General features: G+C 44.5%; 4 protein-coding genes across 8 annotated transcripts; 2 read left to right on the top strand and 2 right to left on the bottom strand.

Moving 5' to 3' along the window:
• Nucleotides 1-39940: 39940 nt before the first annotated feature.
• Nucleotides 39941-48128, bottom strand: KICS2 (KICSTOR subunit 2). Of its 2 annotated transcripts, XM_084512139.1 has the most exons (4): nucleotides 47864-48109; nucleotides 45177-45250; nucleotides 44962-45098; nucleotides 39941-41424 (listed from the first exon to the last, which is right to left on the bottom strand). In XM_084512139.1, the coding sequence occupies exons 1-4, from the start codon at nucleotides 48096-48098 to the stop codon at nucleotides 40608-40610; spliced, it is 1263 nt and encodes a 420-aa protein (XP_084368265.1). In that variant the 5' UTR covers nucleotides 48099-48109; the 3' UTR covers nucleotides 39941-40607. The 2 variants fall into 2 exon arrangements, with proteins under 2 accessions (XP_084368265.1, XP_084368264.1); XM_084512138.1 differs by having other exon boundaries at nucleotides 44962-45250; nucleotides 47864-48128.
• A 370-nt stretch (nucleotides 48129-48498) lies between these two features.
• Nucleotides 48499-51822, bottom strand: RPL18A (ribosomal protein L18a). The gene is made up of 5 exons (XM_084506564.1): nucleotides 51670-51822; nucleotides 51214-51393; nucleotides 50450-50579; nucleotides 49037-49146; nucleotides 48499-48647 (listed from the first exon to the last, which is right to left on the bottom strand). The coding sequence occupies exons 1-5, from the start codon at nucleotides 51685-51687 to the stop codon at nucleotides 48555-48557; spliced, it is 531 nt and encodes a 176-aa protein (XP_084362690.1). The 5' UTR covers nucleotides 51688-51822; the 3' UTR covers nucleotides 48499-48554.
• Nucleotides 51823-52262: 440 nt separating this feature from the next.
• XPOT (exportin for tRNA) lies at nucleotides 52263-79131 on the top strand. Of its 3 annotated transcripts, XM_084506562.1 has the most exons (26): nucleotides 52334-52402; nucleotides 53071-53158; nucleotides 54592-54728; nucleotides 56558-56640; nucleotides 57642-57698; nucleotides 59296-59365; nucleotides 60258-60476; nucleotides 61077-61261; nucleotides 61640-61808; nucleotides 63131-63367; nucleotides 63671-63709; nucleotides 67132-67194; nucleotides 68157-68281; nucleotides 69178-69322; nucleotides 69482-69601; nucleotides 69780-69874; nucleotides 70619-70688; nucleotides 71112-71350; nucleotides 71879-72164; nucleotides 73781-73970; nucleotides 75213-75329; nucleotides 75413-75528; nucleotides 76039-76086; nucleotides 76879-76950; nucleotides 78050-78106; nucleotides 78646-79131. In XM_084506562.1, exons 3-26 carry the CDS (start codon nucleotides 54669-54671, stop codon nucleotides 78670-78672), a joined length of 2889 nt encoding a protein of 962 aa, XP_084362688.1. In that variant the 5' UTR covers nucleotides 52334-52402; nucleotides 53071-53158; nucleotides 54592-54668; the 3' UTR covers nucleotides 78673-79131. The 3 variants fall into 3 exon arrangements, with proteins under 3 accessions (XP_084362687.1, XP_084362689.1, XP_084362688.1); XM_084506561.1 differs by lacking the exon at nucleotides 53071-53158 and having other exon boundaries at nucleotides 52263-52402; XM_084506563.1 differs by lacking the exons at nucleotides 53071-53158; nucleotides 75213-75329; nucleotides 75413-75528; ... (2 more) ...; nucleotides 78050-78106; nucleotides 78646-79131 and adding an exon at nucleotides 75042-75142 and having other exon boundaries at nucleotides 52263-52402.
• A 5436-nt stretch (nucleotides 79132-84567) lies between these two features.
• Nucleotides 84568-110769, top strand: TBK1 (TANK binding kinase 1). 2 transcript variants are annotated; one of them, XM_084535790.1, is made up of 21 exons: nucleotides 84568-84631; nucleotides 87874-87993; nucleotides 88992-89132; nucleotides 89935-90064; nucleotides 90644-90825; nucleotides 91640-91800; nucleotides 93200-93310; nucleotides 95486-95665; nucleotides 97143-97339; nucleotides 99822-99880; nucleotides 100967-101058; nucleotides 101496-101597; nucleotides 103056-103134; nucleotides 104029-104150; nucleotides 104266-104342; nucleotides 104675-104714; nucleotides 106942-107043; nucleotides 107150-107246; nucleotides 108294-108400; nucleotides 108771-108842; nucleotides 109643-110769. In XM_084535790.1, exons 2-21 carry the CDS (start codon nucleotides 87907-87909, stop codon nucleotides 109692-109694), a joined length of 2190 nt encoding a protein of 729 aa, XP_084391916.1. In that variant the 5' UTR covers nucleotides 84568-84631; nucleotides 87874-87906; the 3' UTR covers nucleotides 109695-110769. The 2 variants fall into 2 exon arrangements, with proteins under 2 accessions (XP_084391916.1, XP_084391917.1); XM_084535791.1 differs by lacking the exon at nucleotides 84568-84631 and adding an exon at nucleotides 86619-86637.
• The last annotated feature ends 2851 nt before the right edge of the window (nucleotides 110770-113620 follow it).

Below are 113620 nucleotides of genomic sequence, written 5' to 3'. Positions count from 1 at the left end.
CCATCTACAGCAACGGCGTCGTGTTTTCACGTACCCTCATCAGGGGCGTGTTCTTCAGGTTGTCCCGTGGGTTCAGCTTGCACTTCTTCCTCAGCAGAAACTGAACGACATCCACGTGGCCATTGGCGCAAGCAAGATGCAGAGGAGTCCTGCAAATTCCAGATACGCCATGAAGGCAGACAGCCCCCGACGGGCCGGCCCAGGGCCCAGAGCGCTTCCGCCTGGGCTGGGCGCTTCCAGGCAGGGCCAGGGCCTGGCTGTGGGCACTGGCTGCCCCTTACCGCCCCTCCGCATCCCGCCAGTTGATGCACAGCTTCCTCAGCCACTGGTGCCGCTGCAGCAGGGCCAGGTCGCCGCGGGCAGCCGCGGCATGCAGCACAAGACCCCCTGCATGCTGCGTCGCGGACGAGGCCATGGCCCACCTCAGGGCAGTGGCACCAGGAGGCGCAGGGAGACGGGAGTTGAGACGGCTGGGAGCCCTGTGGCAGAGCAGAGGCACCACACGAGGGCAGAGCCGCAGCCACGCTCCCGGCCACACACGCGCTGTCGCTTCCCCAGTGGCGGCGACAGCACTGAGCTCTGCCTGCTGCAGGCAGCACAAGGCTTTGCTGCCCGGACACGGGCAGGGGGTCACAAAGGGTGTCACAAAGGGCGTCACCAGGGGCATCCAGCCTGGGGGCACCGCCCTCCGGGGGCAGGGGGCGCCTGCCCAGCACCTCCACTGCAGGGTGGCCTCACGGGCAAGAGGCACAGGGTGCGCGCAGGGTGGCCTGGGTCTTCACATGCAAGTTGGTGCCGGCCTGTGAAACTCTCTCCAGTGAGGAGGGATAGCACGTGAGGAGGTGTTGCGCCGGGGGAGGTTTGGGTTGGCCATTAGGAGCTCATGTTGCTTTTCAGTCCTTAAAAACGGCGACGGTCTGTGCATTGCACAGACATTGCAACCACTTTCTTGGCAATGGGGCTCGGGGGCTCAGCTTGACCAGTGCGCTTGATGGTCTTGAAGGTCTTTTTCATTCCCCAAGAATTCTGTCCTTCTACAACAGGCTAGATGCCAAGTTTATTGAATAGCAAGGTGGAGCAGCACGTGTGGAACGAAATGCAGGGGAGGAGCTGCACAAGGTGGAAGCCAGAGTTTTCCAGGCTTCCCTCATGTCTTCAGATCTGCACTTTGCTTTCTGGAATTCTGTGCTGTGCGTCCCCCTTACCAAACATGGGGCAGCTTCTAGATCCTTCTCACAGAAACTACCCCTATGGCCCCCTGCTACCAAAACCTTGACACGTAAACCTACTACATTATCTCAACCACGGGGCTTTCCAACCCCCATGGCCACATTCCCAAATCTCCCCCTTCTTTATTAATATCAACCATTTTCTCGACACGAATTACCACTCCATATGTAACACATACCATTAGCAGACTGGAGCAGTGAGACTAAAAGCAAACTAAAACCATTTCCCCCTCTTCCCACTCCTGAGCAGTTCTCTTCAAGACCTGCTCCCACACGGCTCCGTACCACAGGGTCCATCCATCCCCCAGGAGCAAACTGCTCCAGCACGGGTCCCTCACGGGTGGGCAGCAGCTCCCCCCAGACCCCCTCCCTGCTCCTGCGGGGGCTCTCCATGGGCCGCAGCCTCCTCCAGGCAACATCCACCTGCTCCACCTGGGGCTCCTCCACCCATGGGGGGGCTGCAGCATGGAGATCTGCAAAACAGACTTGGCATAGGGAGGTAGTAAGATTTATTGCTTATTACTAACAATCTAGAGAAGTACGAAACAAAGGAAAGAAACCAAAAGCACCTTCCCCCCAATCCACCCTCTTCCACCTCCTCCCCCCGAGCCGCACAGGGGAATGGGGGAATGGGGGTTATGGTGAGTCTACAGCGCTTCTTCTCTGCCGCTCATTCTCGGTCACTCTCGTCCCCTGTGCTGTGCGTCCCCCGTAACAAAACAAGGTGGAGCAGCATGTGTGGAACGAAATGCAGGGGAGGAGCAGCACAAGGTGGAAGCCAGAGTTTTCCAGGCTTCCCTCATGTCTTCAGATCTGCACTTTGCTTTCTGGAATTCTGTGCTGTGCGTCCCCCTTACCAAACATGGGGCAGCTTCTAGATCCTTCTCACAGAAACCACCCCTATGGCCCCCTGCTACCAAAACCTTGACACGTAAACCCACTACAGGCTCCAGCATCATCTCATCACCGCCGACTTTGACAGTTCTGCGGTGACTGGGGAAGGACAGGAAGGGAAAATGCTGCATGTTAGTTTTGTAGAAGCCTGGGCCACAGATGACGAAGCTGTGGCAGACGTTGTGCTTCTGCTTCCCAAGTGCTGAAAGACAGGGCAGTGGTGCGTTCTTTCGGGGCAACCCTTCCACGCTGCCTGACTGTCTGTGTTCTTGCTCACTCAGGGGTCTGCGAAGGAGAAAGAAAACCTTCCAGAACAACAGGATGCTGAATCTCGGCCGCATTTTCGGGACAATACACAGGTGACTGTGCTGAAGAGTGACGCAGATCAGTTGTGCAGACGCCTGCTGGTGGCGGGCACGATTTCTTAGGTTCAAATTGCAGCTGCAGACCGATCTACTGACAGGATCGAATGAGTAAACGCGTCTCTCGTCTTGTCGCGTCCTTACTGACTTCTGCATTCTCGTGTAATGCTGTTTCTTCAGGGTGTGGTCAGACAGCTGCTGCAGGAGCTTCCCCGTGCTCCTGAAGAGCAGCCCAAATCCCAAGCTCCTCTTGAAGACCCGATGCACCGCCACGGGCACCTGAAGGAAGAGAAGAGGCGTTTGCAGAAGGAGTTGGACAAGAATAAAGACAAGGTATGGCAAGGCAGTCTGCTGCCGCCTCTGCAGGGGCCCAGGCCTTTTTCGTGGCAAACCCAAGTGGGGATCTGCTCCTGTCGGGGGGCTTTGTGTAAGCCCGGCTGGTAGGGAACAAAGGTAGACGTCGGAGAGGGGCCAGTACAAAAGATGCTGACGTACATGTAACGTGGCTTTTGAGAGGTGCCTGGAGAGTCGAATCTGTCGACTCCTTTTTGTGAAGCCTAAGCTCACTTGTGTGAATCCCTGTTGCGATTTGACAGCTGCTGCGATTGCAACAACAGCATATCCAGCGCTTGAATTACGGAGTTGGCCTGCAGATTGCTATAGAGAAGATGGAGAGGGAAGTAACAGCTTCTCGTGTGAAACAGCAAAGCGTTCTGGTAGCATCTGCTGCAGCTGCGGTTATGAAACATCTGGAGGAGCGCGTGCAATGGTAAGGGAGTACGAGAGGGGGAGCAAGGCTTCACTTTCGGGGACTGTGTGAAAGCCAGAGGGTTGCCTTCTTGCCGCACAGCAAGTTCATGCAGGCTTCTGAAAGATGTTTTTGCTTGGGGCTCTGCTACTTCATGCTCTTCTTCCCGGCTTAATACTCTTGAGGCCTGCTGTATCCACGCGACTATAATTGCTTGTATGTCTTTCCTAGGCTCGAAGCTCGACAAGCCAGACTGGAAGCCACGGCCCAGCAGCAAGCCATGATCATCGAGGCCCTCGAGAAAGAGCTGCAAGCCTCTTCCTCATTAAACTAGCCATAGACTTCCCTCTTCGTGAGCTCTTGAGCCTAGTTACTTAATCACGTGGGGAAATCACAGAATCACAGAATGTCTAGGTTGGAAGAGACCTCAGGATCATCGAGTCCAACCTCTGACCTAACACTAACAGTCCTCCACTAAACCATATCCCTAAGCTCTACACCTAAACATCTTTTAAAGACCTCCAGGGATGGTGACTCCACCACTTCTCTGGGCAGCCCGTTCCAATGTCTAACAACCCTTGCGGTAAAGAAGTTCCTCCTAACATCCAACCTAAAACTCCCCTGGCGCAACTTTAGCCCCTTCCCCCTCGTCCTGTCACCAGGCACGTGGGAGAACAGACCAACCCCCACCTCGCTACAGCCTCCTTTAAGGTACCCGTAGAGAGCAATAAGGTCGCCCCTGAGCCTCCTTTTCTCCAGGCTGAACAAGCCAAGCTCCCTCAGCCGCTCCTCGTAGGACTTGTTCTCCAGGCCCCTCACCAGCTTCGTTGCCCTTCTCTGGACTCTTTCGAGCACCTCAATGTCCTTCTTGTAGCGAGGGGCCCAAAACTGAACACAGTACTCGAGGTGCGGCCTCACCAGAGCCGAGTACAGGGGGACGATCACCTCCCTAGCCCTGCTGGCCACACTGCTTCTTATACAAGCCAGGATGCCGTTGGCCTTCTCGGCCACCTGAGCACACTGCTGGCTCATATTCAGCCGACTATCAACCAATACTCCCAGGTCCTTCTCTGCCTGGCAGCTCTCCAACCACTCATCTCCCAGCCTGTAGCTCTGCTTGGGGTTATTGCGCCCCAGGTGCAGGACCCGGCACTTGGCCTTGTTGAACTTCATGCAGTTGGCCTCAGCCCATCGGTCCAGCCTGTCCAGATCCTCCTGCGGAACCTTCCTACCCTCGAGCAGATCGACACACGCACCTAACTTGGTGTCATCTGCAAACTTACTGAGGGTGCACTCAATGCCCTCGTCCAGATCATCGATGCAGATATTAAAGAGGACCGGCCCCAGCACCGAGCCCTGGGGAATGCCACTAGTGACCGGCCTCCAACTGGATTTGACTCCATTCACGACGACTCTTTGGGCCCGGTATCCAGCCAGTTTCTAACCCAACAAAGTGTGCGCCAGTCCAAGCCAAGAGCAGCCAGTTTCTTGAGGAGAATGCTGTGGGAAACGGTGTCAAAAGCCTTGCTGAAGTCAAGGTAGACCACATGCACAGCCTTTCCCTCATCCACTGACATTGTATAAACTCACTTTAGGATAGAATAAATCTGGTGGTTAAAAATTAATGAGAACAAAATAGATATCTTGTTATCTGTCGACCTTCTGTTATGTTGAAGCATCTTGTTAACTGAAACATCCCGTTATCTGTCGACCCTCAGTCAGGCTGAGACTTGAGATAACTTGAGTCAACCTTCTGTTATGTCTTGTTAACTGAGACATCCCGCTATCTGCCGACTCTCAGTTAGGCCGAAAGCCAACTCAGCATTTCTGCAGCTTGGAAAACAACTGATTCATCCAACCTGGCATTTTTAAGCAAAAGGTGAAAAGTGCATCACGAGGAAGACCTACGGTCTTCCTCCCAAAGACCACTGCCCACATCCCGAAGACCCCGGCCCACAATTCTTGGAAGGCTTTGTGCAAGGACTGATAAGCTAATTAGCATATGAAGCAAGAGTAGGCAGGTTTAGGTAATAAATACGTACAGGCATTAATAGAATAGTCATTGTTTTGCTGTATAAATATGAGATAGTTTGTTACTTTGAACATGCACGATAGGTGGAGAGATCCCCCGTGCATCCAGCGCTGCAATAAAGAATATACCACTTAAGGAAATTTCGGCTTCGATCTTTGAATCACCAACAAGCGCGTCACTTTGTCATAGAAGGAGATCAGGTCTGTCAAGAAGGACCTGCCTTTCATAAACCCATGCTGACTGGGCCTGATCGCCTGCTTGCCCTGCAAGTGCCGCGTGAAGACTCTCAAGATAATCTGCTCCATGAGCTTTCCTGGCACTGAGGTCAAATGACAGGGCTGTAGTTCCCCGGGTCTGCCCTCCGGCCCTTCTTGTAGATGGGCGTCACGTTTGCCAGCTGCCAGTCAGCTGGGACCTCCCCCGATAGCCAGGACTGCTGATAAATGATGGTAAGCGGCTTGGCCAGCTCCTCGGCCAGTTCTCTCAGTACCCTCGGGTGGATCCCATCCGGCCCCACCGACTTGCGCACATCCAAGTGCCGTATCAGGTCGCCAACCATTTCTTCGTGGATAGTGAGGGCCACATCCTGCTCCCCATCCCCTTCCGCCAGCTCAGGGTACCGGGTATCCAGAGAACAACCGCTTTTGCCGCTAAAGACTGAGGCAAAGAAGGCATTAAGCACCTCCGCCTTTTCCTCATCTTTCGTAACAAAGTTTCCCCCCGCGTCCAGTAAAGGATGGAGATTCTCCTTAGTCCTCCATTTTGCGTTGATGTCTTTGTAAAAAGATTTTTTGTTGTCTTTAACGGCAGTAGCCAGGTTGAGCTCCAGATGAGCTTTGGCCTTTCTAATTTTGTCCCTGCACAGCTTCGTAACATCCTTATAGTCCTCCTCAGTGGCCCACCCTTTTTTCCAAAGATTAGAAACCCTCATTTTTCTCCTAAGCTCAAGCCACAATTCTCTGTTGAGCCAGGCTGCTCTTCTTCCCCGCCGGCTCGTCTTTGGGCACGTGGGGACAGACCGCTCCTGCGCCATTAGGATTTCCCTCTTGAAGAGCGCCCAGCCTTCCTGGACTCCTCTGCCCTTCAGAACCGCCTCCCAAGGGACTCTGCCAACCAGTGTCCTGAGCAGCTCAAAGTCAGCCCTCCAGAAGTCCAATACAGTGGTTTTGCTTGTCCCCTTCATGGCCTCGCCAAGAATAGAGAACTCCACCATTTCGTGGTTACTCTGCCCAAGACAGCTTCTGACCACCACATCTCCCACCAGTCCTTCTCTGTTTGTGAAGAGAAGGTCTAGCGGGGCACCTCCCCTGGTAGGCTCACTAACCAGCTGCGCCAGGAAGCTATCTTCCACGCTCTCCACAAACCTCCTAGACGGCTTTCTCTGGGCTGTGTTGTGCTTCCAGGATATGTCAGGGAAGTTGAAGTCCCCCACGAGAACAAGCGCCAACAGTTTCGCAACTTCTGTCAGCTGCCTGTAAAACTCCTCATCCGTCTCCTCATCCTGGTTCGGCAGTCTATAACAGACCCCAGCCAGGATGCTTCCCTTGTTGACCTTCCCGCCGATCCTAACCCAAAGGGACTCAACCTTGTCATTCCCAGCCTCGAGTTCAACAACACTGATAGATTCTCTAATATAGAGAGCCACGCCACCACCCCTTCTGTGCTGCCTGTCCCTTCTGAAGAGCCTATAGCCAGTCATTGCAGTACTGCAGTCATGAGAGTGGTCCCACCACTTCTCCGTGATGGCAACCAAGTCGTAGCCTGCCTGCTGCACAATGGCTTCCAGCTCCTCCTGTTTGTTACCCATGTGCATTGGTGTAGATGCACTTCAGCTGGGCCATTGCCTTATCCCCCGGCCTTGCCATTGCTGTGGAACTTGCCACTGTGGTGGAACTCGACTGCCCACTCCAGCGGAACCAGGACAGATAAGGTTAGACTCTTAACAATGAGGCCATCAGGAATATAAAAGAGTTAAGAGGGAACAAAGAAGGGTGATTCAGGAGACTCCATGCAGTCTCGGCTTTCTTGTTCTCCAGCCTTTACAGCATGGAAGTTTCTGGGTGTTTGCTGTTGTTGTTACCGTCCAAGTTGTTTGACCAATGGAAAGTTGTTTTGAAAAGAACTGCTGTGGGGAGAAGGGTATAAGAGGGGAGCCTGCCCTCAAGATAAAAAAAAAAAAAAAGCAACACGATGAAGTTACATCAATAAAGAAGCAGGAAAAAGGAGTGAAGAGGAGCAGGCTGGCAGAACGGAGGCCAGGACAGGAACAGGCACATTGATTGCCTCATGAAGATAGGTTTGGCCAAACTCAGCAAACTGCTCAGAGAAGCTCGTACAGAAAGTCGCTGGAAACAGGCGGCACCAGAGCAGGGATCTCAGCTCGAGCTGAGAGAAGCGGACCCATGCACACAGCTGCCCCTCGCTGGTAAGCAGTTGCACATTATGGGGAATCACACGTCCTTAGGAACAAAGACTGTCCTGGTAACCTTACAGCTTATTCTCCTTATTAATTATTGGACAGTTTATGAGCCTGAAATATGGGACCAAACTGAGGTCAAGGTGTGGGACTCTGCAACTAAAAACGACAAGGTTGCAGGGGGATTGCTCGGCACCTGGCGAGCAGTCTCTGAGGCCTTAAAGAGCCCTGTGGGACCGCAGTCACAAACGTGTGGCTTGCCAGACAGTGAGGGAGCTGCGGGCTCCTTTACTGATCCGACTGCTACGCCATGGGCCCCTCTGCTGCCACAGCCATCGAAGGCCTTTGCTGTTCTGCCCCCTGCTGACCTGGACGTGCCTTTGGACCCAGGCCTATTGGCCTTGAAAAGGAGATGGATATGCTTTTCTTTGATCCGGGAAGAATGGGATACATAAGGCCTGAAGGCCCAGTTGCTTGACAACTTAAAGCGAGACATATTGTTCAAAGGGAATGGAAAATGGAGACGGGAGTCGAGACAGCTGGGAGCCCCGCGGCAGGACAGAGGCACCACGCTAGGGCAGAGCCGCAGCCACGCTCCCGGCCACACACGCGCTGTCGCTTCCCCAGTGGCGGCGACAGCACTGAGCTCTGCCTGCTGCAGGCAGCACAAGGCTTTGCTGCCAGGACACGGGCAGGGGGTCACAAAGGGTGTCACAAAGGGCGTCACCAGGGGCATCCAGCCTGGGGGCACCGCCCTCCGGGGGCAGGGGGCGCCTGCCCAGCACCTCCACTGCAGGGTGGCCTCACGGGCAAGAGGCACAGGGTGCGCGCAGGGTGGCCTGGGTCTTCACATGCAAGTTGGTGCCGGCCTGTGAAACTCTCTCCAGTGAGGAGGGATAGCACGTGAGGAGGTGTTGCGCCGGGGGAGGTTTGGGTTGGCCATTAGGAGCTCATGTTGCTTTTCAGTCCTTAAAAACGGCGACGGTCTGTGCATTGCACAGACATTGCAACCACTTTCTTGGCAATGGGGCTCGGGGGCTCAGCTTGACCAGTGCGCTTGATGGTCTTGAAGGTCTTTTTCATTCCCCAAGAATTCTGTCCTTCTACAACAGGCTAGATGCCAAGTTTATTGAATAGCAAGGTGGAGCAGCACGTGTGGAACGAAATGCAGGGGAGGAGCTGCACAAGGTGGAAGCCAGAGTTTTCCAGGCTTCCCTCATGTCTTCAGATCTGCACTTTGCTTTCTGGAATTCTGTGCTGTGCGTCCCCCTTACCAAACATGGGGCAGCTTCTAGATCCTTCTCACAGAAACTACCCCTATGGCCCCCTGCTACCAAAACCTTGACACGTAAACCTACTACATTATCTCAACCACGGGGCTTTCCAACCCCCATGGCCACATTCCCAAATCTCCCCCTTCTTTATTAATATCAACCATTTTCTCGACACGAATTACCACTCCATATGTAACACATACCATTAGCAGACTGGAGCAGTGAGACTAAAAGCAAACTAAAACCATTTCCCCCTCTTCCCACTCCTGAGCAGTTCTCTTCAAGACCTGCTCCCACACGGCTCCGTACCACAGGGTCCATCCATCCCCCAGGAGCAAACTGCTCCAGCACGGGTCCCTCACGGGTGGGCAGCAGCTCCCCCCAGACCCCCTCCCTGCTCCTGCGGGGGCTCTCCATGGGCCGCAGCCTCCTCCAGGCAACATCCACCTGCTCCACCTGGGGCTCCTCCACCCATGGGGGGGCTGCAGCATGGAGATCTGCTCCGTGTGGGACCCATGGGCTGCAGGGGGACAGCTTGCTCCACCAGGGGCCTCTCCCTGCACAGGCCGCAGGGGAACTGCTGCTGCCTGCCTGCAGCACCTCCTGCCCTCCTGCTGCGCTGAGCCTGGGGGCTGCAGGGCTGAGTGGTTTTTTTGTGTGTTTGTTCTCCCTTTCTTCAATCTGCTCTCCCAGAGGCCCACCCAGCCTTACTGGGCAATGTAGGTGGGCAGGGCTTTTTTCCAGCATGGAGGCACCAGAGGCAGGCTGATGAGGTGTGGGCAGAGCCAGCGGAGTCCCCTCCCCTGTTGCTGCCCCCTGAGGGCGGCAGAGGCTCCGTGTGCAAGCTGTGGGCGGGTGGATGGCCTGGGCAGCCTGGTGGCGGAGCTCAAGGAGGAGGTGGAGAGGTTGAGGGCTATCAGGGAGTGTGGGAGATAGACCTGTGGGGCAACTCGCTGCCGCGCCTGAAGGAAAGGCACCGGGGTGAGACACCTGCCCTGTGGGGCAGAGGGAGGGGACCTAGGAGATGCGGAGGAATGGAAGCAGGTCCCTGCTCGGCGTTGCAGGCAACACCCCCCTACCGGCCCTGCCCTCCCAGGTGCCCTTACACAATAGGTTTGAGGCCCTGGAGCTTGAGAGACCGGTGGGTGAGGGTGAGGTGAAAAGTCTACCCAGGAGGATGGCTAGGGCAAGGAAGTCAACTCCACGCCTCAGGACTGCCTCCACCAAGAAAGAAGGGTGATCGGTGATCACTGTAGGCGACTCCCTTCTCGGCCTGACCCTACCCGTAGGGCAGTCTGCTGCACGTGTGGAACGAAATGCAGGGGAGGAGCTGCACAAGGTGGAAGCCAGAGTTTTCCAGGCTTCCCTCATGTCTTCAGATCTGCTCTTTGCTTTCTGGAATTTGCTCCTCCTTGGTGTCTTGGTTCCGCTCGAGTGGGCAGCCAAGCTCCACCAGAGCCACTCTCTCACTCCCCTTCCTCAAAGAGGAATGGGGAGAAAATATGATGAAAAGGGCTCAAAAGTTGAGAGAAGGATGAGAAGATCACTTAGTAATTATTGTAATGGGCAAAACAGACTTGGCATAGGGATGTAGTAGACTTGGCATAGGGAGGCTTTCTTGTTCTCCAGCCTTTACAGCATGGAAGTTTCTGGGTGTTTGCTGTTGTTGTTACCGTCCAAGTTGTTTGACCAATGGAAAGTTGTTTTGAAAAGAACTGCTGTGGGGAGAAGGGTATAAGAGGGGAGCCTGCCCTCAAGATAAAAAAAAAAAAGCAACACGATGAAGTTACATCAATAAAGAAGCAGGAAAAAGGAGTGAAAAGGAGCAGGCTGGCAGAACGGAGGCCAGGACAGGAACAGGCACATTGATTGCCTCATGAAGATAGGTTTGGCCAAACTCAGCAAACTGCTCAGAGAAGCTCGTACAGAAAGTCGCTGGAAACAGGCGGCACCAGAGCAGGGATCTCAGCTCGAGCTGAGAGAAGCGGACCCATGCACACAGCTGCCCCTCGCTGGTAAGCAGTTGCACATTATGGGGAATCACACGTCCTTAGGAACAAAGACTGTCCTGGTAACCTTACAGCTTATTCTCCTTATTAATTATTGGACAGTTTATGAGCCTGAAATATGGGACCAAACTGAGGTCAAGGTGTGGGACTCTGCAACTAAAAACGACAAGGTTGCAGGGGGATTGCTCGGCACCTGGCGAGCAGTCTCTGAGGCCTTAAAGAGCCCTGTGGGACCGCAGTCACAAACGTGTGGCTTGCCAGACAGTGAGGGAGCTGCGGGCTCCTTTACTGATCCGACTGCTACGCCATGGGCCCCTCTGCTGCCACAGCCATCGAAGGCCTTTGCTGTTCTGCCCCCTGCTGACCTGGACGTGCCTTTGGACCCAGGCCTATTGGCCTTGAAAAGGAGATGGATATGCTTTTCTTTGATCCGGGAAGAATGGGATACATAAGGCCTGAAGGCCCAGTTGCTTGACAACTTAAAGCGAGACATATTGTTCAAAGGGAATGGAAAATGGAGACGGGAGTCGAGACAGCTGGGAGCCCCGCGGCAGGACAGAGGCACCACGCTAGGGCAGAGCCGCAGCCACGCTCCCGGCCACACACGCGCTGTCGCTTCCCCAGTGGCGGCGACAGCACTGAGCTCTGCCTGCTGCAGGCAGCACAAGGCTTTGCTGCCAGGACACGGGCAGGGGGTCACAAAGGGTGTCACAAAGGGCATCACCAGGGGCATCCAGCCTGGGGGCACCGCCCTCCGGGGGCAGGGGGCGCCTGCCCAGCACCTCCACTGCAGGGTGGCCTCACGGGCAAGAGGCACAGGGTGCGCGCAGGGTGGCCTGGGTCTTCACATGCAAGTTGGTGCCGGCCTGTGAAACTCTCTCCAGTGAGGAGGGATAGCACGTGAGGAGGTGTTGCGCCGGGGGAGGTTTGGGTTGGCCATTAGGAGCTCATGTTGCTTTTCAGTCCTTAAAAACGGCGACGGTCTGTGCATTGCACAGACATTGCAACCACTTTCTTGGCAATGGGGCTCGGGGGCTCAGCTTGACCAGTGCGCTTGATGGTCTTGAAGGTCTTTTTCATTCCCCAAGAATTCTGTCCTTCTACAACAGGCTAGATGCCAAGTTTATTGAATAGCAAGGTGGAGCAGCACGTGTGGAACGAAATGCAGGGGAGGAGCTGCACAAGGTGGAAGCCAGAGTTTTCCAGGCTTCCCTCATGTCTTCAGATCTGCACTTTGCTTTCTGGAATTCTGTGCTGTGCGTCCCCCTTACCAAACATGGGGCAGCTTCTAGATCCTTCTCACAGAAACTACCCCTATGGCCCCCTGCTACCAAAACCTTGACACGTAAACCTACTACATTATCTCAACCACGGGGCTTTCCAACCCCCATGGCCACATTCCCAAATCTCCCCCTTCTTTATTAATATCAACCATTTTCTTGACACGAATTACCACTCCATATGTAACACATACCATTAGCAGACTGGAGCAGTGAGACTAAAAGCAAACTAAAACCATTTCCCCCTCTTCCCACTCCTGAGCAGTTCTCTTCAAGACATGCTCCCACACGGCTCCGTACCACAGGGTCCATCCATCCCCCAGGAGCAAACTGCTCCAGCACGGGTCCCTCACGGGTGGGCAGCAGCTCCCCCCAGACCCCCTCCCTGCTCCTGCGGGGGCTCTCCATGGGCCGCAGCCTCCTCCAGGCAACATCCACCTGCTCCACCTGGGGCTCCTCCACCCATGGGGGGGCTGCAGCATGGAGATCTGCAAAACAGACTTGGCATAGGGAGGTAGTAAGATTTATTGCTTATTACTAACAATCTAGAGAAGTACGAAACAAAGGAAAGAAACCAAAAGCACCTTCCCCCCAATCCACCCTCTTCCACCTCCTCCCCCCGAGCCGCACAGGGGAATGGGGGAATGGGGGTTATGGTGAGTCTACAGCGCTTCTTCTCTGCCGCTCATTCTCGGTCACTCTCGTCCCCTGTGCTGTGCGTCCCCCGTAACAAAACAAGGTGGAGCAGCATGTGTGGAACGAAATGCAGGGGAGGAGCAGCACAAGGTGGAAGCCAGAGTTTTCCAGGCTTCCCTCATGTCTTCAGATCTGCACTTTGCTTTCTGGAATTCTGTGCTGTGCGTCCCCCTTACCAAACATGGGGCAGCTTCTAGATCCTTCTCACAGAAACCACCCCTATGGCCCCCTGCTACCAAAACCTTGACACGTAAACCCACTACAGGCTCCAGCATCATCTCATCACCGCCGACTTTGACAGTTCTGCGGTGACTGGGGAAGGACAGGAAGGGAAAATGCTGCATGTTAGTTTTGTAGAAGCCTGGGCCACAGATGACGAAGCTGTGGCAGACGTTGTGCTTCTGCTTCCCAAGTGCTGAAAGACAGGGCAGTGGTGCGTTCTTTCGGGGCAACCCTTCCACGCTGCCTGACTGTCTGTGTTCTTGCTCACTCAGGGGTCTGCGAAGGAGAAAGAAAACCTTCCAGAACAACAGGATGCTGAATCTCGGCCGCATTTTCGGGACAATACACAGGTGACTGTGCTGAAGAGTGACGCAGATCAGTTGTGCAGACGCCTGCTGGTGGCGGGCACGATTTCTTAGGTTCAAATTGCAGCTGCAGACCGATCTACTGACAGGATCGAATGAGTAAACGCGTCTCTCGTCTTGTCGCGTCCTTACTGACTTCTGCATTCTCGTGTAATGCTGTTTCTTCAGGGTGTGGTCAGACAGCTGCTGCAGGAGCTTCCCCGTGCTCCTGAAGAGCAGCCCAAATCCCAAGCTCCTCTTGAAGACCCGATGCACCGCCACGGGCACCTGAAGGAAGAGAAGAGGCGTTTGCAGAAGGAGTTGGACAAGAATAAAGACAAGGTATGGCAAGGCAGTCTGCTGCCGCCTCTGCAGGGGCCCAGGCCTTTTTCGTGGCAAACCCAAGTGGGGATCTGCTCCTGTCGGGGGGCTTTGTGTAAGCCCGGCTGGTAGGGAACAAAGGTAGACGTCGGAGAGGGGCCAGTACAAAAGATGCTGACGTACATGTAACGTGGCTTTTGAGAGGTGCCTGGAGAGTCGAATCTGTCGACTCCTTTTTGTGAAGCCTAAGCTCACTTGTGTGAATCCCTGTTGCGATTTGACAGCTGCTGCGATTGCAACAACAGCATATCCAGCGCTTGAATTACGGAGTTGGCCTGCAGATTGCTATAGAGAAGATGGAGAGGGAAGTAACAGCTTCTCGTGTGAAACAGCAAAGCGTTCTGGTAGCATCTGCTGCAGCTGCGGTTATGAAACATCTGGAGGAGCGCGTGCAATGGTAAGGGAGTACGAGAGGGGGAGCAAGGCTTCACTTTCGGGGACTGCGTGAAAGCCAGAGGGTTGCCTTCTTGCCGCACAGCAAGTTCATGCAGGCTTCTGAAAGATGTTTTTGCTTGGGGCTCTGCTACTTCATGCTCTTCTTCCCGGCTTAATACTCTTGAGGCCTGCTGTATCCACGCGACTATAATTGCTTGTATGTCTTTCCTAGGCTCGAAGCTCGACAAGCCAGACTGGAAGCCACGGCCCAGCAGCAAGCCATGATCATCGAGGACCTCGAGAAAGAGCTGCAAGCCTCTTCCTCATTAAACTAGCCATAGACTTCCCTCTTCGTGAGCTCTTGAGCCTAGTTACTTAATCACGTGGGGAAATCACAGAATCACAGAATGTCTAGGTTGGAAGAGACCTCAGGATCATCGAGTCCAACCTCTGACCTAACACTAACAGTCCTCCACTAAACCATATCCCTAAGCTCTACACCTAAACATCTTTTAAAGACCTCCAGGGATGGTGACTCCACCACTTCTCTGGGCAGCCCGTTCCAATGTCTAACAACCCTTGCGGTAAAGAAGTTCCTCCTAACATCCAACCTAAAACTCCCCTGGCGCAACTTTAGCCCCTTCCCCCTCGTCCTGTCACCAGGCACGTGGGAGAACAGACCAACCCCCACCTCGCTACAGCCTCCTTTAAGGTACCCGTAGAGAGCAATAAGGTCGCCCCTGAGCCTCCTTTTCTCCAGGCTGAACAAGCCAAGCTCCCTCAGCCGCTCCTCGTAGGACTTGTTCTCCAGGCCCCTCACCAGCTTCGTTGCCCTTCTCTGGACTCTTTCGAGCACCTCAATGTCCTTCTTGTAGCGAGGGGCCCAAAACTGAACACAGTACTCGAGGTGCGGCCTCACCAGAGCCGAGTACAGGGGGACGATCACCTCCCTAGCCCTGCTGGCCACACTGCTTCTTATACAAGCCAGGATGCCGTTGGCCTTCTCGGCCACCTGAGCACACTGCTGGCTCATATTCAGCCGACTATCAACCAATACTCCCAGGTCCTTCTCTGCCTGGCAGCTCTCCAACCACTCATCTCCCAGCCTGTAGCTCTGCTTGGGGTTATTGCGCCCCAGGTGCAGGACCCGGCACTTGGCCTTGTTGAACTTCATGCAGTTGGCCTCAGCCCATCGGTCCAGCCTGTCCAGATCCTCCTGCGGAACCTTCCTACCCTCGAGCAGATCGACACACGCACCTAACTTGGTGTCATCTGCAAACTTACTGAGGGTGCACTCAATGCCCTCGTCCAGATCATCGATGCAGATATTAAAGAGGACCGGCCCCAGCACCGAGCCCTGGGGAATGCCACTAGTGACCGGCCTCCAACTGGATTTGACTCCATTCATGACGACTCTTTGGGCCCGGTATCCAGCCAGTTTCTAACCCAACAAAGTGTGCGCCAGTCCAAGCCAAGAGCAGCCAGTTTCTTGAGGAGAATGCTGTGGGAAACGGTGTCAAAAGCCTTGCTGAAGTCAAGGTAGACCACATGCACAGCCTTTCCCTCATCCACTGACATTGTATAAACTCACTTTAGGATAGAATAAATCTGGTGGTTAAAAATTAATGAGAACAAAATAGATATCTTGTTATCTGTCGACCTTCTGTTATGTTGAAGCATCTTGTTAACTGAAACATCCCGTTATCTGTCGACCCTCAGTCAGGCTGAGACTTGAGATAACTTGAGTCAACCTTCTGTTATGTCTTGTTAACTGAGACATCCCGCTATCTGCCGACTCTCAGTTAGGCCGAAAGCCAACTCAGCATTTCTGCAGCTTGGAAAACAACTGATTCATCCAACCTGGCATTTTTAAGCAAAAGGTGAAAAGTGCATCACGAGGAAGACCTACGGTCTTCCTCCCAAAGACCACTGCCCACATCCCGAAGACCCCGGCCCACAATTCTTGGAAGGCTTTGTGCAAGGACTGATAAGCTAATTAGCATATGAAGCAAGAGTAGGCAGGTTTAGGTAATAAATACGTACAGGCATTAATAGAATAGTCATTGTTTTGCTGTATAAATATGAGATAGTTTGTTACTTTGAACATGCACGATAGGTGGAGAGATCCCCCGTGCATCCAGCGCTGCAATAAAGAATATACCACTTAAGGAAATTTCGGCTTCGATCTTTGAATCACCAACAAGCGCGTCACTTTGTCATAGAAGGAGATCAGGTCTGTCAAGAAGGACCTGCCTTTCATAAACCCATGCTGACTGGGCCTGATCGCCTGCTTGCCCTGCAAGTGCCGCGTGAAGACTCTCAAGATAATCTGCTCCATGAGCTTTCCTGGCACTGAGGTCAAACTGACAGGCCTGTAGTTCCCCGGGTCTGCCCTCCGGCCCTTCTTGTAGATGGGCGTCACGTTTGCCAGCCGCCAGTCAGCTGGGACCTCCCCTGATAGCCAGGACTGCTGATAAATGATGGTAAGTGGCTTGGCCAGCTCCTCGGCCAGTTCTCTCAGTACCCTCGGGTGGATCCCATCCGGCCCCATCGACTTGCGCACATCCAAGTGCCGTAGCAGGTCGCCAACCATTTCTTCGTGGATAGTGAGGGCCACATCCTGCTCCCCATCCCCTTCCGCCAGCTCAGGGTACCGGGTATCCAGAGAACAACCGCTTTTGCCGCTAAAGACTGAGGCAAAGAAGGCATTAAGCACCTCCGCCTTTTCCTCATCTTTCGTAACAAAGTTTCCCCCCGCGTCCAGTAAAGGATGGAGATTCTCCTTAGTCCTCCATTTTGCGTTGATGTCTTTGTAAAAAGATTTTTTGTTGTCTTTAACGGCAGTAGCCAGGTTGAGCTCCAGATGAGCTTTGGCCTTTCTAATTTTGTCCCTGCACAGCCTCGTAACATCCTTATAGTCCTCCTCAGTGGCCCACCCTTTTTTCCAAAGATTAGAAACCCTCATTTTTCTCCTAAGCTCAAGCCACAATTCTCTGTTGAGCCAGGCTGCTCTTCTTCCCCGCCGGCTCGTCTTTGGGCACGTGGGGACAGACCGCTCCTGCGCCATTAGGATTTCCCTCTTGAAGAGCGCCCAGCCTTCCTGGACTCCTCTGCCCTTCAGAACCGCCTCCCAAGGGACTCTGCCAACCAGTGTCCTGAGCAGCTCAAAGTCAGCCCTCCAGAAGTCCAATACAGTGGTTTTGCTTGTCCCCTTCATGGCCTCGCCAAGAATAGAGAACTCCACCATTTCGTGGTCACTCTGCCCAAGACAGCTTCTGACCACCACATCTCCCACCAGTCCTTCTCTGTTTGTGAAGAGAAGGTCTAGCGGGGCACCTCCCCTGGTAGGCTCACTAACCAGCTGCGCCAGGAAGCTATCTTCCACGCTCTCCACAAACCTCCTAGACGGCTTTCTCTGGGCTGTGTTGTGCTTCCAGGATATGTCAGGGAAGTTGAAGTCCCCCACGAGAACAAGCGCCAACAGTTTCGCAACTTCTGTCAGCTGCCTGTAAAACTCCTCATCCGTCTCCTCATCCTGGTTCGGCAGTCTATAACTGACCCCAGCCAGGATGCTTCCCTTGTTGACCTTCCCGCCGATCCTAACCCAAAGGGACTCAACCTTGTCATTCCCAGCCTCGAGTTCAACAACACTGATAGATTCTCTAATCTAGAGAGCCACACCACCACCCCTTCTGTGCTGCCTGTCCCTTCTGAAGAGCCTATAGCCAGTCATTGCAGTACTGCAGTCATGAGAGTGGTCCCACCACTTCTCCGTGATGGCAACCAAGTCGTAGCCTGCCTGCTGCACAATGGCTTCCAGCTCCTCCTGTTTGTTACCCATGTGCATTGGTGTAGATGCACTTCAGCTGGGCCATTGCCTTATCCCCCGGCCTTGCCATTGCTGTGGAACTTGCCACTGTGGTGGAACTCGACTGCCCACTCCAGCGGAACCAGGACAGATAAGGTTAGACTCTTAACAATGAGGCCATCAGGAATATAAAAGAGTTAAGAGGGAACAAAGAAGGGTGATTCAGGAGACTCCATGCAGTCTCGGCTTTCTTGTTCTCCAGCCTTTACAGCATGGAAGTTTCTGGGTGTTTGCTGTTGTTGTTACCGTCCAAGTTGTTTGACCAATGGAAAGTTGTTTTGAAAAGAACTGCTGTGGGGAGAAGGGTATAAGAGGGGAGCCTGCCCTCAAGATAAAAAAAAAAAAAAAAAAAGCAACACGATGAAGTTACATCAATAAAGAAGCAGGAAAAAGGAGTGAAGAGGAGCAGGCTGGCAGAACGGAGGCCAGGACAGGAACAGGCACATTGATTGCCTCATGAAGATAGGTTTGGCCAAACTCAGCAAACTGCTCAGAGAAGCTCGTACAGAAAGTCGCTGGAAACAGGCGGCACCAGAGCAGGGATCTCAGCTCGAGCTGAGAGAAGCGGACCCATGCACACAGCTGCCCCTCGCTGGTAAGCAGTTGCACATTATGGGGAATCACACGTCCTTAGGAACAAAGACTGTCCTGGTAACCTTACAGCTTATTCTCCTTATTAATTATTGGACAGTTTATGAGCCTGAAATATGGGACCAAACTGAGGTCAAGGTGTGGGACTCTGCAACTAAAAACGACAAGGTTGCAGGGGGATTGCTCGGCACCTGGCGAGCAGTCTCTGAGGCCTTAAAGAGCCCTGTGGGACCGCAGTCACAAACGTGTGGCTTGCCAGACAGTGAGGGAGCTGCGGGCTCCTTTACTGATCCGACTGCTACGCCATGGGCCCCTCTGCTGCCACAGCCATCGAAGGCCTTTGCTGTTCTGCCCCCTGCTGACCTGGACGTGCCTTTGGACCCAGGCCTATTGGCCTTGAAAAGGAGATGGATATGCTTTTCTTTGATCCGGGAAGAATGGGATACATAAGGCCTGAAGGCCCAGTTGCTTGACAACTTAAAGCGAGACATATTGTTCAAAGGGAATGGAAAATGGAGACGGGAGTCGAGACAGCTGGGAGCCCCGCGGCAGGACAGAGGCACCACGCAAGGGCAGAGCCGCAGCCACGCTCCCGGCCACACACGCGCTGTCGCTTCCCCAGTGGCGGCGACAGCACTGAGCTCTGCCTGCTGCAGGCAGCACAAGGCTTTGCTGCCAGGACACGGGCAGGGGGTCACAAAGGGTGTCACAAAGGGCGTCACCAGGGGCATCCAGCCTGGGGGCACCGCCCTCCGGGGGCAGGGGGCGCCTGCCCAGCACCTCCACTGCAGGGTGGCCTCACGGGCAAGAGGCACAGGGTGCGCGCAGGGTGGCCTGGGTCTTCACATGCAAGTTGGTGCCGGCCTGTGAAACTCTCTCCAGTGAGGAGGGATAGCACGTGAGGAGGTGTTGCGCCGGGGGAGGTTTGGGTTGGCCATTAGGAGCTCATGTTGCTTTTCAGTCCTTAAAAACGGCGACGGTCTGTGCATTGCACAGACATTGCAACCACTTTCTTGGCAATGGGGCTCGGGGGCTCAGCTTGACCAGTGCGCTTGATGGTCTTGAAGGTCTTTTTCATTCCCCAAGAATTCTGTCCTTCTACAACAGGCTAGATGCCAAGTTTATTGAATAGCAAGGTGGAGCAGCACGTGTGGAACGAAATGCAGGGGAGGAGCTGCACAAGGTGGAAGCCAGAGTTTTCCAGGCTTCCCTCATGTCTTCAGATCTGCACTTTGCTTTCTGGAATTCTGTGCTGTGCGTCCCCCTTACCAAACATGGGGCAGCTTCTAGATCCTTCTCACAGAAACTACCCCTATGGCCCCCTGCTACCAAAACCTTGACACGTAAACCTACTACATTATCTCAACCACGGGGCTTTCCAACCCCCATGGCCACATTCCCAAATCTCCCCCTTCTTTATTAATATCAACCATTTTCTCGACACGAATTACCACTCCATATGTAACACATACCATTAGCAGACTGGAGCAGTGAGACTAAAAGCAAACTAAAACCATTTCCCCCTCTTCCCACTCCTGAGCAGTTCTCTTCAAGACATGCTCCCACACGGCTCCGTACCACAGGGTCCATCCATCCCCCAGGAGCAAACTGCTCCAGCACGGGTCCCTCACGGGTGGGCAGCAGCTCCCCCCAGACCCCCTCCCTGCTCCTGCGGGGGCTCTCCATGGGCCGCAGCCTCCTCCAGGCCACATCCACCTGCTCCACCTGGGGCTCCTCCACCCATGGGGGGGCTGCAGCATGGAGATCTGCTCCGTGTGGGACCCATGGGCTGCAGGGGGACAGCCTGCTCCACCAGGGGCCTCTCCCTGCACAGGCCGCAGGGGAACTGCTGCTGCCTGCCTGCAGCACCTCCTGCCCTCCTGCTGCGCTGAGCCTGGGGGCTGCAGGGCTGAGTGGTTTTTTTGTGTGTTTGTTCTCCCTTTCTTCAATCTGCTCTCCCAGAGGCCCACCCAGCCTTACTGGGCAATGTAGGTGGGCAGGGCTTTTTTCCAGCATGGAGGCACCAGAGGCAGGCTGATGAGGTGTGGGCAGAGCCAGCGGAGTCCCCTCCCCTGTTGCTGCCCCCTGAGGGCGGCAGAGGCTCCGTGTGCAAGCTGTGGGCGGGTGGATGGCCTGGGCAGCCTGGTGGCGGAGCTCAAGGAGGAGGTGGAGAGGTTGAGGGCTATCAGGGAGTGTGGGAGATAGACCTGTGGGGCAACTCGCTGCCGCGCCTGAAGGAAAGGCACCGGGGTGAGACACCTGCCCTGTGGGGCAGAGGGAGGGGACCTAGGAGATGCGGAGGAATGGAAGCAGGTCCCTGCTCGGCGTTGCAGGCAACACCCCCCTACCGGCCCTGCCCTCCCAGGTGCCCTTACACAATAGGTTTGAGGCCCTGGAGCTTGAGAGACCGGTGGGTGAGGGTGAGGTGAAAAGTCTACCCAGGAGGATGGCTAGGGCAAGGAAGTCAACTCCACGCCTCAGGACTGCCTCCACCAAGAAAGAAGGGTGATCGGTGATCACTGTAGGCGACTCCCTTCTCGGCCTGAAACTACCCGTAGGGCAGTCTGCTGCCTCCCTGGGGCCAGGGTCAGGGACATTGCCAGGAAGCTTCCCAACCTGGTTCGCCCCTCTGATTAATAATATCCTCTATTGATAGTCCGGGATGGCAGCGATGATATTGAAGAGAGATGCCTGAAGGGTATCAAACGGGGCTTTAGGGGACTGGGACGACGAGTAGATGGATGGGGGAGTACAGGTCGTGCTTTCCTCCATCCCTCCTCCCCCCGAGCAGCACAGGGGAACGGAGGAATGGGGGTTATGGTCAGTCTACAGCGCTTCTTCTCTGCCGCTCCCTCTCGGTCACTCTTGTCCCCTGTGCTGTGGGGTCCCACACACGGGATAAAGTCCTTGATGAACTGATCCGGTGTGGACTTCCCACAGGCAGCAGCTCTTCCAGAACTGCTCCAGATATGGGTCCGTACCACGGGGTCCTTCTCCACCTGGCAGCTCTCCAACCACTCCTCTCCCAGCCTGTAGCTCTACTTGGGGTTATTGCGCCCCAGGTGCAGGACCCGGCACTTGGCCTTGTTGAACTTCTTGCAGTTGACCTCAGCCCATCGGTGCAGCCTGTCCAGATCCTCCTGCAGAGCCCTCCTACCCTCGAGCAGATCGACCCGAGGGATCCACCCGAGGGTACTGAGAGAACTGGCCGAGGAGCTGGCCAAGCCACTTTCCATCACTTATCAGCAGTCCTGGCTATCGGGGGAGGTCCCAGCTGACTGGCGGCTGGCAAACGTGACGCCCATCTACAAGAAGGGCCGGAGGGCAGACCCGGGGAACTACAGGCCTGTCAGTTTGACCTCAGTGCCAGGAAAGCTCATGGAGCAGATTATCTTGAGAGTCTTCACGCGGCACTTGCAGGGCAAGCAGGCGATCAGGCCCAGTCAGCATGGGTTTATGAAAGGCAGGTCCTGCTTGACAGACCTGATCTCCTTCTATGACAAAGTGACGCGCTTGTTGGTGATTCAAAGATCGAAGCCGAAATTTCCTTAAGTGGTATATTCTTTATTGCAGCGCTGGATGCACGGGGGATCTCTCCACCTATCGTGCATGTTCAAAGTAACAAACTATCTCATATTTATACAGCAAAACAATGACTATTCTATTAATGCCTGTACGTATTCATTACTTAAACCCGCCTACTCTCGCTTCATATGCTAATTAGCTTATCAGTCCTCGCGCAAAGCCTTCCAAGAATTGTGGGCCGGGGTCTTCGGGATGTGGGCAGTGGTCTTTGGGAGGAAGACCGTAGGTCTTCCTCGTGATGCACTTTTCACCTTTTGCTTAAAAATGCCAGGTTGGATGAATCAGTTGTTTTCCAAGCTGCAGAAATGCTGAGTTGGCTTTCGGCCTAACTGAGAGTCGGCAGATAGCGGGATGTCTCAGTTAACAAGACATAACAGAAGGTTGACTCAAGTTATCTCAAGTCTCAGCCTGACTGAGGGTCGACAGATAAGGGGATGTTTCAATTAACAAGATGCTTCAACATAACAGAAGGTCGACAGATAACAAGATATCTATTTTGTTCTCATTAATTTTTAACCACCAGATTTATTCTATCCTAAAGTGAGTTTATACAATATCAGTGGATGAGGGAAAGGCTGTGGATGTGGTCTACCTTGACTTCAGCAAGGCTTTTGACACCGTTTCCCACAGCATTCTCCTCAAGAAACTGGCTGCTCTTGGCTTGGACTGGCGCACACTTTGTTGGGTTAGAAACTGGCTGGATACCGGGCCCAAAGAGTCGTGGTGAATGGAGTCAAATCCAGTTGGAGGCCGGTCACTAGTGGCATTCCCCAGGGCTCGGTGCTGGGGCCGGTCCTCTTTAATATCTGCATCGATGATCTGGACGAGGGCATTGAGTGCACCCTCAGTAAGTTTGCAGATGACACCAAGTTAGGTGCGTGTGTCGATCTGCTCGAGGGTAGGAAGGTTCCGCAGGAGGATCTGGACAGGCTGGACCGATGGGCTGAGGCCAACTGCATGAAGTTCAACAAGGCCAAGTGCCGGGTCCTGCACCTGGGGCGCAATAACCCCAAGCAGAGCTACAGGCTGGGAGATGAGTGGTTGGAGAGCTGCCAGGCAGAGAAGGACCTGGGAGTATTGGTTGATAGTCGGCTGAATATGAGCCAGCAGTGTGCTCAGGTGGCCGAGAAGGCCAACGGCATCCTGGCTTGTATAAGAAGCAGTGTGGCCAGCAGGGCTAGGGAGGTGATCGTCCCCCTGTACTCGGCTCTGGTGAGGCCGCACCTCGAGTACTGTGTTCAGTTTTGGGCCCCTCGCTACAAGAAGGACATTGAGGTGCTCGAAAGAGTCCAGAGAAGGGCGACGAAGCTGGTGAGGGGCCTGGAGAACAAGTCCTACGAGGAGCGGCTGAGGGAGCTTGGCTTGTTCAGCCTGGAGAAAAGGAGGCTCAGGGGCGACATTATTGCTCTCTACGGGTACCTTAAAGGAGGCTGTAGCGAGGTGGGGGTTGGTCTGTTCTCCCACGTGCCTGGTGACAGGACAAGGGGGAAGGGGCTAAAGTTGCACCAGGGGTGGTTTAGGTTGGATGTTAGGTGGAACTTCTTTACCGAAAGGGTTGTTAGACATTGGAACGGGCTACCCAGGGAAGTGGTGGAGTCACCATCCCTGGAGGTCTTTAAAAGACGTTTAGGTGTAGAGCTTAGGGATATGGTTTAGTGGAGGACTGTTAGTGTTAGGTCAGAGGTTGGAGTCGATGATCCTGAGGTCTCTTCCAACCTAGACATTCTGTGATTCTGTGATTTCCCCACGTGATTAAGTAACTAGGCTCAAGAGCTCACGAAGAGGGAAGTCTATGGCTAGTTTAATGAGGAAGAGGCTTGCAGCTCTTTCTCGAGGTCCTCGATGATCATGGCTTGCTGCTGGGCCGTGGCTTCCAGTCTGGCTTGTCGAGCTTCGAGCCTAGGAAAGACATACAAGCAATTATAGTCGCGTGGATACAGCAGGCCTCAAGAGTATTAAGCCGGGAAGAAGAGCATGAAGTAGCAGAGCCCCAAGCAAAAGCATCTTTCAGAAGCCTGCATGAACTTGCTGTGCGGCAAGAAGGCAACCCTCTGGCTTTCACACAGTCCCCGAAAGTGAAGCCTTGCTCCCCCTCTCGTACTCCCTTACCATTGCACGCGCTCCTCCAGATGTTTCATAACCGCAGCTGCAGCAGATGCTACCGGAACGCTTTGCTGTTTCACACGAGAAGCTGTTACTTCCCTCTCCATCTTCTCTATAGCAATCTGCAGGCCAACTCCGTAATTCAAGCGCTGGATATACTGTTGTTGCAATCGCAGCAGCTGTCAAATCGCAACAGGGATTCACACAAGTGAGCTTAGGCTTCACAAAAAGGAGTCGACAGATTCGACTCTCCAGGCACCTCTCAAAAGCCACGTTACATGTACGTCAGCATCTTTTGTACTGGCCCCTCTCCGACGTCTACCTTTGTTCCCTACCAGCCGGGCTTACACAAAGCCCCCCGACAGGAGCAGATCCCCACTTGGGTTTGCCACTAAAAAGGCCTGGGCCCCTGCAGAGGCGGCAGCAGACTGCCTTGCCATACCTTGTCTTTATTCTTGTCCAACTCCTTCTGCAAACGCCTCTTCTCTTCCTTCAGGTGCCCGTGGCGGTGCATCGGGTCTTCAAGAGGAGCTTGGGATTTGGGCTGCTCTTCAGGAGCACGGGGAAGCTCCTGCAGCAGCTGTCTGACCACACCCTGAAGAAACAGCATTACACGAGAATGCAGAAGTCAGTAAGGACGCGACAAGACGAGAGACGCGTTTACTCATTCGATCCTGTCAGTAGATCGGTCTGCAGCTGCAATTTGAACCTAAGAAATCGTGCCCGCCACCAGCAGGCGTCTGCACAACTGATCTGCGTCACTCTTCAGCACAGTCACCTGTGTATTGTCCCGAAAATGCGGCCGAGATTCAGCATCCTGTTGTTCTGGAAGGTTTTCTTTCTCCTTCGCAGACCCCTGAGTGAGCAAGAACACAGACAGTCAGGCAGCGTGGAAGGGTTGCCCCGAAAGAACGCACCACTGCCCTGTCTTTCAGCACTTGGGAAGCAGAAGCACAACGTCTGCCACAGCTTCGTCATCTGTGGCCCAGGCTTCTACAAAACTAACATGCAGCATTTTCCCTTCCTGTCCTTCCCCAGTCACCGCAGAACTGTCAAAGTCAGCGGTGATGAGATGATGCTGGAGCCTGTAGTGGGTTTACGTGTCAAGGTTTTGGTAGCAGGGGGCCATAGGGGTGGTTTCTGTGAGAAGGATCTAGAAGCTGCCCCATGTTTGGTAAGGGGGACGCACAGCACAGAATTCCAGAAAGCAAAGTGCAGATCTGAAGACATGAGGGAAGCCTGGAAAACTCTGGCTTCCACCTTGTGCTGCTCCTCCCCTGCATTTCGTTCCACACATGCTGCTCCACCTTGTTTTGTTACGGGGGACGCACAGCACAGGGGACGAGAGTGACCGAGAATGAGCGGCAGAGAAGAAGCGCTGTAGACTCACCATAACCCCCATTCCCCCATTCCCCTGTGCGGCTCGGGGGGAGGAGGTGGAAGAGGGTGGATTGGGGGGAAGGTGCTTTTGGTTTCTTTCCTTTGTTTCGTACTTCTCTAGATTGTTAGTAATAAGCAATAAATCTTACTACCTCCCTATGCCAAGTCTGTTTTGCCCATTACAATAATTACTGAGTGATCTTCTCATCCTTCTCTCAACTTTTGAGCCCTTTTCATCATATTTTCTCCCCATTCCTCTTTGAGGAAGGGGAGTGAGAGAGTGGCTCTGGTGGAGCTTGGCTGCCCACTCGAGCGGAACCAAGACACCAAGGAGGAGCAAATTCCAGAAAGCAAAGAGCAGATCTGAAGACATGAGGGAAGCCTGGAAAACTCTGGCTTCCACCTTGTGCAGCTCCTCCCCTGCATTTCGTTCCACACGTGCAGCAGACTGCCCTACGGGTAGGGTCAGGCCGAGAAGGGAGTCGCCTACAGTGATCACCGATCACCCTTCTTTCTTGGTGGAGGCAGTCCTGAGGCGTGGAGTTGACTTCCTTGCCCTAGCCATCCTCCTGGGTAGACTTTTCACCTCACCCTCACCCACCGGTCTCTCAAGCTCCAGGGCCTCAAACCTATTGTGTAAGGGCACCTGGGAGGGCAGGGCCGGTAGGGGGGTGTTGCCTGCAACGCCGAGCAGGGACCTGCTTCCATTCCTCCGCATCTCCTAGGTCCCCTCCCTCTGCCCCACAGGGCAGGTGTCTCACCCCGGTGCCTTTCCTTCAGGCGCGGCGGCGAGTTGCCCCACAGGTCTATCTCCCACACTCCCTGATAGCCCTCAACCTCTCCACCTCCTCCTTGAGCTCCGCCACCAGGCTGCCCAGGCCATCCACCCGCCCACAGCTTGCACACGGAGCCTCTGCCGCCCTCAGGGGGCAGCAACAGGGGAGGGGACTCCGCTGGCTCTGCCCACACCTCATCAGCCTGCCTCTGGTGCCTCCATGCTGGAAAAAAGCCCTGCCCACCTACATTGCCCAGTAAGGCTGGGTGGGCCTCTGGGAGAGCAGATTGAAGAAAGGGAGAACAAACACACAAAAAAACCACTCAGCCCTGCAGCCCCCAGGCTCAGCGCAGCAGGAGGACAGGAGGTGCTGCAGGCAGGCAGCAGCAGTTCCCCTGCGGCCTGTGCAGGGAGAGGCCCCTGGTGGAGCAAGCTGTCCCCCTGCAGCCCATGGGTCCCACACGGAGCAGATCTCCATGCTGCAGCCCCCCCATGGGTGGAGGAGCCCCAGGTGGAGCAGGTGGATGTTGCCTGGAGGAGGCTGCGGCCCATGGAGAGCCCCCGCAGGAGCAGGGAGGGGGTCTGGGGGGAGCTGCTGCCCACCCGTGAGGGACCCGTGCTGGAGCAGTTTGCTCCTGGGGGATGGATGGACCCTGTGGTACGGAGCCGTGTGGGAGCATGTCTTGAAGAGAACTGCTCAGGAGTGGGAAGAGGGGGAAATGGTTTTAGTTTGCTTTTAGTCTCACTGCTCCAGTCTGCTAATGGTATGTGTTACATATGGAGTGGTAATTCGTGTCGAGAAAATGGTTGATATTAATAAAGAAGGGGGAGATTTGGGAATGTGGCCATGGGGGTTGGAAAGCCCCGTGGTTGAGATAATGTAGTAGGTTTACGTGTCAAGGTTTTGGTAGCAGGGGGCCATAGGGGTAGTTTCTGTGAGAAGGATCTAGAAGCTGCCCCATGTTTGGTAAGGGGGACGCACAGCACAGAATTCCAGAAAGCAAAGTGCAGATCTGAAGACATGAGGGAAGCCTGGAAAACTCTGGCTTCCACCTTGTGCAGCTCCTCCCCTGCATTTCGTTCCACACGTGCTGCTCCACCTTGCTATTCAATAAACTTGGCATCTAGCCTGTTGTAGAAGGACAGAATTCTTGGGGAATGAAAAAGACCTTCAAGACCATCAAGCGCACTGGTCAAGCTGAGCCCCCGAGCCCCATTGCCAAGAAAGTGGTTGCAATGTCTGTGCAATGCACAGACCGTCGCCGTTTTTAAGGACTGAAAAGCAACATGAGCTCCTAATGGCCAACCCAAACCTCCCCCGGCGCAACACCTCCTCACGTGCTATCCCTCCTCACTGGAGAGAGTTTCACAGGCCGGCACCAACTTGCATGTGAAGACCCAGGCCACCCTGCGCGCACCCTGTGCCTCTTGCCCGTGAGGCCACCCTGCAGTGGAGGTGCTGGGCAGGCGCCCCCTGCCCCCGGAGGGCGGTGCCCCCAGGCTGGATGCCCCTGGTGACGCCCTTTGTGACACCCTTTGTGACCCCCTGCCCGTGTCCGGGCAGCAAAGCCTTGTGCTGCCTGCAGCAGGCAGAGCTCAGTGCTGTCGCCGCCACTGGGGAAGCGACAGCGCGTGTGTGGCCGGGAGCGTGGCTGCGGCTCTGCCCTCGTGTGGTGCCTCTGCTCTGCCACAGGGCTCCCAGCCGTCTCAACTCCCGTCTCCCTGCGCCTCCTGGTGCCACTGCCCTGAGGTGGGCCATGGCCTCGTCCGCGACGCAGCATGCAGGGGGTCTTGTGCTGCATGCCGCGGCTGCCCGCGGCGACCTGGCCCTGCTGCAGCGGCACCAGTGGCTGAGGAAGCTGTGCATCAACTGGCGGGATGCGGAGGGGCGGTAAGGGGCAGCCAGTGCCCACAGCCAGGCCCTGGCCCTGCCTGGAAGCGCCCAGCCCAGGCGGAAGCGCTCTGGGCCCTGGGCCGGCCCGTCGGGGGCTGTCTGCCTTCATGGCGTATCTGGAATTTGCAGGACTCCTCTGCATCTTGCTTGCGCCAATGGCCACGTGGATGTCGTTCAGTTTCTGCTGAGGAAGAAGTGCAAGCTGAACCCACGGGACAACCTGAAGAACACGCCCCTGATGAGGGTACGTGAAAACACGACGCCGTTGCTGTAGATGGGGCTTGTCAGCTCCGCTCGGAGGGACGACGGCTTCCCGGTGGCATTCTTGACGTAGGCCCACGCAGACACGGGGGCGCTGCGGTCAGCGCAGGACGGGCACGTGTTCCCTGCCCGTTGGAGACCCTCGCGTGTTGGGGAGCTCTCTCTGGCATAGAGCAGCGTAGGCCTTGCGAGTCATTCCCTTCCTGTCTCTGCTCTCCAGGCGGTAGCGTGCAAGCAAGAAGGCTGCGTGGCTGTTCTGCTAGAGCACGGCGCTGACCCAAACGTCGCAGATCGTGGCGGCGGCACCGCCCTTCACCTCGCTGTCCACACTGCTAGCGTGTCTGTGGCGGGGATCTTACTCCAGCACAATGCCCAGATTGACGCTCAGAATAAGGTAACCTGGTAGCTCGGGCAAGGCTGTCCTTCCAAAAAAAAAAGCGAAGCCACTTTTCTCTCCTATGCTAAGGCAGATTCTCTCTCCTTGCAGATGGGATGCACGCCGCTTGCTCTCGCCGTCTCCTGCAGTTGCAAAGAGATGGTAGAGTTCCTTCTGGAAAAAGGAGCGAACGTGAACGCGAGAGATTGCTCTGGAAGGTGAAGGGTTTTTCAAAAGTTTGCCTGGGTTTCCTTAGCATTGCTCAAGTGATATTGATCAGAGGCACAGGACCGAGCTTTGCAAAAGAAGCTGGAGCCACACAGGGGGAGTTCCTTCTGCATGCCTTGTGAAAGCAGATCTGCGGTGGCTGCGGTCTTCCTGCAGGGGCTGTTTTCCACGCTGAGGGCTGCAGGAAAGCATTGTCTGCGGTGCTCCCAGCACACAAGTTTGTGCAGCCTCCAGCCTCTGAAGGAGGCTTTGAAGGGCAGAATGGGTGAAGCCCCGAGCAGCCCAGTCTGACCTGATAGCTGGAGACCTGCCTGGAGACCTCCTGAGGTCCCAGCCAACAGCAGGTCGCTCGCGCTTTGCCTTTGCTTTTGCTGTCCCTGTAGGAAAGGGGGGAATCGGTTGCCTGGGAGGCAAACGGGGAGGGGACTAAAACAACAGCAAGGCGAAGCTGATGTCTTTTCCACCTGGTTTTGGATGCTCTAGGAATATTTGCGTGATTGCTGCTGTTGCGGGGGATACGGACATCATTCGACAACTTCTTCGGCATGGTGCCGATCCTTTTAAGAAAGATGTCACCAGCAGGTCAGCCGAGAATTACTTCGCAGCGCTCCATAACACAGAGTAAGTTTTGTGCGTCGCTCATTGCAGGGGGTTGTCCAAATGTCCGTGCTGTCGTATGGACCGCTTGCAGAGGCACCGGAGTTTAAGGAGGCGTTGAGACCTTTGTGTCGGCTGGGCTCAGTGGCATCTGCGGATGCATCTCCTTCCCGCATCCTTTTTCAGTAGTAGCCCGGGTCTGCAGCAAATTTGTGTTTATTTATCTTCCAAGGTTTAGCTAAGAAGCAAACGTGCAAGTGGTCTCTTCCAGAGCCCCAAGTTCCCCTCTGCCAGGCTGGACAGAGGATGTAACAGCTGTCCAGCAGCGGGGAGTTACCCTGTAGACGGGAAGAGGCATCTACGGACTGACTGAAGGTGCCTGGAATGAATAGGAAATCTGCAAGAGGAGCGCAAGCAGCAGTGTGTGTGTAACCCTTTATCGGCTGGCTCTGAAGCTGTACGGGCTGGACAATGAACGGCTGCTGCTTTTCTAGCGAGGACTGTAGGCGAGGCTGTGGTTACTGTTCCCCAAATGGATTCCCTTTCTTTCTGTCTGTAGTTTGAATGAGATACTGGAGGAAGCTGCGAGCTCGGAAGTCCCGGGAGAGTCTCCTGCAGATGCTGCAAAAGGCACAGCAGTGCCCGAAGGCTCCTGCCCAGTGACAACTGGTGGGTACCGATTAGGCACACTCGCGCTGAGCGGAGTAGGCGGGATCCTTAAAAGTGGACGAGATGATGCGGAAAGCCCACTCTGGCCTGTAGCAGAGTAATAACCCACTTCTGGGACGCAGGGCTGGAGTGATGGGGAGAAAGAGAGTGAAGGAAACACAGTGACTGGTTTATCACCTCCTTTGCAGGTGCTGTCCTAGCAGCAGCAGAAGCGAAGCAAGACCAAGATAATGACCCTTGTGAATCCTTGTCTGCAAGTGGGAAAGCGGGAGATGGAGAGATTCAGATCCTGAAATTTGACAAGGAGCCTGGAGAGACGGAGATGGACACTCCGTTGCCCAGGAAGCGATCTGAAGGTTGAACCCCTCAGAGGGAAATGGTTGTCATGGGGCGATCTTTTCTGTTAGCGCTACGGAAAGAGCACTCTTTCCTGTTGACTTCCCGTCAGCACGAGGATGCTTTGCACAGTGCTTCTATAATGCCTCCTGGCCAGTGCAACGCGCCCCGAAACACCAGGGTCTGGAGGTGTCGTCCAGAGACCAGATGGCCCAAACTGTCCATGCCCCACGACTCCTGCTCACCAGAGTCTCTTCCTGGATGCCCCCAGCCACTTGTGGGGTGCTGCTTAGAGCCATGTGCGCTGTCATGCTTAGGCACCTCCTGCTGAAAAGGAGGCAGCAAGAGGTGGTGAAGCCAAGAGAATACCGTGCTGCGGCTGGGTGCGAAGGCACCCTGGGAAAACACTTCCTATCTGCATTTGTACTGCGGAGTTGAACCGCTCTGCGTCACTTGATGCAGGGCTTGAGGGATGGGGAAAAGCAGAGAGCAACGGACACTCAGAGCGCCTCGTTTCTGACTTCCTTCGCAGATTCCTTGCTGCTGCTGTCAATAGAGGACGATGAATTTGGAGATGAAGGTGAAGATGGAGGTTCCAATGCTGAGGTATGATTCTGAGGATGACGAAGCTGTGGCAGACGTTGTGCTTCTGCATCCCAAGTGCTGAAAGACAGGGCAGTGGTGCGTTCTTTCGGGGCAACCCTTCCACGCTGCCTGACTGTCTGTGTTCTTGCTCACTCAGGGGTCTGCGAAGGAGAAAGAAAACCTTCCACAACGACAGGATGCTGAAACTCGGCCACAATTTCGGGACAATACACAGGTGACTTAGTGACGCAGATCAGTTGTGCAGACGCCTGCTGGTGGCGGGCACGATTTCTTAGGTTCAAATTGCAGCTGCAGACCGATCTACTGACAGGATCGAATGAGTAAACGCGTCTCTCGTCTTGTCGCGTCCTTACTGACTTCTGCATTCTCATGTAATGCCGTTTCTTCAGGGTGAAGAAACGAGGAATCAAAGAGGAATGGGGAGAAAATATGATGAAAAGGGCTCAAAAGTTGAGATAAAGATGAGAAGATCACTCAGTAATTATTGTAATGGGCAAAACAGACTTGGCATAGGGAGATAATAAGATTTATTGCTTATTACTAACAAGCTAGAGAAGTAAGAAACAAAGGAAAGAAACCAAAAGCACCTTCCCCCCCAGTCCACCCTCTTCCACCTCCTCCCCCCGAGCCACACAGGGGAACGGGGGAATGGGGGTTATGGTGAGTCTACAGCGCTTCTTCTCTGCTGCTCCTTCTCGGTCACTCTTGTCCCCTGTCCTGTGGGGTCCCACACATGGGATAAAGTCCTTGATCCGGTGTGGGCTTCCCACAGGCAGCAGCTCTTCCAGAACTGCTCCAGATATGGGTCTGTACCACAGGGTCCATCCCTCAGGAGCAAACTGCTCCAACCTGGGTCCCCCACGGGCAGCAGCTCCTGCCAGGTCACCTGCTCCACCGTGGGCTCCTCTCCACGGGCTACAGGTCCAGCATGGAATCTGCTCGGGCAGGGGTCTTCCACAGGCGGCAGCCTCCGTCGGTGCAGGGCCACCTGCTCCACCGTGGTCTCCTCCATGGGCTGCAGCGTGGAACCCTGCTCCACCATGGTACTCCATGGGCTGCAGGGGGACATCCTGCTTCACCATGGTCCTCACCACAGGCCGCAGGGGACTTCTTCTCCGGCTCCTGGAGCACCTCTCCCCCTCCTTCTGCACTGACCTTGGCACCTTCAAGGCTGTTCCTCACTCCTCTCACTCTCCCAGCTGCTGTGTGGCGCAGCGTTTTTTTCCCTGTCTTAAATCTTCTCTCACAGAGGTGCAAAACAACATCGCTTATTGGCTCAGCTCTGGTCAGCACTGGGGCCCTTACCAAACATGGGGCAGCTTCACACAGAAGCCTTCTCACAGAAACCACCCCTATGGCCCCCTGCTACCAAAACCTTGACACGTAAACCCACTACAGGCTCCAGCATCATCTCATCACCGCCAACTTTGACAGTTCTGCGGTGACTGGGGAAGGACAGGAAGGGAAAATGCTGCATGTTAGTTTTGTAGAAGCCTGGGCCACAGATGACGAAGCTGTGGCAGACGTTGTGCTTCTGCATCCCAAGTGCTGAAAGACAGGGCAGTGGTGCGTTCTTTCGGGGCAACCCTTCCACGCTGCCTGACTGTCTGTGTTCTTGCTCACTCAGGGGTCTGCGAAGGAGAAAGAAAACCTTCCAGAACAACAGGATGCTGAATCTCGGCCGCATTTTCGGGACAATACACAGGTGACTGTGCTGAAGAGTGACGCAGATCAGTTGTGCAGACGCCTGCTGGTGGCGGGCACGATTTCTTAGGTTCAAATTGCAGCTGCAGACTGATCTACTGACAGGATCGAATGAGTAAACGCGTCTCTCGTCTTGTCGCGTCCTTACTGACTTCTGCATTCTCGTGTAATGCCTTTTCTTCAGGGTGTGGTCAGACAGCTGCTGCAGGAGCTTCCCCGTGCTCCTGAAGAGCAGCCCAAATCCCAAGCTCCTCTTGAAGACCCGATGCACCGCCACGGGCACCTGAAGGAAGAGAAGAGGCGTTTGCAGAAGGAGTTGGACAAGAATAAAGACAAGGTATGGCAAGGCAGTCTGCTGCCGCCTCTGCAGGGGCCCAGGCCTTTTTCGTGGCAAACCCAAGTGGGGATCTGCTCCTGTCGGGGGGCTTTGTGTAAGCCCGGCTGGTAGGGAACAAAGGTAGACGTCGGAGAGGGGCCAGTACAAAAGATGCTGACGTACATGTAACGTGGCTTTTGAGAGGTGCCTGGAGAGTCGAATCTGTCGACTCCTTTTTGTGAAGCCTAAGCTCACTTGTGTGAATCCCTGTTGCGATTTGACAGCTGCTGCGATTGCAACAACAGTATATCCAGCGCTTGAATTACATAGTTGGCCTCCAGCAGATTGCTATAGAGAAGATGGAGAGGGAAGTAACAGCTTCTCGTGTGAAACAGCAAAGCGTTCAGGTAGCATCTGCTTCAGCTGCGGTTATGAAACATCTGGAGGAGCGCGTGCAATGGTAAGGGAGTACGAGAGGGGGAGCAAGGCTTCACTTTCGGGGACTGTGTGAAAGCCAGAGGGTTGCCTTCTTGCCGCACAGCAAGTTCGTGCAGGCTTCTGAAAGATGCTTTTGCTTGGGGCTCTGCTACTTCATGCTCTTCTTCCCGGCTTAATACTCTTGAGGCCTGCTGTATCCACGCGACTATAATTGCTTGTATGTCTTTCTTAGGCTCGAAGCTCGACAAGCCAGACTGGAAGCCACGGCCCAGCAGCAAGCCATGATCATCGAGGCCCTCGAGAAAGAGCTGCAAGCCTCTTCCTCATTAAACTAGCCATAGACTTCCCTCTTCGTGAGCTCTTGAGCCTATTACTTTATCACGTGGGGAAATCACAGAATCACAGAATGTCTAGGTTGGAAGAGACCTCAGGATCATCGAGTCCAACCTCTGACCTAACACTAACAATCCTCCACTAAACCATATCCCTAAGCTCTACACCTAAACGTCTTTTAAAGACCTCCAGGGATGGTGACTCCACCACTTCCCTGGGCAGCCCCTTCCAATGTCTAACAACCCTTTCGGTAAAGAAGTTCCTCCTAACATCCAACCTAAACCACCCCTGGTGCAACTTTAGCCCCTTCCCCCTCGTCCTGTCGCCAGGCACGTGGGAGAACAGACCAACCCCCACCTCGCTACAGCCTCCTTTAAGGTACCCGTAGAGAGCAATAAGGTCGCCCCTGAGCCTCCTTTTCTCCAGGCTGAACAAGCCAAGCTCCCTCAGCTGCTCCTCGTAGGACTTGTTCTCCAGGCCCCTCACCAGCTTCGTCGCCCTTCTCTGGACTCTTTTGAGCACCTCGATGTCCTTCTTGTAGCAAGGGGCCCAAAACTGAACACAGTACTCAAGGTGCGGCCTCACCAGAGCCGAGTACAGGGGGACGATCACTTCCCTAGCCCTGCTGGCCACACTGCTTCTTATACAAACCAGGATGCCGTTGGCCTTCTCGGCCACCTGAGCACACTGCTGGCTCATATTCAGCCGACTATCAACCAATACTCCCAGGTCCTTCTCCGCCAGGCAGCTTTCCAACCACTCATCTCCCAGCCTGTAGCTCTGCTTGGGGTTATTGCGCCCCAGCTGCAGGACCCGGCACTTGGCCTTGTTGAACTTCATGCAGTTGGCCTCAGCCCATCGGTCCAGCCTGTCCAGATCCTCCTGCGGAACCTTCCTACCCTCGAGCAGATCGACACACGCACCTAACTTGGTGTCATCTGCGAACTTACTGAGGGTGCACTCAATGCCCTCGTCCAGATCATCGATGCAGATATTAAAGAGGACCAGCCCCAGCACCGAGCCCTGGGGAATGCCACTAGTGACCGGCCTCCAACTGGATTTGACTCCATTCACCACGACTCTTTGGGCCCGGTATCCAGCCAGTTTCTAACCCAACAAAGTGTGCGCCAGTCCAAGCCAAGAGCAGCCAGTTTCTTGAGGAGAATGCTGTGGGAAACGGTGTCAAAAGCCTTGCTGAAGTCAAGGTAGACCACATCCACAGCCTTTCCCTCATCCACTGATATTGTATAAACTCACTTTAGGATAGAATAAATCTGGTGGTTAAAAATTAATGAGAACAAAATAGATATCTTGTTATCTGTCGACCTTCTGTTATGTTGAAGCATCTTGTTAATTGAAACATCCCCTTATCTGTCGACCCTCAGTCAGGCTGAGACTTGAGATAACTTGAGTCAACCTTCTGTTATGTCTTGTTAACTGAGACATCCCGCTATCTGCCGACTCTCAGTTAGGCCGAAAGCCAACTCAGCATTTCTGCAGCTTGGAAAACAACTGATTCATCCAACCTGGCATTTTTAAGCAAAAGGTGAAAAGTGCATCACGAGGAAGACCTACGGTCTTCCTCCCAAAGACCACTGCCCACATCCCGAAGACCCCGGCCCACAATCCTTGGAAGGCTTTGCGCAAGGACTGATAAGCTAATTAGCATATGAAGCGAGAGTAGGTGGGTTTAGGTAATGAATATGTATAGGCATTAATAGAATAGTCATTGTTTTGCTGTATAAATATGAGATAGTTTGTTACTTTGAACATGCACGATAGGTGGAGAGATCCCCCGTGCATCCAGCGCTGCAATAAAGAATATACCACTTAAGGAAATTTCGGCTTCGATCTTTGAATCACCAACAAGCGCGTCACTTTGTCATAGAAGGAGATCAGGTCTGTCAAGAAGGACCTGCCTTTCATAAACCCATGCTGACTGGGCCTGATCGCCTGCTTGCCCTGCAAGTGCCGCGTGAAGACTCTCAAGATAATCTGCTCCATGAGCTTTCCTGGCACTGAGGTCAAATGACAGGGCTGTAGTTCCCCGGGTCTGCCCTCCGGCCCTTCTTGTAGATGGGCGTCACGTTTGCCAGCCGCCAGTCAGCTGGGACCTCCCCCGATAGCCAGGACTGCTGATAAATGATGGTAAGCGGCTTGGCCAGCTCCTCGGCCAGTTCTCTCAGTACCCTCGGGTGGATCCCATCCGGCCCCATCGACTTGCGCACATCCAAGTGCCGTAGCAGGTCGCCAACCATTTCTTCGTGGATAGTGAGGGCCACATCCTGCTCCCCATCCCCTTCCGCCAGCTCAGGGTACCGGGTATCCAGAGAACAACCGCTTTTGCCGCTAAAGACTGAGGCAAAGAAGGCATTAAGCACCTCCGCCTTTTCCTCATCTTTCGTAACAAAGTTTCCCCCCGCGTCCAGTAAAGGATGGAGATTCTCCTTAGTCCTCCATTTTGCGTTGATGTCTTTGTAAAAAGATTTTTTGTTGTCTTTAACGGCAGTAGCCAGGTTGAGCTCCAGATGAGCTTTGGCCTTTCTAATTTTGTCCCTGCACAGCCTCGTAACATCCTTATAGTCCTCCTCAGTGGCCCACCCTTTTTTCCAAAGATTAGAAACCCTCATTTTTCTCCTAAGCTCAAGCCACAATTCTCTGTTGAGCCAGGCTGCTCTTCTTCCCCGCCGGCTCGTCTTTGGGCACGTGGGGACAGACCGCTCCTGCGCCATTAGGATTTCCCTCTTGAAGAGCGCCCAGCCTTCCTGGACTCCTCTGCCCTTCAGAACCACCTCCCAAGGGACTCTGCCAACCAGTGTCCTGAGCAGCTCAAAGTCAGCCCTCCAGAAGTCCAATACAGTGGTTTTGCTTGTCCCCTTCATGGCCTTTTCAAGAATAGAGAACTCCACCATTTCGTGGTCACTCTGCCCAAGACAGCTTCTGACCACCACATCTCCCACCAATCCTTCTCTGTTTGTGAAGAGAAGGTCTAGCGGGGCACCTCCCCTGGTAGGCTCACTAACCAGCTGCGCCAGGAAGCTATCTTCCACGCTCTCCACAAACCTCCTAGACGGCTTTCTCTGGGCTGTGTTGTGCTTCCAGGATATGTCAGGGAAGTTGAAGTCCCCCACGAGAACAAGCGCCAACAGTTTCGCAACTTCTGTCAGCTGCCTGTAAAACTCCTCATCCGTCTCCTCATCCTGGTTCGGCAGTCTATAACAGACCCCAGCCAGGATGCTTCCCTTGTTGACCTTCCCGCCGATCCTAACCCAAAGGGACTCAACCTTGTCATTCCCAGCCTCGAGTTCAACAACACTGATAGATTCTCTAATATAGAGAGCCACACCACCACCCCTTCTGTGCTGCCTGTCCCTTCTGAAGAGCCTATAGCCAGTCATTGCAGTACTGCAGTCATGAGAGTGGTCCCACCACTTCTCCGTGATGGCAACCAAGTCGTAGCCTGCCTGCTGCACAATGGCTTCCAGCTCCTCCTGTTTGTTACCCATGTGCATTGGTGTAGATGCACTTCAGCTGGGCCATTGCCTTATCCCCCAGCCTTGCCATTGCTGCTGAACTTGCCACTGTGGTGGAACTCGACTGCCCACTCCAGCGGAACCAGGACAGATAAGGTTAGACTCTTAACAATGAGGCCATCAGGAATATAAAAGAGTTTAGAGGGAACAAAGAAGGGTGATTCAGGAGACTCCATGCAGTCTCAGCTTTCTTGTTCTCCAGCCGTTAAGGCATGGATGTTTCTGGGTGTTTGCTGTTGTTGTTACCGTCCAAGTTGTTTGACCAATGGAAAGTTGTTTTGAAAAGAACTGCTGTGGGGAGAAGGGTATAAGAGGGGAGCCTGCCCTCAAGATAAAAAAAAAGGCAACATGATGAAGTTACATCAATAAAGAAGCAGGAAAAAGGAGTGAAGAGGAGCAGGCTGGCAGAACGGAGGCCAGGACAGGAACAGGCACATTGATTGCCTCATGAAGATAGGTTTGGCCAAACTCAGCAAACTGCTCAGAGAAGCTCGTACAGAAAGTCGCTGGAAACAGGCGGCACCAGAGCAGGGATCTCAGCTCGAGCTGAGAGAAGCGGACCCATGCACACAGCTGCCCCTCGCTGGTAAGCAGTTGCACATTATGGGGAATCACACGTCCTTAGGAACAAAGACTGTCCTGGTAACCTTACAGCTTATTCTCCTTATTAATTATTGGACAGTTTATGAGCCTGAAATATGGGACCAAACTGAGGTCAAGGTGTGGGACTCTGCAACTAAAAACGACAAGGTTGCAGGGGGATTGCTCGGCACCTGGCGAGCAGTCTCTGAGGCCTTAAAGAGCCCTGTGGGACCGCAGTCACAAACGTGTGGCTTGCCAGACAGTGAGGGAGCTGCGGGCTCCTTTACTGATCCGACTGCTACGCCATGGGCCCCTCTGCTGCCACAGCCATCGAAGGCCTTTGCTGTTCTGCCCCCTGCTGACCTGGACGTGCCTTTGGACCCAGGCCTATTGGCCTTGAAAAGGAGATGGATATGCTTTTCTTTGATCCGGGAAGAACGGGATACATAAGGCCTGAAGGCCCAGTTGCTTGACAACTTAAAGCGAGACATATTGTTCAAAGGGAATGGAAAATGGAGACTGTTAAGTCATGGAACTTAAAGGATTGTTTGTTACCTTTCCTGATTGTATAGGCATATTTGCGTTTAGTATGTAAAGCGATGTTCTGTATATTTAGGATGTTTGATGTTCGTGTGTGCTTGTTGGTGGAGCATAGACTCCCCACACACCCAGCACTGTTTACTTGCCTTTTATACATTTTATACCTTTTATACCTTTATAGCTTTTATACCTTTTATAAATATTTGTTTTATAAATATTACAAAATTCAGATTGAGACTTCATTTATAACGTATGTAATAAATTATATTAATCTCCCTATGTTGAGTCTATTTTGCTTGTGACAATAACTGAGCTGTCTCCCTGTCCTTAACTCGGCCCTTGAGCCCTTTCCATGATGTTTTCTTCCCTTCCTCAGACGGAGAGTGAGAGCTATGCTCTCAGCTGCACAGCAAGGTAAAATCACCACACATCATCAGGAGAATCACATAACGTAGGGCTACAGGTACAGCCGAATTCTTTCCAAATAGAATATGAGGGTTATTGATTCCCCAAATAAACACAGCACTTACAGGGTAACCAGATGTCATACTTTTTTCCAAATGTGGAGGCTAGAAGTAAGTGGTATAAGAGACGTTTCAGAATGAGGTAAACATGCTACACAAGCTATATACTGAAATAAAAATTCTAACAGTGATTCAGCCATATTATGAAATTATTTCAAATTAAACAGAAAGAAAAATATGCTTACAAAAATCTAAAAATAAATCTAGGTTGACCCTAACAGCAAATTGTAAATTTAACTCATTCACAAAGAGTATTTCCTACTGTGTTAGACAGACCAGACCAAAGCACAACTTGAAATAGCTTCACTGCTATTCCCATGGCACTTCTTCATGGTTCCTTCTAAAATACCTGCTCAACCTCAGCTTATCTCCTTGAGTTTAAATCTGAATTAAGACTGATACCGTACACATAATGTCACAACACTCCAGTGGACTCTACTTCCAACCCAGACTTCAGCTTTATTTGCACAAGTGTGCATTCTGAAACAACGTCCGTTCAGAACAGACAGCTCTTTAATGGTTTATGTCAAAGACCTCAATTTTAAGCCCTTTGAAAACTCAGAATTCAGAGTATTTTTATGATGCACATATTTTTATTTAGAATGTGTTCTTGCAGGTTCACACATTTTAATATTCCCTTCTATCAGCGCAGTTCCCCGAAATAATTCCTGTCAGGCAACACGGTTTTCTGAAGATAGTATTTTCCACCTTCATAGCATTTTCAATAAATTCTATAGATCAGATTACAATAAAGTGCACATATTCCTCTGTGATACAGGCAACAAAGCTGTGGACTGAAAAAATAAGTCATACTGCAAGTTCAAAACCACACACACACACACAAAAAAAAACTTGCTGTGGCCATTTAGCACCCCACAATTAAGTTGTCCCACTAAGTACAACCAGAAATATATATATTTTTAAATGTCTGTTATCTTAAAAAAACAAAACAAAACAAAACAAAAAAACACCTCATATTTAAAAATAATGTTTCATTTTTAATTAGACTCTGAAAAAAAAATAAAAATCATTAATTCATATAAGTCTTGAAGCCTACAGCTTTCCCCAAGGCTGGCAGTCTGCCTTGACAACTTGTATTACGTATTTTACCCTTTGGATCCAGGCTTCAAGCTTGCAAAAGCTTTGGAGTTCTTCAGGGAATGCGAAATTTCATTGAGAAAAGAAATAAAATGAGAGTCCCTTTCTGACTTCTTAGACTCAAAAATGACTACGATGGTAAAATGAGGTTCGGGGCGAGTCAGAAAGTATGTGCTTTGGACTTTGTCGTCGTAGAAGTGAACAACCTTCTCCAAGCTGTTGAGGTCAGAGGTTCTGTCAGTCATAATCATGATTACGTTGGGCCAGTGCATCACAGGCCTGTCGCTGGGCAGAGACACCACTGCGGGGTACTGATCCACTCCTTTGGGGGCTTCCCTGTAAGAATGGGGGTGATGATAACCGTGTCCCTGAAAACTCTCCGATCCACGATTGTCAAAAATCAAGGAAACGTTGACAGCATCATATTTCCGAATGAAACTGGAAATTTTCCCAAAGTAATCAGGATTTGTCTTTGCAGTCAACGTTTTCATTTCAGATGCTGTTGTTTGTCGACTAAGGGCCTCGTGAAAGTAAAAGCTAAACTTGGCAAGGAGAATGTTTTTGAGTTTCATCAGCCAGAGGAAGAGGTGTGGAGGTTGTACTGCTTTTTGAGACTGCCCTCCAAACAGATGCTTCTTGGTCTCTCGCTGTTTCTCAAAAATTTGGCCCCACGTCTGTAGTTTTGTGTGAGCGCTGTGCAAGTTGACCAGGGATGGCAGGAACTTCCACTCTGAGATCTGAGCCTGAGCCTTTAAGAGATGTGCGAGCACATCTACTTCCAGCTGGAAACTGCTTTCAAGAGGACTGAGGATTGGATGATGAAATCTAGAAAACACAACGGTATTCGAGACATGAGAACTGCTGTACACAGCAGTGAAATTACCAGCTAATGTTTGTCAATTCACATACAGAACACCACACAACGGAGGCTACAGTGTAACACACACAAAAAAATCACCTGGTAAGTTTAAAAACTCCTCTTTTAACGCAACTAGGACAAACATTTTAATAAACATACAGCACTTCATATTTAAAAGCAACCATCGGGCCTTTATCAACGCAAGGGAATACTCTTTGACCAGCCCAAGAAAAGGCAACAGTTATCTTGATCCACAAGCTACCATAGTGCCACTCCTCTTTAAAATCAGATCTAAGAATTTTTTAAGAAAGAATTCAGATTTTTTTTCTTTAAATTTTTCTTCCAATTTGAAATCCCTTCTAGTGGCAGTATGTCTTGATAGTCATAGAATAGTGCTAAGATATTAAGTTAAAACAAAAAGCTATCTTACGTTATAAATTCAATGTGTATGTAGAGAAGCTATGAGGAAACCAAACTGACTTTTATTCTTTTCTTTTTAATTCACAATAAAAATGTGATGGGAAATTAGTCAATAGAATCACAATTGACTGTATTTACCAATGAACCCGGTCCCAAATTTTGAATGTTAGTGTGCTTAGAGCAATAAAGGAGAAAAAACATTTGGCAGGACTTCGTAATATCACAACAAAGATGCTCTAACAATCATTTTTTTCCTCTCTAAAAATCCAGGACAAGATCAGCTCTGAAATTCACAGAAAAAAATCTCATCTACAAGGTAGAAGTGTCACTGTACATCTTGTTCACTGGAGTGACCCTACCATTCAAACAAGTCTCAGTGGAATTTGAATAGATCCATTCTATGGGTTTCTTTCCCACCTCGTTTTCTTCACATCTTATCCAAAAATTGTGTGATCTTAAAAATATTTTCAAGTGTCCCTTTTTTCTCAACAGACACAACACATATGTTGAAAGGATTTTTTTTTAAGATGCAAGTCCAGGTTTATTGGAAGGAAGTGAAATGCTGGATGTGGTGGAACAACTGACGCAGCATTTTCTGCAAAAAGGCTCAGTTGGGGGACCTGCCAGCTTCTGTACACAATGTATGTCAGCAGCCAACACGTCCTTCTGCTGTAGCAGTGATCCAGTGTTTACCAACTACTCTGGTGGGTTGAAAAGTCCAGAGCATGTTTGAATTTCTTTAAACAAATAAGGGTCAATTAGAAATAATATTCCCGTAATAGCCAACACTACATTTTTTTCAATGGTTTAGGTATTCAGCAGAAAAGAAAAAGAAAAGTTTTGTCGTCATGTATTAGAAGGGAGGAGAAGCACTATGCAACATTATTTATTCCAGATATTCCCACAGTCAGACTAAGCTTATTCTTCAACCTTAAAACCAATTAAAAAACTCGCTGCCGTGTCTCCTGGATTAATGTTTTGACGTACGGCTTCCCACTTCCACTTTCCTTCATGGCTCATTGCTATTTCCATGTTTCGCTGCACGGCAGGAGTTGCTAAACTGTTTTAATCCAAAAATATGCTTCTCAGCCACAGCTGAGAAGCCTGATATGGTTGCAGAGGAAACAGGAAAGTTAACTACAGCAGATAGTCTGAGTACATAACCTAATACAGAAGCACCTGACTGAGCTCGGTATCACTTAAAACAGATGGGCTTTTGCGCTATTTCGGTAAGCCAGAGTGTTAAGAACTTAACTGCACATTGGAAATTTGATTCTTCCCCCAATGGTTCTTGAAAGCGGAGGGATGATAGATTTGTTTTGCAGACCATAAACAAGTCACATCATTCTTCATTTCCTTCTAGAGAACACAGATACATACAGATCTGCAAAAAGCTGACTAGATGAAGAGCGTTTAACACTTCAGAACAATTACATCAAGATAGTTTACTATTTACTTATTCACTCCTCACTAGGTGTTTAAAGGCTCCTGCTTCTGATGCTGTTTTAATTAGTGCAGTTAAATTATCCCTTTCTTTCAGAAATACTCTGTACATTATTGGGGAGAGCCAAATGACTGAAATAGCTCTAGCAGCCTCTTAGGGTGTCTTTATCATAAAGATTGCTCCTTATCCCCAAGCAAGATCATCACTATTTTCCCAAGGAGACATTTCTCATTTCCTATTATTTCTTCCTTATTTCTTATTATTAATAGTGCATTAGAAGCACAAATGCATCTCTGAGACTCAGTTTTGATTTCCAGATTTTTAAACAGTGCTGTTGACTAAGCACACACTCAGAACAAGTGATAATAACCAGCGTACATCGTAAAGCAACTTTGCAACAAGCATACCTTCCTTTACTCTTCTACTGTCTGTCTTACCAAGGAAAAAAAAAAGCAGTTTCATTCTTCCTTGGACGGACTGCTCTGATATTGTGAATGCTTACAAGCTGAGAATCACCAAAAAGGACTAGTAAGATGACAGACTGGCTCTGACTTTCACATAGCAAAACTACACTACAATTCCCTTAAATTATTCCTAAAATTAAGGGAGCCAGCTGCAGTGCTTAGATTTTGAATGTCAGAAAACAGCACCAAGTTATCTTTATTTTTTTACACTTACTTTAAAAATCCTAGCTGTATAAATAAAACCTCAGAACATTCCCCTGAAACGTCCTCTTTGATATTATTTCACTAACAGAGATTTAAAACAATCCAGCTCCATTTGGAAACTATTTTCCAACCACAGATACCTTGCTTTACTTTTAAAATCAAGAATTGGCCTCTTAGTCTGTTGTTGGGTCATTCAAGACTTCTCTTGTTTTTACACTGAATCACTTGCAAGGATCACAATTTAGATCTGCTCATCAGAGTTTAGATCACATTTAGATCTACTCATTTACTCATCCCAGTGATTTAAAGACATCCTGGGGTTCTTGTAAAAGGAAGTATTAAATCTTAACTTCAAGAAACCACAAATGCAGGGACCAAAGACTCAAAAGTGGTCTTTCTGCTGGCTCCAATAGCTCAAGAGAAGGGATAACAATGCCATCAAACCCCTCCATCTAGGCCAAAAAAAAAATAATCTGTAGAATTAATTTGAAAATTTCCTAGAGACAGGCATATGGAGTCTAATACATGGCTTTTAGAATAAAACAGACGTATTCTCGACTAAAACTGGCACAGAAATATCTGTTATATTTCTACACTAATTTTACTGAAGCCCATATGAAATTAAGTCTTGTTTCCCCTCCACACACTCCTAATAAAAAAAAAGAATTCTTGTACTTTTTCCATGAGGAAAATGATTCTCCCTTTCTGCTGAGCGTGATTTAGGAATTGGTAAGATCATTTCTATAACATGCTGCATAGATTAGGGGTTGGGGCATCTAATTGTCTTATTTTAAGCCCTCAGCTCATGTTTGCACACCGCTCCCCAACGCTCACATCGTGTGTGAATTCACGCAGGGGGCCGCACTGCTCAGCAATCAAAGGAGAGCAAAACCTTCAGGCTTGCTTTGAACCTCAACACCATTTATTACAAAACATGGCTGAGTACTTACTGTCAGCAAACGAGCACTGACCTTGAGCTGTATTTCTTTAAGATGGATTCCAAAATGTTTACCAGTTCCTCAGAGTTAATGAACTTTTGGGTGCTGAGCGTGTACATTTTTTCATAGAAGTCAGCAATTTCCATCCGAGCCTGAACAAAAAAACAGAGCTGTTCAGACAGGTGAGAAAGCAGCTCTTCCAAGTGAGGAGCTGTTCCTCCTAGTGCATTGCGACCCGTCGCCACCACCTTCTTCAGCTCATTGTGCAGGGATGTGTAGATGGTTCGGATGGAGTCCTTTCGGCTGAAGAATGACTGACCACCTGTTCAGATAAATAGGGAGGTATTACCAAAATCCAGGGACAGCAGAGATAGACAGCAGTACTGGAAAAAATAAAACCGTGCTTGTTTTTCCCCAGGTGTTCCCAAGCTTTATTTGATCACACCATTTTTCATCAAGAAATAAATTTCAGCGTGTTGTTTTGCGAGTGCCTGAGCTGCATGTAGCAGAAAGTCAGAAGCACTCTACCTGATCTGATGCAAGTCACGCTTGTCCTTATTCCTTATTTCAGCAGCCAGCGACTGCTGCAAGATTTCTTTAACCCCTTCACATTGGCCTTAACTACGGTGTGACCTTTTTGATACCAAGGGGTTCGGTAATTTTGCTACTATGCTACATAACCTGGAAGTGGTGTTACCTGTGCAAGTCAGGAGAATCAAGTCATTGAGAAATGTTAATAGGCTCCACTGCTGTTAATAGCTCTAGATCTCTTGAAGAGAATTCCCCCAACAATACCACTTGAAACGTCAAACACTCAGACTTACAAAACCAGATGTTTCCAGTCCCTACACCATCTAATATAAGCCAGAATTCAAAGGCAAAACAATCATAGCTTATCTCAGCAGGACCACAGCACAGGTTAATGCGTAACTAAAACTGAGAAAAAAAGGTCAGGGCTTCTTTCTACCTGCTCGATGCTATGAGGAATTAAAAAAAAATTAAAAGTGGCCATCATGCTCATGGTTTTTATTTAACTGTCTGCAATTTTTTTCACATATACTGTTCAAAAGTAACCTTAGCAATTTGAGGCAGAAAAGCACAGGATTGGTTCTGGTGGATAAACAGCTGGCTTTCCAAGGCAAGAACTGCCCCCAGGTCATGGCAGAGCAGCAATCACCCATTGCTGTTGTCTAGGAAGTTTGTAAGTGTTATACATGGAGTGGTAATTCGTGTTGAGAAAATGGTTGATATTAATAAAGAAGGGGGAGATTTGGGAGTGTGGCCATGGGGGTCAGAAAGTCCAGGGGTTGATGGTAACATCAAACTCTTAACAATGAGGCCATCAGGAATATAAAAGAGTTTAGAGGGAACAAAGAAGGGTGATTCAGGAGACTCCATGCAGTCTCGGCTTTCTTGTTCTCCAGCCTTTACAGCATGGAAGTTTCTGGGTGTTTGCTGTTGTTGTTACCGTCCAAGTTGTTTGACCAATGGAAAGTTGTTTTGAAAAGAACTGCTGTGGGGAGAAGGGTATAAGAGGGGAGCCTGCCCTCAAGATAAAAAAAAAGGCAACACGATGAAGTTACATCAATAAAGAAGCAGGAAAAAGGAGTGAAGAGGAGCAGGCTGGCAGAATGGAGGCCAGGACAGGAACAGGCACATTGATTGCCTCATGAAGATAGGTTTGGCCAAACTCAGCAAACTGCTCAGAGAAGCTCGTACAGAAAGTCGCTGGAAACAGGCGGCACCAGAGCAGGGATCTCAGCTCGAGCTGAGAGAAGCGGACCCATGCACACAGCTGCCCCTCGCTGGTAAGCAGTTGCACATTATGGGGAATCACACGTCCTTAGGAACAAAGACTGTCCTGGTAACCTTACAGCTTATTCTCCTTATTAATTATTGGACAGTTTATGAGCCTGAAATATGGGACCAAACTGAGGTCAAGGTGTGGGACTCTGCAACTAAAAACGACAAGGTTGCAGGGGGATTGCTCGGCACCTGGCGAGCAGTCTCTGAGGCCTTAAAGAGCCCTGTGGGACCGCAGTCACAAACGTGTGGCTTGCCAGACAGTGAGGGAGCTGCGGGCTCCTTTACTGATCCGACTGCTACGCCATGGGCCCCTCTGCTGCCACAGCCATCGAAGGCCTTTGCTGTTCTGCCCCCTGCTGACCTGGACGTGCCTTTGGACCCAGGCCTATTGGCCTTGAAAAGGAGATGGATATGCTTTTCTTTGATCCGGGAAGAATGGGATACATAAGGCCTGAAGGCCCAGTTGCTTGACAACTTAAAGCGAGACATATTGTTCAAAGGGAATGGAAAATGGAGACTGTTAAGTCATGGAACTTAAAGGATTGTTTGTTACCTTTCCTGATTGTATAGGCATACTCGGGTTTAGTACGTAAAGCGATGTTCTGTATATTTAGGATGTTTGATGTTCATGTGTGCGTGTTGGTGGAGCACAGACTCCCCACACACCCAGCACTGTTTACTTGCCTTTTATGCCTTTTATAAGTATAAATATTACAAAATTCAGACTGAGTTGAGACTTCATTTATAACACTTTTATAAATATTACTAAATTCAGATTGCGACGAGACTTCGTTTATAACATAAACGAGTAGCTCTTGTCGTTTTATCATTTTTTTTTCCTTCCTGCTAGCACCAAATTCGCTTTTTAAAGCCAGCTGTGCGGATTTTCCTTGCCTGCGAGGTTCTCTTAGCGCAGGTTCACGCTGGCCACCCCTTCGCTACCAACACCGAGGCTGAACTTTATGGCCGGGCAGGCTCCCCTCCCCCGGCCACCGCTGCGGGACCCCCGGCTTTCAGTGCCCGCGCACAAACCCGAGTCCGCTGCCGAATCGCCCAGCAGCTTTGCAGCCCCCCGCCCAACAAAGGAGCTCTGGGGAGCCCCCCGCCTGCCACCCCCCGCGGGCGGTACCTAGCTTCTGCCCGAGGAAGGCCATGCTGTGGTACGCCTTCTCGGCCGCCGCCAGGTGCCCCAGCGCCGCCAGCAGGGCCAGCCAGCTGCCGCCCGCGCTCCTGTTGCCCTCGCGCTCCTTCTCCACGTTGTCCTTGGCCTTGTCGTACGAGAAGATGCCGAGGTGCGAGAAGAACGTCTCCAGCACCGCCTGCTCCACCGGCACCGGCGCGCCCAGCGCGATCGCCTCCCCCATCCCGCACCCGCACCCCCGCCCGGTGCTCCCGGCCCCGGCCCCGTCCCCGGCCGCTTCCTCCCGCCCGCCCCTTCCGCATCCCCCGCTCCGCCCAGCGCCCGGCCTGTCGGGCACTGCAGCTCCCCGAGCAGGCGCTGGGTGGACTCTTCTAACCCAGACGATTCTCTGATGCCCACCCCCTTCCACCGCATTAACCCCACGTGGAGGTAACGGGCAGCTCTTCCCCACCTCCAGACGCACCCCTCCGCCACCCCCACAACAGCACCGCCCTCCCTTTCCCCTAGCCCCTCTTCCCCTCGTGCTCTGCTGGCAGCTTGTAGGAAACAGAAGGAAAGGGGCTCCGGGGAAGGAAGGGGAAAAAAAAACAACACTGGGGAGTTATTCCAAAGAAAAGCAGGAGTCAGAGGTTCAAATCTGTCTTTATTACAACACGGAGCCAACAGCACGTTTTTGCATTTAGAAAAATGTGTTTGGTCTCTTGGTGGTGAAACGGGGCTTGTGCTGCTGACGCAGAACTCTGTGCGGCAGAGGGAACTTGATCTTCGAATCCTGCAAGAAAAATATTTGCGTTAGTTGAGAAGTTAGATGAACACCAAAAACAGTTTGCAACAAATAACTGGGTTATAATTCAGCAGGTCATTTATGTAATGCATCCATAGGTTAGATACACTGCATAGGAGGTAATGGATGCGACTGTTTTATGGTTCTTTCTGAACAAAAAAGCCCATTTAAGGCAAATTCCCTGTAATATAATATGCATTTATTTGGAGTACTCTGTAAGGCCTGATCACAGCATACGGTAACTGCAAAGCTATGCCTGCCAGTTCAGTCCCCTCCCCACATTTCCCCACAAAACAAACCCGTACCAGACAACAAAGCCCCCCCCAGCCCGATATTGAATTGGGACCCAGCAGGTGCCACAGTTTCACTTCACTCACATGGAACTGCTTGACTGCCGGCCTACGGCACTTGCTCGCAGCGATTTCCTCCACCTTCATGATCTGAATAGAGTGAGCACGGGCACGGTGACGGGCTCCCATATCACGGTCTGTAACGAGAGAACCCATTAAAATAAATCTTCACACATTCTCAGTTCAGAATCTTACCAGCATCCTTCCAGGAAATATGAATGTCACCCACAACCTCTAAAATGCCTGGTTAACGCTGCTTCATCACTTTATTTCCACCATCTAGAGCAACAGCAGAACTGTTCATCAGAGAACCAAAGTGCAGCAGCCAATTCCACCTGGAAGTCGTAACAGAATGTCCCTCTCCAAGAGAATGCCATCTTACTGATCTTGCCTGATTTCAAGGAGTTACGAACTTGCAGAAAAGTCTATATGGGACTTCCCCCCACACACAAAAAAATGTAATTCAGAATCAACAGTGAAACGCAATTACTGGGAAAATGGGTTTTTCTAAAAATTCTCAAGTGATACAGTCAGGGATTGTTACTTAGCCCACATGATTTACCTTACGGAACAGGAGGGTCTGTACATGAGCTGCCTGAAAACTCCTCCCTGTGGCAGTCACACTGCCTTAAGATCGTGATGTCCACAGCTCATTTTACAAGACAGGCCTATTGCAGTACTGTGCTCACAGTGTCCCCCATGAAGACCTAACCTACTAAACCTTCATCTGCTACAATATTATTGAGCATGCAGCTTTCAAAGTCATTGTGCTATGACAAATCAAGCTCTCAGACTGCTTAAGCAAGCTTTTGGGATGTTCGTTAACTTGCAAGGTAATGTAGGACCTTAAGTTTCACTTCCAAGAGCACCTCAGCACTTGAAAGGCGACAAGATACATATGCTATCTGCACACATTGCAAGAACATCATTACCAAGAACAACGCTCTTTGGGTTTTTGTGTGCAGTTTGTGGCATTTTGAACGCTTCCAGATTCAACTGTCAATAGCATCGGCTATACAAATGGTCTGTCCCTCAAATACTTCATGTAGCAGGAACCTGGAGAACCCGACAGAAATAATCTCCCCACATGAACTAGGAAGATAAACTCGACCATTTCAAAACACTATATATAGTAAAATAAATTTATATAGCACCTTAAAGGTTATGAAACTGTTGCCCTGTGCAGCAAATTTTTTTACTGGAATTACAGAAAGTCACACTAAGGGGAAATATTTTCAAGTTAGAGAAAACGTATCATCAGTAAGGTAGCACAAACATCTGCAGACTTCTCCAGCCACTTCACAATCTGGATTCCGAGTGTTTCGGTTACTGCGGATGAAGACAGCGCTCTCACCTAGCCTTCACACCCAATTTAAGATCTGAGCTTGTGTTATGTACAGGTCCTACCATTCTGTACCTCCAGCAGCTACACATACTTACAGCACTGAGTGACAGCACCCGCAGTGGTCAGATCCCTGTACTCCCTGTACATGTTGTGAGTTCCACTGCGGGAGTCATAGCGCAACCAAATGCCAAAGTTCTTTACTCGCAGGGGGGACTTCTCATACACCTGGAATTAGACAAGAGCATAAAAGAAGTTAAAAAAAAACAACATCGTTTGTGTTTCCCCATTAAATTATATTAAAGCTCTTATGAGAGCACTGTAGAAAGTTCTTCTGTCAAAGAACATTTGGTCTCTTTTCCCACACCAACGTGGTGGCTGTCAAAGCTTATTGACTTGATGATTCTTAAGGGTCCCTTCCAACTCAGGATATTCTATGATTCACTGTGAAATTACTAGACTTCAGCTCTACATCACAGCAAAAATAAGTAAAAAAGAACACCCTTTAAACAGCAAGATAGATATGCCCAGGTATCGATTTTTGCAAGGATTGCGAACGTTCATGTAACTCTTAAGAGGCATATACCACAATGAAATAAATGTGAAACTCAGGGAACAGCAGTGAATGGCATAATTCATCATATGTTTAAAATATTAAGTTAAGGGGATTTGGGGTTAAGCTCCCTGGATATGCATTGCTACTTTGAAAAAGTGAATTTGTTGCTCATCTTCACAGTAAATGAAGGATGAATTTTTAACTTTGCCCCCTCCCCCCCCCCAGCGCTTCATATAAATTCCTTCTATGTATACCAGCTGGCACTCCCCAGAAGCCTCCCAGATTATCAGGTCTTCCAGCGCGCACCTGTCCGCAGTACACGATCTCTCCCGAAGACTTCTTCATCTTCTTCAGCTGGGACACGAAGTACCAGAACCGGGACTTGGCAACCACGTGGTTGGGGGCGAAGATCCGCATGCGGTACAGCGGAGGAGTGGCGCATTTCGGCGTCGGCAGGCACCGCCCGACCACCTTGTACTCTCGCAGCTGGGGGCAGACGCAGGGCAAGCCGTGAGCGGCCCGCTGCCCGCCCGCCCCGGCCCCGGCCCCGGCCCCATCCCCGGGCCCGGCCCCGCCGCGGCCTCCTCAGGCGCCGCCGCCATCTTGGCCGCTCGGCTCCCTGCAGGGCCGCGCGCGGAGCGCCCCAACCCGCGGCACCGCGCTCCCAGAGGCCGCCTCGACCCCAGATCTTGATCCCAATTCCAATCCCAGTCCTAATCCCGACCCCGATCCTAATCCTAATCCCGCCGCGGCCGCACTCACGGTGCCCGACGCCTTCATGGTGCCGCCGCCCGCCGGAAAGGAAGGGGCCGCGCGGGGCGCCTCCTCACCTCAGCCGCCGGCCCCGCCCCCCGCCGCGCCGCGCCGCCCGATTGGCCCAGGCAGCCGTCAATCACCGCCGTGCGCTGGGAGCCCGCGTGGCCGCCCGGGGCCTTCCTTACGCTATTCACAGAACGCGTTACGCCGGCGGTAACCGCGGCAACCGCCTGACCGCCGAGGGAGGGAGGGGGTTGCGGGCCTCGTCCTTGGCCTCGGGGGGGTGCGGGTGTCCGGGCTTGATGCCGGTGGCTGCCCGGCGCCGTGCGGCCGTGCCGTGCCCGGCTCCCCGCCTCACGGCCGGTAACCTGCCATGTAACACGTACCCCACCGCGCGGCGGGACTACCTCTCCCAGGGTGCTTGGCAGCGGGACTACAGCTCCCAGCGTGCCCCGCGGCGCGGCAGGCTGTGTCTGCCGGCCGGCGCGCCGCGGGGCACGCTGGGAGTTGTAGTCCCGCCGCACCGCTGAGGGGCGGGGGCACCTCTTCCCGGACGCGTGAGGGCCGCGGCGCCTCCCCTTGGGCGTCTTCCTCCCCCTCCTCCTCCTCCTCCTCCTCCTGCAGCCGCCGCCAGCCGAGGCGGCGCGGCCCGGCCCGGCCCTGCCCGCTCCCTATGCTCGTGGCGGCCCCGGAGCTGCGGGGCGGGAGCGGCCGCGGCCATGGCGCAGTGACCGGGAAGGTAACGGCGGGGGGTGGGGGGGGGAGGGGCAGGAGCGGGGCCTCACCGCTCCCCGTCAGGGGCCGCCGGGGTCTGGGGGGACCCGGAGGGGACCGGGGGGGGCCCGGGGGACACGAAGCAGCGGGCACGGCGCCTGCTGGGCCCCGCGGGGCCGCCTGCGAGGCGCTGTCAGCCAACAGCAGCGAGGCGAAACTCCGCCGTGTTGTGGCAGCGCCTGCCGCGCAGCCCTGCGGTAACTTCCCAGGGTAGCGGCGAGCGCTGTTTGCAGACAAAACTGCCTCTAACAGCGTGCCTGGTGTTACGGCAGGCTGTATGTTTCGATTGAGTTGGTAAATTACCTCAAAATTGCAGCCAGGCCCTGCTTTCCAAGCGTAATTTCTCAGTAAAATGCATCTGTGCAGGAGAAGCGTTTTGCTGAGCTAAACCCAGGTGCCAGGAGAAGCTGTGCTGTTAGGCTGGCTGGCCGGGCCTTTTCAGAAAGCTGGCCCATTAATCGTCCTCAGGAGCGGGGTAGTCCATCCAAAACCTTCAGGAAAGAGTATTTGGTACAGGATCACATTTTAAACGTGCTCACGGAGCATATGCGAGGCTAGCAGAACCGCCTGGCCTCGCTGGTAGCTGGACACGTGAGGAGAACGCGTTTTGAGCCAGGTTGTTTGTAACAGCAGAGCCTGTCACCTGTGTGTGGAAGATTCCTGTCTTTCAGGCAAAGGATCCAGTGATATCAGTGGGAAAATATGCCAGAAATATGCTGCTGTAAGTTGAAACAGCTCTACTTGTGTAACCGTGTGTGGACCAGGCCCCATCTGAAAGATGCTGTCCAAAAAAGCATTTTTTCCTACAGCGTTTTACTTTTTTTTTTTCCCCCCTCGTCTGGCTGTTCTGGTGGTTGGTTATGGGGAAAACAAGCTGGGGACGCAGAGGGAGAAGCCTCAGCAGAGCAGCGCTAATCCCTAAAGGTTTTGACCCCGCGCGGGATTGCTGTGTGTCGTAAGGCAGCGTGCAGAGCTCGTTTTGCCACGAGTCACTGCTTTGTTCCAGACTTTCTGGTTTCTGTGCTGCCACAACCTGCATTTTTGTGTGCGCGCCCGCTTAATTTGGGGTATTAAATTGCCTTTCGTGATGCATTTACTTATCATAGGTTCTGCAATGGCTTTCATAGGAATGTCTGTCCGATGTCACAGCAAATGCTGAGCTTTCCCTCCCAGGCGAGCTCGCTGTCACCGTGCCACTTTCTTCAGGGGGGAGGGCGCAGAGAGCACACACCGGGCACGTCACGCTAAGAAATCGGAAATCCTACCTATAGGCATGGAGGCAGTTTCAGACCACAGTTACTTTGTGTTTCCTCTCTTCCTCTCGTCTGTCTTCCTTTCCTCTGCCTCCTACGTGCTTACATAACGAGGCCTTGCTTCAGGCCTGATTAATGATGTTACCAAGTGGGAATTTTTTTTGATGGCTAGGTGGATTTTTGTCCCCTCTTGCTGTCTGACAGCATCTGCGTATTTGACAGAGACTTTTTTTTAATCCACTGTGTTTTATCCAGAGCATTACAGAACAGCTTATATAGAGACACAATCTCTGGAATATTTGTCCAGCTTGCTTGTTAGTTTTACACCAAAATTTCTAAATAAAAATCATCACTAGTAAATCAGCACCCATTAGCAGAAGCAGGCAGCTTTGTTAACAGCTCGGTATGATGTATTTTGTGGTTAACATCTATGACACTTCTGCAGCGTGCCCTTGCTTTAGAAGAAAGACCTCCTAATGGGTTTGTTCCCCAGGGGAAATACTTTACAAATGGTTTTATGAAGCATCTTAACAATATTTTAGAGATGAGTAGAGAAGCTTAGTTTTGCAGTTGCTAAGCTTGTGGGGTAAAAAAATACTGTTGTGTATCATTGAAGTAGATGATTTATGCTTATGTCATATCATGCTGAGTCTTCACGTGCTTGAAATTTAAGTTCCAGCCTCTCAGTTAAGTGCTTCACCTTATGGCCCTTCTCTGTTATCCAAGGGTGGTTGAAGGAGTTTGAATTTTGTTTTCCGTATCAGAAAAATGCATGCTCATGCTGTGGGGGAGTCCGTGCTGGGTGTCTGCGACTTGTGTGCAAACGTCTGTGGTTGCTGCTGTCCTGCGTTTAATTTTTATTGCCGTGCTGAGCAAATAAAATCTCTTTCTCTGTTTTCAGATGATCGTAGGCTCTCCTCTAGAAGAAGCGGGCAAACCTGTTAGTAGGAGTAGGAAACACATCGTATAGCAGTAGAGATGGATGAGCAAGCCCTTTTGGGGCTAAACCCAAATGCTGATGCAGACTTCAGACAAAGAGTATGTAATTAACTCGCGTATCTCTCTAATAATTTGGGATGTTGCTTCACTGAAAAGTCTAATACTTTCTTGATTGTTATCTGGTTAACCAGCACAAAGGGTTTGTGGTGGCATGTGCAAACTGTCATGTTGCAGGCATGCATGTAAGCTGAAGGAGTTGTTTCCAACTCTGTGAAGTTACAGTTAACGTGCACAGAATTTATTTCTCTGGGCTCTGGCTTTTCCAGTCCTTTCAATTACCTGTACTTGTTGCTCAGTGCCTTACGCAGGTTCCCACAGAATGAAAAGCAGCCACTGGAAACAGAGCTGCTTAAAATTGCCCTTTAATTCTTAGGTGGGGATTGTTTTTTTGTGTGGTTTTATTATTATTATTGTTGTTTGAATGGATTGCCTACCTTCAGAGTCTTGTAATGAAACATCAGTTTTTGAACTGTGGTGAAGCTTAGAGTAACTTAAGAAAATAATCATGGTAAGTGGTAACAGTTACGTGATATGAGAGATGCTGATGTGGCAAGGCATTACTGTAACTATTTAATGAGTAAAGGGTTCTGCTTACTCATTGCTGCATACAGGATGACATTCAGTAAAATCCTTCAGAAATGTGGATACTCAATATCTTTTGGTGTTCATGAAACAAATCCCAAAGTGTGTGAGGCAGTCACAAACATAGTTTGCTGCATCCCGGTATTGCTAAGCAGCTCGGTAAATATGTTTATTGTGGGTGTTTGTCCTTCCTGAAAAGAGGGATGTAGCCAAACTTTAAAGTTTTGTTAACAGAATGTCACTATCAAATTTGAAGCTTACAAATTCCTTGACATTTTAACCATGCAATCTGCATAGTTCTGGAATATGTTATACTAAAAGGTGACATATTTTTTTGCTATTCATGCAAAAAGGGACTTTACGTAAAGTGCATCTCAAACATCAGCTATTACAACTGTTCAGTAGAAGGATATTGCCAGTGCTGTCTACAATGAACTCTTGTTTTAAGATCTTCAACTCCCTGAATAATCACTTTGTTGAATGTAAACAGTTATGTTAGTGAAAAAGTAAGCTTGAAAGACAAGCCTTCATAGGCTTAAAATAACGTGTCAATCAAATCTCTGTTTCAAAAATTATTTTACTGTTTTGTATAGCAAGGCACACTAAATCTTAAAGCAATTGGATTGAGTTAACTGTTTTCAGGAGGTTCTTAGAAGATCTGATTAACAATTTGGGTGTCTACAACTTGACTGAAGTAGACAGTTCTTTCCAGTCTCTTTAATAGGTTCACACACTGATGTTTGTCAGGTGGTCAGTGAATGACTGTGTTTGAATGCTGCTTGAGATGCAGAAGGCAACCAAAACTGTGCAACAAAAATAGTGAGATTTTTCAGTGAATTTTTTCAGTGAAAAACCTGAATTTTTAACTTGGACTTGAACTTCCACCCTTGGAAGTTGTATTTAAAACCCAAGTGGACAAGGCCCTGAGCAGCTTCTCCTAGCTGACCCTGCTTTCAGCAGGCAGTTTGGACTGGACTATCACCAGAAATCCCCTTTAACCTCACCAGTTCTGTGAATCTGACCTTTTTAAATAGAAGTAACAGAAACCTTTGTATTGAATGTACAGTGGGGGTGGGTACCTGTAGGGTTAACATTTGGAGAAACACTTGTGTTGTGGTAATGAGGAAGCCACATAAAAGCCTCTTTCCAAATACCGTTTGTGTTTTTTTTGAAGGAGAGGTGTTTAAATGTGTGTCCGAGTGTGAGTAAGATGTCTTGCTGCGGGTTTTTTGTTTGTTTTTGTATTTTTTTGGCTTTCTCATTGGTTCTTACTTGAATATTTGCAGGCGCTAGCCTACTTTGAGCAGCTCAAGATATCTCAGGATGCTTGGCAAGTCTGCGCAGAAGCATTAGCTCAGAGTATATACAGGTAATGTGGATAAGAATCGTTGCTTATTTTCACTAGTAGTATGTTTGGGTCTTTGGGGTGTTTTTTGTTTTTTGTTTTTTTTTTTATCTTTAAAGCATAATTAGCAAACTGTAAATTGCTGAAAGTTAATAAGGTCTTCATGCCATTCTTAGTATCACTGTTAATCTGTGATTTCCATATAATGTCTTTCAAGGAAGAATAATGTATAAATAAAACTCAATATTAATTTGGTAGCTTAAAGATTGCTGCGTTACGAAATCCAGGACAAAAAAAAATGCATTCAAGCTCACTGAATGCATCCCCATTCAGTTCTGGGGAGGGGAGGAGTGCTGATGCTGTTGTGAGAATATAGGCTTTATATGCACTAAGCTAAGGAACAGTGCCTCAGCCCTTTTCAAAATGCAAAGTGTCGTCATCCCTATTTTTGTACAAAGTTGTGTATTTGGATCTCAAATAATAGGGTGTTGCTGTGTCATACAGTAATGCAAGCTGGAAGGAAACTCAGGGATGTATCTCTCCCAAATAATATCAGTGATTTATAGCAAACACTTCTTTTTCAAAAGATTCTTTAAAGCTTCTCAGACTCCAGCAGGTTATGCAGTGACTAATAAAACCATGCAACATTTGTAAAAAAAAAAAAATAAATAAAAAAAAAAATTTGTAGTCTCTGTTTACCAAAATACAGTGATTCATACAATTGTTAGTTTTTTTTAAAGGCAGGATGCAATACATATTGTAGTTGATGTTCAATGCCAAACTCATAGCATGATAAACTGGTGAATATAGAAAAAAAATATAAGAGGGAATATCAATATTGCACATTTTTTTTATCAAACGAATTGCTGGAATATTTGCTGGTTTTGCATAGACTTTATCTTTAGTGCACAGTAGTTCTTGAATTGCCAAAGGCACCACCTGGTTGTAATATATGAGGCATTTTGTTCTTCACAGAGAAGTGTGCCATACTGCCACATCTAACGGAATTTTGTCTTCTTTTCTAGTGATGATCACATCAAGTTCTTTTGCTTTCAAGTTCTGGAACATCAAATTAAGTTCAAGTTAGTAATCTTTCTTGATAGCAACCATATAACGCGCTTTTGATTTTCTTTTTATTCTGCTTGCAAATAGACTTAAAATGGGATGTCGTTCCTGAATAAAAGCTTTCAGAACCTTTATTCTGCAAACCATTACCTCAGTGTGGTTGATGAGCTTAATTCATCGCCCAGGACTACTTCTTGTATTCCTTCAGCTTTTCCTGGGAGAGGAGTAGCTGGTGTCTTAGCAGCATGCTCTGCCTAGCTAGTCTAATGCTTGCCTCATGACTGCCCAACACCGACCTGATCACCAAGTGTGGAATGAAACTTACTTAGCATTGCCCTTTAAGCCTTACTCCACACTCCCGTTGATTTTTGCAAAAAAATAAATAAATAAAAAGTTTAAGTCCTACAAACAGCAGCCTTACTCAGTACAGAATCCTGGACTCCAGACAAAGCCTTATTCATGCAGTAAGCATGGCAGAGATGTGAGGAAGTAGTGCTTTCACTGTGTAGTGTTACTGTAGCTTCATGATTTTAGAACAAAATAATTTGAAATAGCAAAAGTTTAGTTGCGTGGAGCTATATTTATTTCATACTTGGGGCTCCTTTGGTGTCTGGGCTACAGCATCACGGCAGAGGTGTCTGCCTCTGGGATATCAGTGTGGCTGGTTGCAATACACTGAACATGTGGGCCAGGCTTCAGATAGAAATAAGATGTATAGTGCAACTGAGGCTCACAATTACGTATCAGAGCAAGAATTAAAGCCTTATCTTTTAGAGATTTTATTAACTTGGTCTTACCTCATTGTCCGCCTTCGTCTGCATGTGTCACTTCTGTCATCTGCTTCTTACAATGTTTTTTCTCATTTTCCTGCATCTTGTTTTCAGTGGGGTTGCTTTTTTCTTCTTCTCAATGACTAGATACTTTGACAGGAACACTGAGATCACATTCAGCAGACATTTCTGTCAGGGGGTGTTCCAGAGCTATAGCACACTGGAGAAGGAATGGCAGAAAGAGTCTTCTCAACTTGCCTAGTCCTCAGAAGGAGTATGTGTGGGTAGTATTTGAGTTGGGCTGGTTATAACATAGAATTCTGCCAAGACTTGTGCGTGATGCAAAGCAGAATTCCTTGCTTGCTTTGCTTTTCTTGTTTTGACATACATGTGGTAATAAATGCCTTGTAGGGTCAGATCAATGAAGGACTTCCTTGTGATCACTATTGTCAGAGTCTTCAAATAGCGTAGTAATCAAATTTGAGCATATACAAATGTTATTCGTTCTCCCCATGGCTTACAGTCAAAGGTGTGTTTATGTTAGGGTCATAAGTCCTGTCCCTTGTAGAAGGGCAGACTTCCTGCAAAATTTCAAGCTCCTACTCTGATAAAGGAGGTATTAAAGAATTATATCTCCAAGCATGAATACAGGCAAAATGTTTTTCCTTATTTTAATACATCTTTTATTCAGAATTTTAATATGTTAATAGCTGTGTAAATTCCTTTTTCTAGGAATCTTTAATTTACACTAATGTGTAGCATAGTTACTAAACTTTTTTTTTGTTTTACCGAATGTTGCACTTTCCATGAAGCAGTCATAGTTTGATCTCATGCTTTGTTTCAGATACTCTGAACTTACTGAAGTCCAGCAGCAGCTAATTAGGGAAACGCTTATAACATGGCTGCAAGCCCAGGTAGGTGTGTTACTTTACACCAGTTTTGCACGGTAGGCTAACATAGTGCATTCAGTGCAGGCTAAGTGGCTAATCTGCCATTTGAGTTTAAAAATATATTCCTGAAGATATGCAGTATGAGACAGTAAAAAACTGTTAAGATGCTTGTATTTTTTAGATTTTTTTTAATTATATCTTGTAAGGAAGTCTGTGCTTGAACTTAACACTAAATATAAAATTCTTATGTCAGATAATGATTGCGGTTTAACTACTGTGTGCGAAGTAAGGAGCATTTAAAGTTTCCCTTTAGAGAGGTATAATCTAGATTCCCGATGTCCTTGAGTGTCTAGAACAGGAGTGGTAATTGTGTTTTCACAACACTCCTGGCCTGTGTCCTGTCTACTTAGAATGCTGGCAGGTGTTTGTAAATGAAAGGATGAGACTGCTCGCATTACCTGCTCTGGTAATGCTGTGGTAGTGTATCGGCTACTCTTTTTATGGACTGAGTTACTGCAGCTGAAGTTATAGTATCAGTTGGACCCAAGAGTTTGGAATCTGCAGAACTGTGCAGTGAGCTGATGCAAGTCTTTGCCTACACCTGCCGTTCTCTGGCTCTCCTTCCAATATCATTCCAATTCCAAATTGACATTTATTTTTTGAATAGTATGCTTAATATTTTTGTACTGAATGAAAACCTTAGGACTGTGTCACCAAGAATGTTTTCCCTGCTTCATTATAACTTAGCTAATTTTTTTTTTCAAAATCATTAGAAAGTAAGGCTTTTTGTAAATCTCAGCTGATAAAAGGAGGAAAGCAGTACCTTAATCACTGTACTCAATTGTAATCAACAAGCATATCTGATTTTTCTCGAATTTAGTAAAAATTTACAAATAAAGTATGTTTTTTCTACCAGATGCTGAATCCCCAGCCTGAGAAGACTTTTATTCGCAACAAAGCTGCACAAGTCTTTGCATTGCTTTTTGTTACTGAATATCTCACAAAATGGCCCAAGTTTTTTTTTGATATTCTATCAGTAGTTGATCTTAATCCACGAGGCGTGGATATGTACCTCAGAATCCTGATGGCTGTTGACGCTGAGCTGGTAGACCGGGATGTTGTTCATACATCAGAGGCAAGTTATTACTTCACGTTAATATTTGTTTTGAAGTTCAAAAAAATTCGCTAATTGCAGCAGAAGACAGAAGTTTTCTTTTTTTTTTCTTTCCTATGACAACTCTGCCTTGGAGACATGAGGTGGTTTAGATCCAAAGCCATATGTTGTTTAATGCTTTTTTTGATTCCATACTTCTCAGTTAATGCATTTTTTGCGTGAAGAGCAAGCAAACAAAAAGTAAGGAGCTGAGTTAGCCAACATAATGTTAGACTTGACTCATTTTATAACGTTAATTTCTACTACTGCGTTTTTGAAGGAGTCCTAACATCAAAAGTCCATTTAATCATCTGGAAGACTTCTTTCTCCTTTGCCTTTCTTCTGTGTTTGGGCATTGTGGTAGGAAAAAAAAGGGGGGGAAAAAAGGGGGAAGGGGGGAGAAAACTAGGGCATTTTTCTTTTCTTACAAGAAAAAAAAATGCTCTTTTTGGGCTTTTGATTTGAGTTGTTTATCTAGTTATGACATGGAGTTTCTGGTATTGGGTGCAAAAATGGTACTAGTTTGAAAAAATGCTGCTGATCTGTGACAGGATTGATTTATCCTGTTTCCTGTGTTGATAGGAGGCTCGTAGGAACACTTTATTAAAAGATACTATGAGGGAACAGTGCATTCCAAGTTTGGTGGAATCGTGGTACCAAATCTTACAAAACTATCAGTATAATAACTCGGAGTTGACATGCCAGTGCCTTGAAGTAGTTGGAGCTTATGTATCCTGGATAGATTTGAGCCTGATAGCTAATGAAAGGTAAGGATTTTTTGATGGGATATCTTTGGGGGGAGAGGAGATAGCACAGGACTTGCTAGTATGTTGTCTGTATTTCTATGGAACTACATTAAAACTTGTCTTTGAATAGAGATTTTAATTGCATATAAATGTTTGGGTCTTCTGTTTCTGAAGAGCAATTGACTTGGCAAGCCAAACTGATATAACGGTAAAAATAGACACTGTAGAGTTTGCTGAGTTGTCCTTAAAATGTGTAACGTGCTGGGTTTAATCAGTACAAAAGACTTTATAATGGTTTCTTTTTAATAAGACATTTTAAATATTCACACAAATAATACAAAGCTTCTATATGATGCTACTGTGTACTTTTAAATATAAACTCTTTTTTTTTTCCCAAAGGTTTATAAATATGCTGCTAGGTCACATGTCTGTGGAAGTTCTCCGGGAAGAAGCTTGTGATTGTTTGTTTGAAATTGTAAATAAGGGAATGGACCCAATTGATAAAACAAAATTGGTTGAATCTTTATGTCAAGTATTACAGTCTGCTGGCCTCTTCAGTATTGATCAGGTTTGTAAATTGCTTTTACAATAGGAGTGAGGTTTCAGACGGTTCTTAAATAAGCAGCTTAACAGAAAACTGTCAAACTAAGTCCACAAATATCGAGAGAATTAGCTGTGCTTCTCTGTCAATGTTAAACGCTTTTTGCACTTTTCTCATACTTAAATTAACAGCTCTTTATTAATGTACCTTACTCATTTAAAGTACAGTCACTGCATTTTGTTTGTCTTCAGCATGAGGTGTTTGGTTTTTTTTTTTTGTTCTAGAAGGTGTTCTGTAACTCCTATTCCTCTCCTGAAGCGTGGCGTGCATACTGTTTATATCACTTCTATGACTTGTTGCCTTGTATCCTCCATTGTGATTGACTCTGTAATGGATATTTTAGCCAAGGTGTTTTAAGAATATAGCCAAGGCAGAAGTTTTTAGTGCGAGATGTTAGTCTAACTTTTTCAGGTCATGTGTGCTGTTATGCATGGCTGCACCATCAGACATGAGGCTTGAAATTCTTATCTGGGAGCTGGAAAAATACATCCACCAACCAAACACATATTCCCCATGAGGTCGTAGTACTTCAGGAATAACTGTTTGCTATGTGCTATGGAGATAGAGGAACCACTCCTTAGTTCTTGGATTACAAGGCAGTTTTCTCTTTATTGAGAAGTCTGCATCCAATATGTGCTCCTTTAGAAAGCAAAAAATGTGCATTCATCCATTCAGGAGTCATTTCTCTAAAAACCTCTGAAGATCTCAGTCTTTCAGAGAGACTTGGTATTGCTCTGCCTTTGTACGGCTCTGACAGGGATTAAAGCATCCATTTGGGATGACTGATCTAGCAGTGTTTCTCAATTCTGATTAATGTATTTCTGCAAAGGAAAGCCATAAATATTAACTAATCACTCGCTTTTACAGCCAGTACTGACTGTTGCTTGTTATCAGTATTTCTAAGTAAGGCACAGCTGTTAATTCTTTGAAGTTCTCCCATAAAGTTTTTCCTCTTATACAGACTAAAATTTATGGTAGCTATGTGCTTCCTCTTTTATTTTGAACCTGCTAGCCAGCTTCTTGCTGTAAAGCAAAAAGTGAAACAAGCTAATTTGAAGAGATGAGCAAACTACTTTTGCATAATGGAGAGCAGGCAGCTCCCTAGCATTGCTTTTCCTTTTCTCTCTAATCTCCGGAGAACACAAACCAGATAATTATACTTTCCATCTGGGAGTCAAATGTTGGTTTTACTTCTACTACATGCTAAATGTGGGTAGTACCATTGGTAAGCTCATGCCATTTAAACCTGATCTCTGCTAGTATTTTTAATCGGATATCTTTTCTTACAGGAAGATGATGTGGATTTTCTGGCCAGATTTTCAAAGCTGGTCAATGGAATGGGGCAAGCTTTAATAGCTAGTTGGACTAAACTGATAAAAAATGGTGATATGAAGAGTGCTCAAGACACTCTGCAAGCTATTGAAGCAAAAGTGTCCCTAATGTTGCAGCTGCTCATTCATGAAGATGATGACATCTCATCTAATATCATCGGCTTTTGTTACGACTACCTTCACATCTTGAAACAAGTAAATATGTCTGGCTTCAATTTAACATCATTTTTGATGTATTATTTACTTTTGATTTTGTGGGAATATATGAAGCTAATATTTTTTTAAGCAGACTTACAACCTTTTGAGTAACTAGTGTTCAGTACATTCAGTTTTATTTAGAAATCTGTAGGAACTGTGTTAAATCTTGCAATAATGGACAGGAGGGTTGTAGATCATATGGCTGTTTAAAAAAATGCAAAAAGCAAACCTGTTTTTTTCTACTGGAAAGTAGCAAAGGAGTTACAATACAAAAAGTAACTCTTGAAATTTCTTTTACAGCTTTCTGCACTTTCAGACCAACAAAAAGCTAATGTAGAGGTAAGTGTTGACTTTCTTTTTACAAAGGCTTCTTATTGCAAAAACACGTTTTGTGTCAGAACTTTTCTTTTTGTTGAAACAAATGATGTATTATTTGTATGCCTTAAAATGTCCAGGCTGACCGTGAGTCAGCAATGTGCCTTTGTGGCCAAGAAGGCCAACGGTATCCTGGGCTGCATTCGGAAGAGTGTTGCCAGCAGGAAAAGAGGAGACTGAGGGGAGACCTCATCAATGTGTATAAATATCTGAGGGGAGGCTGTCAAGAGGAGGCAGCTGGTCTCTCTTCATTCGTGCCCAGCAACAGAATGAGAGGCAGCGGGCACAAACAGAAGCACAGCAAGTTCTGGCTGAATATGAGGGGGCACTTCTTTAGTGTGAGGGTGACAGCACTGGCACAGGTTGCCCTCGGGGGTTGTGGAATCTCCTTCTCTGGACATATTCAAAACCCACCTGGATGCCATCCTGTGCAATGTGTTCCTGCCTGTCGGGGGGTTGGACTAGATGAATTCCAGAGGTACCTTCCAACCCTGTCCGTTCTGTGATTCATATGACAATAATTAAAAGTAAGGACAATATATTCCATCTTCCACTCAATACCTGCAGTTGTTTCTTTAATTAGTAAGCCTCTGTTGAGTTGTACATAAAGATGAAAGCTATTTAAGTGCTGGTCTTCCCAAGGGCCCTCAGTACCTTAAGCCTATCTTGGTAGGCGTAGATAGAAGACCGAGATAGAAGACATTTTCTCCTGAAGCTTTGTATTTTTTATTAAAACCTGCCATAATCCCAAAGAAATGGAAGAAATATGGGAAGAGTTGTCATTAAATTCAACCCTTGATGGTATCAGATGTTAAACTTATGAAAAGCTGCTGTTCGAATATAACGCTTATCCTTATGATGAGCAGCTACATGCTAAGCATTGCATTAAGCTTCAGTTTATACATTAGTCACTAAAATCAATAAATAACTGTGTGTCCAGTTTTGGAAGTCGTAAACTTACCTGTTTGTTTTTTCAGCAGTTTTTACATTTTTTCTTCCCTATGACATTTCTGCACCAATGCGGATGTACCAATTTAAATATTATTGGCTTGGTTGGTGCAGGCTCTGCAAGCTCATGTAGCTGACTGCTGTGATTCCTTTTCCTTTACTGAAAAGAAAACTGAGCTGTTCTAACATTAACATTTGAGTTTGGATAATGTCCAGATTATGTGGATCTGGTTTTGTTTAATGTTTGTTTAAAGTGGATGAGGTAACCAAAGTTTAATAGTGTTACTGAGTCTTTTATTTTTGATACTTTCTCTCTCCTGTTCAAACCAAATTACTACTGCAGCACACGTTAAGGCACTTAAAATTTGAAGGTGTTGCTGTCCAGAACTCTGATTATGTTGAAGTTGCTTTTGTACTGAAGAACTTCCTGTTATAATTATTTTGTAAGTTTCTTGAGGGTTTGTGCTTAATTGAGAAGCAATTGTCCCAATCTTTCTTCTTTCATCCAATTCATAATAAGAAAATTTTGAAACAGTCTAAGTCTTTTGGCTGACTTTCTTACCAAGCTTTAAATCATAAGCTTAACAACATTCCTTTAAAATTTTGCACCTAAGAAGTTATCACTTTTAACTTGTGCATTATTTGAATGGGAGGAAAGGGAATCCTGTTTATTGTGCCTTTTGAAGTTGCAAAGGTTTTTCTCATCTGCAGGATTACATCTTTAATTCTTAAAATGACAGCTGTTTCTAGGCATTTCTGGCTACAAGCATATCACATCGACGTTTTGTAATTCTTTTAATTCTTTAATTTTACTTCCTGCAGAGAAGCAGAGAATGCTTACATACGATGCAGACACTTGGTGTCAATAGAAAGCCTGACCACATTCTTGCCATATGACCACGTTCTTCCTCAAACTATTGCAAATGCCTGCTTATGCAAGATCACCAAGAATTTCATTTCACTGACTCAAGTTTAATTTACCAGCCTGTTTTGGTGTTAAAGAACATACGGTTTTTGCACTTAAAAAGAAAAACATCACGATGAATTCATCAGAAGTTTTATTACTATTTTATTTACCCCTTTTTCTTCTTGATTGCTTACCTGACTTTAATGGGTACCTACATTTAGAACCTCCAGTAGTGGAAGAGGATAGCAAAATACTAATTAAGTTGTTGCAGGTATGATCACAGATCTCATTTTCTGTAGTTGAAATAAAAACAAAAAACTGTCAGCTACAGAACTTAACAAATGGTGGGGCAAGTTCTTTTAATCTGGTATTAGGAATAGGGATCAGGTACTCTGTAACACTGATCAAATAGCTGTTATAATTCTGCTGAGTCTTCTCTACCATTTAGTGAGTCCACTCCACGTGTAAGGAGCATGGAAATGTCCTGCCCAGTTACCTGGTGCTACTGAATATCCTCTCAGATTTCTAACACTTTGTTGTTGTAATAAACATAAGGAAAAGGCTGCCTCTGACTCAGTTTTAGTTATCTGGGATAGCTTTCTGTTCGTTTGGAATGTTTAGATCGAGTACATATTTTTGTAGGCTCCCCAGAACAAACTCTTAAACTAAAGTGAAAATTAAAGTGTAACAGATTTTTAAACATCTGTTTTAGCTAGCTGTGTCGGTCTGTTGTCCAGTTTTTCTCCATCCTGGAAAATGTGAATGGAGTTGAGTACTCTATAAATTTTAAACATTATATCAAAGTTCTAAAACATAAAAATGATAAATGCTTTGTAACACCAAAGTGATACATTTAGCATTTGAGACTTCAGTAGAGACTAGATCTAGTCTTTATTCCTGTTTTAGGACTTACAGACAGTCCCTGATAAAGTGAAATTACACATTAGTGCTTGGACAGATCTAACAACTTGCTGCTGTGGAAAAGGGAAGGTTTTGCTGTTCTTATTCTTGTTTGCTGGTCATGGCTGTTGTTCTTGAACCCTTTGCTGAACCAATTCAGATTATTTATTTATTTATTTATTGCCAGATTAACAACCACCTTTCGGAGGTGGTGAGGTATTAGAGAATGTGATGTGATGGCTGAGCTGACCTACCTCTTTAAAATATGATCTCAGACATCCTGTTTAGCTTCCTCTGCCTAGTTCAGTCATCTCTAATTGTTGTTTTCAGTGTGAACTGAACAGCACGGATTACAAGCAGGAAATACAGCCAGATAATACTGTTAGACAGAGCTCAAAGTCATGCATACCGTTCATCTGGAATGGCATCTGTGTATTTTCTGGATAGAGTCTGTTCTAATATGGGCTGTTAATACTGTTAAACCTCAGAAAATAATAATTCAAATGGGGTTTAAACGCTTACAAATATTTTAACGTTTGCCTTAATGTTTTTCTTTGCTGTAGGATTTTAACTGTTGCTTCTTACCACTTTTCTGCTTCTACCCTTAGTTCTGTCTTCTTCTTTATCTTAGGCAATCATGTTGGCTGTTATGAAGAAGTTGACATATGATGAAGAATATAACTTTGAAAATGAGGTATTGTGTGAATAAACAGGCTAATGCAACTTAAATTACATGTAGTAAAACTTTCTCATGTTTTAAAAAACATATTTTTTGTATGCTAAGGCTAGAAAAGTAGAAAGCTAAGGTCTGTAGACTGATTTTTTTTCCTATGTAGAAAGCTTATTTTTTAACCTGAGATCTGCATAAGATAAAACAACATAGTAAAAGGATATCCAAGCCAGTTTAGTTAACAGAGTAATTCTGGCTGCATTTGTACAGAACTATTCCTAAGTAAATATGACTGTGCTGTTAGCTAAACATAGCTGTTGAGCTGGCTTGTTCACTGCTGGCGTGTTTTTCAGAGTTTGCACGTTTCTGCTGTCACGCAAAAAGATTTGAGAAGCGTTGTGTAATGAAACACTTCAGAGATACTACTTGACCTACTTTGAGTGGAGGAGGCCAAACCCCTGCAAAAATAGCCTAAAAGAGGAGGAATTTCTTTTGATTTCACTTTCTGCCCATGCCAGCCAGCAGTAATGATTGAATGTGTTAGGCATTTTGCTCTGGGCTGTTGAGAGCAATGGTTTTAGAGATTAACATGGACTACGTGTAGTCCAGGTTCACTGTTCCTGTCAGATTCATTTTAAAACTAAGATGCTGAGGAAGAACATCTTCATGAGGAATGAGTCAATTTTCAAGAAACAGGTCAATAATGCTTTGCCAGGAGCATTTTCTTTCTTACACTTTTTGGCTAGTTTTCAGTTTGGAAAGCCTTTTTAGCGTGTTTCTGGACTCAATGCAATGGATCTCAACATATTGCAACCAGACAATAAAGGAGCCAGCTGTTATGTTGCAAGAGCATTATTGAATTTTCAGAGCATGATGTGGTGTTCGCATATATGTACACATTTTTGTTTTAAGTGCAATTGTCTAAAACAGTTCTGGATGTATTTAAATGTGCAAATATGTACTTAACTGATGTGAATGTTTTGTAGGGTGAAGATGAAGCAATGTTTGTGGAGTACAGAAAGCAGTTGAAACTATTGTTGGACAGACTTGCTCAGGTCTCACCAGAGTTACTGTTGGCATCTGTCCGCAGAGTCTTTAACACTACACTTCAGTAAGATTTTTGGTTTTTAACTTCTTTACATGAATACAATTCTGTTAGCTTTTTTGCCTTTCTTACTCTCAGGGTTTGCACTAAACATAAGCATGGTGTAGCAAGGCAAAGCCTATTGGCAGAATAAGCTAGTTGCAACTCTCTAAGTGTGACTTTGTGTAACTTCATGATAAAAAATCTTTTACTCAGCTTCTTAGAAAGAAGAAGCTTTCCTTGGAAGCCTTAAATGGTATCTGTATTTTGTTCTTCTCGGGGTGTCTGTTCATTTTTGTCATTTAGACCCACACGACATCCATTTGGACAAGTGTTCACTTTACACTGCCAGGAAATGCTTGTGAGATATGGAAAATTGTTTTTCTGCTAGCAATAGTATTCAAAAATAAAGTTGGATACAGAAGAGAAACAACAGTGAAGTTTTTTTTTAAATTCTTACAAAAAGAACAGAACCAATCCTGAGACCTATGCATGTAAATAAGCTAGGTGCCTGGCTAGGTGGATGGCTGTCTGTATACAAGTCAAAATGTAGTGTCACCAGTGCCTTCCTTGTGCCTTGCTTTTCAGTGAGCACTCTCTTTAAGTGAAGGTGAATGCCTTGTTGACACATCAAAGTAGGCTTTTGTGCCTAAAGAAACACTTGGAAAAATCTGTAGCTTTTAAGCTGAAACTGGTCAAAGAAAACTGGTAACATCCAGATGGAGAGGTGTTACATCTGTGGATAAGGTCTTCAGAAGCATCCTGAAATACTGCGTTAGGTCTTACAGTATTTATTTTCTTAGCTGAAATCTACTCTTTTTATGCTATGTGTCTGAATATTCAAAAGAATATTTTAGTGTGGTAGAACTGTGATTATTTCATAATCTTTGTTGACTAATGTGATTTTATTGTTGTTTCTCTAGAAATTGGCAGACTACGCGATTTATGGAAGTAGAGGTAGCGATAAGGCTGTTGTATATGTTGGCTGAGGCTCTTCCTGTATCTCATGGTGCTCACTTCTCTGGTGATGTTACAAAAGCTACGGCTTTGCAAGATATGATGAGAACGGTAAGCATGTGTGATGTGGGAGCTATTTAAAAACGCCAATAAAGACTGAAACATTTCAGTTCAAGTGATTTATATTAATTACCAGCATTTCAACTACATTGTACTATTTTGATGCTATAAATGGGTAAAGTACTAACTTGCTAATGCTTCTATTTGTAGCTAGTGACTTCTGGCGTTAGTGCCTATCAGCATACATCAGTGACTCTGGAATTCTTTGAAACAGTGGTTAGATATGAAAAATTCTTTGCTGTTGAACCTCAGCACATTCCAACTGTTCTAGTAAGTTCCTCTTAATTTACATATTCAACTAGTAAGTGTAGATAAGTTTTCTTATATTTAAGAACTTTTCTTCTTTTCTGGACATCACTAAAGATGCTGGCTTTCTTAAATGTTTGAATGCCTAGTTTTCCCCACCTTGTTCAGGGATTGTAAGCTGAAGTACTTCTCTTGATTGCAGATGGCATTTTTAGATCACCGTGGTCTTCGCCATACAAGTCCAAAAGTACGAAGTCGAACAGCTTACCTTTTTTCCAGATTTGTCAAGTCTCTTAAGTGAGTAAAGCTGCTATAGATGTATTCAAATCCTGCAGAAGACTTATGTGTGGTAAAATAGGTGCATATCAGCTGTCACGGAAACAGGCAGGGCTTTAAATGGACTGCTGTGAAGTAATATGACAAAACAGTGCTCTAACAGAGTAGTCCTACTACGTAATAGCAACGTAGCAGGGGACAAATTTGTCATCATAGAATGAAGAATTTGAATACATATATTTAGCTGATTTTGATTAGATGTTGAAACTGATCAATGATATAGATGTTTGCCTTTTTTTCCTCTCTGTAAGCACAGATGAGAAAGATTTGAATATTTACAAAATTTATACTTGGAGTTTACTCAGGCCACTAGAGCCCTTCAGATAGCCCTGTCCTGTTGGTCTTACTTCACAAACATGGCAGGAGAAGCTCCAAGATGGAACAGATTACAGGATTCTTTTTTTTTTTTTTTTTTTTTTAAACTGTTAATGAAAATAGTTACTCTGAGTGATGCTGTTTATGCATATTTTTAAAGAATGAGGGAAAAAAATAAATGCTTATTTTTGTACCATGTATTATTTGGCCCACCACAAGCACCATATCCATAACCCAGGTTTTTCTAAAACTGTGCTCTAATACTTAAAGGGATGTTCTGTATTAGGAAGGTAGTTTAATGTCAAGCTTTACACCTTATGGAAAATGGCAGCAATTTTGTAAAAATGCACACACTTCTAAATAGTGTCATGTACTTTTGTTTTACTTCAGTAAACAAATGAATCCCTTTATTGAAGATGTTCTGAATAGAATACAAGACCTTCTGGAACTTTCTCCTCCTGTGAGTATTTACAGCATTTGTTGTAATAAATAGGGCTTGTGGTTATTCATCAGTGTGCCCAAATACATACTGAATTGTGAACTTAGTACACAAACATTTAAGCACAAATAATTGTCTTGGATGCTGGGGGGAGAGGGGGATGACTTGCATGTTTACATTTGAACCTAACTTTAAGAATCTCAATTTTTTGGATTTCTGGGTGTATAGGCAAAAGAAAAGTAGATAGAAGGTTGTTTGAATTGTATAAACATTTTTGTTCCTTTAAGTATGTTTTGCCTGTGCTTTACACTTCTGCCTAGGTAGAAAAAGAAATAAATAAAGTATTGTAACTGTACTGTAGAGATTAAAGAAAAGTGTGATGAAAGAGAAAGTGACTTTGATAGAGGACACTTAGTGAATTCTGTCTGTTGTCTTCCATTTTAGGAAAATGGTTACCAAGCTCTGTTAAGCAGCGATGATCAACTTTTCATTTATGAAACAGCTGGAGTATTAATAGTTAACAGTGAATACTCTGCAGAAAGAAAGCAGGCTCTAATGAGGAATTTGTTGACTCCACTGATGGAGAAGTTCAAAGTATTGTTAGAAAAGCTGATGATGGCACAAGATGAGGACAGACAGATGGCACTGGCTGACTGCCTCAATCATGCTGTTGGGTTTGCTAGGTAGGTACTGCACAATATCTGCATGTATTTCTGATTTGAGTAAAAGTTAATTTATTTTTAAGTAATTTAAATGAAAAAATTCATTGGAAGGAGGGTCTGAGTTTCTACCTGTGTTGTATCAATCTAGAAAATCCCTAGTGGCTGTAGAATTTCTTATAGTAGCCCAGAAAATGAGTTAAGTCCCCTTAAAAAAGGCTGTTAAGGATGTATATCGAGAATATTGAGCAACTTGATAATGAACCAGCAGCATCTATACCCTTCCTTATGAAATACTTTCCTCAAGTAATTGTCTGGAGCTGTTCTAATCATATGTTGATTGGGACTTGTTAGAATTTAATTCTCCAAAAGCTTCCAAAGCATAGCCACTTCATATCAAGTATTTTTCTTCTGGTGTCTGGCTCCCATTTCACAAGATGTAATATTTTAGTCCAGTCTATGGATTTTAAAGCATACATTGTTTTCAGTGTTACTACTTCTCTGTTATATAGGACGTGAGCTTATATAAAACTTGGTGTGTTGCTTTTACAGCCGAACCAGCAAGGCTTTCAGCAATAAGCAAACTGTAAAACAATGTGGCTGCTCTGAGGTATATCTGGACTGCTTACAAACGTTTTTGCCGGCTCTCAGTTGTCCGTTACAAAAGGAAGTTCTGAGAAGCGGTGTCCGCACTTTCCTCCACCGCATGATTATTTGCCTAGAGGAAGAAGTTCTTCCATTCATTCCTTCTGCCTCTGAACACATGCTTAAAGATTGTGAAGCAAAAGATCTTCAGGAATTCATTCCTCTTATAAACCAAATAACAGCGAAATTTAAGGTATGATGTTGTATAAGCTTTCTGGAGTCAAATTACTGATGAATAGGTATTTTTCTGGAACCAGCAAAGAGGTGATATGTGTCAGAACCTTGCCTCACATTTATTAATAATGTATATTTCTATGACTCTTCATAGTGAACAGTCTTCAACTACTTCAACTACTTGCATGCATTGCTAGACTCACAGTAATTAATTGTTTTTCTTTGATTAATCTCAATATTTTATGTTGTTTCTGAACTTTTGTGTTTAATATTTAAAAATAAAGTATTACTTGCAGCACAATTTTTTATATAGACACAATTAACTTTTTATGATTTACAAGATCTCAGTGCAGTGCTGTTGCCCAAAATGTACACTGAGGCTTAATGCACTATTTGAAACTGATCAACAAATACATATGGAGGTTGAGGCATGAGATGTGCATTGAGACTGGGACCATCAACTTATCTAGCAACAGTTCAGGTTGCAGCCTTTTGGGGGTTACCTAGTCCTAATTTCAACAGTTCAAATGCAAAGCTAATAAAACACATTAACTAACTAACCCATTACTTAAATAGGTTTAAATAAGTCTTTCAGCAGAACGCAAAATTTAAACTCATAAACAGAAGAAGAAATGTGTTTTGTGAGGAGTAAACAAAGCCATAATACACCTGTGTAAATCTGGTATGTGGGCCTTTCTTTGGAGTATACATCTACAGAGAGAAGGAATTTTTGAAAAATAAAGTATTTGGGAGATTAGAGAAGAAGACTTCAATTACTCTAGTCATTTCAACAAGTTGTGCTGAAATCATATCAAGATATTTAATGGTAGTCTAAGGTGAAGAAGGTATAAAAAATTTGCAGGAGCAAGACTGGATGAATACCAAGTTCAGGTGTAACGCTTAACTTTTTATGGTACTGTACCATTTTTTTATCACATTATGTTAAAATAAAGATTCTAGCTTCACTTAGGTCCACCTTGGTTTTAAGGTCTTCACCCTCCTCTACTGTAATTCATTCAAATACTAGGAAATAAACATTGGAGTTGTGCCTTTAGGGAACTCTGAGGTATGGCTTAATAGCAACCCCAAGGAATTCTTCAGTTTTTCAAGTCGTTAGTGTTCAACTGCTGTAGTGGCCATGTGTATTTCTGACTGCAGGTAGGACATAAATGACAAGCTTGTTCTGTAATGGTAGTAGTTTTTCAGATCAGGTGAATTTTCTTTAAGTATTGAAAAAGGTGACCTGCTGTTGGTTTTAACATCGTAGAGGTACACTTTTCTGTAACTGCAGTGACTTTATAATAGCCCACCTTTATATTTTGGGGACTTAAAAATAGTCTGCCTGAACAGAAGGATGAGAAATGTGGCAAAAGCTTCTGTTCCAACTCTGAATGAGACTAGCTGAGACTAGATATTTTTGTACAAAAGACTTGAAGTAGGTGGCACATAAGTCAAGATGCAATAATGTTCATGGTGACCCTGATGTGACTTTCTTTGCTGTATGTACTTGGTACATGAAAATACTGACTTTGAAAGTGAATCAAAGCTGAGAATTGTAACAAGCCCTGAAGTTTTAATTTCCAAGTGTCAGTTTCTATAACTGCTTGAGCTCATATTTTCTTCCAATCTCCCCAGACACAGGTTTCACCTTTTCTGCAACAGATGTTTATGCCACTACTTCATGCTATTTTTGAAGTGTTGCTCCTTCCAGCAGAAGAAAATGACCAGTCTGCTGCTTTAGAAAAACAAATGTTACGGAGGAGTTACTTTGCTTTTCTGCAGACAGTAACTGGCAGTGGAATGAGTGAAGTCATAGCTAATCAAGGTAAGTAGCTCAGTTTCTTGACGATGGCACTACAGTGGTTGTCCTCTAAGTTTTGTCTGCTAAAATCGCAAGCCTAGTTCCTGCCAAGTACTATGAACTATGTTAGATAGAATGGACTGATGCAAATATGGTATTACACACTTACCTGTTTTAGCAAGAATTTGGGTCTGTAAAATCCAACTATAGTAGGCATATTCTTCCTATTCATTTTCTTCATTTTGAGTATGATGACTGTGTGTATAAGAAGAATGCTTTGTGCATCATCATGCATTATTGTATTTGATTGGTGAATCAGAGATTAAACAATATTTTCCCCTAGAAAATAATTTAAAAACAGATTGCAGTGTTGAAGCTGCTTGGGAAGGACATTCACAACTCCCAGTTGTAATTCTGTGTTGCTCATTTTCAAAAATACACATCAGTGACTTCTGTAATTTTTATTACTATCACCTGATCTTAACAACTATGTTAAATGTATTGTGACTTATATACGTACTTAATGAGCTTTCTGAAATGCAAATTAATTCTTTTTTCGTAACAGGAATACAAAGCCAAGTGTCCAGTGTCTTGATTCTTTATTAAGTAATTCTCTTGGTCTGGATTCCATCAAAAAGGGAAGGGATTTAAAAAGCTTTAAAGAAACTCATCTGATAGTTGGAGCTCCAACTTCCTCCCCCCATCCTAAACCGCTTGTAATACCAATGGAAAAGGAAAGGATGGTGTTAAGAAGTAGTAAAAGCTTTCTTGAAAGAGGCATTTTGGTAGTTGTAATAGGCCAATATATTTTACAGGAATCAAATAGAAATAAGCATAAAAGCATCACGGAAGTTTGAAGTATGATTTAAAAAATCACCTTTCCCTGTATTGGAAGATAAGTGAATTATTTGGGTGCTGCCTAGTTTAGTTAACTGTCATGTTTGGGTCAAGAGGAGAAAACTGATTTCTAAGCAGATCAAGGTCCCCCCCCTCGTCTTTATGTGTGTTAAAGGCCAGAATAGGGGGGGAAAAGCATCTCCAAACTTTGAAAATAAATAAGTAAATAACCTAAATAAGAGTTGTCTTGCATCGTAGGGGAAACTTTCCAAAAATATTTGAAATTTGTGCAAAAAAAGGCTATTTTGAAGTTGAAACATATCTTCCAGGTCAGTATTCTTTAAAAAAATAAAAACAAAAAATTGTGCAGTAGTACAGAAACTGCTAGGTTGCAGGTTTAAATGACAAGCTCCCTTTAATGTGTTTAAGGTGCAGAGAATGTGGAGCGTGTGTTGTTCACTGTCATTCAAGGAGCAGTGGATTACCCAGATCCTATTGCACAGAAGACTTGTTTTATTATTCTTTCGAAGTTGGTGGAGCTTTGGGGTAAGATTCTTTCCGTAATTCCTTTGAAGCTGCTTCCGTCTGCGAAGCACCAGTAGGACATGAAATGTTATCTCTCTTTTCAGGAGGTAAAGATGGACCAGTAGGTTTTGCAGACTTTGTCTACAAGCACATTGTACCTGCATGTTTCTTAGCACCTTTGAAGCAAACGTTTGACTTAGCAGATGCCCAGACAGTATTGGTATGTATCACAGTTTGTTTTTTTCTTTTACTCTCATTGCGATGAGGCAGACTGAAGGGAAAAAGAATAATGGCCACGTGGTATTAATGGTTGACTTGTCTTATAAAGAAAATACCTTATTTTTTCTTAATGGGGTACTCGTATGGTTACTTTTCATGTGTTGTGGCACTGTATTCTGTAGTTCACCTATGCTCAAAATCAAGCTAGAGAATTGCAGGTTTGAGAATTTAACATTGATCTGTATTACGTGCAAACTAACACTCAGTGAAAGTGAACGAACAGGTAGCTCTTCCTTAGGTTGTTTAGGGTTCAGCTGTGACAGACAACTTTCTGGTTAGAGAGGAACAAAAACTGGAAGTAAAGTTTGAGGCTGTTAGTCTTGGGTGAGGGAAAAGAAAGCAACAATGGCATAAACTAGCCCTTGTTTTGGGACTGACTTTAGGATCTTTGGATGTAAATACTTACCCAACAGACTAACTGAACATTCTAACGTTATGCATTACGTTACAGGCTTTATCAGAATGTGCAGTGACATTAAAGACAATTCATCTCAAAAGGGTAAGCTACAGAATACTTTACAAGGAGTAACTCTTGCAGGTTTCTTTTGAATGTTTTCATTAATTTCTAGAAATCAGATACTTATTTAGATTAATTTATATTCTACTTGTATATAAATTAATAGGGTGAATATAACGCTGTGTAGGAATAGAGAATCCAGTACTTCTACGTCTTGATAATATACTGCAAAATATTGACTCCTTAATTAAGGGAGAAAAATCCAACCGCTTGATTGTTGCTGTGTTTAAGTGATCAATAGGCCTTATACTTTTCAATGTAGTACTTCAGCTAACATGAAAGAGCAATTAGAGATGGGAAACCAAGCAGTTTCTGAGTCCATGTTACTGCTACGCCCTTTAACTTGCTGGCTACCTTCTCTCTGGAGTTATTAACAAACTTTCAGAGAGGAGATTGTGTTGAGAAGAACTTAGGGTCTGTGTTCCTTTTTCTCCAGCTAGGACCTTCTTATTGAACTGACTTTTACAATTGACATGTTGCAAATTGACTCTATTGTAAATTTATTTCAGTACAATTTTCAGTGCATTCTGTTGTGTAACAAAAGATACCAAAATGCAGTTGAATTCTTAATGCCAACATTAGGATAATTCTTTTTATTTCCTAACATCTGAGACATCTGTGAACGCTTGGTGTTTGATACACATAGCTTCTCTGTAAAATAGACACATAGACCATCTATTTTAAAACTCTTCTGTACCGTGCAGTATAGGGCTGTGCCTTCCATAAGTATATAGAAAAATATACTTGAACAAATTGTGTGCTGCTTTTCTTTAGGGTCCTGAATGCATTCAATATCTTCAGCAAGAGTATTTGCCTTCTTTGCAAGTAGCTCCCGAGATAATTCAGGTAGGAATTCCCAAAAGAACATTTGGAAAACTGTTAACGTGCAGAAATTTTTTATGGGAATAAAATGTATACTGACAAAGCTAACCTCCTACTATCCCTCAGTAAAAATTATTCTGATACTGCCTATTGGAATAGGATTCATTTAGTGTAAGGAGTGAAATTACTGCAAAAGTACCTTGCAAAAAAGTCATCTTCCTACTTCAATACAAATAAATTCGTACTTGAATATCAGGAAACTTATAATAACTCAAAAGTAAAATGACGAAGAATGTTGAATGTACACCAAGTATGGTAATAAAGGCTGTATTCAATGCTAAGCCACAGCACTGGATTTACTGCCAAAATATCATACTACACCAAAGCAGGTGTGGATTTTTTGTGTTTATTTTGAAGTAGTAGATAGTATAAGAGGATTCTCAAAAGTGAGACTTTACACTTGTCCATTGTCTCAACATTAAGCATTGTTAGCCATATGGTAAGCATTGCTGTGAAGAAAGTGTTAGCTGTAGCCTAAGAATTTAAAATTGCAATTAATTTGGGTGCTGTAGTAATCAAGCTTGCTTGAAGTTTTTTAATAAGTACGAATGCCTCCTAAACTGTAGAACTTTCAAGTGGTGTTAAATATACATAAGGATCAAGTATTACCTATTGCTTGCCCCAGTGTTGTTTTCTGGTCTAAGAGTGCAACTTTCAGAAGTGGCAGACATGTTCTGCTCTAATCTAGAGTCACTTCGTGGTGTGTGTGAGAAATATCACTGAAGTGCAAATGTTTGCCTGAAGTATTCATTTCAAAGCTACCAAAAGTTACTAGAAAAGTTAAACGTTCAGAATCTCCTTTACTGCAGTCCTTGTTTCTGTCTATTCCTCTAGAAGTGAACTTCATATTCTATATTTGACTATACAGTTTTTCCTCATCCCAGAATGCAGTTCTTTTACAACTTTCTTTTTATCCATAACATGCTTTTCTTTGGTTACACATTAAGAAAAATAAAAACTAAGATCAATGGCTATACATACAAGATATTTTATATGCTCCTGATATGTCAGGTTGTCTTGTGCTTCATTTACTTCTTTAGTATTTCATTCTTCTCTCTCACAGGAATTCTGTCAAGCACTTCAGCAGCCTGATGCTAAAGTTTTTAAAAACTACTTAAAGGTAAAAGTTTGTTGTTTTTTTTTTCATTAGATCATTTTTAATTCCATTTGAACATTGACACATAATTCATTCATGGCACGTACTTGAAGTAAAATGGAACTACAGAATGTCCTAACATGAGACTAAAATTGTATATAAGCTTTTAGTTACAGTGAACGTTTAAGCAGCAAAAGCAGTTGTATAATCTTTAAGCAGTTACATGAAAGAAGGAGCAGTAACAACAAACTACATCTGTAAAATTGCACTTATGCTTTGCACCTTGCCATTTCCTCAGTAGTTTGGTATTCTTGTGACTTGTGTTACTTAATAATTGAAATAACAAAAAAAAAAAGTTATCCTGTAATTATAGATAATGTGTCATTTCTGAGGGTGTAAATGTCATCAAATAGCACAAGTCACATCCTTGTAACTCATGGTTCATTATGTTAACGTAGAAAATGAGCTCTATCTAATTATCTTACATCTCAAACATGCCATGTCTTAAGTTTGTATTCCTTTTCCTCATTATTTTTTTTTTTTTTTTTAATAAATTTTGACAGGTATTCTTCCAGAGAGCAAAGCCCTGAGGAAAGGACTGGAATCTCATGTATCTGTTTCCATAATCAAGAACTCTGGCTGTTAATTTATAAAAATGCTAACTCTTGTGCCATTAAAACTGGTTTTGTTCTTAAAAACTGTTGCTTTGTGCTCACATCAGTACATATTTTAGCCTTTGCTTAAAAAAGAAAGGAAAAATGCAAATGCCCTACTTCCGTGTCTTGAAAATGAAGGTATGTGACAACATGAAAAATTGCCCGTATATCTACACAACACTTTTATTATGTATAGGATGATTTAAGCTTAAGCTGTAACATGTACGGCAATAAAATGACACTTATTTTTGAAATTAAATGTAAAAATCCCTTCAGACCATAGAAATGGTTATTAAAATGTGTACATTTTTGATACTGAGTAAAATGTTTTCATAAGACATAAAAATCCATCTGTTCATGTATGGTGACATGAAAATAAAACAATCAAAGTCATTTTTGTAGATAGTCATTTCATTGAAGTTGTCTTAATGATAAAATATATATATATATACCTCCTATAAAACAGATTGGTTTAATAAATGATTTCATTTAAAAGTAGCCTCTGGTTCTATCTTTTTTTTAATAAAAAAAAATAAAATTTTATCCAATGAAATGTTAAGTCTCTTTCAATGATTTTGATGAACGCTTGGATAACAAGTTGGATTGCAGTCTTAGACGTGGAAGATCGTGGCAGAAAGAAAGAATTGCATTCATGAAAATACTTCAGCAGGGTCATACAGAGCCTATACAGAGTTTTTAGCAGAGTGTGCTGATATTTCTCTTCCAATTTGTTGATCAATCTATGCATTTCTGTTTTTTTTTTTTCTTTCTTTCTTTCCTATGCCATAAGATCATTCATAGCTATTTTAAAGGTACGGAGGGAGGTAGGTTAGGATTCTTGCTATGCACAGGTTTTAATACTTTGTTCAAGAACTTATTTGCATAGTAAACAGCTTGCTTAACTCTAGCGTAATTAGAAGCACATTTTTCTAGACTTTATGGTGCTAGGTTCTTCATTCTATTAAAGCAGGAAGTAAATGAAAGTAAATGAGGAGGTGGGTTAGGAACAGCAGCCAGGAGTGCAATGTGGTAGCATTTTGAGGGTATTCACTGCACTTCCCTCCCTTTTCACTGGGGGAATGAAGCAGAGGGTGTTTACTACTCTTTGATAGGACAGCATCACTTCTATATTTTTTCTTTTTTTTTTTATGCATTTAATTGAAAGTTTCCTGTTTACTTATTTTCTCAGACTAGTTTTCTTTTCTCTGGTGCTGCTTTCTATACCTCTTAGTTCTACATTTCCTTCCGTCTTGCCGTACCACTGCTAGAGGTTCCCCGGGCCGAGTATCAGTTCTGTTTTCTCCTGTAGCAGTACAAGCCCTCCAGCCTCCATGTTTTGTATATGCAGCCCTGCTCTTGCACCTCGTGGCTGCCCTTCCACGAACAGCTCGAGGGGCCACCAGGCTATTGCTGAGTGTTTGTTACCACCCTCTGCTCTGTGTTTAGCTTGGTCTCCTACCCCTGCACTTACAGCAGCTTATCAGAGAGGGAAGAGCTTTCACTAGGCAGATTATAAGGCAAACAATAAGGTTCTTAGGACTTGAAACTTAAAACAAGCAAACAAAAGCCCATACTAGAGTGTCACTGTAATGGAGTTACTGTTTGGCATACATGATGTAGACGTCCATATTCTGAAGGAAGGGTAGTGCTGCTGCTTTCAGTATTTGGTAAAAGCATGGAAAAGCCTCCAGTCAGTAATTCTGTTAGCACATGTAACCACTCCATTTGTCTAACAGAGCAGATTCAGCTATCCTTAAATTACAGCCGCAGGAGAAGAGTATAAAGACCGGCCCCTGCCCAAGGAGAGCACGCTCCTTCCTCAGCCCCCCTTTCCCCTGTAGCTTCCTTTGTGCTAAATGTGATGTTCAGCTTAGCGAACATCTGAGCTATTCAGGGAGATGAAAAAGCCGGAACGCTTCCCCTCAAAGCACATCAATTTAGTGTCCTGCCGGGGCAGTGCCAGGCAAGGGTGGGTATGAAGCAAAGGGAACTCATACGGCAGCCCTCAGCCCGGCTATCATAAAGTTGTACCCTGACCTTTCATCCATGACAGAAAATATCCTGTAGGATGAGTGGTTTGGTAGCATGGATCTTCAGAGAAGCTTTGCTTCAGCTTGAAGATTTAAAAAATTGTTTACTTTTGTTTTCTTTGACCTAGTTGGCGCAAAATACTGTACTGTGAGGGATCATGTGAAGTGTGAGCCACAAAACAGGATCTGTGTGCTCTGCTGGATGTGGGTTTCTATATCTGTAGACAACACACAGAGACTGATCCTCACTGCAAGCGTTATTTTTCTGTGACTTTCTTCAGCTGTGCAGAGACCAGAGGTCTGCAGCTGCTTACAGTGCGGTTGCATGGTGTGCACGTGGCTGTGCGGTGCCTACTTACCATCTCTGCACAGAACCTAGAAAGGCGGCCGATGGGTTTCTGCATCATGACTTTGAACAGATGAAGTCTTGCCTTTTTATTTTATTTTTTTTTAACCTACTGGGAAAAAAAAATACACTATAGATTATCTATCTCCAAAGTCTCTGTATCTTTTATTTACAAGCTGGTGTAGTTATTAAAGGCAGGTAAGCTTTCAGGTTTGTAAGTCCTTTTCCAGGCGCAAAACAGAGGCAGTGAATTTCATGCCAGCAGGGTGAGAGACAATTTTTCTCAGGGAATGGCTTGTCAATTTGGGTAAGACATGTTGTTACCAACCAGTTGCTGCCCAGAGAGGCAATGCATCCCCACCCCCTCTCGATTCAGCTTGTCAGCTTCCATAACAAGATGATGTAGAGTGGAAAGCTGATCCTACAAAATAAGTGAATAGCTTTTTTAAAGCTATTTAGAAAACTCCTGACCCTTTGAGAATAGTTTCCCAGTTGGAACTATCCTGCTACTGTGTGCAACTGTGGACTCGAGGAAAGCAGCTGTACTGTGTGGGCAGGGTCTCCCTCCCTTCCTCACCCCTTCCAGCAGCAGTTGGACATTTTGCCCAGTAACCACCCAGTTACTGAACTTCAATTGACACCATTTCAGTAAATTCAGCCAACAGGAAACCAAAGAAAGAAGAGCATAGAAGAATAACCAACAGGTCTGAACTGACTGAGTACACCGAAACCACCATGCAGGGCTGGGAAATGCCAGCAGAAGTGAAAGAACAGGGGGAGGGGTGAGGGGAACGAGTAACAGAGGTTGGATGGGGCAGAGAAAGAGAGGAAGGTTGTGAAACATGCTGGTGGTAGCACAAGGTGCCACATCAGAAAGAAATGGAATGTGCTGGTGTCCTGGTTTCAGCTAGGACAGAGTTAATTTTCCTCCTAGTAACTGGTGGAGTGTTATGTTTTGGCTTAGGATGAGAAGAGTGCTGATAACATGCTGATGGTTTAATTGTTGCGGAGCAGTGCTTACACCAAGCCAAGGATGTTTCAACTTCTCGCTGTCCTGTCAGTGGGCAGGCGAGGGGTACAGCAAGAGCTGGGAGGGGACAGACTCACGGGCTTCACTTTCCCATTTCTCTCCCCCATCCCAGAGAGGGAAGGGGGAGGGTGAGCGAACGGCTGTGTGGTATTTAGCTGCCAGCCGGGTTAAACCACAACAGCTGGGAAATACTTTTCTTCTAAGGCCAAGCTTGATGCAGTTCCTGGTGATACTAGAAGTGAAAAGTCAGAGGTAGAGCAATGGTTCAGTGAAAAATGATTTTGTACTCTCAGTGGGTCTTTCTTCTGTCGGTTGCTCACATTCAATCCAACAGGTACTTGGGTGTCTATTTGTCCACAGCACATGGCAGGAGGATGCTGTGATGGCATGTTGGAAAAAAGTGATTCTTGTTTTTGTTAAAATTTGTGTGGTAAGATGCAATTTATCACTCAGAATTTTAAAAAGTCAAATAATTTCTTTTTTTTCCTGGTACATGTCTACTGTGGTTGATTTCCCCACTCCCCTGTTCTTATCTCATTCTTGCTAGGTTGCCCAGAGAGTCCCAAGATTAAGATTAAAAGAAAGGACTATTTTGCCCATTTTATTGTTCTCAGTTCAGTTTGAACAAAGCTTCACGTTTACTGTTTTCATGTTTGGAAATGGGGCCTTGGAAATCTGGAAGAAGAGATCATGCTGGTGACTATTATATTTTTCATGAGCTCCTTCAACCAAACGTGGCTTACTGTGAATCATTCCCCAGAGTTTTAGTCTGTTTGTGTTCAGTAAAAACTCCTATCAAAACTCTATTACAGTGTCCAGCAGTCACCCAGATACATACCCACCAGAGGTACACATCCTAGAAAATCTATCAGCCTCTTTCTTTCTTGATGAAGGTCATGGTTAAGCTGTTAGTATCCGTTCTCTCTCCCAGCTGCCTTGCTTTCTTCGTGATCTTTTTTTTTTTTTTTTTTTTTCTTTTTTTTTTTTTTTTGTCTGACTGCAAGTACTGACATTGAGTAATTTGATAATACACCCACAAAAAAGTATTTGTCTCTCTTCCAGGTCTTTCAGAAGGTGTGCTCTAATTTAAGTCTCCTCATAGCTTCTTGATTCGTACTTCAGGATGTGCTAATTAACATTCTTCGAGAGCAGAGTTCCAAAACGATGCTCGGTTTGACTTCTTTCCCAGCCTCTTTTTCTTCTCTGAGTTCTGGCTCTCACATGAATCCGTACATGTCAGAAGGCTGTACGAACCATGCCAGCTTCAGCTGCCGTTTGTATAACTGCATCGTTAGGAAGAAGAGATGTAATGGTATACAACTACAGACTGCTGAATTTGTGAACATGAATGAGAATCCGCCTACAAAATATGTGAGGAATACCAAAAGTTTAACTAATACATTGAAAAGAAGTCGAAGGAAGCCAAGGAAAAAAAAATCTAGAGCGAAGCTGTAATGACATTTTCCATTTTGGTGTCTGTTTTTTTCCTGTTCCTATATTCAGCGTACCGCTTTCCTATGACTCATGCTGTGAAACATTTAAAGGCTAGAGAAGATGCTCCTTGCATAAGGATCACGGAGTATGTTACAAATATACCCCAAGAAAATGGACATTTTGGTTCATACAAGCCACGTGAATCACCTTTGTAGGTGCAAGACCCAGGGAAAGCATGTGGGCTGGTAACTGCAGTGAGGGTGGCCAGCAGCCAGACCAGGGGCAGGGTGGCACTGGAGGAGAGCTGTCTAGGTGCACAAAGCCCTGGGGAACCTGAAGTGGGCATTGACTCTGCTTTGAGCAGGAGGTTGGACCAGAGACCTCCCAAAGTCGTGGGGATTGAGTGATTGTGTGACTTAAAATGGCTGGTTCCAAAAATATGAACGTACTGAGACAGCAGCCAGCCTGGCTGTAATCAGCAGCAGAAGCAGTCTTCATGCTCAAGATGTTACACAAGCGGGAGAAGTTCACTGGTGCTCTCCAGATTTGGAGAGGGCTTTGCTGAGATCCATATGGATGATCCGAGGGATATTTCTGAAGAAGGCAGCGCTGACTCACAGGCACCGAGCTGGTGAATTAAAAAAATAAATAATAAAAAAAAACAAGCTTGGAAAGCTGGGTGCCGGGGAGGGGGTGGTGGGAATAAACCCTGCAACTTCTGAGGAGCATTGCAATGGCTTGCGAGATGTGAGGACAGCATGGCAACGTGGCTGGGAGCTATTTGTGATTAATGCACAATTAATGTTGATGGCCACGGGAGACACAGCCCGTGGTCAAAAGGTGGCTGTCCGGGATGGGATGGGAAGGGAAGGGAAGGGAAGGGAAGGGAAGGGAAGGGAAGGGAAGGGAAGGGAAGGGAAGGGAAGGGAAGGGAAGGGAAGGGGCCGGGTCCCGAGGCGGCGCTGCTGTCACGCAGGCCCGCTCCGCCTCCCGGCACGGCGGAGGAAGGCGGAAGGGGCCGTGGCGCTGGGCAGGCGGGGGAGCGGCGGCTCGGTGCGTGCGGCCGGGGCCGGGCAGGGCTCGGGGGGGCCGGGCAGGGCCGGGCCGGGCTAAGCCGAGCCCCGGGGGGCGGCAGCGGCTCGCTGGGAGCCGCTTGCCCCGGGCGGCGGCGGGGCGAGCGCGGGGAGCGCGGCCGGGCCTGCGGCCTAAAGGGGGGAAAAACACATAAAAAATAAAAATAAAAGGGTCCCGTGCAGCCGCTGCAGTGACCACGGGGCCGGGCTGGGAACCCCCGAAATTGGGGGTGCCGGGGGCTTGCCGCTGCAGGCCGCTGAGAAGGGAGGGGTAGGCAGAAAGGGAAGGGTGAAGGCACCGAGAAGTGCTTGAGGTGGTGGTGAGGAGAATAAATCAGCCCTGGGGAGGACAGCTGGGACGGGAGGAACCTGGACGCCCCGCAGATAAGGGTTTATGGCCCTAAGGAGCAAAGAGTGGGGCGTCCAGGCTGGAAACGGGACGGGGGCTGAGGGAATTGGTTTAGGAAGGTAATGGAAGGGGTGACAAGGAAACTTAACAAGTGCTGGGTGTTGGGAGACTCTGCGTCAGTCAAAGAAAGCAAAAGTATTAGATCAAAGGAGTTCTAGCGGTTGTGTAAGTTATTAAACCATTGTTATTACAACTTGATTAAAGTCAGAGCTTCTTGAGCGGCTGTGCCTTTAGACTGAAGGCTGTGCTAAGACAGCACCAGCTTTGTTATTACTATAAAAATACTGGACAAATTTGGACAAAAAAAAGCCCAATAGTGCAACACTGACTGTTTTGGTACATACCTGGGGTTAATACCGGCGTGGTTAGATCTTTAGTTTTGCAAATTAAAAACAAAAACCAGACCTTGAAAGCCCATTTCAGACTTACTTTTGAATCAAATTCAAGCTTATCTATTGCAGACTTAGCCTTCTGTGGTGTTTTTACCCAAAGACATTGATGCAAATTTTATTAGGAAGTAAGAAGGTAATGGCAGAGAGCTGATCTCATACATAAGCTGCCTCATCTGTCACTTTGGGCAGCGTGATGATCCAGGCTCTAGTAGGCTACTAAAATATTTAGTATTTGAGTAGACATCAGTGAAGAAACTGTGCTTGTTTGATCCATCTGCATGCTTTTGGTTTGCTTAGAAAGGATTCATTATGTTTGAGCCTCAGTACAGGGTTGTGAATGTTGGTTTCAAATAGATGATAACATGTATTTACAGTGGGCTTGATTTAATTGTGATTATTTTTTAAAGAGTTCCAGAGGTTTTAAAAATGATCTACAGAGTGAGACTTATTATTTTGTTGCAGACCCCTTCCTTCTGTCTCTGCATCACAGATAGCTCTCTGCCATCTACAGTAACTGCCAGCAGGGAGAACTTGGTACTCCACCATTGCCAATTGTCTTAGCAGAGTTGACTGAGTATTTCCATTTGCCTTTTTGGTTTTTTTTTGGTTCAGATTTGAGAGATTCTCGTTAAGATTTGAGATGAAACCTTTCTTTGCTTCTCCATGCACAAAGAACTTTGTCTAGATGTTATAAGTGCTGTTGCCAAATGACTCCAAATTTATTTTGGAGTACTGGCAAGCCTTTGCATTTCGCTGTCGTGTTCTGTGTGCTCCGTGAACACCCAGATGTTTTGGGTACGGCCTTACAAGAAGCTCTGCGTCTTGTGTGAGCCAGTAACTAAAGGAAAGCAGGAAATCAGCAGGTGCTCAGTGCAGAGAAATGTGTTTGAAGCCGTGGGAGCGCTGCTGTCCCTGCCCACGGCAGCGGCTGGCGCCCAGCCCCCTGCGCTGCGTGCCACCACCCAGCCAGCCCCTCTCTCTTCTCCCAGGAGGTGCAGCAAAGGCTTTTCCAGTTCCTTGCTTCTACATCTCAGCGAGCTGTTCCTGCTAACCGTGTTTCAGTCCTTGCCACTAGGACAGGTGGATGCAGAGCTGTCTGCCCGGCACTGAGGGAAGACAGCTTCTGGAGGACCTACCCCTGCCCGGGTCCGTGTCACGCCCATAAGGTTCTTTAGATCTGGGAAGGTACATCTTTATCTCAGGTCCTTTTTGCTAGATCTAATGGCAAAATTAGTGCTTTGGTTAAACCAGGAAGGTGGAGGTATTCAACTGCAGCTCCTGCTGTTTTTGCGGAGGCTGGCAGGTCTGTTTTTTTCTTAGAGCTTTTATTTAATCAAACTTTTTTTTTTTTTCTTTCTTTTGAATCTGTGAATAATTAAGTGTTTGACAGTTTATCCTCGAGGAAGGTTGGTTAAGCTGGGCTGTCTCTCTAAAATTGATGTGACATACCGAATGTGAAATTTTAAAAGTGAGGGAACCGTAGAATCACAGAATGGTTTGGGTTGGCAGGGCCCTTAAAGCCCACCCAGCTCCAACCCCCTGCCATGGCAGGGACACCTCCCACCAGACCAGGTTGCCCAAAGCCCCATCCAGCCTGGCCTTGAGCACCTCCAGGGATGGGGCACCCACAGCTGCTCTGGGCAGCCTGTGCCAGGGCCTCACCACCCTCACAGTAAAGAATTCCTTCCAAATATCCAATCTAAACTGACCCTCTTAGTTTGAAGCCGTCCCCTCCTTGCCCTGTCTCTGTACTCTCTGACAAAGAGTCTCTCCCGAGCTTTCCTGTAGACAACTGAAAGAAATGTCATTTAATTTCTTCCAGAGGAAATCAGTAGTTCTAACAAGTAGCTGAAAACGCTTGTGTTATTCGTGGCTGTTACCTAGCTCAGAACAGCTCTTTGTAGGTACTTAGCCCAGTTTCTTTACAGCTGTACTCAAGTGCAAGGCCCCGAGTTTTTGTCCTGAAACAGTTGATCTGAAAGATCCGTTTATCAGCTGTCCTCTCTTGTGCGTTCTTTGCCATTGCAAAGTGAATAATGGACTCAGTTACTTGTCCTGCTGGGCCCGTGCGTGTGGTTTTGACTCTTTTCTATAGTTTCTGTTACTGTATTAAAGACATATTTACAACAGAACAATGTTTACATGGATTTCACTATTGCAGATGATTTTTCAAACAAAGTTTGGGTAGTAAGGATCTCAGATGCAGAGGAGTGTTGTGTCAAAGGCATTGGCTTTGATTTCTGGTACTGCTCAGCTTGGTTTTGTTTCTCTGTTTCTCCTCTTAATCCTCTGCTTGGCTCTTTTTAATTATTTCTGTGTGTGTTTGGAGTTGTCTGGTTTTTATTTCTTTTTTAATTCAAAAGTTTCCATTGTGCATTTTAGTAAAATACATTTCAGTATATTTTACCTTTTGTTTTTAAGGTCAAAACCAAAGCTGTCTAATTGAGAGCAAAGATGCAGAGCACTTCAAATTACCTCTGGCTGTTGTCTGACATTCTAGGACAAGGAGCTACTGCAAATGTTTTCCGGGGGCGACATAAGGTTTGTGAGGATTTACTAATCCAAGTAAAATATAAAACTGAAAACTTTTTCACATGTGAATAATGTCATGGAATTGATGATCAACTGTTCAAGATTTAGCAAATGCATTTTTGTAACTACTTATAAGGAGTTTTATTTTTTTTTTTTTTAATCTATTCTTCCACAGAATTAGAGTTCTATACTGTTACCTGTGAGGGTTTATTTGTGATATTATTTGTCCTTGTAAAACACTAATGTTTAAAGTTGATTCTTGGTTCTTTCACTCTTCAGTTCTATGAGAAAAACACTCCTTGCTTAAAGAGTTTAAATAGAAATGTCTTGTCAATTACTGCATGATATATGTCTTTGTGAAACGCTATTTTCATAGTTGTCCCCTGTTCTTCTAAAACCTGTTTGTTGTGATTTTTATGGTCTTGTACTCTAAGTGAAATATTCTTAACATATTATCATATCTGATGAAGTTGCTGGAATCTTTGCCTTTAAGTCAATGCTTCACACATACGTTGAACACCATCATTTTGGATGACATGCTTTGGATAATTGCTATAAAACAGCACAGATCTGTGTATGCTGTAACCCAAGGAGCTAAAATGACCTTATCTGCCTAGTCATTCCATTCCAATGAGTCCCGTGGTTTGTCTCACAGAATGAAGAACAGCCTAGCTGTGGAAGTAATGTTCCCTTACATTAACAACACAGTGTCAAATCAATATGAAGTCATATGTAAGCTACAAGTTTTCTACATTCCACATCTGTGTGAAGCAACATTGAGCAATAATTCAGCCAATATTAAACTAAACCAATACATACATAATATATATTTTTAGGAGAATCTTAATTTTCACTGTGACACAAAATACTATTTTGAAGTTTTTCTAATCTGTGTATGCTCATACGGACAACAAAAGATCTCAGAATGCTTGGATAATGGGTATTTGCACGTTTACAATCTTAGGCTTCTGTTTGATTAACAATTTGTATTTTTTTTTTTCTAACAGAAAACTGGGGATTTATATGCTGTCAAAGTATTTAACAGTATAAGTTTCCTTCGTCCTGTGGATGTTCAGATGCGAGAGTTCGAAGTATTGAAGAAACTGAATCATAAAAACATAGTCAAATTGTTTGCTATTGAAGAAGAGGTAATGAATTGTTGTAGTTATAGTCTGAGATTGCTTTACTTCAGTTATAAAGGATAAAATTACATTTTTAAGAATGGTAACTTATGTGGACCCAGCCACCCCTTTTTTGCTTCCTTTTTGTTATTGTTGTTGAAAGAATTTGCTTGGTTTCGGTGTTTAGGCACAGGTTATGATTCTTCAAAGCCATCTCAAAAAGCTATTGTCCTAAGCTTTATTTTGAAATAGGATTTTTAAGTTATCTTAAGTATGAATATGTAATACATACTGATAAGATACAGAAGCATCAAGCAAGGTGAATACCGTTAATTTACAGTTAGTTTACACTTGAAAATGGGAGGTGTTTCAGTAATTATGACCTTTTTTTGCTTTTGCTTTGTAACCAACTAAAATAATGACATAGTACCTGTAGAATTTTAGTAAACACGAATTACAGTGCTGAAGCTTGAGACTGATCAATTGAAATGACCCAGATGCTGAGACAGCTAATGAAGAAAGAAGTGCTCTTTCTGCTCTCCTGTGCTGTAGTTTCTTGTTTGCCCACCTATTGATACTGCCGTCTACCTTGCAAGGGCCTAGAACTTGAGGCTTTCTTCATCTCCAAGTTAAAATAAGTGAAATAATACAAAAATTGATCTGTGCTTGTTTTGAAGATCACCAGAATGGTATTTGTGGTCTAGCTACTGATTGTTTTTATTTATATGTTTATTTATTTATTTATTTTAAGCAAGCTCCTGTGCTATATGTAATTTCTGACATTGTTTTCACAGTAATCGCAGACTTATCTTTTGGAATTGTTTTCCAGACAACAAGTAGGCACAAAGTACTAGTGATGGAATTCTGTCCATGTGGGAGTTTATATACAGTTTTAGAGGAGCCATCCAACGCCTTCGGTTTGCCAGAGTCTGAGTTCTTAATTGTTTTGAGAGATGTAGGTATGTAGACTTCGCTCTTTTTGTTGACTGAAACAAACTCATACTTGTTCTGTTTATCTTGAAATAGCAGGAGACAAGGAGTTTGAATCTGTCAATTCAACAAGTCAAGATAGCTATGTGGAGTTGTATCTTTTATTCGTGTCTGTATTGGTGTAGATAGCTGAATTAAGATGTAAAGCTTTGAATATTTTTGTCTGAATCGTTGCCATAAATCTTGATTGTTTGTTTAAGATTATTTATCATGCATTTGACTGATTTATAATGATAATTAATCTCAGAAGAGTAAATTAGAAAAATTATGAGTTTTACCTGTATCAGCCTGTTGTTAGAAAAATATCCACCAGTACTTTATGGGAAAGATGTTTTTGAGAGCAAGAAATAGTGTAAGTTAGCTGTTTAAAAGAAGAAAAGGAAAAAAATGTGCAGAACGTTTCCTCGTCTTTTTGTTAATTGGATGTCTCTGCGCATTCCCATTTCCCAATGAGAAAGTGGACACAAATGGATTCTTAATAACGGGTCAGTGCTTGTGCAGTGAATGTCGAGTTGCATATGTAAACTCTGCCTTATTTTTTATTGAAGTGGCTGGGATGAATCATCTCCGGGAAAACGGAATAGTGCACCGTGACATCAAGCCAGGCAATATAATGCGTGTTATAGGTGAAGATGGTCAGTCTGTTTACAAGCTGACAGACTTCGGCGCTGCGAGAGAACTCGAAGATGATGAACAGTTTGTTTCTCTCTATGGCACAGAAGAGTACTTAGTAAGTCCGTATGATTTTACTTTCTGCTGAAAAAATATTTAAAGCCTGGCACCCTTTGTGATGAGAGTTGAATAGGTGAAGTTGAGACTGCTTGGAAATTAATAATGAAATCCTTGTGTTGTACTTGTTTACTTGTTTTTATAACTTTCCATCTTTTTCACCTTGGGTCACGCCAGTTCTGCTGATCTGAGCACAGTAGCCTTGAAATAATATTCAGGTCTAATTTCTGTGGTTTCCTAGAGTGAAAGGAACAACACCAGTATTCTAGTTATGAATGTCTTTATTCCTTCAGGTGTTTTTCAGTTTGTATTGAATAAGTGGGTGATGTTAAGTGTAGTTAAGACTCACTTGATATCATTGTTAGCCAGAGGGAGGCAGGCGAAGAAGCATCAGTACAAGCACCTTAGATGTTATTGTCTTCCTGCAATTGCTTAAAAATGTTCTCCCACAAGTAATACCATAACTGATGTTCTCCTCTGCTATGGACCCTTTTCCAATTTAGTTTGTTGTTTCACAGTCATCTGGAGGAGTACTAGCTTTATTCTTTTCTTTGGTGCTATTTTATTCTAGTGGCCTATTTTTCGCAAAACTTTATTAAAAGAAGCTATCATAGACCTAGGAGCACTTTTGTTGTAATTTGTAGGAATAACTTAAACAAATTTCATAATATAATCTAATTTCATTTCTTGATGGAAAAAAACTGCTCTGAAATGATAAATTGTGGTTTTGTTCTTTATATCGCCCATAAAACAGTTCTAAGTTCTTTTTATCTATTTTATCTTTTTTTTTTTTTTTTTTTTTTTTTCTACATCAGCATCCAGATATGTATGAGCGAGCAGTTTTGAGGAAAGAGCATCAGAAAAAGTACGGAGCCACAGTTGATCTGTGGAGTATAGGGGTGACTTTTTACCATGCTGCAACAGGGAGTTTGCCTTTCCGACCTTTTGAAGGACCTCGTAGAAACAAGGAAGTGATGTAGGTAATTTAGAAGGAGAATTTTATCTGTTCATAAATTTAAAGTCGGTCCATTAAATATTTTCTTTTTTTCCCAGAAATCCTATATACATATTGTAAACAGTAAGATAATGAAAATATTTAAGGCATAACATTCTTTAAAATTCTACTTTAACAAGGATTTTACTGTGTGGGACCTTCAGACCTGAAAGAAGTATCAGATTTTCCCCCAAATACTGATGCTTTTCCACACATCTTTCCTTCACCATTGCCTGTTGCAGTGCAGTATATGTAATTTGGATACTCAGATGATGTTGTGGTATTCTAAACTGTGTTCTTCAGCACTGCAAATTTTTCTTATCCTTTAAATGATTGTGTCTGCAGACAGTCTTGAAGTGCATGCACTACCCCTGAGACTGACATTTATTTTTTTAGTAGCAGAGACATGGCTTTGCTTATTTCACACAATCAGGTACTGTAGCTAGCAACATCAGGTAACTCCTAAACGTGAAACAGAAGTTCTGTCTGTGATGTGCTGGTTGGAATTGATCCCTTTTTCATCTTAGTCTAGTTCTATTTTGTTGTTCTTCTGTGTATTGCATTTAAAAACTAAAGCAAGATGGTACCTGGGGACACTGATGTGCCAGTAACTCCTTTGTACTAGTATTCCTTCTCAAGGCTGAATCCAGTTTCCTTAGCTTAAGGAACTGCCCATGCTTTGATTCTCCCACAGGCATTCTTGTCTACTTGATGCTTGTCTGCCTGAGAGAGAAGCAAGGAACAGGAGTATGTTTTGTATGTACCTCGTCCTCTGAGAAGAGAAATCACAGCTGAACTTTTACATTTCAAAGACAATTGCTCCTGATTCATTTCCTGAGGAGTTTGAGAAGTACTAGCCTGCTAGGTACAAAGTTGGACAGTGCTAAATTGTATCTGAATTGCTGGATGTTTCCAAGTTGTAATTTCACAAAACCCACCTCCTGTTCCTTCATCCCCAAGTGACTTTGTGGTAGCTAAATGTTATCTCTTGCCATGGAAAGTACTAGAAGTTAGTCAAGTAAATCCCCAAGTTAAAGTTCCTTGGCAACCTGATTTTGATTAATTAGTACTCGTGAACAAACTTCAGCTTCTCACAGTAATGCTAGAGATCTCTCCTTAAATTTTCTCTAACGTAAGCAAAATTGCTTCTCCAACATAGTCCAGAGTATTTCTACTTCATTATTTATTATTTTAGTACCACTCTGTGTCAGCTTATAAGGGAAGCTCCCTAATTATTCCACCACCTCTAAACAACAGGATGGCCTAATGTTCTCTCTGGCTTCAGAATTTATATTACTGATTCTATTTTGAGGATTAGTTTACTAGACCTGTCTGTTAGAGGTTGCAGTTAAGTCTGTATTATTTTTATAATGTGTCACAGGTATAAAATAATCACCGGGAAGCCTTCTGGTGCTATTTCTGGAATACAGAAAGCAGAAAATGGACCAATTGAGTGGAGCTGGGAGATGCCTGTTTCTTGTAGCCTTTCAAAGTAAGTTTTAGCTTCTCACAAAATGTTTCAATGTTGCTTGATGGTACTTTTGCAATTATTTCTCAGGATTGGACCTCTGGAATAGAGGTCTGATTGTTGAGTTGCTTTCTTTGAACTCTTCAGTAGATCCATACAATGTACTAATAGGTTCTGATGTGTTTTTTCTTCCCGTCTGTCCAAATAGTTTTAGTATTGCTAACTAAAGTGTTGCTAGTTTATAGCTAACTAGTATAGCTAGTATTACAAATGAGCATCTATGAATCTGAAGTGTTATGAGTGGAACAAAAAATGTTACTATTTTTTTCCACCCTCAGAAAGGAGCATGAAGATTTAATGAATCTTGAATTGATGCACCACTCCTTCCCTTTCTTGCAAGAATGTGACTTAAAGATTAGGCAGTAGGAAATGATAAGGAAAGACAGTTCAGAAACTTACATTTTCCCCAGGAAACAATCTGCATTGGCAGATGCAACATATTCTTTTAGCATCTGCTATTTTTTATCATTTATTTTTGGTTTTGCTTCATATTTTGTGATACTCAGTAGGAAGAGCCATGCAAGACTGGTTTAGACAGAAAGAATAATTACTGCTGATATATTGAAAGGGGAGAAATGTTCAGTGCAGTGTAATTACCCCTCAACATTTTAAGGATGTTTTGCTTTTTAACAAATTTCCCTAGCAAACATAATGTGAAAGATCTCACCACAGTACGATCTTAAAAACACCTCCCATAGCCTATTTATTTCAGAGACTCATAGAATATTCTGAGTTGGAAGGGACTCACAAGGATCATTGAGTCCAACTCCTGGCTCCACACAGGACCACACAAAAATCAAACCCTATGTCTGAGAGTGTTGTCCAAACGCTTCTTGAACTATATCTTGGTTCTGTGGCCACTTCCCTGGGGAGCCTGTTCTCCTTTCAGTGAAGAACCTTTTTCCAACATCCAGCCTGAACGTTTCTGAGTCTTCTTCATAATGCACAACTACAGGTGTTCCTGAGTACCTTGCTGAACACTTACAAAGCTATTTTTCTCTTTCTTGGTGAAATGAGAATGAAATTATTCTGTGAACAGGCTTTAGAAATCAATTTTGTGAAAGCCAAATATGTTGACCCATGAGGATTGTATAATGGAAGTCTGCTTTTTATCAGCTTATTAGTTTGTAAAAATAAATTTATTCATAGCATCCAAAACATACAATTTATGTTTTTCATGGTATTGCGTAGTTGCTTCCTTCTGCTTATTCCGTATAATTCATGTATTTTAAATAATCTAGGAAGCAGATTTTTTTACTAGATGTCTGTTTAGAGGAATATTTTCAAATAGCATTTAAACAGCATTTATTGTTGCAAGTTTAGACTGAGGTGAGTTATGAGTTCAGCATCCACTGACCTCCAGTGGGATCATCACTGAAGCTTTCTCCAAACTGTTTCCAGTTTTACCCACTGAGGTCAGATTGGACACACATATATTTTTAAAACTTCCAAGAAGTTGTCTGTGATAACACAGGAGTAGGATCCACAACATTCCTCGCAAGTCAGGTTTTCAAAGTAGAAATACAAGACACTTCGGCTGGCTTTTTCCTAGAATAGTGATAGCTGTAAGGCAATTGTTGCATGTTTTCCTTTGCAGCAGTTGAGCTGCATGCGTCAAATACTGCTTTAGTCCCATCTCAATCAAGATGTGTTCTTGTGAGCTTGACAATTCCAATAATGTCTTTGCTAACTGAGCTGATCCTTACTAAAAGCAACACACAAACATCTCTGACAGCAGACTGTAAATGGCTGAAATCTCCTCCAAAGTGAGGAAGTGCATTAGGTGTTTAGTGAGAGCTGGATAAAAGACTATTGTCCAGCAGTGGTAGAACATGACTGTAGCTCTCGGATGCAGACTTCTTAAATGGTCATTTATTTTCAGTGTCTGTGAAGTTTGTGAGATATCAAGGAAAAATATTTAATAGTCAAGGCTCAAAAGGAAAGAGATCAAGTGTGTGTTATAATTAATGAAAAACAATGGACATTATCACTGAACATTCTGTTATTTTGCAAAGGAAAAGAATAGTGCTGGAATATTCATCAAGGCATAATGCACAGACTTGTATTCTTGAGATAAGTAAAACTGTGAAAAGATCCAAGTAGACCCAAGTTGGTTTATGTCTTCCTGGTGTTCTCTAGGGGTCTGCAAGTACTGCTCACACCTGTCCTCGCAAATATTCTGGAAGCAGACCAGGAAAAATGCTGGGGATTTGACCAGTTCTTTGCAGAGACAAGTGACATCCTGCACCGAATAATAATCCACATCTTTTCGCTCCAGCAGATGACCTTGCACAAAGTTTATATTCACAGCTACAATACGTAAGTGTTGCTCGCTTTATTTTCATTTGTTTTCATTTCTTTGCTCTTGCTCTGGCAAACAGTATCGTGACCTGAGACCACCAGTGTTACATACATGGTAGCCTTTCCTTGCCAGTTTATCTGGAAGTGTAAACTTGTAATTTCTCTCTGAATTCACAGGGCACTGAAGTATGTTGATGAATATATCTAATAAAAATAAAATTGTTGAAGGTCAAATCAGCAGGTTTGGGCTTAATCAGTGGCAGAACATAGACTTAATCCTTAACGTGTTTGTTACAGTGCTTTTGTGTTTGTAATGGTTACCAGATCAGCCCAGGTGCGTTTATGCTATGTTTTTAGTACCTGCTACTTACAAAATAGTTTTTCAGAGAATGCGTTCAACTCCCACCGTACTTACCTTGTCATGAAGAGTATAAAACATGCGTGTCATCTGTGTCTGACATAAAACTCTCACAGGGCTTCTGACGTTGTAATTGATACAATTCAGGATCCTGAATTATATGGTGTTCACTTCATAGTCATCAAGCACTGATGTTAAAAGCTGTAAAATCTGATTTATAGTTTGATAGAAAAACAAATGCATTTTCTCTGCCTTACTATAGATAATGCAAAGCATATACTATCCTCTAATATGAGAAAAAATACAGTTATTTCATCAAATGTGCAAATACAGTTCTGGCCTTTACCAGTTTTTCTTTTTTGTTCTGTTGTTTGTATTGCTGGAGTACCAGTTTTGCAGAGAAATCCTGCTTGTAGCTCTAATTACTATTTATACTTTGCTTTTTCCTTTATTATTTATCTTTATGATTCTTTGAGTGCTGGCTGTCATATTCAGAGGTAGCAGTGTGGTAGTGCTGCACAGGAGGCAAACTGGTCCTTTCTGGTGGTTTGTGTTGTAAGAATTCCTAACTTCAGACAACGTCTCATATTCATTGATAGCTTGAAACAAAATACCAAAGTATCCTTGGTTGTTCTGCTCACTGCTGTTTTGGAGATGAATCTGGCCATCTGTTAGCTTCAAGGCTGGATTTAGGGTCTATGCTTTTTGACATGTAAAATATCAGGCTTTTCTCTTGGAGAGACCGTATACCTCTTTTTAAGAAATGGGAATGCCTGAGAAAAGTGAAGTATGCTTCCTTCCTCTCATCTGATGTTGCCTGTTTCTACTGACCTTCAGACTGCAGGGCAAAGCAAGTTTGTTTACACAGACACTCACAAAAAGTGCTTTGTTGGAAAATCAGAGGTAGAGAGGGAAGTTTGGTAATTCCCAAGGAACAGCATTTCTTTTTGTAACAGAGCAAGTTGGAGCCTTAGGTAGCGCTGCTTTTTGGTGTTCCAAGACAGATACTTTATGTATAAAAAGTGTTCTTAATTTAAAAGAAGGAAAAAGGGATTTTGTTATAAGTAATACAAAATCTGAGTTGTTGAACTGTTGTAGTGACTCTAACTAGTACTGTATATATCGTGTGCATTGTAGAGCTGCTATATTTCATGAGCTGGTCTACAAACAGACAAAAATACCATCTCAGAATCAAGAACTGATTTATGAAGGTCGGCGTTTAATACTGGAGCCTGGCAGATTGGCACAGCACTTCCCCAGAACTACAGAGGAGAATCCTATCTTTGTGGTGAGCAGGGAGCCTGTGAACATCGTTGGGTTAATCTACGAAGAAGGTATGCAACAGTCATTTCTCCTTTCTCATAGCTGTCCTTGGTAAATGGTGTTGCTTGTTTGCTTAACATCTTATGTCTAGATGACTGAAAGTCTTTCAAAAGCTTCTCTGTGAATATCTGAATTTCTAAGTAAGCAGTCAGATTTAAAATATGCTGAGTACCAGCATATTTTTACTGTAACAGTAGCTACAGTGTACCTAGTGCTGTGAACCCAGGCATTTGTAGCTGTGGTGCTGCATCGGGGGTTCTGAAGCTTTTTTGAAGCACACACTTTTAAAACGTTGAGGGGAATATTATAGAATGTTATTCAAAGCTAGTTCTTTTGTTATTTCTCACCAAGTGGAAATTCAGGCTTTGCTCTGTTTGTTTTATTCCTCATGAATGCGGTTGGTTTTTCTGTTAGCAGAGGAGGTCTAAACGCCTTAGCTTTGCTTAGAAAATAAGGTAATGTCATAGCAGAAGAAAACAAAATTCAGTTTTTGCATTTATCACTGAGAGACTTACAGAGGGCCCTGTGCCAGAGCCCTTTTTTTTATGAGATGAGCTGGAGGACAAGCCTCCAGTTGAGAGATCAGCGTTGGCTTTTGTCAGTGGGTCTCACAGTGAGTGCCAGAGCCAGCTGGTGCTCACGCAGAGGTGCCGAAGAGTGTGGGTAGGTGTGCCGTCTGTAGATGGATCACCAGGGCCTTTTTATTGTCAGAGCTCTCCAAAGGACTCTGTAACTGTGAGAATAAAGGAGGTTCAGCTGATGGAGGCTACCCTAAAACAGCTACAAAAGCTGTTCAGTGAAGTCCTACCCATAAGGCTCTGGATGAATCTGAGCAGCAATGAGATGAGAGGGACGGGTCTCCCACAGGGACAAACACAGGGCTGAAGAACAGAAATAAATGGCTGGCTTTTGGCAGGAGAGAAATCATTAGTGGTGATGTGTATTAAATCTGCACTGTGCAGCATGTTCACAGGTAATCTGGAAAATGAAGTATATTTTGCTGAAAATACCACATGAAGGTGTTTAAGGTAAAGGCTGGTTATGAAGGTATGTGTGAGAACCACACAACATTAACAGGCTAGGCAGATCAGATGAAAATCCACGTAGATGCACATGAAAACAGTGTCCGGTGTGGGGAGGGGAAGCAGCCTGAACTTACGGAAGGACTCAGCTTTCCTGCTATTCTACCTTGCCATCCAGGAAAAAGATCATGGACTCTTAATAGATGATTCTGGGCAAACATCCACTTGGTGCTTAGTAGCAGTCAAAACAGCCAGTGGAATATTAGGAATGTTCAATGAGGCTAAAAAAAAAATGTTAGTCCCCCTGTGTCCACTTACTTTGCCTTTACTTTGACCTTTGAGTTTCCGGACAGTTCCAGGCCCTTTTCCCTCCTCTTTCCAAGATGGTACAGAAGCACTAAAACATCTTCTGAGAAGAGCAACAGGAATGGCTTAAGAATTGGTAGAATGGATGAATTTTTAGCTGAGAAAGAAGTGGGGGGGGAGCAGAAGAAGAGGGCTGTGCTATATCCATAGGCATGTAGAAGCTGCATAAGGATTACTTTGCTTTCTCTTCTAATAGAACAACCACAAAATACCAAATCCAGTTGTCACGTTTACTGCTTTGAACCTGTGTGAGAGGTACTTCCATCACACAAAACATACTTAGGCTGCAGTTTTTTTTCTATAAGATTTGAGTGCTAAAGCTTTTAATGGGTTCAGGAAGGCTTCCGTTAAATTAATGGAAGAAAAGCAGTGCAACAAGGGCTTCATTAAACACAAATTTCATCAGATCTCAGGAAGTCCTTGAAACACAAATTGTTTGGAGCTGGGAGAATCTGAGAGTAAGTTAGATTTTGTCCTGTTCTTTTTTTCTGTAAACTTTTGCTGTTGTTAGCTGTGGGAGACAACATACTGAGCTGGGTGATGTATCATAGAATGGCTTGGGTTGGAAGGGACCTTAAAGATCATCTAACTCCAACCCCCCTGCCATGGGCAGGGACACCTCCTAGACCAGGTTGCCCAAAGCCCCATCCAGCCTGGCCTTGAGCACCTCCAGCGATGGGGCACCCACAGCTGCTCTGGGCAGCCTGTGCCAGGGCCTCACCACCCTCACAGTAAAGAATTCCCTCCTAACATCTTATCTAAATCTCCCCTCTTTTAGTTTAAAACCTTTTCTTCTTGTCCTATCATTATGTGACTGAGCGTGAAGTTTTTCTCCATCTTTTTGAGAAACCCCCTTTAAGTATTGAAAAGCTGCAATGAGGCCTCCCTGGAGCCTTCTCCAGTAATGCTTTTTTGTTTAGAGGTGTTCCACATAACAAAACAAAATGGGGCACTTCTTACATTCCTAGCTTCTGACTCAGTTGTGGTTTTGAGTTTTAGTAATAAATATTTCTTCAATATGTACTAGTGTATCTCTCATTTTATTAAGACTTCTGAAGTCTCTTATGAAACATGGGAAAATACAGATTTTTGTTTTATGTTTCAGTTTTACTTCCTAAAGTACATCAACGTTATGACTTGGATGGGGATGCCAGTATGGCTAAAGTGAGTAATTGTGATTTTAATTTATATAGCTGTCTCAGATAATGATACTGAGATGAGAGCTACTTAATTCTCAGATGAATAATGTTAATAAAGCTATTTTAATATGCTGGTAGGAATTCTGACCAACAGAAGTGTATTTGCTAACAAGGGCTCCAAAACTGTACTTTATTAAAGCCTGAGTTTGTATACAAAACATGTTTGTATTTAAAAACAAAAAAAAAAACAGCCTTCTGAAGTCCAAGTGCTTTGCTACTGCAAAAAGGCACTCCTGAAGGCTCCAAAGCTAGAAGGTTCATAACATCTGCAAGAGTGGAATTTCTGTTGCCTTTCTTGCAAGTTTACAGGATCTCTGTGGGAGACAAGTAGTGGATGTTTCACTTTTTTCTTGTTGTTACTCTAAAATCACCAATGGTGGGTGCATTGACATGCTTTGACTTTGTGACAACCATTTATGCTGTTCCTATAAAACGTCTGCTGAGGAGCTTTGTGTTCAGGCAAGGTAGTCCTAAAAGCATATGTTTCTTTGGAAACCAAATGTCTTCCAGGTTAATAAACAGAAAGTAAGCAGTTGATATTATTTAAAATATTTAAATTATTGTTTGTGAAGCTTTGTTCAAAATTCCAAGTGATACAGCAAACTTGTAAGGGGAAATTAGGTGAAAGAAGAGTCCCTAGCCTTAGAATTGTCAAATGTATCATTTTTACTAGTTTCTTTCAATGTATATGTTTAATTCCTAAACTACTGAGGAAGCGTACTTGTGACTTCCCAGAGGTTAAAGTAAATGCTGAGAGTAAGTGGTATGATTTTTGCTTATAAAAGACTTAGTTTCATCCCTAACATACTTCAGCATAATTAGAAAAACTCACTACCGTGTTTAGCTGTACCTCTGTAATTAATGTTTGGTTATTTCCTGACTAGAATTTGGGCAAAGTTGTGCATTTTGTACTACCATCTTCATGTTGCTCTTTGTTTTATTAATCGGAGTAGCTTTGTTGTCATTAATTGATCTGAAACAGTTGTTAAAAGAATGACAGTTCAGTACTAATGTTTTTTGTGGTTTTTTTTCTTTTTTTTTTTTTACCCAGGCAGTAACAGGTATTGTATGTTATGCCTGTAGAGTTGCCAGTTCTTTGCTGCTTTACCAGGAGCTGATGCGAAAAGGCATTCGATGGCTAATGTAAGTGGTTGATTGAATTGCAGCGAATGTGATTTTTTAAAAATTATTTTTATTGAGATATACCTTGGCTATCAATGTATAATTTTGTGATCCTGGGAAGGAGGTTTCTTTTACTGCCTGAATATGAATAGACTTCCTGATTTTTCCATCTTTTCACCATTAAGGAAACAAAGATTCTTTTTTCTGTCAGTAAGTTTTAGGCATTTGCAGTTTCACTTTCTCCTGTGGATAGTCAAAGTATAACCTCTGGTAACATGCAGATACAATTGAGCAGCTTGCACAGGATAGTTTTATTTTTTTTAAATGAGGATTATAGTAACACATCTCTACAGGAAAACAATTTTTACTAGCAGTTACTACTGTAGATGTATTATTGTATTACTGATTGCTGGTAAGGTGGCAGTTGAATGTTAGACTAATGCTTCACTATTTTTTAGTGAAATAATTAAGGATGATTACAATGAATTGGTTCATAAAAAGACTGAGGTCGTCATCAGGCTGGATTTCTGCAGCAGAAACATTGAAAAAGCTGAGAAAATGTGAGTAGAAGCACTACACCTAATGCATTTATTTTCTTTGTTGTCTTTAATGGCAGTGGTATTTTACCCTATGTTTATTTACAGAATTTTTGCCTTTAAAAATTAAATGTGAATTAGTATGGCTTTACTGACAGCAGTGACTTCACTTAATCAGATTTAGTAATATGCTCACATATGGTGGTTAATGCACACATGTAGAGCCATTGGGCTTTTAAAGTAACTCCAGCAGCCATGTATGTATACCACCAGTTTGCAGGTAGCAATTGTAGATACGAAAGGACTTGTCAGATGTGATGTGCACATGACAAATATGTAAAAAGTGACCCATCTGGGCTTTAAGGTACTTGCTTTAGAACAAACAAACAAACAAAAAAGCAGCAACTAGCAAAACTGATGCCTGATGTAGCTGGGTAGCCTAACTGCAGATCATCAGGGCTGTACTCCAAACTTTCCTTCAAGCCAGTTCACACTAGGTAACAGGACCGTTTGGCCCAGATATCTTGCTGTGTTCTGCCAGGTCCTGCAGATGTATGCTACTTACACTGCTCAGAAGTCACTGTAGGTTCTGTTTTGTGACTAGTATGTTCTGTTGTATATCAGAGCAGCTGTTTGAACAAAAATTATAGTAGTTGTTATGTGAACAGAAATTTGCTATGTGTTTGCATGTAGTTTTTCACCCTCCTAGGAAGAGGCAGTATTTTTTCAGTTTACTAACTTCAGAGGACTTTCACAGAGTTCGCAAAGGACACGTCCTCTTGTTTGTCCTCCTGTTTCAAGGCTCTGCTGTAAAGCAGGACAATGCAGAGCTTTTATTTGACAAGGCAACCAGCATATTCGCCTTGAGTGAAGTATGTATTGTTTGAAAGTAGCTGGGCTGGTTTTTCATGGTATTTTTAAAAATAAAATGTGTCTCAGACTCAGCAGGAAAAATACCCTCCTGGATGATTTATTTGACACTTGAACTATAGTCTTACGGAAAGTGTCAGTATGAACAGAGAGTGCTACTAGCCCAGCCTTTAAGTTTTTGGTACCTCAGCCTTTCTAGTGAAATTCTACAGAAAAAACATCTTGTTGCAGTGGTTTGTTGTGTCATTGATTACTTGAAGAATCATTAGTTCGGTAACCTATTAAAAATGAATTGATGAGAGGAAACAATTTTCTACTATCTGTCAAATACAAGTCATGAGAGTAGAATTTAAAAAAAAAGTTAGAAATGGAACTTTCAGACTTATTTTTAACAGTTCAAATGTGGGGAAACATTCAAGGAAGATTTTTTTATTATTATTATTTTCATTACTAATGGCCACTTAGAGTTGTCTGTCTTTCATGGTTGCTTGGCAGATAATGTATTTCATATAGAAGAAATGGTAGTTATCGTTCATCTTTAGATTCAAGGAATATTTTGAGTGCATTCGTTACTCTTTTATTTTTTTTTTTATAAATGTGCTTTGCATTCAGATATGAGAATTTGATGCAGATCAACTTGGAATCATCAGAAGTGGATGAAATTTCAGAGATAAACACAAAACTGTTGCGTGTAAGTATTTTATAAAACCCATGTCATTCTCAAAATGGTGTTCCTAGAGAAAGAATGAAAAAACAAACCAACCAACCAAACAAAGAAACAGTAATACAGGGTTTTCTATGAATAACAACTCTAAATTTTCAAAGTCATTTCTGGACTGTCAAAGGCAGTTCAAATGCCTGTATCTAGATGTGGTTTTCTTTCTGCAAAGACAGCAAATCCTGTTATTGGTCCAGTGCAGTGAAAATAATTGGTCATCCCTGAAAATACAGTTCCATTTACCTAAATAATCAAGTGAAAAATTAAAACCACAAAATGTATTTTACTTGGAGAATCTTTTTCCCTTTCCTTAAAGAATTTTAAGCTCCTTGGTTGGCTTTCTAAAGTGATACGTAGACAAGCATGCTTCAGAGTGATCTGCTTTGAAATTTGTATCAAGTTTCCAGATAGATGGAAAATAACTTCTCAGACTGGTATCCTGGGAAGATGCATAAACTAGAAAGGAAAAGGTGATTACTGCATTTTTATTTTGGAGGTTGTATGACTTGCAGAGAAAGAAATGCATGAATTTAGTGAATCGTTAGTCATTATGTGAACTTGTAACAAACTAAAAGAATGAGAGTAGAAGTAAATTGGGAATATATGAAAGGTAAAATCTTGTTGTTGAGGACTCTGAAAGAAAAATAGTAACAAATAGAAACACCAGCTTCAGCGAAATTCTTTCTTGAATAATACTGTATTTTATCTGCTTTTAGCTAAGCTTCAGCAGATGATTGGGCATATTTCTTTAATGAAGGTCAGTTAAACACATGGGTCTGTAGTATTAATGTGCTCAGTCTGTTTTCAGCCTGAATTAATTTTTCACTTTACCCAGTAGTAAGATTGAATTTTCTTGCTCTTATGTAGCTCTCCAGCTCTCAGGGCACAATAGAAACTAGTCTTCAAGATATCAAAAACAAGCTTTCCCCTGGTGGTTTACTGGCTGATACCTGGGCAAATCAAGAAGGCATGCATCCAAGAGACAGAAAGTGGGTAATTGTATTAACTGTTTTAATATGTATTAGTTGTAGTTCATAAAAGCTCATTAATAGCTGCTTAAGTTTGTGTGTAAAATTCCTAATTTTATTCCTTTTGTCACTCTAGTCCAGAAAGGCTGCAGGCACTACTATGTTCCATCACAGATATTTATTATCAGTTCAAAAAAGACAAAGCAGAACGAAGTAAGTAACTTATTTGATTCACTTTTAACATAAACTCTAGTGTAAAGGACGGTTCTATTGTTCTGTTAGGATATTTGTGATAGCAATGAGCAGTTGGTCAGCATCAGTGAATATGTCTGTAGGCCTTTCCCAGTTAGCTACTGTCTTAAAGCCCGTGTGAATGAAACTATTAATCTCACAAATCTGAATTGCAATACTGGCAGAAAAAAAAATGCTACTTTTTCCTACCAACTTAGAAGAACATACAGAAAATGGGTAAACAAAGTGGGGTTTTACATAAATACAACTAACAGAACTCAACTGGTAATGTCTGTCATCTGCTCTTATCCTAGGGCTTCCGTACAATGAAGAACAAATTCACAAGTTTGACAAGTAAGTTTTGAAGTTACGTTTGGGAAATACGATGGTTGGTTTCATGTCCTACGGGCACTCTTGGCAATAACCTCTTCTGTTGATTATTGCTGTAACTTATAACCTCTTTAGGAGTTTTTTTAGGAGTATTTTTGTTTGTTGTTTTTTTTTTGTTTGTTTTAATGTCCTTTAAATGTCATAAATATATAGGGTGCCAGCATTTTATAATGAGGTGTTTTCTGTTGCTGGAGTTCCTTCACAGATATACCTTTTAAAGGTAGATGTGAAATACCTGCTCCTAATCCGGGCATAATTGTCTAGACACCCATGAGGCTCCTCTGACTTTACAGACGTAACTCCTGAGCAACTCTAAACAGCTGCTCTGCTCATCCTGCAGCACTTGTCTCAGAGTCCACTCAGGTACCTCTACACAGGTGCCTAATACTATCTGAGTCACCCTTAGGTACCTGAGATGTGGTCTGAGACTGGGAGGAGGGACGTGACTAATGGGAGACCTGCACCTTTCTGGATGAACAGCTGGAAGCGGCACAGGATGCCCTTGTGCATCTCACATGATGCTAGATGCTTGAGTTCAAGTAACTAAGTTACTTTCCTAGAGGCTGGTCAGTTGAGTGGTTCCCTAGTTGTTGCTTACTGATGTATGAACTTAGACACTGCTTCTGGAACTTTCTATGAATTCTTGATGTTGCTACCACTACTGTGGATCACTAACAATTACAGATGGAGCCAACATAAAGGTGGCACTGACGGGTATTCTCTTGATCACGATTTTACCATGATGATAGCTAAGTGGTGTAGCTGCCAACTGGGGAGGGGAGATTGCTTTAATGTAAAATTTTTGAACTCGATGGTCCTTATGGGTCCCTTCCAACTCAGGATATACTATGATTTTAAAGGCCAGCAGGGACGAGAAACCTAACTAGTTATGAGATAGATCTTGATACACTGAAAGTGGCTTGGACACATCATTGTCCTGCAACAGCCAGAACTTAACGTAGGAAATGATGTGAGCAGTAATTTCAAGTCCCATGTTCTAAAAAATATCCTCAGAAAACAGGTAAACGTTGAGACTGAATCCACAGCATATTTTTAAGCTGCACTCCCTTTAGCAGAGAAAATAAATTTTATTTTTTACCTACTACTACTCAAACGGTGTCCTTGCATTAATATATGAATAACTTTAAATAAATAGGCTGCATTTTAATGGTCTTGAATACTTTATATTTTCTACCACAAGTGTTTCCTCAAGATTGTACAGGTGTATTTGAGATCATAACTACGTCCTTTTTTATTCGATGCCTCCCAGAGAGAAAAGGCAGTGGTTTGCCTTAAGTATTACACTGCTCTTCTGCAGTGCAATAGCTTGAGTTCCACTGATCTGAGAAATGAAACTGAAGAACTTTGTGCCTTTAGCAACAGTGATTGGCCTTTGTAATAGTTACTACTGGAGAGATAAGGGAGCACCACTAAATTCATACTGTTTTGTGGCTGAATGACAGGTATGCATGCCTGATGACAAACCAACTACATTCCAATCAGCATTTGATTAACCAAAGGCTATCATGCAAAAGTTAATGATATACCAGAAACAGTTGTTAGGCTGCAGCCCTCAGTATCCTAGATTCCCTTAGTTTTGCTTCCTGGTGCAATGCTAGTATGGCAGCTCTACTGGGACTGCTGTCTGCAATGCTAACAAGAATTGGGCTTTGTTTTGTTTTCCCATCCTTATCTCTGTATCTACCTTTTTTTTTTTTTTTTTTTTCTCTTGTCATAAATTTAAGCTGACACAAAAATCCAATTTTTGTGTTGCATGGATATTATTCATCACAAAGGATTATTTATATATGCTGGAGGTTCCAAATATCTACCAAAGATAAATTAGAAATAATGAGGAGTTTTTCCCTTTCCATTTAGAATCCTTTTCCCTTAAATATACCTGCTTGGATAAATGCTGACTGGAAAAATACATTTGGCCAATTATTCATACACCAATAATTGCAACTTAATTCATTCAGTTATTTTTTTTTCTCCCTGCAAGGGAATATTTTTGAAACATAACCTGTCAGCTCATGCAGTGTGTTGAATTCTCATCCATTACAACTGCACACATAAAATTGGCGGAAGAGATTTTAAGTCCAAATGCCTTTTCTCTAAGTTTCAGGAAGTGGGTTGGAGGAAAGGGTTGTGAAAGGAGTATAACACCGTTTTGTTTGTTTCTGTGTTTCAGGCAGAAGCTGTACTTGCATGCTACAAAAGCCATAGCTCTGTTCAAAGAAGAATGTGTCAGCAAGTATGATGTATTTCTGGACAAGTCTGAGGACTGGACAAGGCAAGTTTATTGATTTCTTTAATATTCAGAAGAGTTTACTGCACCACATTTTTACAAGATTCTTAAAGGGTCTTGAAAGAAAACTTTTTCTTTTTTTTTCTTTTAGGAAAATGCTTCACGTAAGGAAGCAGTTATTGGCTCTCACCAACCAGTGCTTTGATATTGAAGAAGAGGTATCCAAATACCAAGATTATATAAATGAGGTAGAATTCTTCTAAATTATTTAAAGTGTTGGCAAAAATAAAAGACTATATTTTTTAATGTTAATACTACTGTTTATAGTGAGTCATGCTTAGGTTAATGCAGTCATATTAAAATATAGGGCTGTGTGGATGTAGTGGTCTGTAGTAGTTTCACTGATGATACAGGAGTTGCATAGAGGACAGCCTGGTTTATGAATCCTGACTTGTTTTTTATTTTTGATATCACTAGCAGTCCAAAAAAACATCTATGCAAACAGATGTGAGTTTGCTGGGAGGTGTTCTGTGTAACTGCTGTCACAGTAGTATCTAAATGCTTAGAGGATTATGTTAATACTCTTATGAAGTATCAGACGCTTCTCCCATATTCAAGATCAGGGGGTACATGCTCAAGGATACATGCTAATGTAATGCTGCTGGTGGCTTGCAAGAAAACGTTTTGTTAAAATTTGAACAGCAACTCTTGCAGGATACAAACTTACCAGAACTACCTCAAAATTGAGAGAATGAGAATAGCTGTAACTCTTTTGGGTGTAATCCAGTTAATGAGACATACAAGGATCATAGTCAATGCACTGTCCCCTAAGCAAAAAGTAATCTTGAAGTACATTTTCATTCAATACATGTATTATTCTTTATAAAGGAAGTAAATATGAAAGAAAAACACCCAAGAGATTAAAAAACCAAACAAACAAGGAACAGTGAAGAGCAGCGTTTTACTTGTTATTTGTTTGTATTTTAGTAGCATGATAGAAGTCAGTTATTCATTAGAATCCTGTTGCCTTAGGATATCTACAAACATAACAAATAGATAATTCCTCCTTTTGAGAGTTTGTTAGGAAAGTATAAGGCACTTAAGAAGATGGAAAAATCAGGGAACTACAGGTTATATTTATAAAGAAATTGCCATGATGATCTCATGCCTTATTGTTGTAATGATTTTATGAGGCATCATAGCAACAGAGAATTTAAAGAAGGATTTTAGGTTGGACATTGAGATACGTATCACACCTTGTATTTTAACTTGTACTTCCTTTTTGTCTATTGCAGTTACAAGATGCTCTGCCTCAGAAAATGTTTGCAGCTTCCAGTGGGATGAAACACACAATGAATACAGTTTACCCAAGTTCAAACACATTAGTGGAAATGACTCTTGGGTGAGAATTTATTAGTTGGGTATATGTAATATTCCATACCAGTTACACAGATGGATTGAAAACAATGTTTGCAGTTGACTTAGTGATTGTTGTTAAGACTGATAATTTTATATTTATTGCAGGGGAAAAAAAAAAAAAAACAAACAACCAAAAAAAAACAACTTAATATTGCTAAAGCAGTCTTACAGATTTGTGAGTAAAGGATAACACTAATAAATTTCCCTCGCTTTTAGTAAATAACCAACCTGATACCTGTCTCTCATTTGGTAGGCAGTAACAGGTAGCTGAAAGCTGTGTGGTGGTGAGTGGTTGTAGTAGATAACTGCCTCTGTAAAAATTGTAACCTTTCTTTTGCTTCTTATTACTACAGGATGAAGAAACTAAAGGAGGAAATGGAAGGGGTTGTTAAAGAACTGGCTGAGAACAACCACATTTTGGAAAGGCAAGTGATTATTTTCCCTTTTTGGGCTGATAGTAGGAGCAAACTTAATTTGGTACATTTTGTTGATTCAGAATGCAAACTAAGGGACAATTCTACAATCTCTTTAACTGTATATATTTTGAACTATCGATCTGAGGTGTAACATGAAAGTTTAATTTAAAACCCTGAAACATTACTGAAAAATTATTCTGACACAGCAGTCATGACATGTTTGTTCAGGTATTCAATACTGCTTAGGTATTGAACAAAATACCACGAATAGAAATATCTGTTGCACGGAGAGCTTAATTCTGAATTTCAACACAATATTTTTGCAGCAATCCAGTGGGCTCTTTTAACTCTTCACTTTTAGATATTTTTAACTGAAATTATGCCAATATCGTTGAATGATTTTACAGTTTTTGGATTGCTTAAATAAAATGGAGAGAAACAGTTTTCATTATTACATATGGAATACTTTTGCTTTTTTTCATAATGATGATAAAATATAACGTCCTGATGATGATGATAATAATATATAATAAAAACAACGATCTCCTAAAAGTTTCAAGGTAAATTGCTGATAGAGCTGAGCTGAGCTTCAAGACGAATTGGTTTGGTTTTGTTCCTCATGCCCAGTCTCATACAAGAAAGGATGCTATGCTCCAAGTACCTTGTCACCTACAGAAGTTAGATACAAACGTGTGTGTCAGTATGTAGCTAGGGAAAGGAAAGCTTCCATAAATAAATTATAATGAAAAAAGATTAATTGATTCTATGTTTAATTCCATCGCCTAAGAATACACTGTTTTCTCTTTTAGATTTGGTGCTTTGACTACAGATGGTGGCCTGCGGAATGTGGACTGTATCTAGCTTTCAAAGGACTTGAAGAGGACTTGTAAATTTTTCAAAGGGAAAAAGTACAATTGGGACATGTAAAAACGAATGATAATTCTGTACCCAGTTTTTTTTCCTCTGCAACTGTAGTATTAAAAAATGTAAATATGTATAATATGTAAATATAGAAGATATATATATCTTTTTTGTCAACATTAGGATAGAACTACTCCTGGCAGGGAATTTAACCCATGGAAGATCTATGACAGAGTCCTAAAGGCAAAAGTGTTGTTGATGAAGTTGATATGTATTTGTTTTTAATATTGCTCCTTTTTTCAGAGTGCAATTTACTCTTCATTGCAAGAGAATTTGTGAAAAATTATGATTGGTCTTTAAAGGGTGTTTTGGTTTTTCTTTAACCACTACTGTTATTTTGGAGTCTACTTGAATGACTCTAGTATCACAAAACAGGAGGACTGTTAAATCAGGTCTCTTTAAGTAGGTGTAAATGGTGACTAAAAGCACAGACAGGACAGAGTGGAAATGCCTTTCTCTTTCCTTCACATCCAGACTGTTAGTTCACTACTACGAGATAATAAATTCACAGCTTTTTTTTTTTTTTTTTTTTTTTTAAGTCCTTGTCCATATTTAGTGCCATGTTGTCTGCTCTGTATGTGGAAATTTTGCACTCCAGGTTGTCAGACTGAGTGTAGAAGGTCCTTTTGTAAAGTAATGTTTTCAGAATTTTCCTGAAATCTTGTTGCTCACCACAAGAGAAGTGGGTTCTTAAAGTAAGATAGCTTTTTGAGAATTCTGTTTGCAGACATAGTTTTAAAAGGTTACAAATTTTGTATTGTAAGAATTTCGGGGCTGTCAGTAGGCTAGATAGCATTGTGCCTCAGTGGTAACTGAATACTACAAAAATAACTTACCAGTTCAGATCTTGAGAAAGGACCTCAGCCACTGCTGACTTATGACTGAGATATTAAGTGAAAAATGTAGTAAGACTATGTGTATTTAGTTTCCGGAATCAGTAGTCACTACTTTCCAGTACTACATGATTGGGTTGCAGAGATGCAGAATGAAACTGCCTGCTCCAAAATATATAAAATTAGAGGAGGAAGAGAAGAGGAAAACAAACAAACAAAATCACTCAGAAAACAACTTTTACTTGTTTGGATACTACAGATATACTTGTTTCAGGTGAAGAACATGTAAATGTTGCAGGTTTCACTCTTACTGTGTAGAAACCTGTCTAAAGATGATCAATAGTATCCAAATAGCTCTTCTAGTTGCCATATTTAATCTGTAAGAAGAGCTGGATCCATGCTATTTAAAATTATTCATAATTGGTAGTGAAAAATTTAGGTCTAAATTAAACAGTAGTAACCTGTGATAGCATCTGAGAGTTTTGTGTTTTTTATACCCTGCTTATCTGTCCAGGTCAGTATACAATATGTTTCCATTTTATTGAAAAAAAAAAAAAAAAAAAGAGGTATGTGTGATAATAAGTGATTATTTCTTTGCTGAAAGAAGAGGAAACTCACTGCCTTGATACCTCTGAGACCTGTTTTCCAGTGTTCTTGGTTAGAATCAAATATTAGAAGGAAAATCAAATAGTCACTATCACATGGGTCTAAGAATATTCCTTTGCAAGCTTTGTTAAAGAAATCTAGCTATGCAAAACTAGTGCAGCAGTTTGTTACATGTTTTTCCTTGGTTAGTCGTGGCATTCCTAACTGTTTGTTTTAATATACTGGAATCATGTTTAACTGGAATGTTTTAATGCCTGGTTGTGTATTCATTCATTCACATCCACAGTCTCACTGCATGTCAGTAAAGCACATGCCTACGTGTTAAATAATCAGGCTCTCAAATTGTACATAAATTATATATTTTTTTCAACATTATGTTGGTAACTGTTGTTTCAAGGGTTCTTAATTTTGAAAGAAATTGAATATTGGAATATATAATTTTTGACTTCCTTTATATTGAAAGTCTGAAAAGGAAAGTTAATTATAGTAACAATATTGCCCATGTATTGAAGTATGTGCAGCATTCTTTTATATGGTTGAAAATGTTTTATGTTCTATTATTTCATTTTAAACATTGCTGGTTTTAGTGTTGCTAAATACATCAGTAATTGTAATCTTGTTAAAATTACTTTTTTTAAAAAGTAATTTTTATTTACTTTTTTTAAAAAAAAGTAATTTTAACTAAGCACTAGCTAAAGAACCTGAAATAATCAGTTCATAATCTACTGATTATGTTCTTATGAAGCGTGTATCTTTGTCATATTGAAGCATGGTGTATGATACCATGGAATTTTTGGCTCATACTAAGTGTCCTGATACTATCAGTTGCACTACTGATTTGCCAAAAGAAGTAATAGAAAGTAATATATGGTTCTTCCTCCTGAAGCTGGTGAACTGTTTTGGGGGGTTTAGCTTAGTATATTAATTATCTGTTACTTGAACAAATCTGTCTTCATACGAATTGTGAAAATGCATGAGTGAAAGACTTAAATACATCATCAACCACTTACCGTAGGGTGTGTACTTCTTTGTCTTTCCATAATTTCACTTTTTGTCCATTTCAGTACTACTTTTATATTTTTTATTTCCCTGTATGCTCATACAAAAGAAGTCTCAAATCTGAAGTAGCAAAGTGCAGCCTAGCATGCATTAGTTGGCTGTCCAGAAAAAAAGTATCCTGAACAACAGAATTACCACTATAAGTGCGATATGGAGAGTCACTAATCCCTTTTATTTTTAAACTACTCTGCTGTTCTGTGTTCTGATCAAAGTTAGTTCTCTGTAACAGTGGCAAAATCCCTAGACTCTGAAACAGTCCACTGGTGGAGCTTGATCAGTGCTCATTTAGGTAGATCACCGTAAAAGTGGTAATCATAGAATAATGTTGCATGTAGTACTATGATAAGGATTCAAAAGGATGAATGGAAGAGTTTTTTTGTTTGGTTTGGTTTAAGTCTTAAATCCTAGAAGTGGGGGATGTGGAATAAACTGGAGTTGCATAGGTGTTTGGGAAAAATTAAACACGGAACCATAGCTAATAGTTCTAACTATAGTTGCATAGCATTATATTAGGGTCAACTCCCCTCCAGGAAGGGCGGGGTAAGTGACTTGGTTACCCCCACATGGTCAGCTGAACTGGTGACAGCTGCTAGCAAGAGACCTGGAAGCCAGCAACAGAATCCGACCTTGGCCTGTGCAGAGGAAAGCATGGTTTACTGGTGACCAGCACAATGAAAAGTGTGTCTAAACTGGCTTATCGGTAACAATTTAAAAAGGTACAGGCTACTGAAGATCAGTTAGAGGAGAAAAAAGAAAATAGCTAAGGTCTGGAAAACTTGCCTGGGAAGGACAGGAAAAAATGGAAGTCAGTTGGCTGAAAGGAGAGAAGATTGGATGAAGGGGGTAACAGAAGCCATCAGTCATCTAAAGGCTGTTAAAGTCTGTGGTGAAAGGATTAGAGACTACAAGTACAAACTGTAGTGCAAGAAAGAGGTAAAAATCAGACTGCGTTAGGAAACATCTTTCTGAGAGTGAAGAGAGTCAAGTGGCTGAACAGACTGTTCTGAGAGGTGAGCAGTGTATGTTATATAGGGGAGTTAGGAATAGGTTAATTGTCAGGAGCTCTTGTGGCCAGTTCTGCCAGCAGCAAGGCACAAGCTTTCCAGCTTTACTTTTTTCTGCCCTGTGAACTCTGTTGCATGCTTTTTGGTTATTTGTTCCATTGTTTGCAAAGAAAAAAATATGTTAGGGATGGTTATTCCTCAGTGGACTTTGCTCTTTTGATGCAGGTACCAGTGTGGCCAGCACTGACTGTGCTTGTAGATGTCCGTGCGGGCATCTTTTGGAGAACTTTACTTCATATTGACAAGGAAGGCTGACAGCAACAGGTAGAGCTGCTGATGTGCTACAGCTATGGGCATGCTGCAG

The sequence above is a fragment of the Aythya ferina genome, assembly GCF_964211825.1.
Source record: "Aythya ferina genome assembly, chromosome: 1".
NCBI lineage: Eukaryota > Metazoa > Chordata > Aves > Anseriformes > Anatidae > Aythya > Aythya ferina.
Note: the sequence above shows the minus strand (reverse complement) of the source record. Positions and strands in the feature narration are given on the sequence as shown.

Bases quoted from the DNA above. Each gene is read 5' to 3' on its own strand.
- KICS2 (XM_084512138.1), bottom strand. From the start codon at position 48,098: ATGGGGGAGGCGATCGCGCTGGGCGCGCCGGTGCCGGTGGAGCAGGCG. The intron at 45,251-47,863 runs GTACCGCCCGCG...TTATCTGAACAG, and splicing joins CTTCCTCGGGCAGAAGCTAG to GTGGTCAGTCATTCTTCAGC. The intron at 41,425-44,961 runs GTCAGTGCTCGT...TGTGTTTTCTAG, and splicing joins TTAAAGAAATACAGCTCAAG to ATTTCATCATCCAATCCTCA.
- RPL18A (XM_084506564.1), bottom strand. The intron at 50,580-51,213 runs GTGCGCGCTGGA...GTCTAATTCCAG, and splicing joins AGATCGTGTACTGCGGACAG to GTGTATGAGAAGTCCCCCCT. The intron at 48,648-49,036 runs GTGAGTGAAGTG...TTTTTCTTGCAG, and splicing joins CGGCAGTCAAGCAGTTCCAT to GATTCGAAGATCAAGTTCCC.
- XPOT (XM_084506561.1), top strand. From the start codon at position 54,669: ATGGATGAGCAAGCCCTTTTGGGGCTAAACCCAAATGCTGATGCAGAC. The intron at 70,689-71,111 runs GTGAGTATTTAC...CTTCCATTTTAG, and splicing joins TTCTGGAACTTTCTCCTCCT to GAAAATGGTTACCAAGCTCT. The intron at 72,165-73,780 runs GTATGATGTTGT...CAATCTCCCCAG, and splicing joins AAATAACAGCGAAATTTAAG to ACACAGGTTTCACCTTTTCT.
- TBK1 (XM_084535790.1), top strand. From the start codon at position 87,907: ATGCAGAGCACTTCAAATTACCTCTGGCTGTTGTCTGACATTCTAGGA. The intron at 87,994-88,991 runs GTTTGTGAGGAT...TTTTTCTAACAG, and splicing joins TTTTCCGGGGGCGACATAAG to AAAACTGGGGATTTATATGC. The intron at 108,401-108,770 runs GTGAGAATTTAT...TTATTACTACAG, and splicing joins TTAGTGGAAATGACTCTTGG to GATGAAGAAACTAAAGGAGG.